This window comes from Mesocricetus auratus, unplaced genomic scaffold (assembly GCF_017639785.1).
Source record: "Mesocricetus auratus isolate SY011 unplaced genomic scaffold, BCM_Maur_2.0 Super-Scaffold_4256, whole genome shotgun sequence".
NCBI lineage: Eukaryota > Metazoa > Chordata > Mammalia > Rodentia > Cricetidae > Mesocricetus > Mesocricetus auratus.
Genome location: NW_024429182.1, coordinates 130,558,813 through 130,702,114, shown reverse-complemented (window position 1 = coordinate 130,702,114; position 143,302 = coordinate 130,558,813). Strand labels below are relative to the sequence as shown.

General features: G+C 44.6%; 4 protein-coding genes across 7 annotated transcripts in view; all 4 read left to right on the top strand.

Moving 5' to 3' along the window:
* Positions 1-18,302, top strand: part of Pcsk6 (proprotein convertase subtilisin/kexin type 6) — a 190,139-nt gene extending 171,837 nt beyond the window's left edge. For both annotated transcript variants that reach the window (XM_021235532.2, XM_021235531.2), the window contains 6 exons: positions 946-1,142; positions 3,211-3,298; positions 6,902-7,005; positions 11,599-11,728; positions 15,580-15,692; positions 16,900-18,302. In XM_021235532.2, the coding sequence (XP_021091191.1) occupies positions 946-1,142; positions 3,211-3,298; positions 6,902-7,005; positions 11,599-11,728; positions 15,580-15,692; positions 16,900-16,997 (730 nt within the window). In that variant the 3' untranslated portion in view covers positions 16,998-18,302. The remainder of the gene's footprint in view (positions 1-945; positions 1,143-3,210; positions 3,299-6,901; positions 7,006-11,598; positions 11,729-15,579; positions 15,693-16,899) is intronic.
* Positions 18,303-30,762: 12,460 nt separating this feature from the next.
* On the top strand, positions 30,763-44,170 carry Snrpa1 (small nuclear ribonucleoprotein polypeptide A'). Of its 3 annotated transcripts, none has more exons than XM_005084421.4 (9): positions 30,780-31,120; positions 32,780-32,927; positions 34,494-34,572; positions 39,130-39,176; positions 39,361-39,463; positions 40,037-40,116; positions 40,508-40,583; positions 41,164-41,257; positions 43,905-44,170. In XM_005084421.4, the coding sequence occupies exons 1-9, from the start codon at positions 31,039-31,041 to the stop codon at positions 43,961-43,963; spliced, it is 768 nt and encodes a 255-aa protein (XP_005084478.3). In that variant the 5' UTR covers positions 30,780-31,038; the 3' UTR covers positions 43,964-44,170. The 3 variants fall into 3 exon arrangements, with proteins under 3 accessions (XP_021091178.1, XP_005084478.3, XP_040586631.1); XM_040730697.1 differs by lacking the exon at positions 30,780-31,120 and adding an exon at positions 31,211-31,389; XM_021235519.2 differs by lacking the exon at positions 40,037-40,116 and having other exon boundaries at positions 30,763-31,120; positions 40,443-40,583.
* Positions 44,171-50,236: 6,066 nt separating this feature from the next.
* On the top strand, positions 50,237-59,668 carry Selenos (selenoprotein S). Its single transcript, XM_005084423.4, has 6 exons — positions 50,237-50,393; positions 50,943-51,077; positions 52,874-52,980; positions 56,274-56,363; positions 56,518-56,596; positions 59,033-59,668. The coding sequence occupies exons 1-6, from the start codon at positions 50,318-50,320 to the stop codon at positions 59,110-59,112; spliced, it is 567 nt and encodes a 188-aa protein (XP_005084480.1). The 5' UTR covers positions 50,237-50,317; the 3' UTR covers positions 59,113-59,668.
* A 15,986-nt stretch (positions 59,669-75,654) lies between these two features.
* Chsy1 (chondroitin sulfate synthase 1) lies at positions 75,655-134,497 on the top strand. The gene is made up of 3 exons (XM_013123891.3): positions 75,655-75,986; positions 89,016-89,511; positions 131,556-134,497. Exons 1-3 carry the CDS (start codon positions 75,670-75,672, stop codon positions 133,143-133,145), a joined length of 2,403 nt encoding a protein of 800 aa, XP_012979345.2. The 5' UTR covers positions 75,655-75,669; the 3' UTR covers positions 133,146-134,497.
* The last annotated feature ends 8,805 nt before the right edge of the window (positions 134,498-143,302 follow it).

Genomic DNA, 143,302 nt, shown 5'->3' with positions numbered 1-143,302 from the left:
AGCAGGCTTGAAGCTGCCCTTTCTCATTAGTCAATGCACCATGTGTTGCACGCGCCTTGCTTAGAAAGCCAAGGTGACAGCAGGACAGCGCTGGACGCCCTAAAGGTCTGGACGGCAGATGTACCTCAACACTGCTGACACCCGTCCATGAGAGCCAGGCAGGCCAGTCACAGGCGTGCTGTGCACTGTGGTGGTGAGATACAGATCTTGCTGTATCTGGGGTCCCTACCCTAGGCCCAGGACACCCCTGGCTCTGGCCAAGGGCAGTCATCTGCAGCTTCATTCACTGACCATCAAACTTGTTCTATGCGGGCATCCGTGTAGGATTTGACCCAGTCAGAAATTCCAAGTCAAGAAGGGCAGTGGTGGTGCATGCATTTAATACTAGCACTTGAGAGGCAGAGGCATGAGGGTCTCCGAGTTCAAAGCCAGCTTGGTTGACAGACTGAATTCCAGGACAGGCCATAGCTACACAGAGAAACCCTGTTCCCCAAGAAGAAAAGAACCCCCCCAAAAAAGCAAATGAACAAATGAAATTCTAAGTTAACACCGAAGTCTATAGAAAACCAAATGATCTTCAGAATGGGAAAGGATTTCTGCTCTGTTTTGTCTTGTTTAAATAAGGTTATTGTATGTATCCCAGACTGACTTTAAACTCAGAATCCTCCTGCCTCAGCCAAGTGTTGGGATTATACTTGTGGGCCACCAGACCCAGTGTCTGGAACTGGATTCCTAATCTTCGGACCTGCCTGTTTGTACCTCAGGGCACCCCTCAACCCCCGCTGTAGTCAGCAGACATAGGGGAACTTACTTATGGCTTAACTTCCCCCCACCCAATCCCGGGATCCTATGTCCTCAGCTAGCAATGCAGCCTCAGCCCATGTAAGAACCATACGGGGTGGGCACAGGAAACAGACAAACCCTCGTCTGCACTTGGCCCCACAGGAAGTGTGTGAGTGAGTGCCCCTTGGGCTACTTTGGGGACACAGCAGCCAGACGCTGCCGTCGATGCCATAAGGGATGTGAGACCTGCACAGGCAGGAGCCCAACACAGTGCCTGTCTTGTCGCCGCGGATTCTATCACCACCAGGAGACGAACACCTGTGTGACCCTCTGTCCTGCCGGACTTTATGCTGATGAAAGTAAGTGGACTGTCCACAGACAGACAGACAGACAGACAGACAGACACACACACACACACACACACACACACACACACACACACTTGCACACCACTGGGCTGTGCTCTCCTATTCTGGGAGGATGTCCTGGGCCATTGGATTCCTGTACACTATTGGTCTTACCTGGGACTTTTCACCAGGCTGGGGGCTGGGAGTGTGTCGCGACCGCCTCGACCAGCAAGGAAGACGCAACACCCAGCCTCTTCTTTAAGCAGTTTATTCAAGAACCTTGGACAATCTTCTTCTCCCGGGGAGCGGGGAGCACCGGGGAGCGCCAACCCACAGCTTAAAAGCCCTTGGGCGGCCAACCCCAGTATGCCACGTGGAACATGCAGATAGGTCCACGTACGTGGAAGCAAGCCTGATAGCCAGCCTTAACCAAATGCGGGTGGTCCAGCCTTAACCAAATACAGGTGTTGTTTGTCACAGAGAGCACCTGCTGTCAGGCTAGCAGAAGGCGGAAGCCAGCGCCATCTTAAGGGTGCGGCACTTCGCAGCTCTCTCTATACAGGAGTGTGAATCCACAGCACAGGCAGCTGCAGCCTGCTGCCACTCATCCGAGCACTGTTGAGATGAGCCCTGCACACTGGAATTCAGGGTGCAGGAAAAGTAGCTGGCCCACAGGTCCACAGCTTAGCCTCACATGAGACACCGGAAGAGGATGCCCTGCCACCCATCTTGTCATTTCTCATCCAGGAAAGGCAGCGCTGTGTGCATCAATATAGGTTACGTAATTGGGAGGTTGAAGCTCCCAGGAAGTGCTATGAGTACAATTTGGGATTTAGATGCAGGCCCCTGCTGACAGGGTTCCAGGAGGTCTGGGTAGTGTCTGTGTGGCTCTTCACAGTACTGGCCATACCCCTAAGAGGAGAGCACTATTTTCCTTATCTTGGAGTTGAAAGGGAGTAAGAAGCCCCTAACTAGTAGTGACAGAGGTGGGACTCAAACTCAGCCAGGAAGCCAGGTATCCGGTTGGTCCACCTGCCCCAGGTAGATGTGGGGGATGGATGGGCAGGAACTCCAGTGTGTGTTTTAGCAACTGGCCTTACATTCTGCAAGAGGTGGAAGAGGAGGCTTGTGTTAGACAGACAGGTGATGGCTCTCAGGTAAAGAGTTCAGAGGTTCTGCAGGCAGCACCCCTGACCCCTTGTCTCCCTGTTCACACCCCTGCACTGACCCAGCCTGTCACCTGTCCCACCATGCCTGTTAGAAGGAGCCAGGAAGTCTAAAGACATTCCTTCAGAGGGGAAACAGCAGGGCCCCGTCCCAGCAGGTCCCAGCTTTGCGGACACGTGCCTGGGCTGCCAACCAGGCTCATTTTCAACCACACATGTAGCTTCCTCAATTCCCAGGTCCGTTCAGCCAGCCTTCACCACTGTCCTTGCTGAGCACCGGATGAGTGCTTGTGATGCCACCCCTGGAGTCCAGGGAGGCCACACAGAGGTATAGCAGGGCCCTCAGCTCACGGGCCCGGCATGGAGTAGTGACGCCAGCTGGGGTTTGATGAGGAACCAACACAAATGAACTACATAAGGAAGCAGGGACGTGCAAGGGGGACTTGGAATGGCCCAGAAGCTCCTGAGAGGAGGGATGGAGCCCTGCCTCACTCTAGAGGTACCAAGTCCTCAGTGAAGACTCCCATGAGAGACTCACTGGGAGAGGGGCCAGTGGCCTCCAGGGTACCCCAAAGGGCTATAAAGACTTGCACCTGATTCAAGTGTAGTCAGCTAGCCAGGAATTGACTCCAGTCCCTGTGGCCGTAAGCAGAATGAGAGTGTCTCCTCTAAGGAGGGACCACCTTTGAAGCCCGCTGGTCCTTTGAGGATTTGATTGACATACTCCAGACAAGGGATGTGGAAGAACTGGGGTCTAAGGCCCAGGTCCGTGGCTAATTTCCTGGCCTGCTCTGGGGAGGGCTTAGGGAGAGCTGTTATGCTAAGACCACCTAGCATGCCGGAGCTCACTCTCTGCTCTGAACCCCACCCACCCCCATGCCATCCTCTGCCTCCCATCTTCTGCCTCTCTCCAGGTCAGAGACACTGCCTCAAGTGCCACCCGAGCTGTCAGAAGTGTGTGGATGAGCCTGAGAAGTGCACTGTGTGTAAGGAAGGATTCAGGTGAGGCTGCCCTGAACTGGGGGGCCGGGGAGGGAGCCACAGCATCCATGCCTTGCTTGGTTTCTCGAGAGTTTGCATCCATTCCTGAAAGCCACGATGTCAAAGGCCTGGAGCCCACAGAGTCCTGGCTGTCAAGTCAAGGGACTGTTGAGGAAGCGAAGTTGGAGTATGGTTAAAATTGCTACGTTTTAGGCCAGGTTTGGAGAGCTGGTGAGAGTGGCTGTTGAACACATCAGACACAATAGAGTTTGTTGTTGGGCGGCCAGGGGGACTTCCTAGGAATCTCAGGTCACTTTCCTTTGCACTAGTAAACCGCTCCACTCCAGTTCCTGGCCCGGGCCACAGGTGCGGGGCTGACCCACCCTCCTTCCTGGCCATCCTAGGTCTTCTCTCCTCATAGCCAGCCACCTCAGTGTTTCCCATCTTCAGCCAGAGAATGAAGTTGGCTCCCCAAGGATGTCCCAGGGATTCTTGATCCTCCCAGTGCCACAGAATTCTGCCCTATAAAAGTTCAGCATTAAAAGACAAAACAACAAACAAGTCTCTTTGCCAGGCTAAAGAATCTTCAAATAATTTTAAACCTTTTGTTTGACTCATTCAGTACATTTAGTGACATCAGATAGACGCCTATTACCAGTTACTGTCCAAAAGTGTAGAAAGTTAGTATTCAAAGTAAGCTGTGGCCAGGACACGCCCATATAGAGGGACTAGCACCGTTGTCTCTGTGGAAAGGAAGAGAGGGAAAGTCAGCGTCATCTGTGCCTGTGAGAGACATGGGAACCTTGGGGGTTTGTGTCCAAATGACAGTGAGGAAGGTAAAGGCTGAGCCCCTGTGTTTCCAGCAGATGTCCAGGTAGGGGAGACTGTGGTCCAGACCGGGAGCAGCAGGTGCCTCATGAGGCACTACAAGGCCACACTGCACTTACCCAGCTCAGCCTCTCTTCCCACTGCTGATGAGACTAGAACTCACAACAACGGACATGACCTTAGGGGGCATCTGCTCTTACTGCAATCGTCCCCATTAACTTTTACAGCGGCTCATGGAGTCTTAGTGGTTCTCATAGTTTTCATGCAGGGGAGGTCAATGACTTTCCCAGAAGGCTCCACGTGGCTGCTTCGGTGACACTGCCCTCATCCCGCCCTTTCTTTCAGATCAGAGTTTTGGGTGACAGGCAGGGAAACAAGACCTTCCAAAAGTCACACACAGTATCTACCATTCTTTAAACCCACCGGCTAGACAGGGCAGGATTAAAAGCGAAAGGAAGAACAAAGCTGAGAGAAAGGAGACAATTTACCAGAGGCCGTGACCAGGGGGCTAGGGAGGGCAGCCTTAATATCCTGGGCCCCTCTAGCACTGGTGTCTACAGCTTTGAACTCGCAGGCTGCTAGCTCAAGTGTAAAGGATGGAAGCCTCCATGGATCCAACTCCCTGGAGCCTAGTTCCCTTGGGGAAGAGTGAAGTCAGGGACGGGTGCAGGGGAGGGTGTGCCTCTCGGCAGAAATAGGTGTGGCGAGCAGGTGTGATGGCTGCAGTACTAGTAAGCTTTCATGGAGGAGCACAAACACAGCAAGGGGAGCATCACCAGCCGTAATCCACACAGAGCTTCCTTTATTGTCCCATGTCCTCTGCAGCTGTGACTTCAGATCACTGTTGTCACCTCACAGCTGTGAGAGAACAGCCATGCTGCTGTCTCCTGGCCATCCATCTCTTTAGGGGGATAAATGCTGGAGGGGTTCACAGGAAAGTGTCGGATATTACAAACATGATTTAGCTCTCCTGCTTGGTGGCCCTGGCACCGCAGTGGAAAAAGTCCCAGGGGATCATCTGCCATCTGTGGAGCATCACCCCACGGAAGGAGGTGCAAATCACCAGCGGAGGGGAGGGGGGGTCTACATATGCAGCACAGCACACTTACCTTCTGATCATCAAAACATGATGGGTGGACACCCACTGGATATCCCATAAGCCTAACTGAATAATCCCACAAGTTGAGGACTCAGTTCCCAACGCTGGTCCTACTTGAGGCTATCTCCAGACCTCAGGTTGTAAGCCATCCTTGCTTCCAGCTGACTGTCGGGGTTCCCTCAGCCTGTCCTTGGGTTTGATGGCTTTGCTGAGCCTGCTCCTGGAAGAGGGCGGCGCTTTCCTTACGTTAGCCGTTTAGTATACAGGTGTTATAAAGGAAGTGGGCTGAAGTATTATACATAGCAATGCTGGCAGGGTCAAGAGCATAGGCTCTTACATTCCTGTGGAGTTGGGTGCGATACCCTCCCAGTAGATGGATGCATGTGTTCTTTGTAGCCGAAATGGGGCCTCAAACTCGTGGCTGTCCCCCCTGCCTCAGCCTCCTGAGTTGTGTATATGTTCTTGTTCACCAACCTGGAAACTGAATCATCTCCTTTGGTGTTGTCATGGAGACTCCATTATGGAGACCTGAGTTGATGTTAACATTATTGGCCAGTGGTGACTGGTTCTACCTTCGGTCTCTTTTTGCCTCCTCTGAGGTTGGGGTGGTGGGGCTGGAGAGTCCTGTTCTTTGATTGGCAGTCTGTTCACCTGGCAACCAGTCCCCCACCATGAAGTTGCTGAAGAGCCCCAGTTACCAGTCATCTCATTAGCACACAAAGTGACGCTTGCCACTATTGATTCTAGAGAGTTTGGGAGCTATGTGCCAGGATGACACCTAAATATATATTTCTAATTGTAAATCACATCACAGCAGGACTTTCTGAATCTGACAGATGCACCCCAGAGCCCTTGCTCAATCTGTTTATTGGCAAACCCATTTAAAACGTGTGCATCAGACACAGTACAATCCCAGGAACCAAAGAAATCATAGTAGGTGACATTTATTTACACTGCTGTGTGCCAGACATGGAACAGTTATATGCATTTGCTCAGTGAGTCTTCCAAGCAGGGTTATGCTGTAGGAACCAATTACCAGGAGGAAGTGGAGTCTGCTGGCTTGCCTGGGGTTGCACAGCTGGGAAGTGGCGGAGCCAGGTCCTGCATGGGTGGTATAGCTCAGTTTGTGTCTTGACGCCTTGCCTGCTGGGCTGCCTGACTAAGGGAAAGATGCACAGCCACTGATGGAGTGAGAAAGCAAGGCAGGAGCCGCACACAGCAGGGCTGTCAGCTGCCAGGAGAGCCCCTTGTTTCAAGTCCCTGTTAAACAGGTGAGTTTTAAGCAAGGAAGAATCCAGAACAGGTCTAGGACTGAAGGTCAGCCTAGTGGCCATTACCCTCCTCACATACAAACGTAGACCCTTTGGTTGCCACAGTGGCAGCCGCTGGATGCTTCAGTTCTCCAGAGAGAGGGGTGTTTCTAATTCAGGTGTCAGGAAAAGCTATGGAGGGAAGCCATCGTGGCGTAGGAGAAGGCTGGAAGCTTTGGCCCCCTCACTAGGCTGGAGGCCCCAGGACCTCCAGCTGGCTTCAAAGCAGCTTTGCCAGCTTCCATTAGCTGGGAACCTCCAGTGACACAAAGCACAGTGTTTGATAACTTTCATTTCCTCCTGTGAAAAGCATTTGAGGACAGATCATAATTTAATTAGAATTTTGGAACACACACAGAAATGGGCCTTGTTTTTTTTTTTCACCAGCCTGGCACGGGGCAGCTGCATTCCAGATTGTGAACCGGGCACCTACTTTGATTCTGAGCTGATCAAATGTGGGGAGTGCCATCACACCTGCAGAACCTGTGTGGGTAAGCTGCCAAGTCTTTTGTCTCATTGGACATTTGTATGCATGGTCACCAAGGTGAGCAGGCCAGCTATCTTGAAAATTCAGGAAGTTCTGTGACTCTGTGGGTTTCTGCGTTTATTACAGAATAAAACTCAAAGGCAAGGGACTTAGAGTGTAGCTCGGGGTAGAGCACTTGCCTCCCATGCAGGATGTATGGGGCAAATAGACTATAAAAACACAAAGGTCTTCCCAGCCTCCCAGGGCTGGAGAGGGAGAATGAGGAGTTACTGTTTAATAAGTACAGAAGTGCAAGTTAGGGGAAATTAAAAATGTTCCACAGATGGAGGGTCCTGATGGCTGCCCACTGATGTGAATTCAGTAATACCACCCAATTCTACACTTTAAGATGTTTGAGATGATAAAGTTTGTTATGTACCTGAAGCCAACAGTTTTCTAAATTAAAAAACGAACAATCAAAAGTGCAAAGACCCACTCTTAGCAAGCTGCCTGGGTTACCCAGCCTTAAAAACAGCCATGCCATGAATGCTTTTAGGCGAGAAATAAAGGATGTTTAGCAGCTTGGAAGCTGGCTGGCCTTAAAACTCTACACTTGCTGCAGAATTAAACTAAAATGCAGCACCATAAAGATTGAGAGGCCCCAGAGAGGGGTGGGGACAGTTCCGGGCAGGGTGCGATAAAACAGAACTTCAGTCCTCTGTACCCATCTCCACTTATTTTGAACGTTTTATTCAAAGAGGAAAAGACTGCTATAAACAATTTTACATGCATTATAGTTCCCCACCGAGATTATAGCACAGATGTCTCCCGGCACATATTTTATGCAGAATATAGCAGAGATTTCATTCATTTTATTGGGTTTCGTTTTGCAGTCATCCGCATGCATCGTGAGTTATGTGCACAGATACGTTCCAGGTGAAGCTTTCTCCCCGACTCCCTTCCTGCCCCCAGCACTTTGCTGCCTTCTAAGAAACTCGCATTAGATGGAGTGTTTGCTACAGTGACAATATAAGAATTAGGTTTCAGCTAAATCTCATTTGCCACAAAACCATTTATTAGAAATGCCAGGAGGCAGGCACTGTCATCCTCCATATGGTCCCGTGGGAGCCTCGCGAAGCTATCAATTATGCTATCCAAGTGGACATGCCAGAGATCCAGTGTCCACAAGCTATGACCGGGGCTGACCCTAGGCCTCCTGTGGGAGACATGCCCTCCTCCACCCCATCCTCAGACAACCCCAGAAGGATCCAGGCTTAACCTTAAGAAGAATCTTGTCCATGGGCGACTGGCAGCTGTTCCCACCTGGTTGTCCTGCTGCCTTCTTACTTCCTCTTTTCAGCCTGGGCTTAATCCAGGCTGCTTGAGATGAGTCTCCAGTGCTACCTATTTAAATGTCAGGGTCACTTGAATCCAAAGCATTCAAGCTTGTGGTCTGTAACTCTTTTGATTTCAATAATTCAGTTATCTTTTTCGGGATCCCCAGCCTGTCTAGCAGCCAGTGGCTGCATTGAGTCACTTGTAGGTTTTCTTACCTCAGTCCTGTGTCTCCTCCATCACTTGAAGAATTCAGGTCAACAGCAGGCAGTTCTGCTGGAAGAGAGGAATTCTCCATGTCTCCCCATGCCCTCTGCCTAGGCTCTTTTTAGCCTTCCGGGAACACATGTAACCCCGGGGGAAGTGACTGGGGCCAGAGCCTTCTCTTCCCCACTCAGAGTCATTTCCGTATGGTGTGATCTCCTTAGAAGCACCTGTGCCTGGTGACAGCATGGTGGCCTAGCCTACAGTGTTCCAAGTGCACTGAGCTTTGTGGGAATGAGACGCTTGGCCATCGCAATTGCTGGTACACAGAGCATCCTGGCATTGAGGCTGTGATCTTGGCTCAGGGTTGATGAGTCGGCCCATGGCAGAGGGAAGTGCCTGCTTTCATGTACCCTCCCAGGACAAGTGGCAGCCAGTGGACATGCCTGCATGCTCGCCAGGATGAGAAGCAGTGCCCTAGGCCCTTGGGACGGTTTACCCTGGCCTGTGCCTAGGAAGGTAGAGCAAGAAACGGCGAGTGAGAAAATACCACGACAGGTCCAGAGAGGTTTCAAGGGAAAGGAATACTTTCTACCTTAGCACTTCTCACAACGTGTTCTTCTTGCCTTCTGAGCAGGGCCCTGTGTTTCTATGTGTACCAGACCTAGCATAATAGGTTAGCATAGCCAGTTGAGCTGTCATCGTTAACACTGTGGGGCTCCTAAAATGCCTGGAGCCTATAAAGACTGCATGGAATCCCTGAGAGCTTTTGAGTATAACATCATAATTAGTAGTTGTGAAAGTTTCATAAAAAAATGTGCTCATTAGCATTTTTATTATAATGGGCTACATATAGCAAAATTTACCATCTTAGCCATTTATAATTATTTTTACTATTTGTATTTTTAAGACAGAGTCTCACTGTGTAAGAGCCCTGGCTGTCCTGGAACTCCCTCTGTACCCTAGTCTGGCCTTGAGCTCACAGAGATCGGCCTGCCTCTGCCTCCTGAGTGCTGGGATTAAAGATGTGTGTCATCACCGACTGGCTAGTTGCCCTATTCTTGCTATAGAATTGTTTCCATTACTTTTTTCACTAGCAAATACTGTAGCCAAATGCTTTACAAAAGCAACTTGGGGGAGGTTTATTTTGGCTCTCGGTTTGAGGATGTCATCTGTGGGAGTGGAGAAGGCATGGTAGCATGAAACGCTCTAACAGTGGAAGCAGGAGTGTGTCAGCTGGCCGCGCTGCATGCGTGGCTAGGAGAGAGAGATGAACTCTGCTCCTCAGCTGCCTGTCTCCTTCACCCGCCCCCTTTTCATTCAGTCCAGCACCCCAGCCCACAGGATGGTGCCACCCACACTGAGGGAAGTTAAGCTTCTCTGGAAACACCCTCAGACAAGCCAGAGGTGTTACCTAGGCCATTCTAAATGCAATTGAGTTGACAGTCAAAACATCACAAGCACATTAGAACAGCTTCTCCTCTGCTATTGTTTTGACATCTATTATTCCCATGCTCACTGGGCCTGCCATCCCAGCCTGGCCATTTTCAGATGTACAGTTCAGTTAAGCACATTCACATTGTTGTGACAAATACCAGCATTCTTCTTCTGGGTACTGAACCTGCGACCAGCATTTCCCCTAATTTCTTATTTTCTGGTGGTGGGTATTAAGGCCCGCAGCTGAGTGGTATTGGATACCAGCAATCAGAAGGTAAAGGAGGCTGGCAGATCACTGTGAGTTCAAGGCCAGCCTGGTCTACAGAGTGAGTTACAGGACAGCTAGGGCTACACAGAAAAACTTGGTCTCAAAAAAAAAAGAAAGAAAGAAACAACAGCAACAACAACAACAAAAAAAAAAACAATAAAACTCAGGTCCTCATTCATGCTAGGCAATGATGTAATACACCTTCACCCCATAATCAACTTTTAAAAACTGAAAACGGGGACTCAGTATTTTGTCCCTAAGTTTTTAATCCTCCTGCCTCCACATCCTGAGTGCTGGGGTTGTAAGTGTGTACCGCCACATCCCCCTCATAATCACTGCTAGGTTTAAGCCATTGAGCATGATCTAGGGGTACTGCCTAGTGGTAGTGTGCACACCTTCTATGTGTGAGCCCCAATACCACCACCAAGAAAGCAGTGGGACCTAGGTTGGAGGAAAGGCGGCAGGGCTAGCAGTGGAGCGGACGAGAGGTGAGGCAGTAGGACAGTGTCAGGCGCAGACAGTCCCTGAGGCCCACAATAGAGTGACCCTCCAAGTGTACCAGTCTGCCACCTTGACCTGCAGATGCTCTCTAGGGACAAACATGGGGAAGGGGTAGGGTGGAGATTGGCCCAAGCATGAGACTAAGCTTTAATCAAAAGCAAGATAACCCTGAGGGAATTCCAGTTTTGGGGTGGCTGGGGGTTGGTCACACAACCAAACCATAGGGGAAAAGAAGAGACTCCTGTGGATGCTCTTGTACGTTACAGAAGCCCAAAGGTAGGAGGAGTCCTGGGGCACACTGGCCACTCAGTCTAGCCTAATTAGTGAGCTCCAGGCCAAAAAGAGATCTCATCTCAAAAGAGGTAGGCAGTATTCCTGGGGAGAACATCTAAGATTGTCTTCCAAACCACACTCATGCACAAACACACACACACACACACACACACACACACACACACACACACACAAGTATGTCATTCTCATGATGAGAAGTAGGAACCATGTGGAAATAGCTTGGGTACCATGCCCATTTTAACCCAGTGAACCTCAGACACCATCACTTCAGTGTGATACAATTAAAATACGGCACCTATTGAGTAGCTACTACACTGATTCTAGCCTAAAGCTGATGGGAAAGGAGATGCATAGAACCAAAGTCAGTCATGATGGCCCAGGTAGAGCTCCCCACTGAGCTTAATTTAGGCCTCCGATGTGAAAAGGGGGTGGTCTACCTCCAGTCACATAGACAACTCTCACTGAGCTCCTAGAAGGTGTCAGCTGTGTGGGTGGCCTAGGGACATCTGAAGATCCCCACAGATATTCTAGAACACCAGACATGTCCTTGACATCTGCTTCTTTCCCCTCACCTGTCAGGGCCCAGCAGAGAAGAATGTATTCACTGTGCAAAAAGCTTCCACTTCCAAGACTGGAAATGTGTGCCAGCGTGTGGTGAGGGCTTCTACCCAGAAGAGATGCCTGGCTTACCCCACAAAGTGTGCCGAAGGTATGGTCTTCCGGGCTGTGGCCCAGGTTAGCGGGGAGTAGTGGTCATCTGGGTCCTGCAGTAAGTGTGGCATCACTATCCCTGGAGCCTAGGGAATCAACATGCTTCGCCACCTGCTGCTGTAGGTGCTGAGGGCAAACAGGAAACCATTTACTGAGGAAGGGATGCCTACAGTTAGTGATTGTCAAAGTCTCAAGCCAGCTGGCAGCCTTCAAACCCCTCTTAATGCCTAATTATTTGTAAAGCACTTACCATATGCAGGCACTGGGTAGCAGTGGGTTAGGACAGGAAACAGAATTAACAAGGGGCTGCCACATGGCCCTCACCAGTGGCAGATGGTACAGGGCAGTCCTGCTCAAGCCATGGTACAGCATGCTTTCACACTGTAGGTGACCAACGCAACTACATGTATGGGAGTTAACACTTTCTCTAACGTAGATATTTTAGATAAGTTAAACAAGCCTGGTCATGTCCTCATGGCAAAGCCAGCCCTGGCTTAGACAGTACATATGTTTTTACCTTTTTGCTCTCTTTCCATTACCCCATGAGTGCACACACTTGGTGAGGTAAGACTCAGCACTTCCCCCATATTAAGGCTGGGCAAGGAATAGGTTACTAAAAGCCAGCCAAAGCACTGGGAACAACCTCTGCTCCCATTGCTAGGAGTCCCAACTTGTAGTCATATTAGGAATGTTTTCAAGGCCAAACAGAGAAATATGTTAGACAGGTGGTCTTCAAACACTTCAGAGATGTACAGAATGTGATGTTTAGGATGTTCTAATAACGTAAGGTTTTTTTTATGAGATATGTCTGCTCCTGGCAACACTATGTGAGTGCTCCCTGCTACTGTGGTACTTCAAGGAGCAAATGTGTGCTTTAGTCTGTGCTTGTGTGTTTGGCTGGCTGGGAAGTGTGCCAGGTCAGGACATCATAAACAGGCCAGGAGCTGGACAGGCAGAGTATGGTGTGAGAGCAGCAGGTGGCCATTTGAAGGTGACAGTGCTGATGCAATGGAGGGGTGGCCTTGGAGGGAAGAGGAGGTAGGGGACTTCTGTCTGCAAAAGACTCAAAGCAAACCCACTCGGGGACACTTATGTCAGGACACAGGTGAGAGCCCATGCCAGCTCCCACTCCCAGTTGCAAAATCCACGGTGGGGGTCTGCTTCCTGCGCTATTTTGAGAATGTCGGTGGGTTGTCACCTATAAACAGTACACTGATGAGTTCAAGTCCTTGCACTGAAAAAGAGGGGTCGGTGGGGGGGTCTTATGTGTGTACAAGGGTCAGCACCCTGCTGGGTTGGCTTAAACAGGGAACTTAAACTCCTCCTGCTGCCATGCTGAGTCCTGTGGGCAGGGCCATGGGCACAGCTGTGTGCAGTAAACCTTTCATTTCACAAGCCAGCTGGTTTACTGATAATTAAACCAGGGACAGCAGCACAGGGACAGCATGGAACTTAATGATGATAATCACTTCCATTTGTCAAGTGCCCCAGACTCCTGGGGATGCTGACTGTGACATCCAGAAGTCATGTCATTCCAGCCTCCAGGAGACAGGAGGGAGGCCAGCCACAAATGCCCCTTGGACAGAAGTTCCTGGGTTCTAGTTTTTATCTGAGGGATGCTAACAGCCCCAGAGGGGAGTTCAGCCTCAGCTTGGAGCTGATCTACCTGATTCTGGAGGCACACCCCCAGGAGCCTTGCACAGACCCCAAGTGATAAAGTACCCGACTTCACACGATTCCACCTTATGGAGACTGTGGTCCTGAGGACCCTTTATAATACACATGGTTCTGGATGCCTCTCCCAACTCAGGCAGCCACAGCTGCCAGTGAGCCACAGGCGGCCTCCAGGCCCCAAAATACTCCCTGATACCATGCTTCCCCTGCAGAAGAGCCAGGGAAGCCCCAAGGAACACATAACCATCTAAGGGCTAGATGTTGAAGCCAGAATGGCATAGGCCTGCTTGGTTGCTAACTTGAATACAACGAAGACAGGAGGACGCTGAAGCCTGAAACTGAAAGCAGTTCGTGCCAGTGACTCAGAACTGCCAGCCAGACTCAAGACTCAGTAAGGGGATCTCAGCAAGGACCTCTGGGAAGAGAACGAGAGCAGCCCTGGGTGTTTTGCTCCAGGGGTAGACTTACCACTCATTCCCCCAGCCCTCGACAGTCTCCGACTCCTCAGTGGGTACAGCTGTCCTCAGGCTGTGCCTCCTGCCTAATTTGTACCCAGACTGAAGCCTGATGAGGGCTCTTGAAGCAGGTGTCCCATTCTTTCTTGAGAAGGGACACCTCCTGCTGTAGCACAGAGAGAGGTCTCTCCAGAATTTGGCATGGTAAAGTTGCCATGGTGTTTTAGAGGTGAATTCAGTACTACAGAAGAACTGTTAGGTATCCTGGAAGCCCACCTGCCCTAGAAACCACTTGCCAGACAGTATTGTGCTGGTACAGTTAGAAGCAGGAGACGGGAAGCATTTGGGGAGTGGGGTATGGGAGATATCACCTCTTTCTCACCTGGACCCCTGAGCCTCCCAGACAACCGACATCCTTTGAAATGTCTGACCTGGCATGAGTGCCTGTGAGAGAGGCCAGGAAGATCTCCAGGGGACCTGTGTCATCAGGACCCAGTGGGTACTCCTGGGAGACAATGTGGCTAAACCAGACACCAGGGACTTCCCAAAACTGCACCAAAAGTAGGGTGCTCCTATGGTCTTGGAGCAACATCTGGCAGTGGTTCCTTGTGGGGCTTACACACTGATCTGAAACCAGCGCTCTGAGCTCTAGCAACCTACCATCCTCCTTTGCATTCGGGATAAACACCCACCTCATCCAGGCTGAGGAGATGCTGTACAATGGCTTCTTGTAACTCAGATTAAACCTCATCGGAGCATTTCATCACTGAAGGCCTCACATAGGTGGCAACAGTCATCTGTCTTAAACATGGGGCCTCTAGGGCAGGCCAGGCATGGCAAGGCCTCTTCCCCTCCCCCAGGCCTGTCCCACACTTTATTGACAGTAGCGAGGGAAGCAGGAAGCAGACAGGAGACATATTGAGTCCTGGTCACCTGGAGCTAGAAATAGCAACAGAGACAGCTTGGGTAAGCACACAGCCTGGGTGGGAATCATGCAGAGTCAAGCTAAGTTGTTTCTGTCAAGGCCATACAGTGTATAATTCAGGCATGCAGGGGCCTGCCTGTCAGAGCTACTTAGCTTTACCACCGAGGCACAGAGCACCCACAGATCAGGTATAAATGAAGCCATGTTCCCATGAGACTGCTGAGTGGCTTCAGGTGCAATCCACTTTTGTGACATGAGGTCATATCTCTCTGTATTAGCAGGACCGTGGGGCCAGGCTGGGCCAGGCCTGTCTGTGGAAGCAGGAACAGGAATATGACTGCCCCCTCCCCAGGTTAGGCAGATGTGTCAGTCAAGCATGCTCAGCCTGGTAGAGAGCTGCTCTAGGGCCAGTTCCAGAAACAGGATTGGCCCTAGGTAGAGTGTGTCCTACAGTTGTCACAGCTGGACAGCTGGAAGCTCTGAGAGACACATGTGGGGAGTCACTAGTGTCCGTATTAGGATATCCAGGTGTGCCACAGAGAGTCTCTGGGAACAAGGCCTAGCCTCCCCTCCTGGAAATGCTCCCACCAACTGACTATGACAGCCTTTGCCTTCCAATGGCAACAGAGAGGTTGAACAAGAACGATGCGCCAACACTCAATGTGTGTCAATGCATTACTCCATTGAAGCCAAAGCTGAGGGTTTGGGGGTATATGCTGGCACGTTCTGGTTTGGGAACCCCATGTAGTAGGGCCTTTTCCCCAAACCTCAGGAGAAGCTGATGTCTCCCCACAGATGTGACGAAAACTGCTTGAGCTGCGAGGGCTCCAGTAGGAACTGCAGCAGATGTAAGGCCGGCTTCACGCAGCTAGGGACCTCCTGCATCACCAACCACACCTGCAGCAACGGTGAGTGCCAGCAGGGCGACCCTCAGAGCTGCCCGTGGAGCGGTAAAAAGAGAAGAGAAAGCACAGGCGTGGCGGCCCAGAGCGGGGTGCTTGTCTCTGACTTGTTTGACCATCTAGTTGGCTACATAACTTAAAAGCAATTCAGTCTGTACACCGTTCCCATTCTCCTGACCTAGGCTACAGGCAGCTTGCATACAGCAACATTCCTCTAGCAGACATCAACACCAGGAGGCCTGAAAGGCCTCATCCTCAGGACCACAAGGGCAGAGTTGAGCCCCATGCTCAGTAAGAGGAACCCAGCTGTGCTTTGGCTTGTGGATAGATGGTGAGGGTAAGAGGACAAATTATCAAACTAGGAACTCAGAAGAAATTGACAGTGGGGATGCCAGGCAGAGCGGGGACAGCAGAGGCCTCATGCAGGAGCAGCTTGCTGTGTCTGGGAAGAGGAACTCATACTGAGCAAGCAGCAGGGAGGAGCTGCAGGGAGCCAGCTCTGGATAACATATCCTGATACGCAGGAGAAGGGATCCGCCCACTCCATGGGTTCAAGGGTGGACAGGCAATCCCTAGTTATAATGCCAACGTGGCCCTTCACAGGCAGAGTGCCCATACAGCACCCTGCAGGTGTCCTGACTTCTAGGGCACCTACTTGTGCCTTGTTTACTTTTCAAATTTCCTGTTTAGGAAGTCGCTGCTCAGGCTATGTGCCCAGCCCCAGAAAGTAAGGCTGCCATAGGACAGTCTGGTCCCTAGTGACAATGCAGAGTTGGAGTGCCAGCCTCCATTGCTCTCCCCACCTTGCCACCCCTGAGTCCTGCCTGCCTGGCTTCTCCTGGGAAATGTCCCCGAGACTATATTCCTGAAGCCTGCTTTCCCTCCTGCTCTAGCCCTGCACCTCTGTCTGCAGCCCCCGCCCCATTCTTCCTAAGCAGCCACCAGCAGCGCCCTGAAAGAGGCTCACATGGGCACCAAGGACCCTCCTATATACACCCCATCTCACTCCCACCCCTCGTCACTTAAACTTAGCAGAAGTTCCATACCCCAGTACCACCTGGGCCTTACCAGACGTTTGCACTGAGATGGCTCATGAGAGACTGTGTGCCCTGCTTGGTGCACCGTCAGTGTCTGCCCCGCAAATGGAGAACAGCTGAATCTTAACAGGCCCCAAAGTCTGATCTGATCCCTCCTCTTCCTTTCCTGGTGCCAGCTGATGAGACCTTCTGCGAGATGGTGAAGTCCAATCGTCTCTGCGAACGAAAGCTCTTCATCCAGTTCTGCTGCCGCACCTGCCTCCTGGCCGGGTAGGGGTGCCAGCTGCCTGCAGAGGGCAGGGTCCTCCTGTCTGCCCATTTGCCCATCCACCTTCCTCCAGACGGTCAGCCATAGCCTGTTCCTGGGGTGGTCCTGCGTCTGATGGCTGGGTCTCCCCCAGAGCTGGGTCCTACTGCAGCATTCTCAGCACCTGAACCAGATGGAGGTGACCCTTAAGGACATGTGGCTAAAACTGCAACACCCCCTCAAACTCTGCTTGCTGGCTGCAGTCTAAAACTGAACTCAAATGGGAACGAATTATGAGACCCACAGCTGCAGCTTCGGAGTAGCTTCTGGGACCCTAGTTTACTGAAATTCCAAGACCAAAGTAGAAAAAGAGAGATGCTTGGCACCGCATCAAGTCCTCTCCCACGCATCCGTGTACCGTGGCAAATCTCGCCGAGCTGGCTGGCAGGACCCTCTGCTGTCCTCACCTATGATAAAGGGCCTAGCCTCCCACCCATGTGTCACTGGCCACCAAACAGCCTGAGGGACAGTTTTGTCAGACTGTAAATAAAAAGGTTTCAGGGCAAAAGATGTATGACCACTGGAGATAGAATCTATGTCTATGAAGTCATCTCCTTCCAGAACTGCAGCCACCACCTCGAAGGTCCAGCACCAAACCTAAACAGATCGCCATTCTCCTGAGCCGAGCTATCCTCGCGACTCTTCTTCCTGTGTCCCTGGGGCTCCTGGACCTGAGCCACCAGCCATCTACAGATGCAGAGCCTGTGGAGGAGGCCCAAGGAAGGCATTTAGGGCTAGCCAAAAGACACCTGCTAGCCAAGCATTTCCTCCTTAAACATGCAAAGCCAGCCCCTGAGTCACTAATCGCCAGCCCTCCGCATTACACAACTGCTTTTCAAGTGCATTTGGCCTCTGCTCTCAGGACTCTGCTCTTGGGTGGATGCTGCTGTGTGTGGTCCAGTAGAGTACGAGCCTACATGATACAGCTGGATTGATTTCTGCCAAGCCTATGTAGGCATTTTATAAGCTATGTGTTCTAATTTTTACCGATGTTAATTATTTTGACAAATATTTCATATATTTTCATTGAAATGCGCAGATCTGCTTGATCAGTTCCCTTTACTATGGGAATAACATTTGCCTTAAAATTTTCCAACCTTGTCTCTCTCCATATTGTCCTGCTCCCCCCTCTGACTACAATGTATTTTGCCACCTGTGAGTGGCAAGGACCCAGTTGTTGTCTGTTGAATCCACAACTTCAAATAAGAAATCAGTGAAGCAAATCAAATGTTAACCCTGAGTTAATAAAAAGAGTTAACATCCCATTGCAAAGGAGCCTGGATTTCTTTCCAAGATAAAACCTTGAGCCTTGGTCCTGGCCAGTGGATGAAATGGAGATTACTTTGTGGTCTCTTGATCTGTTGATGTCTGTATTCATTACTTTCCTCATCACTTTAATGAAATATTTGACAAGAAGCAATTTACAGGTCTGGAGAGGTGGCTCAGCGGTTTAGAGCACTTGTTGTTCTTGCGGAAGACCCAAGTTCAATTCCCAGCATCCCCCCATAGAAACTCACAGCTGTATGTAGCAGCAGCTCCAAGAAATCCAACGTCTTCTGAAGATGTGTGGTGCATGCGCACATTGAGGCAAACACACTCATAGAATAAGATAAATGTTGAAACAGCAATGCAAGGAGGAAGATTTGCTTCGGTTCCCAGTCCCAAAGAATAGCCCATCACTCCAGGGAAGCCATGTGGCGGAATCTAGAGGGCTTCTTGTATCCACAGTCAGGAAGATGAATGCTTGCATTATCTCATTTTAGCCTCTATACACAGTCTGGGACTCCAACCCACGAGGTGATATTTGGAGCATTCAGGATGGATTTTCCACCTCAATTTATATAATCATTTACGGATATATCCAGAGACTAATTTAGTTTAGATAATCCCAAATAAACACAACCAGAGGCTTGTCTCTTAGGTGATCTGAGACTCCATCAAGTTGACTGTGTTAACCACTACACCCAAAAAGGGCTTTAGCAAATATTGACATAATGGAATAAAGAATGAAACCCAGAATTACAACTCAAGGGCATCATTTGTCAAAGAGAACCCAGCCTGAGTACCTGAGTTTGATACCTGGAACCCTCATGCTGGAAAACTCAACTCTTATAGGTTATCCACTGAACTCCACATGCTCACTGTGGTACATGAACACTCATACACACACACACACACACACACACAATAAATACACAGTTGTAAAACATAAAATAAGAGACCCTCTTTGCACCACCAAAACCAAGTAGGGTGAAGGGACTAGAGCTTCCCCAGCTAGCAAGTCACTGGACAGACCCTTAGGCCCTTCATCCAAATCTACCAAGTATCATTTAACTGGGTGACAGCTTGCCTCCTCTACAGCTACTGAAATTCCTGCAGTCATGGGATACATGGCTCTTGGAATCTTCACCTTGGCCTGTGAGGCCTAAAACTTGTATGTAGACTCCTTTAGATGTGGAGACAGAAAGGGCACCAGCTAGGATGGACTGAGGAAGAAACAAAAGCAGTCAGGGATGCTTTCGAGATCCAAGTTGGTTCAGAACTCTGGGGATGAGTGCACCAAGGCCTGGCAACCCCTATGAGAGCACTGTCACCTGGATCTCTTTTTACTAAAGTCATGCCCTTATCCCCCTATGTCCTGCTTGTCACGTGGTAGGACAAATGAAAAGACCACCACCATCTCCCAAGTGCAGCTGGTGTTAGCCCAGCCCCGAACTAACTTTCTGGCTGGTTTTTTTTTTTTTTTTTGGCTCTGCTTGCCTGGGACAGGACTCTACTGAGCCTGTCTTGCACAACAATGGCCACAGGGACAGCTTGCACAACAGCATGCTCAGGGGGCTCTGTGACAAAGGAAAGAGTGTGATGGATAGCTCTCAAAAAAGGGGACAGACTACCCAATGTGGTCCACCACAAACATAGGTGAAGGAGTGAGTGGGTGTGTCTGGAATGTTATATGTAGAGTAGACAAATATCCTTAAGGACAACAATTCCTCCCTGAAGTCGTTACCAGTTGTCAGGTTTTAGACTGGGTGTTTCCAGGTTCTTGACCTCTTCAGAGAGTTGAAATAAGGACTCACAATGATTTGCAAAAGTACCAAAACTTTACTCAAAGCAAAGCAATAGAATAGGTCAGATAATCTGCCAATGCTGACAAAAGGCTACATGAGTTGAGAAGGAACTTAAGGCCCCCGTTAATGCTTGAGTCTTCTTTTTATGCAGTCCAAGAGGAGTTTGGTTGCTAAGTCTAGTGGGAGTAGTCCTGTTTTGATTGACAGGATTACAAAGATTCACTGCATATGGTCCTTCCTATAATGCATCTGATTTTAATCATGCACATACACAATTATACATAGGAATAAAGTGGCAATGGGGAATTCTTCCTGAAAGTTCACTGAGAGGACTCAGTATGCCTTATTGTACATACCCAAAATCAGTTCAAGTCTTATCTGCCTCCTACCTTCTGTACTTGGACACAAACTGGAATATGTTTAAATAGGATTTGTATAACTTTGGTAATTATTTGAGAGAGGAGGGACTTATTTCACTGTTCAGAGAGGGGTGTGTATGCAGCCCAATGTAGGTGTGGGTCATAGGTGGCTAGGTGCATTGTTTAGAAAAGAATATATCATACATAGCACATGCAAGTAAGGCCCTAGGCTAGCAAGTACATCGTTAGACGGTAGGTCTGGGTGTAGCATAATCCAAGTGGAGCTCTAGAATGCTAATATGAATCCATTACATATACCTGCATCACAACTACCTCTGAATGAAAACCAGCAAGTTATGGAGTATACTATCAGCCTCTAGACCAGTGGTTCTCAACCCTCCTAATACTGGGACCCTTTCAATACAGTTCCTCATGTTGTGACCCCCAACCATAACATTTTTTTTGTTGCTACCCATGACTGTTGCTACTGTTATGAATCGATGTAAATCTCTGTGTTTCCTATGGTCTTAGGCAATCCCTGTGAAAGGGTCGTTTGGCACCCCCAAAGGTGTCCTGACCACAGGTTGAGAACCACTGCTCTAGAACTCAAATATCAAAAAGTACCAGCTCTCTGTTCACTAGATTCCAGATGTATAGCTGAGTAATGGTGACAGATATTATAATCTCACTACTGAAGTGTGGCAGGACAGTCTCACATTTGAAGCCATTCTGGGACTATATGACAAAACCTTACATCAAAAAGAAGGAAAAGCCAGGTGGTAGTGGTGCACACCTTTAATCCCAGCACTTAGGAGGCAGAAGCGTGTGAATCTATGTGAGTTAGAGGCCAGCCTACAAAGCAACACAGAGAAACCCTGTGCTGAAAAATCAAGAGGGGGGAAAAGAAAGGAGAGAGAGAAAGAAGAAAGGAAGGAAGGGAAAAAAGAAATCCAGACTATGCTATGTCTTAAGTAGAAGAGTGGTTATCTAGCACGCAGTGCATGAGGCTCTGGGTTTAATCCCCAATACAGACAGACAGACAGACAGACAGACAGACAGACAGACAGAGTGCACCTGTGTAGCTTGTATGTCCCAGAGAACACCAAGTACAAGCAGCCAACCAGACAGCCTTACAAGCACCTACACATACATATCACAGTGCCTGGATTGACTCATCCAGGGGCAAGGAAGTTGAGAAGCTATTGACAAAGCCCTAACGACAAAGTTCTAATGGCACCTTTTAAACATAGACTTACTGGGGCTAGGTCTAGCTCAGTGGAAGAACATCTGCTTAGCATTATGAAGCCATGGCTCCTTTTATCCCTGGCACCACTGTCACTACACACAGCAAAGAGCTGACCACATCCAGTGCCTGTTCACAAATGCCCATACTCAAGGCAAAGATGATCAAACACTATTAAGCAGAGCATGTTTATGGATTTTATTTTAAAAACAGGATAATGGGTTGTCTTAATTATTGTTTTATTGTTATGATGGCAAATTATGGAAGAAAGTATTTCATTGGATGACTGCTTACAATTTCAGAGGGTTAGTTCATGATCTTCATGGTGGCAGGAGCCTGGCAGTAGGCAGGCAGGCAGCAGTAGCTGGGAACATGCATCCTGATCTGTAAGCAAGAGGCTCTGTGTGTGAGAGAGAGAGAGAGACTGGGTCTAGCATGGGCTTTTAAAACCTCAAAGTCCACCTCAGTGACACACCTCTTCCAACAAAGCCACACCTCCTAACCCTCCCCAAACAGTTCTAACTGGTGACCAAGCATTCAAATATACAAGCCTGTGAGGCTGTTCTCATTCAAACCACCACATAGACTCTCCACACATCTCTTGGCATTCCTATGGAGCCTGTTATTATAGGAATCCCTATTCCTCTGAGAACCCAGCGACAGAAGCTGAGAATGTCTTATTTACCTGAAACAAAAGTTCTCTTTGGGGTCAGAGTTTAGTTTTTCAGAGGATCTTCAGCAACGTCTGCAAACATTTTTGACAACTACAGGGATCCATTCCCATCTATCAGGTAGAAACCAAAAATGCTACTAAGCTCCCTATAGTGTACACAAAGCTTGACAACCAAGAAGTATGAACTTAAAATGTCAGGGTGAGAAAGCTTAGCAATAGGAAATGTAATTAAAAAGAAAATGTTTGAAAAGTGATAAGGATATCAGAAACTGCCTGTAGTTTGACTTCACTTATTTGTTTGCTAAAGTAGAATACCCCACTCCTGGTAACAATTTATGTTTCAGTTAGGGTGATGAATGCTGTGATGAAACACGGTAACCAAAAGCAACTTGGGGAGCTTACACTTCCACATCACTGTTCATCCTCCAAGGGTGTCGGGACAGGACCTCAAATGGAATCAATCTGCAGGCAGCATCTGTTTCAGAGACCATGGAGAATTGCTGTTTATGGGCTTGCCCCTTGTGGTTTGCTCAACACTTTTGTTTTAAGACAGGGTTTCAGCCGGGCGTTGGTGGCGCACGCCTTTAATCCCAGCACTCGGGAGGCAGAGGCAGGCGGATCTCTGTGAGTTCGAGGCCAGGCTGGACTGATAGCCTCCAAAACAATACAGAGAAACCCTGTCTCATAAAAAAAACAAAAAAAAACAAAAACAAAAAACAAAACAAAAGGACAGGGTTTCTCTGTGTAACAGTCCTGGTTGTGCTGGAACTCACTCTGTAGCCCAGACTGGTCTCGAGCTCACAGAGACCTGTCTGCCTCTGTCTTTCAAGTGCTAGGATTAAAGGCGTAAGCCACCATGCCTGGCTTAGCCTGCCTTTTTTTTTTTTTTAATAGAATACAAGACCACCACCAGCCCAGAGGTGTCCCCGCCCACAATGGTCTGGGCCCTCCTACATCAATCATTAATTTAAAAAATTCCCAACAAGCTTGTCTACAGCTTGATCTTATGGAAGAATTTCCTCAGTTGAAGTCCCCTCCTCTCATAACATAAAAACTAGCTGGCACAATTGACCCCTTATCAACGTGACACACAAACATATTGCTAGCTTATCAAGCATAACCTTATCCCCAATGTATCTTTAATATTACATTATAAAACATGCTGCAAACTTTAAAAGTACCAGTCTTTACAAATTCAACACTTTAAAAGTTCAGTCTCTCTAAAAGCCTTTTAAAAGATCAACTCTCTCAACTGTGGGTTTCTGTAAATCAAAAATAAATCAAATACTTTCTTATTCCAAAAGGAAAGAATGAGGGCACAGTCACAATCAAAGCAAAGCCAAGTTCTAATCGTGTAAATAACTCAGTGTCCAATGTCCTGATCTTCTGGGCTCCTCCAAAGGGCTTGCCACAGTTCCCTTTTTAAATTAGAGAAATACTCTTACATCTTTTTTAAAATAACATTTTTAGAATTTCATACAGTATTTTTTATATCATAGTATTTCCTGTATCTTACCTCCTCTCAGAGCCTCACCATATCTACTTCAAGGTCTTTCTTGGTTGTAAAAAATAAATAAATAAATAAAAATCATCTCCTTAGTCCAAGGACTCCACCTGGTGGTTCCTCCTGGAAATAAGCAAAGTCTGAACTGTTGCATTGGATTTTTGTTTTTGTTTTTTAATTTTTAAACAATCTAAAAATAATTATAGAAAAGTCACATGACACAAAAAATGTTTTCCTAGGGGCTAGAGAGATGGCTCAGTGGTTAAGAGCACTGGCTGTTCTTCCAGAGGACCCAGGTTCAATTCCCATCACCCACATGGCAGCATACAACTTCCTATAACTCCTGTTCCAAGGGGTCCAACACCCTCACACAAACATACATACAAGCAAAATACCAATACATATAAAAATAAATAAATAAATAAATAAATAAAAATTTTCCTGAACAATGTAAGACTACCTTTCTGAAATCAGGTCCATGATTCCCTCAAACACTTTAGAAGGCATTTCTTATCAAGAAGAACATCTCAGTACTCCAAAGGCCAGTCTGGATGAAAACAGTCTCAAAAACAGGTGACAGTTCTGGAGAAATGGTATCCAAGACTACCCTCTGGCCTCATGCATGCAGACTCTTGCACACATGTACATACACACATATTCATGCACATTGCACATGATGTTTTAACTACTAATAGTCTCAATTATCAGACATATTGTCTTTACTTTGATGATATTTGTAAAATACCAAAAAGTAGTAATAACCGTGTGTGGTGGCACATGCCTTTAATCCCAGAACTGGAGAGGCAGAGGCAGGCAGATTTCTATGAGTTCCAGGATAGCCTGGTGTACAAAGATACTTCCAGAACATTCAGGGCTATTACATAGAGACACCCTATCTAGAAAAACCAAGAAACAAACAAAACACCAAAAGAATAGTTACAAAGCTAATAAGGGAATTCCACAAGGTTTCTGGATGCAATGTATATATAAAAAAACCAACTGTATTTTAATATAGCAAAAAGTAGCAATTAGAACACAGGCACTGGCAAGATTATCTAGTGGATAAAGCGCTTGCCACTAAGCCTGATGACCGGAGTTAGATCCCAAGAATTCTCTTGGGGGAAGAAGAGAGCTGACTCTCAAAAGTTGTCCTCTGACTGTCATATATGTGCCACAGTGTGCGCACACACAAAATAAACTAGTTAATTAATTTTCATTACTTATTTCATAAAGTATATTTTGATCATGTTTCCCCATCTCTCCCTACTTCCTTACCCACCAAACTTCATGTTCTCTCTCTCTCTCAAAAGGAAAAAATACAAACAAAACAACAATAAGAGTAAAATGTCAAAACAAAGCAAAAAAAGCATGCATGTACACCCCCACCCCACCCCCCCCCACACCATTGACCTCTGTCTTAGTTATTATACTATTTCTATGAGGAGACCAAGGCAACTTTTTTATTTATTTATTTATTGTATGTGGTATTTATTTATTGTGTATGGTACACTATCTCCATGTACACCTGCATGCCAGAAGAGGGCATCAGATCCCATCATGGGTTGTGAGCCATCATGTGGTTGCTGGGGATTAACTCAGGGCCTCTAAGATGAGCAGTCAATGCTCTTAACCCCTGAGCCATCTCTCCAGCCCCCAGGGCAACTTTTAGAAGATAGCTTTTCACTGGGAGTTTGTTTACTGTTTCAGAAAGCTAGTCCATTATCATCTTGGAGGGGGAGTGTGGTGGCAGGCAGGCTGGCATGCACTGGAGGGGTACCTGAGAGCTCACTTCTGATCTGCAAGTTGCAGGTAGAGAGGGACAGTAAGACTAGGCCTGGTGTGGACTTTTGAAACCACAAAGCCCAACTAGTGACACACTTCCTCCAACAAGCCCAACACTTTGGGGGATATTTGATCACACTGTGAACCCTGAGTTTATATTTGCATTGATTAAATAAAATTACGCTTGGGTCAGGAGGCTGTGTTAGTAATCACAGAACATCAGAGGGCACCTGATAGAGAGACACAGGAAGTAGTAGGGTGGGGATCGGAGTGACTAAGCTTTTTCTGGTTTGGCCAAGTGGAAGCAAGGGTCCTTGAGAGACACCAGCAAGGAGGGAAGGTTAGCTAATTGCAACCCAGCATCTCTGAGCTAGCAAGTTTGAATCTTGAGTCTCACTTATAAATAGAATGATAGAGGTTTAATTAAAGCTACCTTTAGTGGCAGCGACAGAGCCAGTGCCTGCAGCAACAGGATTCCCACTAAAGCAGGCCAGTAACTGCAAAGCTGCAATTGCTGGCGGAAATAGCAGATTAAGATACAGCCACTGTGCTGGAGTTAAAACCACATACTACTAATCCTTCCCAAACAGAATCCCTAACTGGGGACCAAACATAGAAACATATGAGCTTATAGGGGTCCATTCTCATTCAAACCACCACAGGTTCATTTTGTGTTGGTCAGTTACTCCTGAACATGGGGCCTGCCCTGGAGTGTGGTTTGATATACCCAGTGATGGTCCACTGGCGAAAACAGATTTTCCCTTTGCCAAAAGGTATAAATTGCAAATAGTGTGTGTGTGTGTGTGTGTGTGTGTGTGTGTGTGTGAGAGAGAGAGAGAGAGAGAGAGAGAGAGAGAGAGAGAGAGAGAGAGAGAGAGAGAGAGAGAGAGAGAGAGAGAAAGATTCATTCTATAAGTTCTGCAACTCTAGAGAACCCTGACTAATGCAGGGTTTGATGGAGACATCCCATTTAGGACTGAGTGTTCCAAAGTCTCTCACTCGCTACGGGTTGTCCTGTTGTGGGTCTCTGTGTTAATTCCCATCTACTGCAAGAAGAAGCTTCTCTGATGAGGACTGAGAGATGCACTGATCTATGAGGATAACGGGCATCAGTTTACTGCTATGTTCCTTTAGCAGAAAAATAGGTTTTCCCTTATGCCCATGACCTATCTAGTCTCAGATTCTTGGTCACTTCAGCTGTGTCAGGTAGGGGTTCCATCTCATGGAATGGGCCTTAAATCCAATCAGAAATGGTGGGTTACTCCTGTAAGATTTGTATTATAACATGACGCCACTTTGACCAAGGTAAGCTACATGTAACCCTGAGCACTGGAGGTTTTACTTGGTGGCATAAGATGTCTAGCTAGGGCATTGTTCCTGCCATTGTGTGGTGACTCCATTTAGATCCCACTCGTATATGTGTATATTTTAGGAAGCTTCTGTAGTAGCAGGTTTCCATATGGTTTTTCAAGCCTTTAGTGTTAGCTGTTCCTCCCATATTCCCTCTTTACCCTGCTCTCCCCTTCCCCTCCCCCACTTAATCCCCATCCTAGTTTCCTCTTTGTCTCTCCATAACTCTATATTCTATTTCCCCTTCCTTGAAAGATCCTCTCCTCTTCCTGACCCTTTACCTAATGGTAATTCAGATTATAGCACACATATCCAAAGCTTAAATAAATAAATAAACAAACTTTGAAAATTAGAACATGGATTCATCAATAAAAGATACTTTTACACATGATCATCCTAGACTAAACTTTATAAAGGGTCTCTATCAGAAATTTCAAACACTCCTGAAGCTCAAAAAAATTTAATAAATGTAAAGTTACACCATGTTCAGAAACTAGCATACTCAACATTGTAAGAATATGTTTCCTATTTACCTACAGGTTCAATCAATATAGTACACACTAAGGAATTTGTTGTTTGGGGCTGTTTTTGTTTTGTTTTGTTTTGTTTTTTCAAGACAGGGTTTCTCTGTGTGGCCCTGGTTATCCTGGAACTCACTCTGTAGGCCAGGCTGGCCTTGGACTCACAGAGATCCACCTACCTCTGCCTCCTGAGTGCTAGGATTAAAGGTGTGTGGCAGTGGTGGCCACCGCTGCCCAGCACAAAGATTCTTTTCAGATATAAGATGTAGCTAAGTTTTACATCTAAAAGTTATAAAAAAAGTTATAAAAGACAAGCATAACTGAAGTAATGATAAAAGGTGAAGCTTGAATGTTCTTTTTAAAGCATGTACTATTAAAACACTATGTTATTATGCAAGTAAGCCCATGGAACAGAACAGCTAGTCCAAAAGCAGACTGTCACAAGTTTGGAAACTTGGTTTCGACAAGAGTGGCTTTGGAGAGCAGTGTGGAAAGGATGGTGTTGAGTCAACTTAGTTTTCAGATGGGGAAAATATATCTTGGTCAATTCCTTCCTATATTGATTCCAGACTGATTCCTGGCAGACTGCATTAGTGAGGTGTGTCTGGGAGGAGGGTAGTTCCCGATAAGTTTAATTGAAAAAGACCCACTATGAATAAACGTAATGCTATCCCATGAACTGGGTTCACAGCCAAATAAAAAAAGAAAAAGTGAATTGGTTACAACATCATCTCTCTCCACTGCCTGACTGCAGATGCAAAGTGAGCAGCTGCCTCAAATGACTACAGCCATGACTTCCACATCACGACCACAATGATAGTGGATGTATACCTAATCGTAAGCCAAAACAAACCTTTCTGCCATTAAGTTGCTCTGAGGCATACTACCTCAATGTCCCTTGGTGCATGACACATGCCATCAAAACAAAAGACAGAGCTATGGAAAGGGGTCAGCAATGAAGAGTGCTTGCTGCACCAACATGAGAACCTGAGTTCAAGTCCCCAAGACCCACATAAAAAGCCAGGTGTGGAAGTGTGGGCCTATAGCCCCAGTGCTGGGGGATACAGTGGCACACAAGGATCACGGAGGGGCTTGCTTATCACCAGCCTACCTCTAGGTTCAGTGGGAGACCTTATCTCAAGGGAATAAGACAGAGAGTACTAGAGCAGGACACTCCCTCCTCTACCCCCCAGATGCCCACAAGTTGGTGCACCCACAAACACAAGTGCGTTTGCTACACACACACACACACACACACACACACACACACACAAATAAAAAAGCAATGATCATAGCTGGGTGGTGGTGGCACTTGCCTTTAATCCCAGCACTCAAAGGCAGAGGCAGATGGATCTTGGAGTTCTAGTCAAGCCTGGTATACAAAGCGCATTCCAGGACAGTCAGGGCTACATAGAGAAACCCTGCCTTGAAAAACAACAACAACAACAAAAAGGGTGCAATGATCTTCTGGGTATGGTGGTGAAATGACCCATGTGAGATGGTTATTGACAATCACAAAAACTGAGCCAAGCAGGAGTATCTAAGTCCCATTATTAGCCCGCAACCAAGAGTGACCTCAGAGTCTCTTGGTGCTGAAACTCAGGAGTACAGCATTTTAAAAGACAAAAAGGCACAATCACATCAATGTTTGAGGGGGATCAGCACAACATTTGTCATTGTGCAGAGCTTGGTAGTATTCTCCAGACACCATATGACAATTACTTCTGATTTGCACTTCGTCTTAGTTACCCGAATTCTATATGTTAGCCTGCACAAACATCAATTATTCTGGATAACACATCTGGACCATGACCAGGGACATGCACAGTCCCAAAAGCATTGCCAAGATCTGTGGCCCTTGGAGAGGGAGGGGAAGCTGTGGAATGTCTAGGCACAAAACAGAGTCGGGACACGATGGCATTATCTTAGCCATTTCAGTAGTGCTACCTGTAACCACAGCACTTGGGACTGAGCTGGAAGGATTGCAGTGACCTACAGGCCAGACTGAACTACATGTGAAACCCTGTCTTAGAATAACCAAAGTCAGGGCTGGGGATGTGGCTCAGTTAGTAGAGTACCTGCCTCAGCATGCACAGAAACTCAGAGTCCATTCCCACCACTACATGAACTCAAGCCAATAATCCCAGCACTTGAAGGTGGAGGCAGGAGGGTGAGATGTTCAAAGCCATCCCATGACTTAGCTATTAAGAGTGCATAGAGTTCTTTCAGAGGACCTGAGTTCATTTCCAGCAACCACCTGTAACTCCAGTCTCAGAGAATGAAGCATCTCTGAACTCTGTGGGTATGTGCACAAAACCACAAAGATATACAGGTAATTAAAAAAAAAGATTTAAAGAGCGCTTTTCTGCTCTTGCAGAGGACTGGAGTTCAGTCTATAATACTCATGTCCACAGGATTGCTACAGCTAGCTCCAGGGAACCTCAGGCCAGCAGCCTCCCCTGGCATCCACACACTAACTAATAAGCTAAGATCAAAAATAAGCGCACCAATTCGTGGAATTGGGTTCCTAGTCGTCTGTGGGGACAGAGACCAAGGCTCTGCAGGTGTGCATGTTCACTCTGTTGGCATTCATCAAATGTCAGGTTTCTGATGCGAGTACTTCCATGCTCTTCATATGAATTTTGTTGCTGTTTGTTTTTTCAAGCCGAGTTTTCTCTGTGTAGCCCTGGTTGTCCTGGAACTCGCTCTGTAGATCAGAATGGCCTGGTCTGCATCTCACAGACCTGGCCTCCCAAGTGCTGGGATTAAAGACGTTCCCCACCACGCCCACCCTATAATAAATATGAATAACATTTAAGATTTATTTCATTTTTATTTATGTGATTGAGGGTGTCCGAGGAGGTTAGAAATGGGCGACGAATCCCTTGAGGCTGTAGTTACAAGTAGTTTTGTGAGGTGCACAACTGGGTACTGGAATGAGAACTCCTTTTGCAAAAGTCCTTTGCAAAAGCAGCAAGGGTCCCTAAACCGGTTAGCCCCTCGATATCAATACTTAAATGTCTAGAGGCCTCAAGTCCACCCTGGGGCTTTAAGGTGACCATACTAGCTCGGATGTAGCCTATCTTAAGGTAGTCCAACCGACTGGCCCAGCCTTGTCTCTGCTGAACCCCAGATTTGGCTCAGGAACCTAGATCCCAGGAGCCTTGGCGGAGTCTCCGCCCCCTGTTGGATGCAGAAGGGGACGATCCCAAACACCCCTGCCTGGAGGTTCACTGAAGTGAGAGTGCCTCTCTCGTGTTCTTATCTTTTGGACACAAACGTCTGGAATCTAGTCTCTCCACGCTCCAGGAACGCTCCCTCCGAGAACCTAGAAGAGAAGACAACGATCGCAACGCCCGGCGGTGCCTTCGATTGCTTTAGCCTGGTGGTCGAGGTGAGCGCGGCTCGGATTGGTTTTGTCTGGCTGCGGGCGCGGTGCACTCTGGGACGCGGCACTGGCGGGAGGCGCAGGCCGGTGGCCGAGGCGAGGGGACTCGGCAGCGGCAGGATGGTGAAGCTGACGGCGGAGCTGATCGAGCAGGCGGCGCAGTACACCAATGCCGTGCGGGACCGCGAGCTGGACCTTCGCGGTGAGTCTGGGGGAGCGCGGGCTGTGTCCCGGCTCGGCGCGCGGCCGGGAGGAGCGGGCCCCGCCGCGTGCGCGGAGGCCGGAGCCTGGCCCGCGGGCCTCCCGCCCGGGTCTGGGGTACCCCCGATCGACAGTCCCTCTGGAGCCGTCTGTTACCCGCTCCTGCTAACAGACACGGCTTCTCGATTCCTTCCCGGGTCCGTGTCCGTTAGGCTTTGCCCGGCATGCTCAGCAGCCTGAACTGTTGGCGGGCCCGGAAAGTAAAAAATGGTATATACCGGACGGCGAGCGGCTGGTTTTTAGCAAATGCGTTAATGTGACTTGCGAGGGTGGATTAGATATTTGTCGAAGTTATCTTAATTATACAGTAAATCCCTTTTGGGTTTGCTCATTTGTTTTTGAGACAGCGTCTCCTGCACTCAGAGCTGGCTTCAAACCGCTGTGTACCTAAAGAGTTATCTCGAACTTCCGACCCTCTTGCCTCCACTTCCTGGCGCTGGGTTTAAATGTGTGCCCCATGTTTATATGGGGCTGCGGATCAACCCAGGATTTTGTTCATGATAGACAAGCACTCGCCCCACAGAACCAGATCCCCAGCCCCTGATAATTCACTTTTGTGAAGGTGTTTTCTGTCTTGATCTGTGTGACCAAGGTTTGTAATCATCACTTCCGTGTGAGGAGTGGTGAACACTAACCTGCTGAAAACAGCTTGGTTTAAAAACAAAGCAAGCCGGGCGTTGGTGGCGCACGCCTTTAATCCCAGCACAACAATAACAAAATATAGCATTGCAAGTACAATTATCAACTTTTCAGGAGATGGCTTTGAAAGGGGTCAAGATTATGTAACTGTGACTTGAGGCAAGCACAGTCTGGGGGAACTATACTCTACCATTTGCTAAAATCCCTTGCTGACCTGTAGAAAATCCTAGTGCTGCTGTTGTAGACGTTAGCTTTAAGTCCGTTTCAGGGACATCTGGACCCTTTTACTGTCTTGGCACATTTTTGGTCTCACTGAAGGCCATGCCGTCTTGAGAATGCTTATCTTATTGCACTCCTTCACAGCTGAGTTGTGCACTAAGTTTCTCCTCTTCCTTTGGCACCTAGCTCGATGTTTATGCCCATTAGACAGCCAAGGGGATGCTCGCAGTGTGATTTGTGGTTGTATAACACCATTTTCAGCTCTGCATTGGAGCTGGTGGAGAGGAGAGTGTGTCAGGATACCATGAGGATCTACCAATGAGTTATGTGAATGGTTGAGAAAGCTGGTCACCAGTGTCCCAGCAAGATGTGGGCATCAGCAGTAAACAGTGTTGATTTGACATTGAGCCTAATACTCTAAGGACTTTGAACAGTGTGAATACCTTGTAGATGTTCTCATAAGCTGTAGGCACCAATATTAGTAAGTATGCTCCTGTGTTCTTGTTCTTGCCTTCACCCTCCTCTTCAAGTTTAGTGCACGGCCACGCGCTTCGAGACAGTAAGGACCCTGTAACGCATTTGCCATTTATCTTCAGTATGTTTTGTGCAGCATGTGACATGGCCCCCGGGGCCAGTTTAATACTTCTTGAATGAAGTATTAATTACAATTAGATACTCCTGCTGTTTTCAGGACCTTTCATTTATATTAATATTTGTTGTATGTATTTTTCCCCCTCTACAGGATATAAAATTCCTGTCATTGAAAATCTAGGTGCTACCTTAGACCAGTTTGATGCTATTGATTTTTCTGACAATGAGATCAGGAAACTGGATGGTTTTCCTTTATTGAGAAGACTGAAAACATTATTAGTGAACAACAACAGAATTTGGTGAGTGTCTGCTAGAGAGAATACTTTCTACCTTGAAAGGGATGTTACAATGTTCCCTGAAGATACTGTTTGTTTGTTTGTCTTTAGTTTTTATTTTATGTATATTAGTGCTTGCAAGTGTGTCTGTACTATCTATATACCTGTGTGGTTCCTTCAGAGGCCAGAAGAGGGTGTGAGTTCTCCTGGAGCTGTAATTACAGACAGTTGTGAGCTGTCCTGTGGGCACTAAGAATAGAGTCTGGATCCTCTGGAAAAGCAGCCAGCACTCCAGCCTCTCCATGCCTCTTCTTAGAGGGAGAAATGAATCGAGCGCTTTTCCTAAGAGATTGGGAGACTAACGTGTGAGTTGGTCTGACCTTACTTGCCACTCTTCAGAGATCTTTAGTATTCATAGTGATACTAAACTTTGAAGTTAAATTTAAAACGTGTTGCTATGTATACATTTCAGATTCTAGAGCAATTACCAACAGCATCATAATAAAAAGATTTATAAAAGCCAGGTATAGTGGTGCCTACCTTTAATCCTAACACTTGGGAAGGCTGAGGCAGGCCAGCCTTGTCTCCATAGCAAGTTCCAGCTGATACTATATAGTGAGACCCTGTCTCAATAACATCCTTTTTGTTTATTTGGTTTTTTTTTTGTTTTTGTTTTTGTTTTTTGTTTTTTGTTTTTCTTGAGACAGGGTTTTCTCTGTGTAACTTTGGAGCCTGTCTTGGAACTCAATCGGTAGACCAGACTGGCCTCAAACTCACAGAGATCCTTCTCCCTCTGCTTGCCAAGGGCTGGAATTGAATGTATACACTACCACCTGGCTGTTTATCAGCTTTATATAAAAATTTTATTAATATGGTTATTAAAGAAGGTTTCTCATGCCTGGTACTGGTGTTTCTGTTAGGATCTTGTTGGAATTATTGTCAGGGGACTGGCATTACTGTAGGCAAAGCTTATTAAGGAAAGATTCCAAAGGCTGGTGACATGGCTCAATGGTTAAGAGTACTGGCAGCTCCTTTTCCAGTTCAGATGACCTGGGTTCTTCTCCCTCCCAGACCAGCCTGGCAGCTCACAATTCCAGTTCCAGGGAATTCGAGGCCCTTTTCTGCAGTCACCAAGCATATAATTGGTATACAGACAAAATGCAGGCAAAATACCCATACACATCAAAGTTCTGAGTGGTGTGTTTAGGTAGGAGCCATTTTCATGATTAATATTTTCTTCGGGTGAATGTGTTACACTAGCTCTGTGAATGCAGAATCATTGGTTTTTGAGTTTTCTGAACAAAAAGTTGTAATTTTTTTTTTCTACCCTGGAATTCCACCTTTCTTTGGGTTGCACTAGACCACTTGGCCGTGGAAAAAAGGCCAGGAGGCATGCATGGGTTTCTGAGGTCATCCATCCCTGTCGCTGAGCCTGAGCCTCACACGGGGCTTCCTCTGCTGCTGTCCGTCCTTGAGATGGGATGTGGGAGAGGGTTATTCTAACATTGAGGTGTTAGATACTTGTAAGGATGGAGATAAACGTTGGTTTGTTTATTGCTGTCACTGAGAGTCTTTCTGTTTTTATTGTAGCCGTATAGGAGAGGGGCTTGATCAGGCTCTTCCTTGTCTGACAGAACTCATCCTCACCAACAACAGTCTAGTGGAACTGGTAAGTTGAATGGACGAAACTGTATTTAAGGAGAAAGGTTAAGTGTACTTCCTGCTTCAAAATGTCATCTCCTAGTTTCTCTTTGGGTTTTTTCATAACTGTTTTACTATTCCAAGCCTTTTGGGTGTTTTTTTGTTTTTTAATTATGGTTTTTGTTGTGTTGGTTTGGTTTGTTTTTGTGTTGGGAATTGGCAAGGCATTTGGATAATGTATGTTGAAGATCTCTTTGCCCCCTTTTGGCTTCTGACTCTGGGTGTCTGGGTAGGAACGTTCCCATGCAGTCTTGTTTATCGGTCACTATCATTAATGTTTCTGATGTTTTGTCGAAACTTGCCTTTCCCTCCCATATACAAAAAGACTCCCATGTTGTGAAGGATTGTAGTGTGGTACCCTAACCTTAGTTCTTAAGTGAGATAGGCAGAACTATAAAATATATGCCAGATTTCAGGCTTAGTATTAAAAATGAAGGTGTAAACTTTCTTAGTGGCTTTTTATATATATAGTGCATTGATATTTTAGATAAGAGTTTAAATTTGGTTTTACCTGTTTTCTATGTAAATATAGCTGCTAGCAAGTTTTAAAATGCCTGTCTGAGTCTCATGAGATAGTCAGTCAATAGATCTCTTACCACATAAGCATGAAGACTGGATTCTAACTCCAGAATCCATGTTTTAAAACTGGGCATAGAGGTTCTAGTTTGCAGTTACAGCAGTGAAGAGGAGGCAGAGTTAAATCCTTGGGACTCTCTGGCCAACCAACCTAACTTCTCACACACACACACACACACACACACACACACCACTGAAAGCGGTATGTTACAATTTCATGTCATGATAATAGATTTAATCACCTATCTGGAGTTTTGTCAATTTTAGATATCTTAATACATATAAGTTTTAAATATCGCCAATATTATCCTGGCAGTTGAACCTTTTGATTGGGGTGAGGATTCTCTGTTAATACTGTTTGGCCTTGAGGTTTATATAATGTAATATATAAGTCCAAACAAGCTTTTTTTGTTTAAATGCTTCCATGACAAATCTTTTTTTTATCCAGAAATTCACTTTTATTGCCTCTCAAAAACTTCATATGATAGGATATTTAAAAGTGTTTAGATTTATGTATATGATTGTTTGGCCTGCATGTGTATATGTATACCATGTATGAGCCTTGTGCCCACACAGCTCAGAAGAGCATCAGATCCCCTAAAACTGGAGCTACAGATGACTGTAAGCCACAAGAGTGCTGGGAATCAAACCTGGCTTCTGTGTGAGAGCAAGAAATATTCTTAAATATTAAGCCAGCTCTCCAGCTCTGATGATAGAATTTCATTTAAGTCCACTATTAGCCTGTCTTTCAAATACGTCGCCTATATCCTACTTACATGTAATAGTGTTATTGGTATATCACAGTTTGTCTGGAGGGGCGCTTCCTCTGTGACATCTGTTGGGTTACTTTTTATTGGGTACATGTGTGTGCTGTCTGTTTCTGTCATTCCATTTTTCCTTCAAATGGTTTACAAATTATTTGCTGTGTCTATTTCTATTCATAGCCAGCAATTTCAACAGTTTAAAGTCAACCAATACCTTTGCCCTTCTCAACAACTATCTTTTACTACAGTATTTTCATTCTTTGAGAATTTAATACATGTATACAATGAATTTCGGTCATACTCACTTTCAGTTCCTTCCATACCTGCCTCCCACCTTCTCACAACTTAATTTCCTCCTCTTTTTGGTGAGACAGGATCTTTCAATGGTCCTGGAATTCACAGAGCTCCTGCCTCTGCCTCTCAGAGAGTGCTGGGACTAAAGGCATATGCCACCATGCCCCCCCCCCACCCCTTTAAAACCACCATGTCCTATTTGTGCTAGCCATATACTCTGGGTTATGAGGCTGGGCCATCTACAGAAGAATGGTTGACCTACCAGAAGCCACGCCCTTCAAGAATACTGACTCTCCCTCCCCCAGTTGCCCCAACTGAAAAGTTCCTTGTGAGCCCCCCCGCTGGTTCTCTCTCCCCACCAGCCAGCCCTCTTCATTGCAAGAATATTGACTGGCTTGGTCCTGTGCAGATGACCACAGCTGCTGTGAGTTCATGCGCATGGTGGTCCCGCCATGTTCAGAAGACACTGTATTGCCTGGTCTTCCCTTTGGGCTCTTGCAGTCTTTCCCCTTGCCCTGCCGCAACAGACTGAGCCTTGCAGAGAAGAGGAGTGATAGAGATATCCTATTGTAGCTCAGTCCTCCAGAAACATGCATTCTCTACACTTTGGCCAGTCGTGAGCTTCTTCTGATGAGGTCCAGGAGCTGCACTACTCATCTGTGGGGATAGAGATACATATTAAGAGAGCACTTTGAGGCTATATCCACTTAGCAAGATAATAATAGTAGGGTGAGCTCTAGACCCTGTGAGCCGCCCAACTATGGGTTCTTAGCCGGAGTTATTGTCCCAGGCATGCAATTCCTCCTGTGGAGGTGGGTCTAAGATCAAACCAGAAAATAGTTGTTTATATCATGACATTTGTGCCACCACTGTGCCCGTGGGTCACTGCCACATGGTCGTTACTGAGCTGGGCATGAAAATTGATGACATCTTTCCTCAGCAGCCTGCATAGAACTTCTGCTACTTTGAACACTAGCCAGCTAGTAGGAAGCTTCCTGGGGCAGTACCAACTTGATTTCTCATGTCCTGTGATGAAAGTGTGTGGTGCTTTCACCAATAGGGTCTTACCATCACATTTGTGGTAGGCAGTCTAGATCAGCTATTAGCCTATGTTGTATTTTGAGACAGTCTCTTAACCTTAACATGTCACCTAGGCTGACTTGCAACTCCGTATGTAGCCTAGGCTGGCCTTGAATTCATTACAGTCTTCTTGCCTTAGCCTCGAAATTGCAGGGATTACAGACATGAGCCACTACACCCAGCTTTAAGGCCAGTGCTCTACCAGCATACAGCTGGGTTGTAGAAGGTTCCAGCAGGGGCTCTTTCTGGAGTCAGTGCCTTGGGTGATACATTGTGGAATTGTAGGACCTTTTGGATGCTAGTTAAGCCCCCTATTGCTGAACTACAGGCCCGGCTATTCTTTTTCTTAAACAGATCTGTTGTGTTGTGATTTTGGTCTTTTACTCTTTTCTCTTTTTGAGGGGCCCAGCACCCAAATAAATACACAGAGGCTTATTAGTTATGAGTGCCCAGTCTTAGTTTGGCTTGTTTCTATCCCAGGTTTTTCCCTCAATGTAGCACTTGTACTGGAAGGGACACAGTTTGCCCAGCCAGGACTGTATAGCAAGACTTTGTGCCAAATGGGAAAAAAGATAACCAGTGTGAGGATCCACATTGCTGTAGCCTCATCACACGCTGTCTGGATCTTCCTCTACTTATTATTGGAACATGCAGATCCTTGGGCAACTGCTCTCCAGCTGAACATCTGTTAGTTCTCTGGTTTACCATATGTGTGTGTGTGTGTGTGTGTGTGTGTGTGTGTGTGTGTGTGTGTGTGTGTGTGTACACACACACACACACACACACACACACATATATATATATATATATATATATATATATATACACCTTCTTGCCTTCCCTCTACTTCTTTCTGCACAAATGCTGTTCAAGTCAAGTAGCTAGCGTCCCTACTTATTCCCATTATATGTTTCCTAGGAAATTACTTGTCTAGTTTGCTTGTTAGCTTTGGATAATGGGTTTTTAGTGTTGTTATGTTTGTTCCATCATGGTTTTCTGGACAATTTGGGAAGACTTGAGAATATGTAGCCCTGGTTAGCCAGAACTCACTGTATAGAATAGGTGACCTCAGACTCACTGAGATTTGTCTATCTCTGTGTCCTGAGTGCTAGAATAAAGACATGTGCCACCATGACTGGCATCCATAATTTTTTGAACTATGCTAGTCACCTTGTCTTTGAAAATATTTGAAGAGATGGGGGTAGGGTGGGCTAAGATAACAGGGCCCTCTCTCAAAGATAATATGCTCCCCAGGGCCACTGGGATATACTAACAAGAAAGGACATTTTGCACCAAGTTTGGCAGCATATACCCATAATTCCAGCACTTGGGAGGATCAGGATTAAAGATCATCTTAGGCTGCATAGCAAGTTCAGGGCCAACCCAAGCTATAGGAGATTCTGTGTCAAACAACAAAAAACCCACATTAGACCAAGATCTTGGCTTGAGGTTCCTATGTAAATAGCTTGATCCAAGTAAGTCAGTGATGTTGGCTTTGGTTTCCTTTTGAATCATTGCTTAGTAGCCATTTTGAGATTGCTATGGGAAATCAATTTTTTTATTGTCTTCTATTGAAACAGGTGTTGTTACTGCCAAGACTTAAAGAAACTGGAATACATTCAGCAGTTTGTTAGATTGAAGATATTTAGGCAGTTGTGTTGTGTTAGTATTGAACTAGGTGCCAGGGCAATTAAAAAAAAAAAAAGGTAAAAGATAGTGTGGATACTGTTTCAAAGATACTTGCCATTTCAGAATATCAGAATAGTAGTGTGTATATCAGCTTTGTTCTTACTTTGACCCTTATTTTATAGGGTGATCTGGACCCTTTGGCGTCTCTCAAATCACTGACGTATCTAAGGTATGGAAATCGCTTGTTGTGATAGCTCGACTAAAAAGTCTTGAAATAACACCATCAGGCTGCTACTAAACAGTAAAGTAGGAAGAATGGTGTGCTTTCTCTTGGTTTATAGTCTTTACACTTTTCAAATGACCCTCTCAAATGGAATGCTGTGAGTAAGATTGGCACTGTCCCTTTTCTATAGCATCCTAAGAAATCCTGTAACAAATAAGAAGCATTACCGACTTTATGTGATCTACAAAGTTCCACAAGTCAGAGTGCTGGACTTTCAGAAAGTGAAACTCAAAGTGAGTATTGATACATGCTGGAGTCATTACAGAGCGGTCCTTTCCCTTACGCTTTCATGACTGATCTTTTAAAGTTGCTTAATTAGTATTTTACCATTACTTTAAAATTTAATGTGTGGGAAAGAAAGCATTAAGTCGTGGTTGTTTATTGTTCTCATGGGGGGTTTTTGTTGTTTTCATCTCAGCAGTTTATGGTAGGGCGATGTTGACCATTTCAAAGTTGGTGAAATGTTAGAATTACACAGTGCATTGACTGCTTAGATGTGTTCCCATCAAAAGCATATATAACCCAGCTTTGAGCAGCTCTGCCTGTTAGAATGGCTGTTCCTTTGTTGGAAGTGCTTATTCTCTATTGTTCCTTGGGAGTCCCTCTTAGAAACTAGGAGGGGGTACTTTTTGAGAACTTTGCCCAAGAAGATTGGACCACTGTGTCTCCTAATTTAAAGTTGGCTTTTGGTGTTTTTACCAACCCAGAATACTTGAGGAGAATTCTCTTCCATGTTTTCTAAGGAATGCATCTAAATGCATGTGGTATTCCTATTTTGATTAACTCTGTGTGTGGTGTCGCTGTAGGAGCGTCAGGAAGCAGAGAAAATGTTCAAGGGCAAACGGGGTGCACAGCTTGCAAAGGATATTGCCAGGAGAAGCAAAACGTAAGATACGGATATCCAACTTAACTCCACTTCACCTTCAGAAACACTATCTGCCTGGCAGTTTGCCTCCGACAAAATTAAACCCAAAACTGGTTAGTGTGGTATTACATTTGAATGATGGTGTCTGGCCATCCATGGTCTGTACATCACGGGAAGTTTCTACCAGGTTAGCAGAGCATATATTTCGGTTTACCATCTTAATGTGCTGTTAAACATCCTGCTTTCTCTATCAGAAGATGGATTGGGTGGTGTTTCTGAAGGAGAGAGTTCTTGTATCAGTTTGTTAACAAAGATAAGATACTACACTGGTTGAATTACTTTCAAAGCTCTTGAAAGTAAGAGAAGCAGCCTGCACTAGTCAGAGTGTAACGTTTATATTCTCCCTCCCAAGTTTTAATCCAGGTGCTGGTTTGCCAACTGACAAAAAGAAAGGTGGGCCATCTGCAGGGGATGTAGAAGCAATCAAGGTACGAATGTGTGTGTTTGGGTTATCAGACTGGAGAGAGCAGAGATGGGATCAGGACAGTGGTGTATCCTAGTGCTAAACATAGTAGATCCCATTATCCCATAGTTGTCAGGACTCTGTTAATTCCAGTCCAAGAAAAGCTACCTTAAAGATACTGTTTGGCCAGACTTTGATTTGAATTAATTGTATAAATGTATAATTGTATCAAAGGCCTCTGTGTGTATCTCCTTCTCCCAGGATACATTTACTTCTTGGAGCAATTAGTTACTTTGGTGTGCATTCTTAGTTTCTCTGCTTCCCAAGATTTGCTGGCTGACAAATCCTGTTGAAGTATCTGTAGAAAATCCTAGTCTCCAGTAACAGAATTCCAAACATACTTAACTTGAATGTTAGGGCCTGTGGAATGGTTGCTTCTTCTCCTTTATAAAAGCCGAATCCCTTCCTAAGTGATGGCGTGCTTTCTAGGTGAAGCTCTTCCCCACACAGCCATGTGGTTGACTTTCTAGGGGGAAGTTGCTAGGAATTTCTGTAGTGTCTTTTGGGGTTTGTACTCATCCATCTCCCTTTGCTGTGTTTCCCAGAATGCCATAGCAAATGCATCGACGCTGGCTGAGGTTGAGAGGCTGAAGGGCTTGCTGCAGTCCGGCCAGATACCTGGCAGAGAGCGCAGAGCAGGTCAGAAAGCTGCTCTGTATGCACTTCCAACACATCACACTTGGAATGATGACAGAGGAACACCTGGTTGGCATGACCACACAGGCCTGCAATCCCCATATTTGGGAGGTTGAGGCAAGAGGCTCAGGAGTTGAAGGTCATGCTTGGCAAGGAAACAAGCTTGAGACCAGCTTGGGCTACAGGAAACCTTTTCTCAAAGAGGGAGGGAGGGAGGGAGGGAGGGAGGGAGGGAGGGAGGGAGGGAGGGAGGGAGGGAGGGAGGGAGGGAGGGAGGGAGGGAGAGAGAGAGAGAGAGAGAGAGAGAGAGAGAGAGAGAGAGAGAGAGAGAGGAAAAATAGGAAGGAAAGAAGTGGGGGGGCATTGGGATATTTATGAGGTCTTTACAAATTGTAGCAAAACATTCTATAACATAGAAAGAACAAAATTCTATAGATGATTGTGAACTTCTAAGTCACATGGTACATAATGGGCATCTTAGTGAACTGATGCATTCCATATACAATAGTATATGGAGTATACTATAAAGTAACAGCTTAAAAATTGCTTTGCCTGGTATTTTTACTATATGTTGTCTATGTTCACATGGGTGTAGATGCACAGGTACTTACCTTTGTTTAACACTTGTCTGTATTATTGAGAACAGTGACATGTAGTCTAGGTTTATAATTGTCTTCACCAGATAGGTAGTTTAATAACTTTTACCATGTAGTTTGTGTAAGTGTACTCTGTCATGTTCATCTTCACAAAAAAATGAAATCTCCAGTGATAGAATTCCTGGAACATAGATCCCATAATTAGTGGTAATTTAGTGGTTAGTGGAACTGACTACACTGAGCCTGAGCAGTACTGTCCTGGGGCAGGTTTCTTCATCTTAGGCTAGTATTTGCATCTTTAAATTTAAGATAACTACTATCATCCAAAGGTTTGGGGGAGGATTGTGATAATTACACTTAGCACAGGGCAAGTTTTGGGTAGGTGTTAACTAGTGTAATGTTTGAATGCTATGTTTGTCAGACAGCATGTTGAGCACTAGAGATACAGTATTCAAATAAAGTAAACACATAGTACAGATTTTGGTATAAATTATCCCTGGAGATCACTACCATGACAGTTTTTCAAGGATCATTGTCTTTGAGCTGTTTTGTTTGTTAGTTTTGTGACCCATTGAGTTTAGCCGAGGTTGCTTGCATGAGCGTGGGGCAGGGCAACTTACCATGACTACACTACTGAAGAAAATGACTTCCTACCTCAGCAGCTGTTCATTGCCAGTAGCTCCTCAGGGAGAGGCTTTGAGGTATTTTTAAGATCAGTGGTGGTGGTGGTGTGTGGTTCCTGGGCCCCTGGGGACATGCAAGGTAAATTATATCTGTAATAACTTCCAAGATGTTTGCTCTTCCGTTTGCCCTGTTGGGCAAAAGCAGTAGTGGGTAAATAACCCTGCTGGCTTTGTGTACCAGCAAGGAGGCCCAGTGATGGTCCTTGTGTTCTTCCTTGCATCTACTCTAGTAAAATTCATATCAAACCCACTCTCTGTCCTTGATGAAGAAATAGAAATGGTTTTCTTTAGAACTAAGTCCTTGAGTAATCCCCAGCACCTGACAGTGTTTATTACCAATGATAAGATTGCAGATTTTAAGCAAAAATTAAAGTTTGGAAAACTTGGGCTGGGGATATAAGTCTGATAGAGCTCTGTCTAACACAAATGAGACCCTGGGTTCAAGCTTCACCATTACTAGAAAGAAAATGTAGTTCCACTGGCAAAATGTTGACATCTTCCTAGTACTTACAAACATTTCTGGGGAAATCAGTGGGAATATTAATGAGTTTCGCTTTCATGATAACATGTCATGAAATGACTCAACATTTGAAAGATCAACAACAAACAGGGTAAATGAATTTTTCCAAATATTCAGGTATCTGTATGGGTACAAGATCCATTCAAGCTACAAGGTAGAGGTATGAACAGGAAGAGTTTGTTAAGAAAACTTCAAGTTCAACTTTATGAGCAGTCTGTAAAAAGCTGCCACTTCAGCCAAACATGCCGTGGTAGCTTCTGACTATAGAAGCGATAGATAGACTTGAACTTCAGTCGTTTCTCTAAACATTTGAATGAGGCCAATGTTTGTTTTTCTTTTTCTTTTTGGAGATAGGATCTCTCTAATAGCCCTGGCTATCCTGGAATTCACTATCCCAGGCTCGACTCAAACTGGGAAATCCGCCTGCCTCCACCTCTTAGGTGGTAGGATTAAAGGCGTATACTACCACACCTGGCATTTTTGTTTTGTTTTTTCTCTTTTTCAGAATATATTGGCCAAAAAAATTGTTTTCTTTGTTTGATTTTTGAGGCAGGGATTCTCTGTGTAGCCCTGGCTGTCTTGGAACTCACTCTGTAGATCAGGCTGGCCTCAACTCTACCTCCTGAGTTCTGGGATTAAAGGTGTGCTACTACCGTCCAGCAACCAAAAATCTTTTAAAAATAAAAATAAAAAAGCAGAGAGAGAGAAACCCAACTACCAAGATTGTGGAACACAGTTAAAAACCATTTGTATGTTCATTCACTTTTTTTTTTTTATTAATGTGTGTATGTCTGATGAGTGGACAGATAATACAAAATTGACATGACTTCTGGTTTTGTGGGTTTTTTCAGGGCCAAGTGATGATGGAGAAGAAGAGATGGAAGAAGACACAGTCACAAATGGGTCCTGAGCTCTGGCAGGTGTCTGATGGACTGTCTAGGGACAAGTCTTGGTTTCTGAGTATGGAATAACAGCCTTGCTTGTATCAGCAACATGGAATCTGTCAGCATTGCTGAATGTTCAGAACTATTGCTGATAGTTTTTTAATAAGAACCTTAGAATCTAAATTCCACTTTTATACAAATAGTAAAATAAAGGCCACTTTCTTGCTGCCAAATTATCTGTTGTTGTGTGTTTGCGGTGAGGTGTAGGGACATGTTTAAGTTGGAAGTTGGGGAGTGTCTTAGTTAGGGTTTCTGTTACTGCAATGAAACACCATGACAAAGAGCAAGTTGGGGAGAAAAGGGTTTATTTGTCTTACACTTGCTGAAGGAAGTCAGGACGGGAACTCAAACAGGGCAGGAACCTGGAGGCAGAAACTGATGCGGAGGCAGCAGAGGCAATGGTGCTGCTTACTGGCTTCCCAGGAGGACCAGCAGCCCAGGGATGGCACTACCCACCTTGGACTGGGCCCTCCCCCATTGATCACTAAATGAGACAATGACTTACAGGTGGGACTCATGGAGGCATTTCCTCAACTAAGGCTCTATCCTATCTGATGACTCTAGCTTGTGTCAAGTTGACACACAAAACTAGCCAGTACAGGGAGGATGGTGTTTCTGAATAAACATTACTTCCGACTATGAAGTGTTTCAGATTCTTTGTAAAGGTAGGCAGGCTTAGTACTAGACAAATAGGTATCCTTTGACTTTTTAATTAAACACACACGAGTAACAAATTTAAAATGATTTGAAAAATTCTAAGTAGGAATTGGAGCTACAACATAAGCAGAATAGTCTTCCAGCCTGTGGGACAGAGGCACAGGGTTCATGGCTTCTCTGTGGGGCATACTTCTCTTAGCATCTAGCTATCTTAGCTATATTCCTTATCCCCGCCGGTGGTGGCCCATGCCTTTGATCCCAGCACTCGGATCTCTTGAGTTCGGTCCATCCTGATCTACAAGAGCTAGTTCTAGGACAGCCTTCAAAGCCGCAGAGAAACCCTGTCTTGAAAAACCAAAAAAGAACAAAAAACAAAACACTATATTCCTTATCGAGAAAAGATTTTCTTTTTAATTGTTAAATATTCGTGTCTTGGTTTCCCTATTCTGCCTTGTCCCCTTGAGAACAGTGTCTCTCTGAGCCTGGAGCTATGCTGTCAGCCAGCCAGTTCCAGCAGTCCTGTCTCCACCCTACAAGACAGGTTGTGCATTTGGACAGACCACCTCCCCCCCCCGGTGGTGGGGATTTGAACCCAAGTACTCAAGCTTGCATAGCAAGCATTCTTGCCCACTAAACTATCCTCCTGGCTACAGCTTTCCAAGCTCCTTTGGTAATTCTGAATGTGACAAGCATATTAAATAGTCTCTAGATGCTTTTCATTGATGACTGATAACTAACTGATCTTGTAAGGCATATACCAGACACCTGGGATACAATGGAACTGCGCTCCCAGCCATCTTGCTGGGGAGAATGACGGGAACAGTGGCTTCTCTTAAGCCCCAGGCTTAAATTTAGTTCTTCCCATGTTGGATTGGAGTCTGGTTTGCAGTAACCTCAGTGAGGTGCCTGTACTGCTCCCATAGCCTTTCTGTTCATGTTCCAGCCCCTGTTGCTGATAAGAATTCACCCTGTCCAGGCTGGCCTCGAACTCACAGAGATCTGCCTATCTCTGCCCCGGAGCACTGGGAATAAAGGCATGTGCCACCACCACCCAGCAGCCTGGGGTAACTTGTATTGCACATTTTTTTATTAAAAGTAACTTATTTGGAACCCAGGCCTGGGCTGCACTACAGCATTTGAGAATGATAGAGGCTGCTAGGCATGCACTGAGTTAGTCTAGACTAAACAGAACTGTGTCAGTACTAGATAATTTAGTATTTGATGTCGGTGGGAAAAAAACCAGCACACCATTACATCATGTGCCATTGTCCCTATCAAGGACTTCGCAAAGCTGGCTTGAGGTAAGTGAGGTTTCCTCTTCCATCTGTGTGTCTCAGGACCCAAATCATTTTGATCAGGTTCACCTCAATACATGTTGTTTTCCCTAGAACCTAATATTTTCAATGCATAGTTTCATAGAGCATGAGTTTTATTCAGGCTACTATTGTCCATGTTCCAGCAGAGATTTGTAGTAACTGATAGTCATGCATCACCTGCGAGAATGGGTCCATGGAAAAGATACTAATTTGAGATGATGTCTCATGTCATGTAGCCCAGGCTGGCTTTCAACTAGCCACAGAGCTGAAACTGGCCTAGAATTGCTAACCCTTCTACCACCACTCCCCAACAACTAAGATTACACCTGATCTTGAGTGTTATTGCTCTAGTATTTCTATATAATTGGTGAATGCCCTAGTTTTGAGACTCGACCTGATTGAATTAATGGATATGATTATAAGACCTGAAACTTGATCGCTGGATTCACATGATAGAACAGATAGAACTGATCTCCATTCATGCGTGCACGTGTATGCGTGCGTCCGTACGTGTGTGCGTGTGTGGTGATTTTAAGGACTTGATACTCTCAAAGAGGCCCAGGGGGTTTGATTCTCAGCACCAACACTGCAGTTCACAACCTTCTGGAACAGATCCAGGGAATCTAACACCCTCTTCTGGCCTCCATGAGCACTGCAGATGTATGGTACACGCATATGCAGGCAAGACACTTTTTATTTAAGAGTGTCCACAGAAGGAGGCTGGGCCTAATTCATGTTTGAACAGAACGGCCATTTCATTGCCTTCTCTGAACTCTTGAGCTCCCACACCCCGGTCCTATGTAGTTGCTTCTTACCTTGTAAAACAGAAAGTTTTGGCAGTTTGCCAACACTACTGCCACATCATCTACAGGTTTCCATATTTGACTCTGCTCTTTATTAATTGCATGTAACATTTCCATACATGTATATAGTGTATTTTAATCATACACACACCTGTTACCTTCTTTTGTCCTTAGGATTATTTCCCTCTTCCTAATTAGCCACTCCCTTTTTGTGTGCAGAACTTAGTGAGTTAGAGTTTTTTATGGGAACATGAGCACCTTACCAATGGCTACACCGCTGAAGGGAATGTTTCTTACTCCTCCATTAACTAATAAAATACTAGGGAGTCAGGTAGGCCCCAATTAGCACCTCTCCCTTTCAGTGGTAGGATGTTAAGAACCAGTCTTGTGCAGATCTTGTGACATCTGTGATTAACTAGAGTAGCTGGCTTTCTGTGCCTAATTCTCCTCAGACAACTGGCTAAACTACTCAGAACTGATAACATTTCTGCTTACTTGCCATTAACCAAAGCAATCCATCCAGCTAAACACAATGGATGGGGAAATTCACCTAACCCTGAAGGACTTAGCTATAAGAAGTACCCATAGGGGCCTGGAGAGATGGCTCAGAGAATAAGAGCACTGACTGCTCTTCCAGAGGCCTTGAGTTCAATTCCCGGCAACCACATGGTGGCTCACAACCACCTTGAATGAGGGCATATGCAGGCAGAACACTGTATAATTAATAAAATAGAAGGAGGAGGAGGAGAAGAAGAAGAAGTACCCATAGAAGGATGGAGTGAGAAGTTTAAAGACAGGCATTTAGTCTACATAACCAATAGTGGGAGTTGTGGATACTATTCACCTTTGTCCTATTTTTGCAAGTAACACCTGAGCTGTACAAGTGCTGGGTTAAATGGGGTTCTAGATAGCTACCACTTGATGAAGGGGACAAAAACAACACACCTGAGATGTAGGGGCAGTTTTGTAGAAGCTTAAATGGCACTGATTCAAAATGCTTTACATGTTAGTTGAATATCATACTGTGCACACCTAACTGTGCACACCTATGGTTCCCAATAGTAAACAAAGCTACCTTTTATATATGATTTTGGTTGTTTGGTTGTTTGGCTTTGTTGTTTTTGAGAAGGGCTAACTATATAGCCCTGGCTAGACTAGAACTCACAGAGAGAGATCCACCTGCCTCTGTTTCCCATGGTTTTGATTTTTGAGGCAGTCTTACATTTCCCAGTGTGGCCTTCCTATGACACCAAAGATGACCTTGCTCCTGATCCTCTTACCTCTGCCTCACAAATGCTGGGATTAGAAGCATTTACCACCATGCTCAGTTTGGGCAGTGCAGGGCTTTAAACCCAAGACTTTGTACATGCTAGCCAAGGAAACACTTGATCAAACTGAGAAACAATCCTAGTCCTACTTTGTATATTTTTAGTGCATTTTCTTTATGAATAGCTTCTAGTTTCTATTTTACATTACAAAATCCCAAGTGGAAAATATTTCATTATGGCATTTTCATATATGTGTTTTGTTTTGTTTGTTTTGGTTTGGTTTGGTTTGGTTTGGTTTGGTTTTTCGAGACAGGGTTTCTCTGTGGCTTTGGAGGCTGTCCTGGAACTCGCTTGGTAGTCCAGGCTGGTCTCGAATTTACAGAGATCCGCCTGCCTCTGCCTCCCGAGTGCTGGGATTAAAGGTGTGCGCCACCAACGCCCGGCCACTTTTTTTCTTTTTTGAGACAGGGTTTCTTTGTATAGCCCTGGCTTGTCCTGGAACTCCCTCCATAGGCCAGGTTGGCCTCAAACACAGAGATCTACCTGTCTCTGCCTTCTGAGTGCTGGGATTAATGGCATGCATCACCAATGCCTGGCATTTTGTTGGTTTTTAATTTTTCCACCTCTCTTTTTAATGAAACTAAATGTTAGTACTTATCATCATGACTACAGATATTAATGGACTGGGTAAACAGGCCAATGAAGCAGCCTCCTCACTCTTAACAGGATGTTTCACTTGCATTTGTATGACAAAGCCTAAGCAAGTGAGAAATCACCTTAAGAGTGATGGTTCAAACTGGGGGTGTAGCTCAGAAATAGATTGTAGGGGGCCAATACCCAAAGTTTTTATATAGGGTGGTCATTTTTACCACTAAGAGGAAAACACTGAGAATATAAAACTAATTAGCAAATTGATGGCTAGCTTTATATCTTAACTGATAATATTCGGCCATCAATTTTCTGATTTGTAAAGTCCATTTTCAAGGTGGCTGATAATGTGAAGCAATTTTAGGGTTTTCTCTCTGCCCCATGAACACTAGTCCTTCAATAGGAATCACTGCATTAGTTTACTGTTACTGTAGCAAGATATTTGACAAATTTTATGAAGCAATGACATTTTGGAGAGTCAAAATCCACAACATATGATATAAATTCTTCCAGGGCCCTTTGGCTGTGACATGTCATGGTAGAGTACATCGAAATCTGGTTTCCTTTTTCCTGAAGAACTCTACGTTGACCTCATATAATTTCCCAAAGTTCCCGATTTTAAACACCTCAGATAAAGTTGTTGCTATTTTTTTTTTTTAGACAGGGTTTCTCTGTGTAGCTCTGGCTGTCCTGGAACTAGCTCTCAAACTCACAGAGATCTGCCTCTGCCTCTGCCTCCTGAGTGCTGGGATTAAAGGTGTGCGCCACCACATCCGATCAATTGATGCCTTCTTAATCTCATTAACCTATGACTTTGGAAATTTGATTCCATCGTTTCCATTTCAAATTTCAGCAATCTCCTTTATTGCTTCCCTAGTATGTTGCTGGGAAGCATTACAAAAACCGGTAATGTGACACATAGTAAGAGTCTAAACATGTTGGAATCATTACTACATTAATTCCTTCCCTTGGTTGGGATTCTGGTTCCTTAGAAGTAATTTTGGGGGCTGGAGAGAGGTTAAGAGCACTGACTGCTCTTCCAGAGGTTCTGAGTTCAATTCCCAGCAACCACATGGTGGCTTACAACCATCTACAATTCAATCTGGTGCCCTCTCCTGGCAGAACACTGTATATGTAATAAATAAATAAATCTTAAAAAAAAAAAAAAAGAAGTAACTTTGGGTCACTGGAGTATTAGATCGCTTTCCTCACGTTTGTGGAGAGGACCTATGCTGCAACCCTCACTGGCCCCATGACAGGGACTGGAATGCAAATCTCATCCCAAGGAGGCTCCAATTGGTCCTTGGTGTCCAATCAGCATCAAGCATAAGGTCGGTAGGAAATCAGCACAAGATCGGTTATCCGCACTAAGCTGTGAGCATCAAGCTCAAGCTTCCAGAGATTCCAAACCCGCCAGCTCCCCCCTAAAAGTCAAACGTGCTTCCGCCTGGGCGTCCTCTAGCCCCGCCCTGAAGTCACACCCCCCTCTGTGATTGGTCGAGCGTCGAGACAGCTTGAGCCATGATAGGCCAGGACCGCGGCGGCCGGGAGCGCCACGTGTACATAGGGCCGAACCGGAAGCTGCCAGCTGAGAAGAGCGGCGGGCTAGTCGTTGGCAGCTGCCAGCCATGGAGCACGCCGAGGAACCTCTGTTCGCGCGCCCGGCTCTGGAGACCGAGGGCCTGAGATTCCTGCACGTCACAGGTGAGGGGCGGAGGGGCGTGCGGCGGGCGCCGCCATGCTCGGTGGGTCGGCCTCCAGGAGGCTGGGCGTTATCGCCGCGGGCAGGCCGGGACAGCGGCCTGGGCCCGAGCACTGCTTCCTCGAAGTCGCCCTGGCTGGGCGGGCGCTCGCGGACTTGGTTCGCTAGAGTCTTTAACACCTTCCCTTTGCAGTGATGGAGTCCTCCGGCCGGCGTGTCGCTCCGCACAACCCTAACCCACAGCTGTCTCCTTTACAAAGTGTAGCTCCCGGAGTCTGGATGGCCCTTGCTTTCCTGAATCTATGATAGACAGGTCCCCCTAGTCCTTCCGATCCCAGCTACTGTGCCCGGCACCTTCCAGGCTACTCCCGAGCGCCCTGATGGTTGAGAAGTTTGTGTGCCCAGCGATTCCGGGAATCCTTACATCCCTCACCCAGATAGCAACTGCTTAGGAGTCCATTTCCTCAGCTATGTGCAGGTTATGGAGGCAGGAGCCATGATTCATGCGTGTTGAGTATTATTAACAGTGGCATTGGGTTTCTTTTTTGCAGTGGGCTCCCTGCTGGCCAGCTATGGCTGGTACATCCTCTTCAGCTGCATCCTTCTCTACATCGTCATCCAGAAACTTACAGTCCGACTGAGGGCACTGAGGCAGAGGCAGCTGGACCAAGCTGAGGCTGTTCTGGGTTAGTGTCAGGCGATAGAAATGAAGGCACCTGTGGCTTACTTATGTGGGTGTCAGCAGTTTATGCCTTTGAGTTTGGGTTTTGAAAGATTTATCGAGATCCAAAAGTTTCCCAATAGTGTGTAGCACACAACAATGCATATCTTGTTTAGTGACTCTTAACTTTAGAGAAGATTAAAATGAAAACCTAACTATTGGTGCTCTAGCTACATCCATTAAGGAACCTCTGGAATTAACACCTTTAATCCCAGCACTTGGGAGGCAGAGGCAGGCAGAGCTCTGTGAGTTCGAGACCAGCCTGGTCTACAAGAGGACAGGCTCCAAAGCCACAGAGAAATCCTGTCTCAAAACAAAACAAAAAAAAACTCAAAGGAAAGCCATTCTAGCTAGAAACTACTTCTGTGGGTGTGTCTAAAAGAAATGTTAAGTGTTTTATGTTGCTGTATGACTGAAATACAGATCACCATTCATCTGAATTACTATAGTACTGAGATTAGGGTAGAAAGCTCTGATTTACAGCTAGGTAAAAATGTAAACTAGGGTTGGGTATATGTGGTGATATACAATTTATGATTTATTAAAGCTTCCCTGAGGATTCAGAAAGCAAAGTCAGCCACAAGCTGTAGAGGTCAGGCAATGGTGATACACACATTTAATCCCAGCAGCCAGAAGGAGGTGGTGGTACACACTTTTAATCCCAGGACTCAGGATTAAGAGGTAGATGGATCTCTGTGAGTCCAAGGCCACCCAAGATTGATCCAGTCCTAAAGAGAAACAGGTCACACAAAGATGATCTCATCATCTGGGATCACACGCCTTTAATCCCAGCACTAGGGAGGTATATAAGACAGGAGCAAGGTCTCAGTATCAGGCATTCATTCTGCAGCCACATTGAGGATAGGAAGACATTGAAGTCTCAGGATTCTCCAGCCTCGATGGGGAGAGGTTAGAGTCTGAGGTTTTGTGGAGCCAGGCTCACCTTTCAGTCTGAGGTAGAGTGAGAGCTAGGGCCCGGCTGCTTTGCTTTTCTGAGCTTCAGCTTGAAGTTTGAACCCAATATCAGTCTCTGGGTCCTTTTACTTTTGTGTTACAGATATAGAGCACACACCTTTAGTCCAGCACTCAGGAGGCAGAGATAGGCAGATCTCTATGAATTTGAGGTTAGCCCAGTCTACAAAGAGAGTTCTAGGTCAGCCAGGGCTGCATAGTGAGACCCTATCCCAGTAAGCTGGGGCTGGAGCTGTGACTCAGCTGGTAGAGTGCTTGACTAGCATACATAAGGCCTGGTCTTTAGTCTCCAGTACCAAATAAAAGTAGGTATGGTGGCAAACTTTTGTTCTCCCACACTGGGAGGTAGAGGCAGGAGGGTCAGGAATTTTAAGGTCATTCTGTGCTACATAGTGAGTTTGAGGCCAGTTGAGGTTACATGACACCCCATCTCAACCAAAAGTAAGTTAAACTGGGACATTCATATTTGTAATGCTAGTTGGAAGGACTTTTCTTTGTTGGAACAGGATCTTACACCTCTTTTCATAGATTTGGGCTAATCAAGTGATAGATAAGATGCAAAAGCCTTCAGCTTTGCTTTGTGGACTGCTGGTCAACCTAGAGATCAGGGGCAAGTGAGATGTCCACATTGCATAGTAGAGGCTTGCTCAGGTGGCCATCAGCGCATTTATTGTTCTACTATGAGTATGCAAGGATATGTTTTGTGATGGTTTTCTGACTTTGAACCTCTCTATATTTACATACTAGTTCATAAGAAGTCATACCTAATTTTTTCTTCTGCTGTTTTAGAACCTGATGTTGTTGTTAAGCGACAAGAAGCCTTAGCAGCTGCTCGTTTGAGAATGCAGGAAGATCTAAATGCCCAAGTTGAAAAACATAAGGAAAAACTAAGACAGGTATGAACTGGGTTGACTTAACAATGAATGTGTTCGGTTTTTCTTTTCTGTTTTTTCAGGGCCTCGAGCATGCTAGGCAAGGTCTCTGTCACCAATCTACACATCTACCTTTGCTTTTTTTCAGGGTACTGCCTTTACCTAGAGGAAGTTAATTGTTCAAGAATGAGTGATAACAGTCCATAAAATATATTTACTGTTATTTGCAAGCTTATAGAGCAGGGTTGTGTCTCATTAAATTCAAGATGCATTTCAGAGTCTACCATGTGAATGTTGGTGATATAAAGCAAAATATGCTAATTAGGAATAGATGTGTGAATACATAACTACAGTGGACACATGAGGACGGTGTTTGTGGGTGAGTGAATGCATGTCTTTTGGGTGAATATCAAGAATTAATTTCCTTTAGTTTTCTGTGGATCAGCATGCTTGCTTTGTACAATTTTGAACTGCCAAGGGAGAAATACTCTTGAAGAAAGGTATATCTCTTCTTTCTGTCTTGCCTTCAAGTGTTTCCTTATAGCAGTATTACTCAACAAAACTGTGTGCATGGTTCACATGCCACTGGAACCAGGGTAGATACCAGCCTGCCTACCTCCCAAGTGCTGGGATTGCAAGTTCCACATTTAGCTTTGCTTGAAGCTGTGTATTGCATGTGACCTGGTTTAGGCACACTGCAGTGGTTTTCAGGAGAGCAAGAAAATGCAGTATAAGGCTTAGATGACGATTGTGTTGATGGAGGTGTGGCCCAGAAGATGGGAATTTTGAGGATTTTTTTTTTTTAATCATGGGTTTTCATGGGAGGGGAAGGAGGAATAAAGGATTGCTTTGAGCAACCAGATAGGTTGCTCTGGTCCTCATGGGAGTAAGACTGCTGTATTAGTTACTTCTGTTGCTATGATGGGATGACAAAAGCAGCTGGGGAGAAAGGGTTTATTTTGGTGTACAGTCCCTGGGGGAGGATGCAGTCTGTCATGGCAGCAGGAGCATGAGGCCAGCCTGGCAGTCAGAAAGCAGACTGATGACGTTCCATGCTTACACAAGCAGCAGAGAGAACAGGAAAAGGAGCCAGACTATAAAACCTCAAAATCCACCTTCAAGAACATAACTTCCTCCAGCAAGGCTGCCCCTCCTACAGATTCCACAGCAATCACAAACATTGCCACCAGCTGGAGAGCAAGTTCATTCAGATCATATTTGCATACCAGCACTGAGCTGATCTGTCATGCCAGAAGTTTTCAGAGCTGTCTCATCAGGCTGTCTCATCACAAATAGAGCCCTCTGCCAGCTTGGAAGTACCAGAGAATTTGATCTCAAAGAATTTTGAGTCTTCGTCGTACCACTGGGGCTTCCAGGGATGTGTGCCTTTCTGCCACAGTCGGCAGCTTTTCTTATTTTTGCCTGGTCATCCCTTTGGGTCTGGTCTTCCCAGCTTGGCTGGGACCTAGAAGGAAAGGACATAGTAAGACATAAACATACACCCACCCCACCTCTGAGGCATTTGTTCCAATAGCAGTCTTCAGTGTTTATGTAAGTTAGTTGCCCATCTTCTCCTTAGTCACCAGTGACTTTAAAGTTAATAATTAAAAACCTATGGCATAGAAGTTTGTTCTATGGAAATTAAGTTTCCACTGTCCCTGCTTCTTACTTACTTCCTAAGTATACCATGTAATGTTAAACTTTTTTAGGCATTTTTACAGATATATTTTATCCAATATTTTATGAGCATATTGTATGGTTCTCTTTGAATAGAAATGGAAATAGTATGTGCATGTTTTTCGATTGTCCATCACATCTGCCTAGCTTATGGTTAGCTTAGATATCTTATAGGTAACCCTTGAATATATCTGCTACTTATTCATTTTGGATTTTAAAATTATTATCTGTGCGTGAGTGCAGGCATGTCCATGCTATGGTGTGCAGTTGGAGATCAGAGGACAACATACGGTAGTTATTCTCTCCTTCCGCTCTGAGTTCTGGCGGTCAAATAGGTCATCAAGCTTGTTTGCTTGTTCAGCAAGCATTTTGCCTGCTGAGCCACCTTGCTAAATGCCCCCACCACCACCCCTCTTTGGTTTTGGTTTTGTTATGATGGGTCAGACATTCTTTTGTTGTTTTTTCTGAGGCATGCCCTGGTTAGCTTAGTAGTCTACCTCTGTCTCCTTAGAGCTGGGGATTGTGGGATTACAGGTATGCACCACCATACCCAGCTCAGTTAGATGTTCTTGATGTAACTAGACATGTAAAGCAACCTTTATGTTAAGAGGTAGTTGGTTCTTTCTGAACTTCCTGTACTTACAAGCACTGGAAGCTTGAAGGGACAGGTTTGGTAAGAGATGTGCATACCATGGAGGAATTTGCAGAATATGTGCTTATAATGCATGTTATCACGTGTCCTTATGACATCACAATTTAATTAGGATCAGATGGACTACATTGGATTTGAATTCCTTTAGAAATGAGAGATTGCATGCCTCTGACATGCATACCCACTGCAATGCTCGGCTGCTTGAAAAAAATGGCTACTGTCATGGAACAGGAAGCAGAAGCAAATGCCACATGTGTTGGGTCCATACCTACCACAGGTTTCTCAGGGACTCATTGCAAAGTGTGATTTTTCTGAGGTGATTAATTTCCCTTATGTTTCCATAGTGCTTAACTTTGTAATGCACTTGGCAATCTGTTGCCCTATGATCCAGTGCCCAAGGCAAAAGGACTAAGTGGCACAGCCAGGTCATAAAACAGGCCACATACACCATTCCAGGTCATTTCTTCTGCATTGCCAGAATGGACTGATAAGGGTGGATTGGAATAATGGAATCACTGTTTCTTTTTCCATACTTTTTTTAAAACTTTGTTTTTATTTTATGGATATTGGTGTTTTGCCTGCATGTATGTGTGGGGATGCCAGATCCCCGGTAACTGGAGTTACAGACAGTTGTGGGCTATCATGTGGGTGCTGGAGATTGAACCCGTATCCTGTGGAAGAGGAGTCAGTGCTCTTAACTGCTGAGTCATGTTTCCAGTCCCTTCCATACTTTTTAATAAAGATTTTATGAGATAGGATCTCACTGTGTAGGCCAGGCTGGCTTCAAAAGCCTTTTCTCATCTTCCTGAGTGCCAGGGTTACAGGTTTGCACAGCCACTTTTTTTTTTCTTCAAGGAATAAATGAAAGTAAAGACGTGTTTTGAGAGATGTTTGAATTAAAAGTTCTCAATGAGCATTTTCTCTGAGAGCAGTCGGAGCTTATGAGTGTTTCCTATCTGTGCTTCCTTGTGTGTGTGATTCTTCTTAGCTTGAAGAAGAGAAAAGGAGACAGAAGATTGAGATGTGGGACAGCATGCAAGAAGGCAGAAGTTACAGGAGAAACACAGGAAGGCCTCAGGTAACTGGAGCTAATGGCAATTAGCCGTGGAGAATTCTGGGGCTTGGACTGGTTTTGTGGTTTTGTAAATTGAACCCAGAGCATGGCATATTGAGCTGTACCCCTAGCCCTGAGTAGAATGTATTGAGTCTTAAACTTGTATATCTTCAAACAGGAAGAAGATAGTCCTGGGCCTTCTGCTTCATCTGTCACCCCCAAAAGAAAATCTGACAAAAAGCCTTTGCGGGGAGGTGGTAAGAGCCTGGCCATGTGACACATTTAGAAATGTTAACACTTACAAGATCTGTCTTTTTAGCTGTACTTTCTGTGTGTGTGTGTGGTGTCTCTGCCCTTCAGTATGTCAGTGCACGCGTCCATGCTTGTACACAGAGGCCAGAGGGCATTAGATGTCTTGTTCTATAATTTCCACCTTATTCCCTGAGACAAGGTCTCTCCCTTGTCCTGGAGCTCTTGTGGCAGCTGGGAAGCCTCAGCAGTCCTGTCTGAACCTAAACACTGAACTTAAAAGTGTGAGTATCACTATGCCTGACTTCATGTACGAGTGCTAGGGGTTTGCACTCAGGTCCTTTTTCCCACTAAGCATGGAATGTATACTTGTAATCCTTGTTCTTGGGCAGCTGAAGCACAATTGTCCCGAGGATGCCAGCCTAGGCTGCCTAGTGAGGAAAAAGTCTCTTTGTTTCTGTGTCCCCAAGTTTAGGACTGTAGAGATACAGGAGGCAAATTCGGAGTGCTCTGTGGCTGTTCACTGAGCAATTAGAATGGTTGTACTTGGATTCAACATTCTTTCCTGTTCCGGAGATAGCCCTGTGACAGGAAAGGAGAGCCAGGATGAGAGCAGTCTGTCTGACAGAGCAGTGTCCAAAGACTCTCCATGTCTGACTAACAGTGCTGCCCTATTTCCTACAAGTAAACCTCCTCATGATATAGACAGATTTTCACTCAGCCTTTTTTCTGTGTTAACATGACTAGACACTCTAGGTGACACCATTAGCAGCATGTCGTCATTTTGTCCCTGAGGGATTTCACACATCTTGGGAAGATGGGACACATGAACAGAGAAGTTAGCAATCTTTTGTGATTCAGGCTGAGTCTGAATGGAACATTGTGTATTATGTATTTCACCTGCTCCCCTCCAGAGCTAATTACTCTCATCCTGGCTCACCCGACACTTCAGTTTGTACATGGCCTGTTGTGCTGTCCAGTAGTCCTGAGCTAGGGCCAGCCTAAACAGCCTGGCTTTGCAAATGAGGAAACTGACTCAGGGTGAGATTTCATGGTGAGCAAGGGGCAGTGCCAACCCACATAAGGCTAACTTGAGCCTGAAGCTTTTGGCAAAGACCCGGTTATCCATATTGGCTGTGAGGATATGATGCGGGAGGGAGACATGGAAAAAGGATGTAGGTGACCCAGTTCTGACTACTGGAAGTGGAAAGTTCCATTCTGGTGGTTTGGTTTGGTTTGGTTTTTGTTCATTTTTGAGCCGGTCTTAGGCCTACGCTGGCCTCCAGCTGAGTATGTTGCTAAGGGTGACCTTGACCTGTTGATCCTCTTGCTGCCTCTTCCCAAAGACTGAGATCACAGGCCTGGACCATCACACCCTTTTAAAATGTTCTGCTTTGCTTTTGTTTTGTTTTTGAGACAAGGTCTCAAACTCTAGCCTAGGCTGTTTTAGAGACCACAGTGTAGCCAAGGCTGGCCTTATGCAAGGTCTTCAACTCCTGAGTTGAACTACAAATATAAGCCCCCACATCTGGCCATTTAATTGTTTTTAAAAGTCCATTTTCTGCAGCTTCAATAGCCTTTTTTTGAAATGTGTACTTTCTTTTAAGCACTATGATTAGTGTAGGGTAAAAGGTTCAAGCCTATTTACATGTTTGAAAACCTACCAAAACCTTCCAGTCCCTGAGCATAAAATCCACCAATCCTTGGGCTCAAGCCAAGCTCAGGACTTGAAATCTCACCAGTCCCTACCCTGGAAAATTCCTCCCCCAAGAAACCCTGTATACGCTTGCCTCATGCTCCGTTCTCTGCTGCTTCTCATCTGAGCAGAGGCAGCCACATTCTGTGTCTCTCCCAATAAATCTCTTGTGTGAGGTTTGTTGTGTGGTGTGACTTTCTGGTGTTCTTGGCTCCTGACTGCCAGAGATGCCTTTCCCCTCAGAGATGCAACATTTCTACACAGGAAACCTTTCATCTCAGAGTTATAGCACTTCCACTGGGGAAGCCTTCCCCTGAAGGTTGTAACACCTCCATTGGGGAAGCCTTCCCCTCAGAGCTGTAACATGTGTATTGGGGATTTCCCCTTAGGGCTACAACACTTGTGTTGGGGGAAATTTTCCTCTCAGATCAGAGCTGTAACACTTCCCTTGGGGAAGCCTTTTTCCTCAGCTATACCACTTGGAATTGGAGGCTTCATATAATTAAATCAGGCTATCCTGGGTAATTTCTGGCTATTTTGCATGCCTCTCAAGTACTGGGATTAAAGGCTGCACCACAACTGTCTCCACCTATTTTTTTTATATAATGGCTAAAGTCCCTTGGAAATGGCCATGAAGATGGAATCTATATCTTTGCAGTGATTTACATAATTTGTAGGTATAGTTTTAATATAGAATGTTTCCTGATCTCCAGCCATCAAAATGGTTCTGTTTCCTTTTCACTTCCAGGTTATAACCCTCTGACTGGTGAAGGGGGTGGAACCTGCTCCTGGAGACCTGGACGCAGGGGCCCATCATCTGGTGGATGAAGCTAAGAGCCTTGTTAGTGTCACTTGACATTAGCAAGGTGAACCCTAACCCTCAACTCAATTGCCTTACGCACGCTTTCACAGTGACTAGCCGAGGAGAGGTGGGGCTTATTCCGTTCTTAACTACCTGTATTTTAAGGGCTTTGGTCAGTAGGAGATACAGACATTGCCATTAGGTCCACACTCTACTTAGAGATGAGACAGCCATTAATTTCATGGCTACTTGCTAGTTGGTAGGTTGAAGGCCTCTTGCTGTTCAGCAGACTTTGTAAAGGAGGCCTTGAGATGATCTTTTGGGGTAGAAGTCCTTGCTGACAGGACAGTCTCTGTGTCAGGATGCGTTGAATGATGTCTTCCTTATAAATGGTGAGCCCACCAGTGAGGATTACTGATGTAAACAGTTGATGGGGTTTGCTTCTGTATATTTATTTTTATGTACAGAACTTTGTAAAAAAAAGTTAAATACTTGAAAAGTAACATTTTTGGCATCTTTATTAAACTCAAGGAAATTTGTTTGTGAGCTTGACTTTGTCAGGCATTAAACAGCTTTTTGTCATTCAGTCTCCAGTTATTTTACTTATTTGTCATGGCTAGTGGCAGATAGTCTCACTGACTTTAAGTTGACAGACTCTTTGGGGTTTAGTTGCTATATTAGTAGGATGAAGAAATAGCACAGCACACTATGGTGGTGTGTGCCTATATCACCACACTGGGGCCGGAGGATAACTGCAAATTTGAGGCCAGCCTTAACTACATGGTGAGTTCCAGGCTCATCAGAGCTATGTAGCGAGACTGCCTAAGGAAGCCCAAGTACACTGCAATAAATTGCTCAAAGGAAAACAGGTAGGCATGCATGGTGGTTCTTGTCTGTAAATACTTCAGACACCGGAGGATTGCCAGACTGGCCTAGGTAGCAAACCCTATCTCAAACCTAACAACAAATCCTGTCTTGAGCTGCCAGTGTTCCTTTATGCATATGGCTCATTTGTCCTTGAGAGGACCTGCTGGGGATTTTCTGCAAGACTGCTGGCTACATATGTGTGTATGTGTCCCAGTGTGATTTTTTTTGTTTTGTTTTGTTTTTGTTTTTCAAGACAGGTTCTCCATACGTAGACCTGGCTGTCCTGGAACTCACTTTGTAGACCAGTCTCTGCCTCCTGAGTGTTGAGCCTTGGACCACCATGCCCAGCTACACTCTTTGACTTTTATATATTATTTAACAAATTGTTTTAAACAGCAAAACCATTCTTAACTCGGGCCAGCTTTGGCTTACATGGTGGATGTTGAACACTCTTGCCATAGAATCAGTCATGGAAAGTAAAACAGAATTAACCCAGAATAGCATACTTGATTAGAAAGTTAGAAGTCTATAGAGGCAAAATAGTATGTGGATTGTCTCTCTTGACATATAAAAGAGAAAACAGTCTTTGTGTAGGACTCTACTGGGGAGCTTGGCCTGGCAGTACTCATGTAATTCGGAGGATTTCTGTTTCAAGGACAGGCTGGGCAATGTGGAGGCTCAATGTCTGGAGGGGAGATCTGGGATGGACACAGCACTGGCATTAGAAACAAGTAGCTCATTAAAGCTTGGAGTCTAGAAAGATTGAGTTGTGTTAAGTGGCTCTCAACTAAGTGGCAGTGTTGATTTGTAGTAGAAATTAAATAGGAAAAAAGGTACTTGAAGGGTGTGCTTTTGTGTACTATTAGGTTTTCCTGGCAGGTTTTGATGGTGATGTCTATGGAGTAATGGTGTTACTGGTATATAAATAATGGGTTTTAGGTATTGAGATGCCACCTGTATAATAGTTTGGAAAAGCATTTACCATGTGGTATCTTCAGATCCACAGGTTAACACTGTGCCTATGAAGCATGTAGTTTGGTTTTCAGGCACTGAATATTAGAGGAGTTAAATAATTTTCTCAGTGCTAATCAATGCAGTCTGTTTCATCCTTGTGTCCCTGTCATCCAAAGCCTGAGCTAATCAAGGTGTGGGCAGCTTAGTGCAGCTAAAGAAACAACTGCTCTGTGGAAATTACGTATGACAAATTGAGGGCAGTAAGCACTCAGACGGGTAGCCTGGCATCATTCAAGGTCTGCTTGCTTGAGACAGAAGGAACTGAGGGCAGGAGTGTAGGGGTCAAAACCCAAGCCTCACGTGGAAGAATGGTCTGAGCCAGTCATAAAACCTGTTTGAAGCTGGGTGGTGGTGGTACATACCTTTAATCCCAGCACATAAGTGTTGTGGAATATTAGTTGAAGATGTGTTACATTTGTTTATGCTGTAGAATATTTGTTTTGTAATGATGCATTACTTTTTTTTTTCTTTTCCTAAGATAGAACCCTGTAGCTATGGAGGCAGTCTTGGAGTTAGCTCAGTAAACCAGGCTGGCCTTGAACTCACAGATATCTGCCTGCCTCTGCCTCTTCCTCCCGAGTAATGGAACTAAAGGCGTGCGCTACCACCACCTGCTTTGTGTTGCATTCTTTTATCTCTGTGAAGCTGTGTTGCTTTGCCTGCCTAAAACACCTGATTGGTCTAATAAAGAGTTGAATGGCCAATAGGTAAGCAGGAGAGTGAAAAAGGTGGGGCTGGCAGGCAGAGAGAATAAATAGGAGAAATCTGGGAAGAGAGATGGAGGAGCAAGAAAAGGAGAGAGGAGGACATCAGGGCAGCTACCCAGCCGCATGGCAGCTACAGAGTAAGATATAAAGAAAGGTATAAAAAAGAGAAAAATAAAAACTCAGAGGCAGAAGGTAGATGGGATAATTTAAGAAAAGCTGTCTAGAGACATGACAAGCTAAGCTGGCATTCCTAAGAAAGAATTAAGTTTCTGTGTATTTATTTGGGAGCTGGATGGTAGGCTCCCAAAGAGTAAGAGGAAAAAAACCCAACAACTACCACCCTCAGGAGCAGAGGGAGGCAGATCTCTGAGTTTGAGGCCAGCCTGGTCTACAAAGCAGGCCAGAGCTACACAGAGAAACCCTGTCTCGGGTTTGGAACCCAGGCTGTGTGTTGTGCCTTCCCCTCAGGCAGAAAGGCAGTTGCTAGGGTTCTGTCACCACAGTCCACCGTTGTCCTGCTGCTTTACTCACCTTCCTGACTTCTAACCACTGGGTGTTCAGAGCTTACTGTGGATATTATTTCTTCTCCTTCTTCCTTTTTCTTTTTGTATGCCCACATACTGATTCCTACAAGTTGTACTCTGATGTCAACATGTGTGCTTTCCCCTGTCACCAACACATACACATAAATATAAAGAATAACTAATAATTTGGAGGGATCACAACATTCCCAGATGAAGAGAAGACTCCAGTGGTGAGCAGTTGTGGGCATGCTGCTTATCGCTCAATGACTGCATCCTCCTTGGGACACACATGGTGCTGTGAGAATGGGCCTTTGTGGTACTGGGAAAACTCACTAGCCATTAACTGCCTTTTTTACCACCCTGAGACCACAGCAACTCCGCAGACATGGATACAACCCTCCTTATCTTGAAACATGTGATTCAAACCTCAAAGGTCATTTCATACCCACCTTGGCATTGTCAAAGCATCCTGAAGACCCTGGAAACAGAGGGCATGAAATAAAGTGCAAAAGCAAGGAGCTCACCAGAGTGGCCTGATTCAGAAGGTGTGCCCGTTGTCATTCCCTGAATCATAAGCCACTGTGACTAAAATAAACTCTTATCTCCAAGCATCTATGAAGCTCGGCTGATCCAAGTTTGATTGCTCTCAGTCATGGATCTGTAGGCCAGCTCCTGAAGGTACAGACTGTGGGCTACCCTAACCCAGCAGATGGGATCATCACTCCTGGGCCCTCCCCGCAAAACAGTGAATCTGAACTCTTATTTCCATAAGCCTATTCATTCTTTAGTCTCCTGACAGTTGTAGAGATCCCACTCCCATAATCATGCCCACTGCTTGCCTATGCACATAGACCATATATGGGTCTTGCCCCACGCTCCTCGAATAGCTACGGCTACTCAGAGCAATCCTGTGTTGGGGAAGTCTTATGCTAATAAAGCACTGTCTGGCCAATAGGAATCTAGATAGGTGGGGCTAGGAATCCAGGAGGATTCTGGGAAGGAGACACACAAGAGAGTTCGAGATGTAGCCGCATGGGGTAGGAAGCCGGGAACTATTCTCCGGTAAGAAACATACTTAGATTAACAATTATGGGGTAATTACTTAATGCAGAGCTAGCCAGTAAGGGACAAACAAGGCCAACAGCTTCATAATGAATATAGCCTCCTGTGTGTTTATTTGGGACTCATGCGGTTCTAGAACCAGGCTGGCGCGGCAGAGCCCAGGCGACTGGCGGGGGGATAAACCAAAGCGGCTAGCAAAGGAAAAAGCTTCTCTTAACAATCCTGTACTTCTCCAAAGGATGTTGGGAAATCCCATGATGAACTGTGGATTGAGGCCCGAGTGAGCCTCACTGGGTGAGGGATATTGCTCCTGGTGCATGCACCGACAAGTGCCCACGGAAGTGGGTGGGGGAGAGCTGAGACCAAGAGTCAGGAATTCTTTGCAGCTCCCTGTGTAATCAGGCTTAGGATGGCGGACCAGCAGGACTTTCTGGTTTTGCCTTCATGTTCTACACTGGGCCGTAGACATCTTTAGCTCTTCTTTTTTTTTTTTTTTTTTTTTTTTTTGTCTGTGTACATGCAAAGGCCATAGAAAGCAGCAAGTTGACAAGTTGACCCCACAGTCTCTGCAACCCCTTTGGTTTCCACATACCTGAAGCCCTCTGATTCCTGTTGCCCAGCTTAGCTATGCCTACATTCACAGACCATTTCCAGGGACCCTCTGACTGCTTCTGAGGATACTGCTATTTCTCTAATCCCATTTTGTGTTTTCCAGGTCCATATCATTAGCAGTCAGGAGGCTGCTATTTAAAAACCACAGTAAGAGTGGCTTGGAGGGAAAGGTGAATCCATGCAGTGGTCAAGAGCTTGTAATGTCATCCCAAAGAACTGGAGTTCAGTTCCCGGTGCCCAAGTCAGGCAGCTCGTATCTGTAGCTTTCCTAGCGTGTGCAAGGCCCTGGGGTCCATCCCAGCACCACACTGGAGGGAAGGAGGGGAAAACTGTCTGCATGTCCACCAGTTAGGTGCTTGCTGCTCATGCCAAAGAACTGAGTTCCTTTCGTAGCCTTATGTCCAGTGGCTTCTTACCCACTGTAATTCCAATTCCCTGGGATCCAACACCCTCCTTTTGATGTCCTCAGGCATTTGCACACATGGAAGATACACATACACAAAAATAAAAACTTTTTTTTTAAGCAAGGGTTTATTTGTGTAGACCAGGCTGTCCTGGAACTTGCTCTGAAGACCAGGCTAGGCTCAAACTCGGATCAACTCTGTCTTCTCAGAGTTGAGATTAAAGGTGTGTGCCACCACACCTGGTTAAAACAGATCTTGTTTTTTTTTTTTTTTTTTTTGGTTTTTCGAGACAGGGTTTCTCTATGGCTTTGGAGGCTGTCCTGGAACTAGCTCTTATAGCCCAGGCTGGCCTCGAACTCACAGAGATCCACCTGCCTCTGCCTCCCAAGTGCTGGGATTAAAGGTGTGTGCCACCAATGCCTGGCAACAGATCTTGTTTCTTTAAAAAAAAAAAATTATACCTTCTATACCCAATACCATCTAGCTATTCTACTCGTAAGTATTCACTAAGGGACAAGGATGCTCAAGCCTCTGGAAAAGCATGCACATAACACAAACGTTCACAGCAACTGTGTGTATCACAGCCTAAGCAATACAGACATCCAAAAACAGATGAATGGACAGACATGTTCATTCATAGGGTGAAATGCCACTTAGCAATACAATGGAATGATTGAATAAAACACATGCCACAGCATGATGGATTTCAAAATTCGCTGTTGGAAAGAAGCTAGGCAAAAGAAATATACACGATTCCCGTTTATACAAAACCCCAGTGCAGGCCCACTAAACCATGGTGATAGCACACATGAGGGTGAGAGAGGTGAGCAGAAGTGGGGTAGGATTGTAAAGGGAACAAGAATTGAGCCTGGTAGAGCATTGAGAAGCCTAAGGCAGGAAGATAATGATCTCTAAGCCAGTCTGAACTACATAAGATGTTTAAGTCATCAAAAGCAAAACACTAGCTGTTGACACCCATGATCCCACCACTCTGAAAATTGAACCCGAGACAGGTTTGCCAGACATTCAAGGCCTGGCTGGGCTATAGTGTGAGACTCTACCCACCCACCAAAAAGGGGGTTGTGGAAGGAAACATTTGGGGTAATGAATAAAGTTCACTGTTTCAACTGATTGTGGCTTTACTGTCATAGGCACCATGGTGGTTTAAATGAGAACATCCCCCATAGGCGCAGATGTTTGAACAACTAGTCCCCAGTTGATAGTGCTGTTTTGGTAGGCATAGGAGATGTGGTTGTATTGGAGGAAGTACTGTGGGGGGGGTGGACGCTGAAATTTCAAATCTCATGCATTCATAGTACACGTTCAGCTTTGTTCTTGCCGCTGAATTGTGAGTTCTCAGCTTGCTGCTCCAGCTCTCATGTCTACCTGCTGCCCCATCCCCCCCAGCCAAGGTGAACCCTTATCCTTCTGGAACAGTAAGTCCAAATAAACTCTTCCTTCTACTAGTTGCTTCTCATCATGATTCGTTACAGCAATCAATAACTAATACAGTCACATACAGACAGATGTTGAAACCTAAAATGTATAGCTTTAATTTTTTGTGATACTGGAGATCAAACCTAGGGCCTCAGGCATGCAGGGCATGCACTCTGCCCCTGAAGCCACACCTCTTAAATTAGACACTTTAGCTGGGTAGTAGTAGTGGCACACGCCTTTAATCCCAGCACTCAGGAGGCAGAGACCGGCAGATCTCTTGAGTTCAAGGCCAGCCTGGTCTACAGATAGTTCCAGGACAGTCAGGGTTACACTGGGAGACCCTGTCTCGAAAAACCAAACAACAAATTATATGTTTTAAACATATACAAGTTACTGTATATCAATTATACCATGTGTGATTTGAATGAGGATGGTCTCACAGGCTCACATGATTGAATGTTTGAGCTCCAGTTGGCGGAACTGTTTGGGAAGGATTAGGGTGTGACCTTGTTGAAGGAGGTGTGTCACTGGGGGTGGGCTTTAAGATTTCAAAAGCTCACACCACTGCCAGTAAGCTCTCTCTGTCTCATACTTATGGTCAGATGTAAGCTCTCAGCTACTGCTCCAGTGCTGTTCCTACCTGCTACCATGCCCACCCCGCCATCCATGATAGTCATGGATTCACAGCCTCTGAAACTGTAAGCCCCCAAATAAACTTTCTTCAGTAAAAGCAGCTAAGACACACTGCACTGAAATTGTCTTAAAATTCTCTCTAATAAAATAATTGATGATGTTTCTGTCCCTTGATTGGACCCAGAAGATGACATGAATGGTTCTGTTGTTGTCAGCTAGTGTTGGATCTGGGGCCACTTTGCTCCCTTGGCACCATTAAAGTTGACATAGGAGCACAGCAGAGGTGGACAGGCAGGAATGAATTCTAGGCAAATGTATGGGAAGCTCCTGCATCCAAGCCTGAGCTATGGAAGCTTCTCACTCTGCTCAAGTAGTGAATTAATTTGGTTTGTTTGTTTGCTTGGGTTTTCAAGACAGGGTTTCTCTGTATAACAGTCTGGCTGTCCTGGAACTCACTCTGTAGACCATGCTGGCTTTGAACTCAGAGATCCACCTACCTCTGCCTCCTGAGTGCTAGGATTAAAGGCATGTGCCACCATAGGTGGTGAATTTATTATGACCAGATATTTTAAAATTAAATACATATTGCAATGGTATAAATATTTGTTTCTAATATTAAAAGGTGACAAAAGGGTTTATTTACAATTTTAATTACGTGTGTGTGTGTGTGTGTGTGTGTGTGTGTGTGTGTGTGTGTGTAAGTCAGAGGACAATTTGAAAAAGTCAGTTCTTTTCTTCCACCATGCAGACCTAGAGTGTGAACCCAGACTACTTGGTTGCAAGCACTTTTACTCACTAAGTCATCTCACCGGCTCAAAGTTATTTTTCAAAAAAACTTTCCCATTGACTGAGAAATATCCCAAGGGCATGGAGGAGATGGATCAGTGTGTAACGTACTTGCTGCACAAGCATGGGGACATGAGTTCTGATCGCTGGTGCTCATGTAAAAGCCAGCTTGTGGCACATGCTTGCAGCTCCAGTGCTGGACCAAAACCAGGAGGATCCCACAGGGTTGCTAGGCAGCCAGTCTATCTGAAACAGGAGTTTACAAACTATAAGGTGATTGAGGAGGATACACTAACTTCTGACTTCTACACACATATGCAGGGGCAAGCATGCTCACACATACATGCATACCACACAGAGAGAGAGAGAGAGAGAGAGAGAGAGAGAGAGAGAGAGAGAGAGAGAGAGAGAGAGAGAGAGAGAGAGAGAGATTCAGAAGAATGAGGAGAAAACAAATTACACTAGTGTAGTAGAATTCTTAGGTCTATAGGTGTGCAGCACTGCACTGGACTCGTTTCAATATTTCAACATTAGTGGAATGTGTTGAGCTGTGGCAGCTGAGATTCAGGGCCAATTACATATCAAGGCCACACCTAACTGATAATAATAAAGATATGCTATCTTTTTTTGAGATTTTTTTTTTCCTTCCAGATCATTTGGTTTCATTGCCTTTCGATCTTTGGAATATCATGTTAGGAGCCCATAGTAGAAGAAACTACCCACCTCATGGAAGCCAGGAAACAGAAACAGAAAAAACTCAGGCCCCAACATCCCTCCAAGGGCATGCCTCCAAGATTGTATCCACTCAGTAGGCCCTGTTTCTTAAATGCTCTACCACCTCGAAATAGTACTAGTAATTCATGAGCAAGCCTTGAACACATGGACCTTTGCAAGGCATTCCAGATCCAAACTACAGCACCCTTGTGGGGACAAAGATGCCTTGGCATTGCTGCTGAGGTTATTGATGAAGTATACCTCTCTGACCTTTCCTCCAGTTGCACACCAACTGGCTCCATGGCTACCCAACGTTCAGAAGATGTGGGCTTTCAAGGCTTGGGGAAGGCAGGCTCACAACCTTTTGAATATGGATATATATATATATATATATACATATATATATATCAGCCATGTAATGTCAGAGACTTGAGGTTCTGTAGCAAGAGACTCCTGATACCCTCTCCCATGTGCACTGTACCTTGTGCTCCCAGGAACACAGACTTCTCAATAGTGCCTATACCCATATGTGATACTTACGTTGGTTGATATTTTGTATTCATTGGTGGGGAATAAAAGGTTCATTAAAAAGAGGCCAGTTAAGGCTCCATACCAATATGGACATCAGGATCATCTGGAATAAACTTGAAGAAGCCAACTCCACCTCTCCAACACTCTCAATTCAGGATGCAGAGAATACGTTATGTCTCATAGCTTTCTAAAGTTAAACATCTCTCAGTTTACAGTGTCATCACAAGTCCAGAACCATGACATCAGCTTTGAAAATATTGGATTAGGCAATGATTAGACTAAAATGAACCATAAAACCTGTCACCATTATTCTGTCTCTCCCTTTCTTTTTTCATTCTTTCCTCTTCCTCTCCTTCCCTCCCTCTGTCTCCCTTTCCCCATCCCTCCCTGTCTCCCTCTCTCCCCTCTCTCATATCTCTATGTAGTCTGACTGTCCTAGAGCTCAATATGTAGACCAGATTGGCCTTGAACTCAAAAATCCTCCTGCTTCTTCCTCCTGAATGCTGGGATTTACCACAATGCCCAGCTCATTGCTGATCTCTGTGAGACTGAAGATTAAAGAAACCCTGGCTGTACCAGACGGCTCAGTGAGTTAAGGTTCTTACCTTGAAAGCTGGGCAACCTGAGTTTGATCCCCAGAAACCACATGGTGGAGCCAGGACCAACTCCTTCCTTCCTGTTTGTGTTCTCTGACCTCCATAGACACACATCTAAGAAATTGAAGAAGCCCTGTCATGACAAGAATAACAGAAGAGGGCGCTGTTGCCCCAAGTTCCAGCAATGTCAGTGCCCTAACTTGTTTTTAATGAACACTGTACTAAGAACGTGTTGGAAGACTTCTACCTGTTTAATAAGGTGAAGGAAGGTGCTAAGTGTGGAACAAGTGGACAGAGATTCTAAGGAGGTCGAGCAGACCTCACCCAAATGCTGACAGGCAAGGGACTCTGATTTCAAAGTGTTTCTGCTGTTATTTTTGAAGTTTTTCACGTACATAATGAGACAAATTCGATACGAGATCACATGTTTTATATATGTTTCATGTGCTTAGTCTGAAAGCAATTCTAGGCAATATTTTAAATAATGTTGTGTATGAAAATTTCATGTTATGGAATTTTTCACTTGTGGCCTCGTGCCAGTAGTTAAAATGTTGCAGATTTTGGAACATTTGGGCTTGAGATTTTTCAGATGAGGATGCTCACCTCGTGTAGGCACCTTAAAGATCTAAGAAGATCGTCAGTGGTATTTCCCTGCTGGGTTATTAAAGAGATACGAAGCAAAAATGCAAGTTATTCGTTGCAGTTTCTATTTTAGTTAATTGTTGAGAGACAAGAAAGAAAACATGCAAATGAGTGTTTGGGTGATTCTTGCTTACAGCTTGAGCTCCTTGGCCTGTGACTGGGGAAGGCACTCAACAACTTCATCTCTCCAGGGGTTTTGGGTACATTCTGTGTATTCTATGCTTTTCCCACTTACAACAATCCCAACTTACAATGGGATATCAGAAAATAACCCCATCACAAACAGAGCAGCAACTCTATTTCATTCATAGTCCTATAAATGGACACTTGGGCTGCCCAGTTAACCCTCACACACAATGGAGCAAAGAACAATCTGTCCAAGAGGCCCTTTATACTGGTTTGGATGAAGGCAAATTCTTAGAAGTGAAATTGCCAGGTCAAAAGTTAATGCAGAGGCCAAGGAGTGGTTTGCTAGATAAACTTCTTGCCATGCATATGTGAGGGCATTAGGATCCCTAGAAACCACATAGAAACAGGGCAGACATGGCAGCTGTCTGCAATCCCAGAAAAGACAAAGAAGGTCCAGCTGGCTAGCTGGACAAGTTGGATTTGAGAACTCTGCTTTTATTGAGAGATTCTGCCTCAGTAAATAGAGTGGAGTATAATTGAAGAAAATGCCCAACATTGGGGCTGGAGAGATGGCTCAGCCCTAAAGAGCAATGGCTGTTTTCCCAGAGGACTAGGGTTCAATTCCCAGCACCTATATGGCAGTCCACATCTGTCTGTAACTCCAGTTCCAGGGGATCTGACTCTCTCACACAGACTCACATGAAAAAAACACCAATACACATAAAGTAAAAAAAATAATAAAGCATTAAAAAAAAGAAAGAAGATAATGCCCAGCTTCAACCTTAGGCCTCCATACTAATGCCCACACATGCACCCCCACATAGGCATACACACACTCACTCCACAAGCAAAAACGAAACACTACCACCCCCCAAATACACACACACACAAAAACAACTGGGAGGCAGAGGCAGGTGGATCTCTGTGAGTTTGAGGCCAGCCTGCTCTACAAAATGAGTTCCAGGACAGCCAGAGATACACAGAGAAACTCTGACTCAAAAAAAGAAAAAAAAAAATGCAGTTGCCAGTTGTGATCATGTGGTGTTGACAAACTTGGCCTCCAATTGAGCTATATGATTTGTTTTTCCCTAGCAAAATGTGTCTTACTCTATTATTGTGGCTTCTCAGAGAGGCCTTCATTTCTTGGATAACAGCAGTCAGCACTCATCAGGTGAGTGATAAGATGACCTAGTATTGTTGTGATGGTAGATTAACAGGGTGTATGTCACATGAATCCATCCAAAGGTACACTGTAAATGTTTTCTTATCTTCAGAATTATACTTTAGATGTTCATAGATTCAGATAAGATTCAGAATGTAGCTTAAGCCTTCTCTTGCAGCTTGTTAAGCCTCCACTAGATCAGAGAGAGCTTAAGTTACATTTCTGGGAGTGGGTCCGTGAGCCACCCAGACCTCACCAGAACTGTGATAAGCGTTCAGGTGGCCATGCTCTGAGCCAGCTCATCGGGCACCGATGTGATTCGCCGGAGTTGAGATGCAGAGGGGAGGTGTCCTGTGGATGGAGATGTTGTGTGAACTGGCCTCACTTTAAAGATCAATGGCATTTCTCGACAACCAGTGTTTAGTCACACCTCTTTGCTACTGAAGGATTAAGCTTTCGACTAGAGCAAACCTTGTCATGAAGTCATCTTCTAAAAAGCATTTAGGCTATTTCCCAACAGTGTCTGTGTACCACCATCTACTAGTTCTTGTCTCTCCCTACCAGCTCCTAGGGCTGTGTTGTTTCTTTTAGCACGCTGTCCTCTCTCTCTGAGATACATGTGAGCACATGCACACCGGCTTGTGTGAAAACCGTGTCTCACAAAAGCGGATACAGAACTCATAAACAGGCCAAGTACATGGGCACTTGTGATGGCTAATTTTGGTGGTCAACTTGACTACATCTAGAACCAACAAAAACCAAGAAGCTGGGCACTCCTGTACCATGTGGGATTTTTCTTGATTGGATGGTTTGAGTCCGGAAGACACATCCCAAATTTGGGCCACAGCCCAGATAAAAGAAAAAAGCTTTTGCTGTTTGCCTGCCTGCTCTCACTCTTGATATCAAGTTCATCTACCCTGCTGTTACAGCATTCCTCTCCTGGTATTAGAACCTACTTCTTTGAGACTCCTACACTAACCAAAGACCAGCTAAGACATGCAGCCTCCTGGAAGGAACAACTACCAGATTCTTGAACCTTTCATTGGAAGCCAGTCATTGTTGGACTAGCTGGACCACAGCCTGTAAACCACTCTAATAAATCTTTGAACAGATACAAAATTCTATTCAATTTTGTTCTACAGAACCCTGACTAATACAGCACTAAGGACATGCTAGGCAACAAATGTTGGATCTGGAAGCTGTAATATAATACACAATTAATTGTCATCCCTGTCTCCAACTGGAAATGCCCCAAATAGAGGAAAATATTGAGAAAAAAGTGGAGGACTATTGGGAATTGAACCCAAAGGCTTTGTGCGTGATAGGCAAACACTCTACCATTCAGCTACACCCACAACCCTTTCTTCCTTTCCTTATGTAAGTTTAAAACAGGATCTCACAGGATTGAGCTGACAATCCTCCTGCCTCTGCCTCTCAAGGGAGTGCTAGGATTGCAACTGTGTGCTGTCATTCCTGGATAGAAAAATCAATATGTTAATGAGGATCTTGCTTGTCAGTTTAATGGTAGCATTGGTAAAGAAGCCAGGCTTCACTGGATTCGCTGAGGTTCAATGGCCGTGTTAGTGGAATGGTCCTGACAGTTGTTCTTCCACACAGCAAACAGAACCTGCTGACAGGACAAAAGAGGCATTTCTAAAGTTTTTTTTGGAAAAGATGACTACTTTTTTCCAGAGACTCCTGTTAGATGCTTGAGGCCTTGCTGTGTCTTTAAAGAAACCCATACAGGGAACTTTGTCAGTTGTTCAAGGCATGCTGCCAAAAAACAATTGAGGTATTTACCAAAGGTTTCCAAGAAATTGCAGCAAATCATACGAAATGTTATATGTGTTTTAAACAGGCAATCAATGTATTAGCAGCAGAAAAAATGTAGTGTGTGAGAGAACAAAGCTGCAGTTAATGAGAAAATATTATGTAGGCAGAGATCAGTTTTAATGACACCATAAAGAATTGCACTCAGGCAAACAGAAAAGTCAGTGAGCTGTCACTTCTGAATCAATTTTGAACCGTTAGTCTAGAACCCTTCATGTGCTCCAGCCAACGGAAAGACCAATAGAAACAAGGGACTGTCGTATTCTGAGACTCTGAGCGTGGCCAAGCAGAGACTCAGTGAAGAACTCACATCTTATCCAGGCTAAATGTGTCCAGCAGAGCCCCTGCTCCGGTGGGATGCGTGCTAACAACAGTCTACGAGAAGGGGTCAGCGAGGTGGCTTAGCAGGTAAAGGTGCTTGCCACCAAGCCTGATGGCTTAAAGTTCCATTGTCAGGCCCCACGTGGTGGAGAGAGAGAACCGGCTCCTGAAAGTTGTCCTCTGACCTCCACATGTGTACGGTACCATGAGCATAAACGCACAGAGACTCATGCTAACTAAATGTAATAATCTTAGGTCTACAAGGAGCAACTTCAGCACATAGCTTCTCTATTCATCAGGAGGAGAGGTGGATGAGGGTGTTGACTTGGGAACTGGGGGACTTCTAGGAAGCAGGGAACTGGGAACAAGATGTTCAGCATTCTCAGCGTATTCCCATCGCACAGTTCTGTCTTTTCATGTGGACTTGCTTAGGAAATATAGGCGTGTCTAAAGCAGGCTAGAAGATACTGAAGGCATTGACTATGTCACAGAGTTGAACATCTGTGTCTTGCCAGATTTGTACTTTATGTAAATCAGTGTGAATTATGGGGCGGCTGCTGAATTTGGGGACTCTGGTGACTTCTTGGCGTTTGTGGTTTACGGTCTTACTGGAACCTTTCTCTATGGTTTCCCAGACTGCAATTCATGGCTGTGTGTTCTGTATTTTCCCCCAAAGACCACTGCTGGAATCCTGTCTTCACTGCATAATGAATATTTTATTCTTAGATGTAGACCATCTCCTACAGAGGGAGTCTGGGGAGGCAGGTAATGAGCTATTTCTGAAATAAATCACAAGTGTCGAAGAAAGTGGCACCATCCAAAGGACAGACAGCAGTAACCACCGTCCAGTGGCAGGAGGAATCTGTACCCTGTACAGCTTTGCCGTTTCAATTGGAATATTTCAGCCTTTTGATCTATTAATCATGAAAAAGAGATCCAAGAAGAGCCCCCCACCCCAGGAATGCTTGTTTTCTGTCTTCGATTTGTTTGATTAAATGAGAACTCAGGCTATAGGGCCGTCCGTATTCAGGGCGTAGAATCCTGGCCCAGCACATCAGAGATTTCAGGGTTTGACTCTCTGAAACAAGGGTGGTGGTATGCTGGCCTGGAATTCAGGCCACTCTAGCTGCATAATCAAGACGATAAGGAGTTGGAGATGATATTCAGCTTCAGTTTAGCTGACTGTCTCAAAAGACCATTCAGGCCCAGGTGACTACTTGGCTGTTATAATCCTAACACACTGGTGACTAACAAATAAAATTGGTATTTACAAACTTTTGTCATTCGGGTACCCTAGCTGCAGTTTTTGTTTGCTCGTTTTTATTTAGATTTAACAAAATGTCTAAAAGTTAAGACTGCGCACGTATAGGGGAAACTGGTACCCGATTTAAAAATCCATTCAGCGAGCCTAGCTTACTTGGCGACCTCCAAGACTGAGAAATGCAATTTCAAAAAACAAGGTGGGTGCTTCCCGACGAACCAAACACACGCGAGCGCACGCACACCACACACATACATAATCGGTAATGTTTTCCAAATCGACTCTTTAAAAACACTGAGGGATTCAGGTGAGAGGTACTGTCCAGCTCCCTGCCCACCGGGACTCAATACGTGTGTTGATCTAACGTTAATTCACCCACGACTCTTCCTTAGCCTTTAAGCCAGCAGAGGCAGGCAAGTCTCCCAGTTCGAGGCCGGCCCAGAGCCCCTTAGCGAATTCACGCTTCGCTGCCAGAACCGCGTGCCCCAAGCGTTCCCAGGTGAACTGTGGCTGCCTTCGCTCCGGCTCCGCTCGCAGCACCGCGAGTACAAAGCTGCAGTGTGGACACCGCGGCAATGGCCACGGAGCCGGGAGCTCGGCCTGGGGAGGGAAGGGCTTGGCGACGAGGGGCGTCTGGGGAGCCAGTCACTCTGTCCACGTGCGGAGCCCGGGCGCGGGTGGCGGGGGCGTGGCCGCGGGTAACGGGCATCCGTGGCTGGCGTCCCGCCCGCACCGCTCTCGCTGATGCTAACCCACGCCCCTGCAGCCGGCCGCAGACTGCGGGGCGGACGCTTTTTTTTTTTTTGGTTAAACTTTGGCCACGTGAACTGCCCCCCATTCACTTTTGCACCAATCACGATGCGCGGACGGATCCCGAGAGGGGCCACGGCACGCCGCCGGCGGGCCGCTTCTTAACGCGCGGTGCGTGACGTGAGGGGCTCCTTTGCAATGGCGCGCTAAGCCGGAGGATGTGCAGCTGCAGTGGCGGCGGCGTAGGACACCGAGAGGGAGGGCGCAGCGCGAGCCGAGCCGAGCCAGCCGGGGGACGCGAGCCGGGGGAGCCGCTGTCGCCTCGCGCCGGAGTCGCCGGCTGTGCGCGCGGGGCATGGTCCCCTCTTAAAGGCGCAGGCCGCGGTAGTGCGGGCGGGCGCAAGGAACAAAGCGCCGGCGCGGGGCCTGCGGGCGGCTCGGGAGCCGCGATGGGCGCGGCGGGCCCGCGGCGGCCGCGGCGCTGCCCGGGCCGGGCCTGGTGGCGTTAGGGCGGGCTGGCCTCCGCGGGCGGGGGCGGTGGACTGAGGGCGCGCGGAGCCTGCGGCGGGGACAGCGGCCCGGCGGGCGGAGGGGCGCGGGCATGGCCGCGCGCGGCCGGCGCGCCTGGCTCAGCATGCTGCTCGGGCTCGTGCTGGGCTTCGTGCTGGCCTCGCGGCTCGTCCTGCCCCGCGCGTCGGAGCTGAAGCGTGTGGGCCCGCGGCGGCGCCCCAGTCCCGAGGGATGCCGGCCAGGGCAGTCGGCGTCGCAGCCCGGCGGTGCGCGAGGCGATGCGCGCGGGGCGCAGCTCTGGCCGCACAGCTCGGCCGCGGAGGGCGTCCCGCGTGACAGGAACTTTCTCTTCGTGGGAGTCATGACGGCTCAGAAATACCTGCAGACCCGCGCCGTGGCCGCCTACAGGTGAGCACCCTTTTCGTGGACACCATCTCCTGCATCCAGCATCCTGGTGGATGGAAGCCTCAGGTGACTCCAGGCATAGGCAGGGTTTAGAGGAAAGCAGACGTTCAAGGGCAAGGCTTTGGGATTAGATGGAGTAGCCTGGCTTCTCAGGGTGTGCCTCTCACCCTGATCTCCTGCAAGACGCTTAAGCTTTCTAGGTCCAGGACTTCTTTGTTAAAAGGGGGAGTCTATCCCATAAAGTGGTGGGGAAATTCAGAGCGTTGTACCTGAGATAGTGGAGGCGGAGGTTATAATTTGAGTCCCTAAAATAGGCACTTTGTCCTTGCAAAGGGAGAGCCCGCCTAAATTAACCTGGCTAGGACTCTTCCATGCCACACTTTTAAGATTTCACAGATTGACTCCTTTTTTAGTGAGAGTGCCCACTCGGGTTAGTTAAGGAGGGAGAAAGAATCCTGAGGAAAAACAGCTTATGTGATAGATTCAGTCAATGCAAGACTGCATTCTGGTGTTTCCTGGCTCAGTTACAGAGTTATATGCATGTTTCGAAGGAACTGGGCCCTAGTGAGCTAAATGAGTCATAGAAGTGGCTGCGATCATGTTCAGGATTAACAAAGGGATTAGCCAAAGTAGCCTTTTGAAAGGAGATGGTTTGGGAATGGAGGGCATGGTTAGAAATGCATTGCAGCGAATCTGAAATAGCAGAGGGGTGTAGACTCAAGCGAAGGGATTTGGTGGAAACTGTGTGTGTGTGTGTGTGTGTGAAGTACAGAAACCTTTACTGTATGGATGAAGTCTGGAATTTATCCAGGCACAGGACCAGTGACAGGAGTGGTCTCAGAGCACGAATGTTCTGGGGCTCTGAACATTTTGAGCAAGGCTGCACTAGTTGCTGTTTGTTTTAAATTTATAACCAGTATTTTTATAACTTTAGCTTTGAAGTCCTGTTTCTGGTCTAAGTTTTCAGGCAGCAGCAGGTGGTGTAAGGGAACAAGCATAGCCGGATCTCTCCGTTCTTTAAGCCAAGTGAGGGATGGAGGGAAAAGGTGAAAGGCCCTGGAGAGTGACCAGAGGCTGCCTTTGAATGGCTTGACCACCCTTCCTGCTGCTCAAGTCAAGAGGTTGCTTTCTGCCAAGGAAAGTTCCGAGTGGTCAGGAACGCTTACAGTGCAGGTGGCTGGCTGTATGTGTGGACTAACAGAGTAATTTAAGAACCATTAGGTCAAAATTCTCTCCCAGATGTTCTATGATTAAATCTCTTCATCAGAAACTGAGGGCAGATACGGTGACACAAGTCTTTAATTTCAGCGTTTGGGGGGTAGAGCAGGTGGATCTCTGAGTTTCAGGACAGCCTGGTCCTCACAAATTGGTCCTGGCCAGATGTGACTAACAGTGAGACCCGTACATTTCATGCTTATGAAGTCAGCATACACAAATCGATCGTGACCATCGTGCCAGTGGTACCCAGGATGTAGTGTGCACTAGTTGTGCTGTTTTGTGATTGGCCATGATCGCCCGAAGCCCATCATGAAGTGCAGTGTATGTAGTCTTTTGGCCTCTTTAATGTTAAGACTTTCTCATTGTCCGTTTTCTTTTAGGCAGTGGGGAAGTAGAAAATGCTCTTTCTGTTTGGTTTCTTCCTCTAACAAAGAAGGAATCGTTTCCAGGGAACACTCCAGTCATTTCTTCCCTGTTCTGACTTTCTGTCTGTGATCTGAAGGAAGCACAGGAAGGTCTTCCTTTGCTGGTCAGGCTCCCTGCCTGTCAGCCCTGTAGTTAGGCCAGCCTTAGGGAACTTTCAGGGAAGGCCTAAATGGGGAGAGAGGTTAGTAGGTTATAAGTTACTACTACAGTTTTACTGTTCTTTGCAGCCTGGGTCAGAAGTCCACATTGAGCTCTTAAGTTGGAACGTCCATGTACAGTAGTGTGAAAATAGCTTGATTCTTGAGTTTAGAGCACAAGGTGGATTTCATTTGTTTTTTTGTGTAGACCAGACTAGCTTAAACTGATCTTCCATCCTTAGCCTTAGTGCTAGGAATTTCCGGCATATGCCACCACACCTGGCTTATTCTTCATCATTTGAAAACTCCCATCATTCAAGAGGTGGAGGCAGGCAGATTAGAAGTTCAAGGCTAGCCTGGCTACATGAGACTTTGTCTTTTAAAACCAAACAAAAGCAGCGAGGCAGAGGCAGGTGGATCTCTGTGAGTTTGAGACCAGCCTGGTCTACAAGAGTGAGTTCCAGGACAGTTTCCAAAGCCTCAGAGAAACCCTGTCTCGAAAAACCAAAACCAACCAACCAAACAAACAAAAAGATTAGATTGTTGCCTTCATCTCTCCCCTCATCCTCTGGTTTAACAAAACTTGACTTACAGATGAAGCAGATGCTAACACTTTGAGTAAGAGGGCATTGTGATACAAGATACTGAGAATGTCAGAATTTAGTCAGAATTTATATTTTGGGACTAGTAACTAGCAACTTTTTCCTTTTGAGAACTGAGATCCAGGAGGGAACTAAGAAGATCTTGAAAACTCCAGGAAGGTATGCTTGCCTGGCCTATAGTTACTTCATTATAATGCTTTGACGGTAGAACAGCCCCATTTGTATATACTCTTACTTTGTAGACCTGCTGTATACTTAGAGTGAGGCTAGGCCCCACTGAGAGACAGCTGAGCAATGATAGCTAATATCAGACACAGAACAGTTTTGAAAGTAGGCAGAATGAAACTCAAAAGTGTAGCAGATAGACCAGCTGGCGCCAACTTGGGACCAGCTGGAGCCAACTTGGGTTGATCCCATGTTGAATGATCTTACTCATTACAACATTTAGGTGCACTTAGGTACAGTTCAGCCCCTTGTAAAGCAGGTGACCTGTGTGGCCCTTATGTATCCAGAACCTGAGTCACAAGGGCACAGCCAGACAGATCTTTGTTCTGCTAGTTCTATTAGAAGGGGCTCTAAAACGGGTTTGGGCTGGTGATGAGAAAATAGAACGGGCCGGGCAGGGTGGTGTCCTGTCTGTAGTAGGTGGTTGTGGAGGCTTCAGAGAAAGGGGCATTTATACCACTTGGGTTGGATAGTGAAAGACTGGTTGTGTTACTATTACTGATAAACATTATTGCCAGAGGGAAAGCCAGATGCTGAGAGGTAGAAGCCAGAAGGCCATAAAAGAAGGAACTGGGTCTGACTGTTCAGACTCATGGAATCGTATTCCAAGTGAATGGAAAAACCACTTGAGGCTGTGAGCAGAAAGGGAGATGGGTAACTGAGATTCTACAAATAAACATAGAATATAATTCACATAGACTCCCCTGCAAAGTTATTTGTTATGTATTTTTACTTTAAAATATGATTCACATGTAGTAATTTGTTTGCTAGTTATCAACAGGTTGATAGGGTGTCTGAATTTACTAACTGTGGTTCCTATTTTCTTTAATTTTTGATTTTTTTCTTAGGCATTTTTTTAACATATAGAAGCTACAGGGTCAAATAATCCAACCTGTCTTCCTTTATTGTCATTGTCTTTAATGTATATGGGTGTTTTGACTGCATGCATGTGTGTGTGCCATGTATGTGCTTGGTTCCCAAGGGGGCCAGAAGAGAGCCTCAGATCCCCTGAGACTGGAGTTGTAGATGGTTGTGAGCTACCATGTGGGTGCTGGGAACCAAACATGGGTCCTCTGGAAGAGCAGCCAGTGCTCTTACCCACTGAGCTCTCTCTCTAGCCCCATTTTGGTGGTTTTTTTTTTTGTTTGTTTGTTTGTTTGTTTTTTGCTTTTTTTGAGACTCATTTTGTAGTTTGGGCTAGCCTTGAATTGTTAGTGATCCTTCTGCCCTACAACCGCCTGAGAGTTGGTATTACAACCAAAAGTCACTATTGCCTGCTCCTGATTTTAGATTTTCTTCCTTAAATTCAAAAAGTCACCTTCAGCCCCTTTGATTTTTCAAATGAGACTGGGTCTGTCTCACCACCTTGTCCAGGTTGGCCTTGAGCTTGCCTTAGCTTCTAGTTTGCAAGGATTACAACCTTTATCACAGGCTAGTCCCCTGAGGATCTTTTTGGTTTTTCAAAACAGGGTTTTTCTGTGTAGCTTTGTAACCTGTCCTGGAACTTCTCTGTAGACCAGGCTGGTCTCAAACTCAGAGATCCGCCTGCCTCTGCCTCCTAAGTGCTGGGATTAATCCCATCTGTTGTTAATGCTCAACACACTAAGCTTCTACTTTAGCCTGATCAACAAAGTGCTTGGAAGATACAAGGACCTGAGTTCTAGCCTGGGACCCAGATACAAAAAAGGAGGACTGAATAGGATTTCTGGGGCTTACTGGGCAGCAACTTAGACTAATGGCTAAGTCCTAGGCCACTGAGAGACTGTTTTAGAAGCAGACAGTATTTTTGAACACAATGCCCGTTTCCCAGTTGCATACATTTCTCTCTCTCTCTCTCTCTCTCTCTCTCTCTCTCTCTCTCTCTCTCTCTCTCTCTCTCTCTCTCTCTCTCTCTCTCCACACACACACACACACACACAGTGGAAAAGAAAAAGAAAAGCACAGAGCTAACCTAACATATCACAGTTATTTGGATCTTACTGACCCTGACCTAAAGATGGAAACAGGTGTTTCTTGGCTCTTTTTTTTACTGTCCTCTGAAGATGTGATTGGTTGTCTATGAGTGATTAGCATTTATGTGCAGACAAGTATGGGAAGAAAAGGTAAGACACAGTAGCTTTAGATATAGGACTTTTACTTCTAACAACTTTATCAGTTAATGACCCATCCTAATGCTTTCAATCTAGGCAGACTGTTCTCTTGCCAGCCTTAATGAGCTTCTTTCCTTAATATATCTTAGTGATTTCCTTATTCCTTTTAAGTAAACTTTGTTTACCTGGAAACAGTTCAGTTGCTCTCTTCAATGCAGTTTGGTTTGGCAAATATTAATATGGAAAGTGTTTATCTGTAAAATCCAAATAATCAACTTTAAAGTGTACTTTGCAGCACAATTAATTTCAAATTATGAATTACATGTAGAAAAAGACTGCTGAAAGATGTGGTCCTGAAATGAGTTTAGTTTTATCTATCATGATTTGAGGGTTTTGTATTGTTAATAAAATACTCTTAAGAATTGCTATGATTGTCAGCAGAAAATTATGCATATGTTCTTGTTCCCCTGGCAGTCTCATTTTTTGCTGTCCATTAATTAAGTTGTTAGTTCTTGAAAGATTACTAATACTGGGCTTCAACCCCTACAGAGCCTTGTCTAGATGAAGAAATGAAGACAATGTTGATTGACAAGGGTTCACAAGGTACCTGTAGGAAAGTGTGCAGAAGGGCTCACACTTTGTGACAAAGGAAGGGTCAAGGTCATTCTCACCCATACGCCAACCCTTTCTTCCCTTCTGAGCCAGAGACAATAACAGCTTTTCTAAGTCAAGTAGCAGCAGGAAATCTAATGGTGGGTAATGAGAAAGGATAGTTCTTGGAGCTGGGCTCTGAGTTCTGGGCAGGAAAGTGCTGGCGAGGACACCCAGGGCCAGGCTGAAATAAGGCACCTATGTGCTGTATATGTATAATGCTGTAGTTAAGGGGAAGGCTTTTATTGTAGATATGAAGGAGCCAGAGGTATCTGAAAGTGTCCAGAGCAGACTGAGAAAGCAGACCAAACATGGCCAGCAAGAACTGGCCAGGGCTGTGTGCAAGAGAGGGGAGAATAGCAGGGGATGGAGAATAGCAGGGGATGGAGAATAGCAGGGGATGGAGGAGAATAGGGAAACCATAGTGATGGAGGCAGTAGCAGAGGACTGGGGGCAGCCTGTGGAACAGCAGGGTTATAAGGAGAGGGAGGAGCTGGGGACAGGAAGTCCTGAGCTGCAAAAGCTGAGGAGAGGGGCGGAGGTGAGAAGGGCTGGACTTTGAAATGTGTAACAGGGACTTGTGATACTGAAGGAGCCTGGAGGCCAGCATGAGCTTTGATATGCTGGTAGTCACCAGGGTAAGGGAAATGACTCCTTTTGGTAGAGGCAAACTCCTGGGGAATGCTGGCCTTTATCTAGACACCAGAAATCCTCCTACAGTCCAGTCACAGCCCATTTCTGAGTATTTGGACTACCTTTTGGAGTTTGGGGAATTGGATGGAGTCTTTTGGACCTGACATGTACCAGACTCAGGAACTTGTGTAGAACCAACAGTGATATTTCAGCATGAGAGCAGCTTCACAGGATCTGTGTTTGGAAGTTCAGCTGATGGTCTTGCCATTTGGGGGCTTTGTTGAGTTTGTTTCTGATGGTAATCACCACAGGTGAGTGTGCAGGATCTGAGACAGTAAACAAGTCCATACAAGAGGGTTTGAAATACTCTTTTTGCCTCAGAGTTAAGCCCAGTCACAGCCTGAAGGAGTTTTGTGTTGCCAAGCCAGGAGACAAAGGACAGGTGGAAGTGGGAGGCACGTGCACGGCTGCCTCCTTATCTAAGAGGACCCTTCCTTGGTGTGGTCGGTGCTCCTTCTCCACCGTGAAAGACCTGGCGATAACCAGGGAACCGGTGTGAGTCAGGAGATGGGCTGTGGAGTGGCCCCTGTGTTCTGCTTGGCACACACTCATTAGCTGTCTGTCCTTACTGGCCCTGAGTTTCCTGTGGATAATGATACTTGAGAGTCCTCCACCTGTTAAGAGTGAGTGGCTGTAAAGCAGTCTGTGACTGCTGAGTCCAGGTGGCACCTCACAGCACCAGGACACTGATTTACAAGAGTAAGCCCAGGATGGCTTTATTATTTGCATAACTTCTCTGATCAGATTTTTTCCTAAGATTTGAAAACTTACAAAAACACTTATTTGCGCTAATGAGAACTGCAGCTCAGGAAAATACATGAACTTTTAAGTATGTAGCAGCAGTACAGAAGTTGTTCAGGGGCTGTGGTGCTTGTCTGGAGCCTTTGGAGGCCTACAGTGCACCTTCTGTCCTTTGTAGCTTGCTGTTTAATTCACAGCTTCAAAGATGGTGTGTGTGGTCTCTTGGTGAGTGTTCTCATTGTTGCTTGTGATCCTGGGCTCAGGGCTGGCTCCTCTTAGTGTCTAATAGTTGGAAATGCCTCTGGACTACTATCCAGACCATTTTTGAGGTAGGAAGTTGTAATCCACTCTGGCAGCAACTCAACTGAGAAAAGCCCCTACCCCTTTAGGACGTGATATTGCTATGTAATACAGCCAAACTGTTATCTTCCTGCCTCAGCCTCCTAAGTGCTTGGATCACTTTGTCCAGCAAAAAATGTTTTTTTATACTTGCTCTCCCAATAAGTCTGTGTTTAAGGATTAGCAGTAAAGACTATAATTTAGCCTTTAAGAATAATTTCCCCACAATTCTCTATTATATTTTTCACTTATTTCCATAACAGTTTGAGATTACTCATGTCTTAAGGACAGTGAGTCGGTTGACTTAAAAAGAGGAAACCATATGCCCGGAAACCATGTACTTACAGAGATGCTAAGGACATTAAAAGTCGAGTTCCTAGTACTGAGGGAAAAACAGCTCTCGTCAGTTATTGGGTGTCCTGCCCTGGGAGGCAGCTGAATCTTCATAGGTCCCTGTGCTGCTCTGACTGAAAGTGGAGAACAGCATCTTCCTCTTGTACACTCTCTGAGAGGACCAATTTAGACTGTTGCCCTGTCAGATTGTGCTTCCCACAGAGATGGGCCTGGAGGAGCACTTAGTGTTAGGTATAGTTTCACTCTTAGCCCTGAGCAATAGGGCAGTTTGGTGACTTCTCCTTTCTGCCTCTTAGACACTTGTCGGTGAAAATGGGCCACGGTTAGCACACATGGGTAATGCTGTGGTCTCAGGTCTGAGCACAGTTTGCTCCAGTCTGAGGGGCACCTCCTGGAAGTGTCCTTGCTGTCCCAGTTTGCCCTGGCACAGAACAGGGCAGAGCCCCCTTCTCCCCAAGGTTTTGTACTTCTTGCTTTGCTTTGCGTTACCTCCTCTTCTCGTGCCCATGCTCTCCTGCTCACTTTTCTTCTCATGCATGCATTCTGTACCAGAAAGGATGACGTGCATTTATTCCTGGTGGGCATCAACTCTGAGACACTCTGTCTTCCTCTTTGGACTCCACCCACTCAGCAACAAGACTGAGGAACAGTGTCTGAAGTGATTTTAGCCTTTCAAACTCAGCACTCTGGAACCACTAGGCAAAATGTAGAAGAGTGGTTTTGTGGCGTGGAAAGTCTCCTCACTCTTTAGCTATAAAAATTAGCATAACTATTAAACTTTAGAAACTGTAAAAGGAGGAACTCAGTCTTATGCCACTTTTGTTTGATTTGCCTGTTGGATAAGGTCATTACAAAATAAACTGTTATGTTTTTCTTTTTTTCTTGTTAGCACAGAGTGTCCCCTGGGAAATTTTTTCTTGGTTCTAAATATACACATCTATTGTAGAAGGAATAGAAAATAAAATGTTTTCAAAAATTTTTATCAATTTAAACATTTTACAGGTTTTGAGATTATGACTACATCATTTTCCCTTCTCATGTACCCACTTTCTCTTTCAAATTCATAGTCTCTTTTTTCTTTAAATTGTTGTTAACATACGTGTGTGTGTGTGTGTGTGTGTGTTCCTAAATAGATAACTACAACCTGCCCAGTGTGCATAGTTACTTGACCGTTTGGTGTTGGGTAACTAGTTGGTTTGCTCTTCCTAGGGAAGACAATCCCGCTCTGAACATTTCTCAGTTGCCTGTAGTTTTTTGTGTAGGGTTGAACAACCCCCTCCTCTCTCCCCCCAGTCCATGTTAGCATGGCTATTGTTGTCCTTGTTTAGGTCATGTTTAAGCGGCAATGTTGGTAAGACTTAATTTTATTTTATGTGTGTGGGTGTTTTGCCTGAATGTATATGTACCACATGTGTGCCTAGTTCCAAGGAAGCCAAATCTCTCTAGTCCAAATTAAATATTTTGTAATTCTCTATTTAGAAACAATCACAGTGAGTACTTTGGGATTGAGTTGTACATTTTTTTGTGTATTTAGTAAGCTACGATATACATGTATACTCTTCCCTGCCTTCTTAATTTGTGGGTATAGGGGGATAGAGTCCAGGCCCCAGCACTTGTAGTCATACACTCTCTATCACTTGCTACATTCTGAGCCCTTGTGGCCTCTTTGTAAACTAAGGCATATGTTATGGATGCTTACCCAGGACAATGTCTATATTGTAGATGTAGTTTTTCTTACAATGATAATTGACTAGAAGTGGAGACGGATACAAAGCCCTAACTCAACAAAGGCATTCCCTGGCCAAGCTGCCAGCTGTCCAGCTGCATTTCTTAGTTGCGGTTTAATTTGGTACAGGGGAGAGCATTTAGAAACTTGGGGAAATAGAAGATTTCCTTGGCACTCTCGCATTTCAGCTGTCTTATCTGAGCTGTAGAAAGAGTTAGGTATCAGTCCATTGAAATTGAGCTTTGCAAATGTTCTGCCATTTCCATTGCGAGCTCCAGGCAGCACATGTGTTGATGGCTAAGTAGACATTTGCTTGTGAGAGTCACGGAACTTGACCTGCTTTAATCACAGGAGCGCAGGCTTACTTGTTCAGCAGCAATGCCTTCAATTTGGAATTATAAATGTGTCCCTTTCCTCCTTCCTCAGGATAGTGAATGGAGTTATGTTCCAGAATGGAGTTATGTTCCACTTTGTGGAACCCTAATTGAAAAGATCATAATTTCTTAAGATTGGAGGGTTTGCAAAGAATTCATGAGAAGATTTCCCTCAAACCACCCTTCAATTAGAATAGAAAAGACAACATGAGGCTTGCCCTGGGTTACCTAAAAAGGACTGGATAATAATTGGGTGGGGCTGCAGAGGAGCTTTTAAGGAGGGCTTGAGGTTGGATTGTCTGCTTTTAAAATTAATTGCTTTCTCTTCTTGGACAAATTACACCATTTCAAGTCACATTTGGGACATTGATTGCATTGTGAAGGATATGTTACCAGCATATTCTGCATGCATTCTGTCTCTGGGGCACTGGTAAATTGTGCCAAGCAGAAATGGATTTTGATCTTTAGTCTAATAGGAAAGAGCCTAGTATTTTAAGTAAAAACACTTAAAATTTATATTCTGATTAGAATTCTACCCTAAAACAATGTCTGAAATTGAGAATTCTGATACAGTAAGTACATGGCTTAAGGGTTTAGAGTTTTGGCCAGAAATCTGAGATGCACTTTGTATACTGCCATCACTACAGTGTAGTCTTAAATCTGACTGTTCCATGTTTAGCCCACATTGCTTTGTCTCTCTTAATTCTTTCCTTACCTTATTTTATTTGCAAGCTTCTTTCTTCTCTTATAAGTCACACTGAGGCAGTGCTGAAAGTGGAGTCAGGACTCATCCCAGCAGCGCACTGAAGCCCAAGCACTGTAGACCGCCAGTTTCTTTACTAGGCGGCTTCTTTGAAGACAGGAATCACCTTAGCTGCTGCTTCTCCCCAGTTAATACCCTCTTGCTCCTTCCGGTGTTTCATGGCTTCTGGGGTTGGTTGGTATAGTATTACTTTGAACTAGGTCTGTTTTAGTGATCACATTTTAGTGTAGAAGCACATGGTGCACTAATACTGATAGGCGTAAGATGACACATGATGTTTAGTTCTGAGTTACATTTCATAAGTACCACAGTTGTAGTGTGTTTTAACACGTGGAGCCTCTGACTTTTCCCTCTGAATAATTGTTTTCTTGTTTGTGCTTTGAGTAAATTGATTTTCCTCATGTACGAATTGTAGGACGTATGGTTGGGCTGATGGACAGTTAGAAGCTCATCTGGAAGTGACTTTTGTCCTTTGGCAAACACAACGCACAGCATCTGTAAGTCACTTGCTGTATAGGAGGGGCAGTTTTCATCCATGTGTTCATTGATCTCTGTTAGGTGCCAAGCATTGCGATTATTTATATTTTCAAAGAATTATTGTGACTAAAAGAAAACAAGGAAGGCCAGACATTAGTGTGTAAGAAGAGCAGTTATCAGGGCTCCTTGATACACTGGCTTCCTGTGGTTAGAGGAGGGCTGGGAAGTGATTTCCCCTACAGACCGGATCAGGTCACAAGAGTGAGTACCTGTAGACTGTCATTTATTCTGTATGTTGTAGGCGCGTGCCAAAGGATTTGTCCCTTTATGGGATATTAACTTCATCTGGCTTGTATTTATTTTCACCTTTTTTTTTTTTTTTTTTGCTTTATTTTGCCTTTTGAAATGGGATCTCATCATGTTGCCCAGACTGATCTCAAACTCATGATCTGAAATGGTCCTGTCCTACCCCTGACTCCTGAGTAGGGATTATAGCCATGTGCTACCATGAATAATTATGTTTTTTAAAGTTTTTTTGTTTTTGGTTTTTGTTTTTTTGAGACAGGGTTTCTCTGTGGCTTTGGAGGCTGTCCTGGAACTAGCTCTTGTAGACCAGGCTGGTCTTGAACTCACAGAGATCTGCCTGCCTCTGCCTCCCGAGTGCTGGGATTAAGGCATGCACCACCACTGCCCGGCTAAAGATTTATTTATTTATTTATTTTATTCTGTGTATATATTTGAGTCTCTATGTGTGTGTTTGTGTGTATTTGTGTCATGTGTACTGGTACTCTTGGAGGCTAGAAGAGAATCCCTTTGAACTGGAGTTGCAAACAGTTGTAAGCTGCTCTGTGTGGGTACTGAGATTAAAGGTGTGTACCACCATGTTGGGCCTTGATTTTCTTAATATTAAATTTACTACAAATTGAGCATCTCTAATGTGGAAATTCAAAATGCCTTAAACTCTGAGACTTTGAGTGCAGTGCTCAAAGTTTCAGGGCACTTGGATATTTGGATTAGGGGGTACTTGACTGGTGAAATCTATACACGTATTTTACAGTGGGAAAAACTCCAGATAAAGGCTATCCAGCCTGTATTTTATTTGTTCTCTGTCATGTTTTTCTTGGAAGTAGTCCATTTAAATGAAAGATTACAGCTAAATTACTGAAGTTCTCAGCAGTAGTAGCCTGAAGCAAGGGAAAGGATATTATGATGACCTTAAATTAGTTCTTCCTAACAGGGCACATTGTTTCTATTTCATTGATTACCAATCTTCCTCTGTCTGGTCCGAAGCAGCTCCTTTTAAACACCTCTGGCTCCTTCAATTCAAATCCACACCTGGGGATTTCAGAGTGCACCTTCCTTTTCTCCTGCAGTGTTCCCTTTGGTGCCTTCCAGGGCTTTCATGACATAGAGGACCACTTCCTGGTAGACCCCCACCTCTAGTTCTGTTGAGCTTTCCTCCTAGTTCCCACATAGCAAACTTGTGCTCTGCACTCTGGGGAAGCCTTAGCATCCTGGCATTTCCCTGTCTCAGGGAAGCATTCTCAGTTCTGGCTCTTCTCTGTCTGCCTGCTGCTTTCTTCAGAACATGTGTATGCTGATAGCCTACACACGTGTGACCATCCTGACAGTGTCTGTCTTGGTGACTGCTCCATGACCCCTAAATGTGCTTTAATTCACCATTGCATCTTTCTTGATTGGCACTTGAGCTTTGCAGCAATATTTGTTGACTAGAAAATTTGATTTTTTTTGTCATTTATTTTTTACATTTTGTTTACTTCGTAGGAGTATGTGGGCCTGTGCATGCCACATATAGACGTCAAAGGACAACTTGTAGGAATTGGTTTTGTCTTTCCAAGTTCAGGTTGGTGTTGGGATTTGGCAGCTTGAGTCTTTGTGGCTTAACCATCCTTATAGAGTTGAGGAGTTTGACAGCAGAAGTTGATGAAATTCAAAAGTTGACCTGACAACCTGGTTCTTGCTGTGGCAATTTGGTTTTAGCTATAACTAGAATTTAATGATCCTTTAAGACCTCACCCTTCCTTTAGTTGGGGTTCTTCTGAAAATGAATCTGGGGTTTGTAATACTCAATGGAGCTTCTATTAGAAGAAGCAGGTAGACCAGATATTTGAAGCAGTCACCCAGTGATTCAGATAAGCAGATAAATTCATTTCTGAAAACAACTGTCCTCTAATCACTACTTATTTTAATTCCAGAACATGGTCCAAGACAATTCCTGGGAAAGTTGAGTTCTTCTCTAGTGAAGGTTCAGATACATCTATACCCATCCCGATAGTGCCGCTTCGAGGTGTAGATGACTCATATCCACCCCAGAAGAAGTCTTTCATGATGCTCAAGTACATGTATGACCACTACTTGGACAAGTATGAATGGTTTATGAGAGCAGATGATGATGTTTACATCAAAGGAGATCGTCTGGAGAGTTTTCTGAGGAGTTTGAATAGCAGCGAGCCCCTCTTCCTCGGGCAGACAGGACTGGGCACCACAGAAGAAATGGGGAAACTGGCCCTTGAGCCTGGAGAGAACTTCTGCATGGGAGGGCCAGGTGTGATTCTGAGCCGGGAGGTGCTTCGGAGAATGGCACCACATATTGGCAAGTGTCTTCGGGAAATGTACACCACCCATGAGGATGTCGAGGTGGGAAGATGTGTCCGGAGGTTCGCAGGCGTGCAGTGTGTCTGGTCATATGAGGTAAGAGCAGAATTCTTTACGTGGGAAAGCCATCAGTTTTGCCTTTTGAGTTCTGAATCAATCAGGAAACTAGCAATATTAGTCTCTTTAGGGTTAAAGCTGGTATAAATTGTTAGTACATGCTTTAGCCTTAGTTTTTATTTTTTTAAATTCTTACTACCCTGATTTCCCCTGGCCTTTAGAGCATGCCTTCTGTACTTCCTGATGTCTTTTTAAATAAGTAATGGTACTCATAGTTTGAAGAAACCTAGGGTTTACTGATGGAACTAGTGACATTTTTCCATGGCATGCAGAACATCTGATTTCTGTAAGAGCATAGGATGCTTCCTTCTTTTCTGTTTCCCAGAGGCCTCTACTTTCATGTGGTCAAGATAACATACACACTTATAAAATGGTTAGTGATGAGAAATGGTCGGGGGCTTTTGGCTTGGCATTTGGGAGCAGGGGCTGCAGCACATGCATCTGGCATGTGCTTAGCATCCCTGAGGGCATTGCCAATACAAAACGAAATAAATGTTACAAGCCTTGACCTTTGTCTGTAAGCTTATGATACAGTCATTCCATTCACATTAGGTGGTAGACTATTCTGAGTTATTTTAACACACGAAACCTTTATGGGAATTTGCTTGCAGGTATTTTTTTTTTTTTTTGGATTTTGAAAAAATATACTTTAATATCATTAATTCTCATTCATTTTTCTGTTATTGAAGATCAAATACCAAGTCTGGTAGATGCCAAACAAGCACTCTAATATTGAGCTATATGGAGTTTTAAAACAGTATGGCCCACATAGACTCATGTATTTGAATGCCCATAGGGAGTGGCTCTGTTAGGAGGTCTGGCTTTGTTGGAATAGGTGTCGACTTGCTTGAGAAAGTATGTCACTGTGGAGGCAGGCTTTGAGATCTTATATGCTCAAGCTACACCCAGTGTGGACTTGCAGGTATTTTTAATAAGGGGACATAAGTTAATTTTCTGTTTTATTGCACATGTGTGCCTTTTGCCCATAGTTTCAAGATCTAATAACAACAGTGTGGTAGTTTGAATGTAATTGGCTCCCATAAACTGTAGGGAATGGCACTATTGAGAGGTGTGGCTTTGTTAGAATAGGTCAACTATTGGTGGTTGTGAAGAGCAGAGGGAACTGCTGGACTTTGCCCAAGCAAGAACATGTCCTCCTGTGTGAGCTCTCAGCTCTTTCCAAAGCACTTGAGGGAAGGAGCATGCTTTTGCTTGTGCCTGCCTCCCCAAACCCCCAACTTGTTATTAAATGTCCTCCAATCATTTTGTTAACTTGTGCCTATATTTTTAGGGAATTAGACATTTTAAAATGTACAGGAATGGTCTTAATGTAATTTTTAATTATACAGTAAGAAAGGGGGTATTTTAAATACTAAATATGGTGTGAAGAAGCCCTTTAATCTCTTATGTTCCATTGCCTGGTGGTTGTGCACCAGGCCTGGGAGCTCTCTTTTGTCATGAACGTTTGCAATGAGGAAAGCTGTGTATTGTTTATTTCTGTGAAGTGACACCATGCAAGGCAGCTTACAACAGAAAGCATTTAACTGGGGGCTTGCTTACAGTGTCAGAGGGTGAGCAAGATGGTAGCACAGGCAGGCATGGCTCTGGAGCAGTAGCTGAGAGTTTTCTTTACCTCCTGATCCACAGGCAACAGGCAGATGAAGAGAAAAACTGGGCCTTTTGTGGGCTTTTGAAACTTCATTGCTGACCCCCAGTGATATAGCTCCTCCAACATAACCATACTACCTAATCCTTCCCAAACAGTTCCACTGACAACTAAGCATTCAAATGTAGGAGCCTTTGGGGGCCATTCTCAATTAAACCATCACAAAAGCCATTTAAGTATTTCATGCTGTGTTAAGTAGATTACAACTGGCAATGTTTCTGCATATTCTCCATCCTTAATTAAATAGTTATGCCATAACATACTTTATGGCTAAAATATATGATGCTTTGTATATTTTAGAATGCTTTGTCTTGCTGACATTATAGAGGGCAAGCTTGCTTTTTGTTGTTTTGAGACAGGATCTCCTTGGTAGCCCAGGTTGATTGGTGAGCCTGCTCTGTAGCTAAGACACCTTGGAATGCTGCCTTCTGCCCCCACAGTGCAGGGATTACTGGTATAAGCCACTATGTCTGTGTGGGTGGATGGAGGACAGGGTCTCACTCTGGAGTGCAGCCTGGCCTAGAATTCACTGATCTCAGGTTTTGGCCACCACTCTTACACAGCCCGGGCCATTTTTGAGAATTAGAAAATAATTGTGTCTTGATATAGTCATTAATACCTTACAGATACTACTAGATGAAGTCAGTATCTTGAGTTAGAGCAAGAACTTTGATTTAATGCCAGTGCCAAACTGTTGGAGTAAAGTGGGGTCTAGAGATCCAGGACTTAAAAGGCCAAGGGCTGAGTTGCCATTCATTTTGAGGTAATCTGACATGAAAGCTGCAAATAGCATGGCAAGGAATACCTGTGACCATCAATATCACAGACACTGGGACTTTGCACCTTGTAAATAGCCTTACTGGCTCAGAGAATCTGATTGGTAAGTCCCTACCTCTCCTGGTGTTCCCTCTTGGCCTGGGGAGGAGCTGCCTTATAACACCAGCGGGGGGGGGGGCACATGGACGACTCTCCCCAGGAATGTGGGCTAGCAGGCAGCAGGCAGGAATGTCCCTGCTGCTTTGCAGTTCTTTAAATGCATTGTGATGACATTGATGTTCCTAGATTATATTGGCTGTCTCTCCCCTGGGTTTGTGCCAGAGGCTCCTCCCTTCAGCTGTGCTGACAGTTCTATTTTCTGTAAGTTGCCTGCCTGCTCACAGTTTGGCCCATGTTTCTCATGGAATGCTTTCTGTTTTAGTATTTTGTTCAAGTGCTTTGTTCTCAACACAGTATCTTCTAGACTATGTGTTCTGTCCTTTTGCCTTCACTGAATTGTAGAATTTTAAAAATTGGCTAGTTGTGAGTCTAAATCTAATTTAACATAACCTTTCTTAGATGGCTTGTGCTTTTTAATGTTTTTATTTGTTTATTTTTTTTAGTAATGTGTGGGTGTTTGCCTTCATGTATGTCTATGCACCATTCATGTACATTGCTCACAGAGGCCAGGAGAGGGTTTGATTCCCCCAGAACTGGAGCTGATATGTGGTTGCTGGCAGCTGAACCTGGGTCATCCTCTGGAAGAGCAAGCAGCCAGTGCTCTTAATCATTAAGCCATCTCTTCAGCCCATCTTTTTAGTGTATTAAAAAATTGTTTCTCCTTTGAGTCATACAAATTTTATCCTGTGCTTTTCTGTGTTTAAAATTTTACCCTCTTACTCTTGTGGGAGGGCCTAGGCCCTGCCATGGATGAAATGACAGACTATGGAGATCCACCATGGAGGGCCTCACCCTCCCTGGGGATTGAAGTGGAGAATGAATGGGGGACTTGGGGGCCTGGTAGGGAGGGGAGGAGGGAAGGGAGAGGGAGCTGGGACTAACATGTGAAACAAACTTGTTTCTAACTTAAATAAAAAAAATAATAAATAAAACCCAAGTAACCAGAAAAAGAAAAAAAATTACCCTTTTACATATAGTTCTTCATTCTCATTTTAAGAAATACATTATCTGGAACATTTATCATTGGATCATCCTGCCTGGTACCTGAACCCTCCCCCCATCACTAAGAGATTCCATGTTCAACATTCAGGCAAGATTAATCCTTCCTTAAACTTCCTGAAAGATAATTACATTAAGCTTTGAGCCTTGGAAGGTACTTATTTTTCTCTATTATAAGCTTAGCCAAAGGAGTAATTTTTTTTAATTGCCTTGAAGTAGAAATAATTCCTCCAGTAATAGCTCTGTAATTAAAATGACTCACGAGGAACAGTTGTCAAAGCCAAAACTCAGGTTTATTTCTAAGCTTTTTTTTTATTGTTATTATTGCTGGTATTTATTAACTGCCTTTTAAACACTTGATTTTTTTTAAATGATTTTAGTTTTACAGATAAGTTAAAGCAAAGTAAGAATTGGTCTAGAAGCTTAAATACTGGTTAAGTCTGGTACCCTTCACATGGGGTGGACACTGTTACCTCAAGTTACTAACAGTTTCTGAGATGGAATGTTGAAGAGTTGGGAAAAGTGATTTGTTTTATTTAGACATATGTATAAGCTATTACTATATCATTGTTTTAAAAGAGGGAACAAGAAGAAAGGTTTTTTGGTTCTGTAAATTTATTGGCTCGGTTTCTTAGCCTCTGATGGATTGGAATAGCAAATTTTAGGGCCTGAGGACATTGTTATGCAAGCATCAAGGGCTGAGTTAGTACCCAATACTTACCTAATTCCAGAGCTGGGGTTACAGACAGGAGAGTTCCTGAGAGTTCCTGGCCAAGTAATCGAATTGGATCAGCCAGGTTCAGTGAAGGACCCTGTCTCAAAACACAGACATGTATACACACGCACACACAGAGGCTACTGTAAGAAAACCATACCAGCAAGCAGTGAGTAGGAGTAGCTTAAAAGAAAGAGGAAAATTGGAGAAAGGAAGACCAGCCATTGCTCTATGGACTGTTAATTCTATCCCACTATGGTTAAAGAATGTATTTTGTGTAGGTTTGTATTTAAAATGTATCGAGACTTTATGATTCAACATATAGTTGGTCTCTATTGGAAAATGTTTCATATGTACTTGAGTAATATGTCTTCTACTGTTGGTGAATTATTATTCTATAGATCTGTTAGGGTTAATTTAAATGTTTGTAGGATCAGGAGAGATGATTCAGTCTGTAAACAGCTGTCTGCGCAAGTATAAGAACCCAGTACGGGATCCCCAGCAATTAAAGAAGACACCAAACATGTGCACATATAACCAACGTGCTTATGTACACATGAGCACACACAAAATATTGATCAAATCTTCTGGATTTTTGTTGTTGTTATTGTTTGTTGCTATATAATCCTATCCATTATTGGAAATGAAACACACATACACAAAATGTTGACCAAATTTTCTGGGTTTTGGTTGATTTTATTTTCTTTGTCTAGTATGCTATCCATTATGAACCTAGACCATTGAAGTCTACTATTGCTGAAGTAGTTGTTTCTTTCATTCCTTGTCAGTGTTTTCTTTATTTCGGAGCTCATTTTTTAGATGCATGTTTTTTATAATTAACATTTTTCTGGCAGATGGATGCTTTCACCGTGGTAAAGTCCCATCTTTGCCTGTGTTACAGTTTTTGCCCTCCTCTGTTCTGCTTTCTGAGCATCCCTTGTGTGTGATGTGTCTCTTTACCATGCGGCTCTTTGGGGAATTTCTGGCTCTCCAGTGTGTGGTGTCTGTGTTCATTCTTGAGTTTGTTGAGATCCTTGTTTGAGTGGCCTGTTTTTCCTCAGTTTTGGTAATTTCTCAGCCATGTTTTCCTGATTGTTCCTTCTGTCAGTCCCCAGCTCCCTTCTGTGTCTTTTCCTTCTGTAACTCCCATGCGATTGTACTTAGGCTCTGTTCATTTTTGTTCATGCTGTTCTCCTTTCCTCACACAGGATAATCTGACCTGTCTTCAGGTTCACTGATGATGTCTCTTCTGCCTGTTCAAATCTGTTAGTTTTCGTTTCAGGTATTGTACTTTTCTACTCCAGAATTTCTTTGGCTCTTTAAAAAAGCTTTAGTTTCTTACCTCTAATAGCATCTCCTCACAAACACTCATGTGTTCATTCTTATTTATTTGCATGTTGGTAGCAATTAGATATTTATTCTTAAGTGTGGTAACTGTAGAAATCAGAGTCTGCCCCTCACTCAGAATGCCAGTGCTGTTTGGTGACTTTTCAGAGCAGTCCTGTAACAGTTTCAGTCTGTTCAGTCCTCAGTTGGAGATACTTAGATGCCTAGAACCAATAAGTCTTGTACTCTGTTGAGGAGATTGCACGTGTATGCATGAGTTCATGCTTGCTCCAAACCTGTCAGACAGCTTGAAAACTGCAAACAGCCTTATGACCATCCAGAAATGAGAACTAACCTGAGGACGTGCATAACCCCTGCTTGCATGGTTATGGTCTTCTAGTATATTCTTCCAGTATATTCATGGGAACTTTTCAGAGTCTCTTTTGGAACTCTTTATTATTATGAAAGAGCACATGCCAAGGCATGTGAATGAAAGCCACAGGATGATTTTATGAATCCATCTTTATGTGGGTTATGGGGATCCATCTCAGATTGTCAGGTTTGTGTTGTCAGGTACTAAGCCTCATTACCCACTGAGCCATCTTGCCTGCTCTCCCCTTTCTTTTTTGAGACAGGGTCTCTTACTATGTAGCTCTGTCTGTCCTGGAGTCACTATGCCAGGCTGTGCTTAAACTCCTCTAACCTGTTTCCTGGTGCTGCGATTAAAGGCATGCACTCCCTTGCCTCATTTTTTTGTTTGTTTGGTTTTTTAAGGTTATTTTATTTATGTGTGTGAATGCTATTGCATGGGTCCTGAGATTTGAACTTAGATCCTTATGATTGAGCAGCAAGCACTGCTAACTGCTAACCTATCTTTCCAGTCCTACCCACTCTCCCTCCCTCCCTCCTTCCCTCCCTTCCTCCCTCCCTCCCTCCCTCCCTCCCTCCCTCCCTCCCTTCCTTCCTTCCTCCCTTCCTTTTTGTTGTTACTGTTTTTTTTGTTTTCAGGACAGGGTTCCTGTGTAGCCTTAGCTGTTCTGGAACTTGCTCTATAGATCAGGCTGGCCTTGAATTCTGCCTGCCTCTGCCTTCCAAGTGTTGGCATTAAAGGTATATGCTGCAATGCCCACCAACTGCCCCCATTTTGTAAAAGTTTTCTCATTAGTCTTCTGTTGCCTTGACTATTAACTATCATGTGAGCAGTGTAATAGTCATATGGAACAAATACTATCCCTTTGCCCTTATCTTAAGCCAAAGATGCTATTTGCAATCAGAAAGCTCACAGTCTAGTTAAATAAAAGGAGCTTTGTAAAGTGGGTCTTTCAGGAAACTTACCAGACAAATAATTACAGTTCTTTGGAAATGGTGTTTTTAAATTATGTGTATGCATGTGTGTCTGTATGTGGGTATGTGCATACAAGTGCCCATGAAAGCCAGCAGAGAGGGTATTGGATACCTCAAGAGCAGAGGTTACAGGCAATTGTGAGCCACCCAGTGTGGGGGCAGGGTCCTCTATAAGAGCAGCAGATGCTCTTAACCACTGAGACGGCTTTCTAGTTCTGGAGTAGGGTTTTGAAGGAAATTCATGACACACTCTGACCCCTCCAGGGACTTCCAGACTGCTTATTTTCACTGTGATCATAGTCAAGGCTAGCATAGATCTGGAAAATGAATTAGATACAGAGTAAGTTCTAAGGCCATAGAGCTCACTGTTTGCACAGGCTTGCTGCTTCTCTTGTGTAAATGCTCCCTGGATTACCCACATAGAATTCATAGTCCTGAAAAGGCTACTTTTGGGCATTCTCACCAGTGCTCTATACTTTAACAGAGGACAGAAGTTTTTGATTGCTTATTCTTCTCTTTTCATTTACTTTTATTGGATGCTAGGCTCACAGCTTAAAGTGTCTTTTCACATAGACACATTATTCTTTTTTGGTTTTTCGAGACAGTGTTTTTCAGTGTAGCTTTGGAGCCTGTCCTGGAACTTGCTCTGTAGACCAGGCTAGCCTTGAATTCAACAGAGATTCACTTGCCTCTGTTTCCCAAGTGTTGGGATTAAAGGTGTGTGCTACCACTGCCTGGCCTAGATACATTATTCTTAATGTCTCTTTGTACTTTAAGAAGTCAAACAACAGTGCCTAAAAATTTGGAAAACTTCTGAGCATCATGTTCATTTAAAAAATAAAATTTGAACCACTTCTGTTCTGGGGATACTTGTGCACAAAACATAGACCCTTATAGTGATTTGAATGAGAATGGCTTCCATAGCCTCATATGTTTGAACACTGTCCCCAGTTGGTGGAACTGTTTGGAAAGGATTGGGAAATGTAGCCTTATTGGAGGAGGTGTGTCACTTGGGGAGGGCTTTAGGATTTCAAAGGACTCTCTTGCCATTCTCTCTTGCCTCCAGCTTGAGGATCAAGATATAAGTGCCCTGCTTTCTGCTGCCATGCCTTTTCTGTGCCATCATGGACTCTAGCCCTGGGAAACCATAGCCCCATGTGAGATGCTTTCTTTTAGAAGCTGCCTTGGTCCTGTGTTTTATCACAGCAATAGAAATGTAAGGAAGACAACCCTACTCTCACACTCTAGAAGGGATAGGCTGGAGCACAAAGCAATGAACAGCAGTGTGTGTGTGGTCTTAAAGACAGCAAAATGACTAGCATGAGATGTACTGGATGGAGAGGCCAGACTAGCGCAGCAATTGAGATATGGCAGGACCTGGGAGAACATTGGTCACAAGTAGCCCTGGGCTTGAATCACAGTACTTCTCAGTTAGCTGCGTGGTCTTGTGAAACAAGTTACCTAACTTCCCCAAGCCTGGATTTCCTTCAGAATGGCACAGGGTAGAAAGTGCACCTGAAGGAGAGTAGTCAAGGATCATGGTGATGTGTTATCGTAACTGGAGCAGGATAAGAGTTAGTCCTGTGAGATGAGAGGACAGGTCCTGGCATCCTTGGGTAGTAGAAAACTGTCATTCAGAACTCATTCCTGGAGATTTCAATCTATACAGATTTTGACATGTATAAACAGGGTTTTGACTGGTTTGTAAAGAACATTGAATTGGAATCCCTCTTCTTGGATTTGGACTTACAACTGTTAAATCTTCAGTAGCACCTCTGAAATGGTGTATAGGTGGATTAGTTATGCTTGAGAAAGGAAGACTAGCACATGTCTTCATACTCTTGAGTCTGGTAGGCATGTGTTAAAAATGTTCTAAGCTTTATTTCTTAATCACTTTTATTATTAGAAGGTATCATTTTGCCTATTAAACTTTTTTGTGCAATTGACAAGAAGGCTCTTTAGTACATTAACAGGAGGTAGAATAGAGGCATTCTTTTTTTTTTTAACCTTAAACTATAGCCCAGTTGAACTTTCTGTATAGTTGAAAAGTTGAGATCACAGGTGTTATTACTCTCATTCCTCCAGCAGAATGTATACCCTGCCTGCCTTTTAACATGTATGTATTCAAAGTCATTTTGAGATAATAGGAATAAAGTAATTCCTGAATTCCAAGAATTTCTTATCAACATGAAAATGAAAGTGCTTCAGTGTCTACTTGACAAATGGGCAGTAACCAGAACAGAACACTGTGGTCTACACAGGAAAGCAAGGAGATCTGTGCAGCAGTGGAGAGGAGCTCTGTGAATTAGGAGTGCACTATAAGGGACTATGGCAGACTGGGTCTCTTTCTCTAAAGACAATTGGACACCTGGAATGTTCCAATTTTAGTATATGTATTGATAAAGCAAGTACATCTTTAGATTGCTTCAAACAAAGTAACTGTGATACCTTCCCTACTTTTAAGAGGCCAAATGGCAACAGCAAGTTTAAGTTTCTAGTTCTGATATTTAATAACCCTGATTGGTAAATTAATCTGGTGCATTTAGCATAGGAAGTGAGGGACAAAGGTGAGAATGAATTTGACAGTGCAGTATTGGTGGTAAAGGTAGTGTTGCCTGGATTAGGGGAATTGGGTAAAATTGCTTAAGGGTTAGAAGAGTGTTGTAAGTTGATGTGTCACAATATTGTGCAACAGATTTTGTTTAATGAGGATGTTGCATATGTGTGTGTATTTCAAGTACTGGGATTGTCTGTAGATCTTACACCAGGTTGGAATTTATCAAAGGTGGACTTTACAGGAGATTCGCTTCAGTCACTTAGGAGGAATAGTCTCCACTGCCGAACCCAGCCCTGGCATCTTGATAGGTGGAATTTCCCTGTCTACTGTAGTACTTCTCTGATGATTCTTATACCCACTAGACATTCAAAAGTGTCAATTCATTTATACTCACAGGACTTTTATTTTAAGGAGTTAATGGTGTTTGGGAACTGTAGAATTAACATTTCATTGGCATTCCCATTTAACCCTTGTTCTTTTGTAGCAGAAAGAGTTGGACTCCAGTTTTCCAGGAAGCCTATAATTGGGTTGGGGGAAGCCAGATGGGGCACCAGATGTTTCCCTTGGGCTGTGCTTTATAAGGTCAACACTGTGTTCTTTTCTTTTCTCTGAGCCATGATAGCTATTGTATGACCAAATAAAAAATAGGTGAGAATGAAGGCTATTAGTAATCCCTGAGTGACAGCATGAGTCAGTCAGCGTAGATGACAACACAAAGTTTTGACAAGATTTCTTTTCTTTGTTGATACTTGTTCCCACCATGTAGCCTAGGCTGGCCTTAAATTCCCAGTTCTCCTACCTCTATTTTCTGAGGTCTGGTATTACAGGCATGTACCACCACAAACTTAAAACTAAATATTTATTTACATGGTATAGTTGTCAATCCCCGCTGAAAACTCAGCTTTTTAGACTAGCTACTAAGTAATTTAAAGTTTATTTATGTTACTAGTTACATGTTTAAGTAGTTACAAAGTGTGACTTAATGTGAGTCCAGCATCCACAACAAAGTCACAGTGGGATGCCATGTCCATGTTAGATTCTCTCCAATGTGATGGAGTTGAGGACAGCTCACTTCCTCAATGTTAAATCTGTAACCCCAGACTAATCAAGACTAAAGTAGACACTCAAAATATAGAACTTCCTCCAAGACACCTGATCAGGGTTTCGTCCAGTGTCAGAGTCATGAAAAGCAAAGAAAAATGGAGAAACAGGGTGGACACTATGGGAGACTTGAAGACTACATTCATTGTGGGGCCCTGGAGTGGAAGATAAAAGGGAATGGACGGGAAAGCTGGTGGATTGAGAACAGTCTATGACTTAGTGACGAGTGATGTATGATTGTTAATTTCCTCATTTTGATGTGTTTGCTATAGATAAGTAGGATGTGAAACAGGATGAAAGGTGTACCTCTCTGTTTACAACTCTGTAATTGGAAATGGTTTCACTACACTTTTGTTATGAGAGACAGAGACAGACAGAGACAACCATGGGGTATGGGTAGAGGTCAGAGGCTAATCCATGGAGTTGGATCTCCCCTTATATCATGTGTGTCCCAGGCACCAAGCGCAGGCCATGAGACTCAGTGGCAAGTACCTTAACCTCCTGAGCCATTTCACCAGCCCCTCTAAAATTATTTCAAAATTTAAAAAGTTAGAGCAGGAGTGATGGAGGATGTTTCCATCACTTAGAAGATAGAGGAAGAGTAGAAGTTTAAGGTCAACCTCAGCTACTTAGTAAGCTTGAGGACAGCCTAGGTTGCTATATGAGTCTGACTCCAAAAGTGGGGTGGGGACAGTTGGAACGAAGAACCTACATCTAATTGAAGATGAAGGGATTTTGTTGTGGTTGCCGTATCCTGTAAAAACTGCCGTGCTCTGGGAAACTGGGCACAGCAGTACCAGACTGGATCCTCTAAGTGGATATTCTACAGGGTGTGATTTGTAGCCTACTGACTTCTAGGAAATTGAAGACAGAAGAGGTCTTTGTTCTAGAAGGCTGCAGACTTGTAGCTCTCATAAAGAGCTTATCATTGAGCAAGCTTATAATGTGCCATGTCACGACTGTAAAAAATGTGTAATGGGACCATTAAAGCCAACCCTTTTCCTGGGTAGCAAAATCCTTTCAGCATTCACATAGCTATTGAATTCTGATCCCCTGCTGACATCATAGGGAGGGTGGGGGTGGGGGAGAGGGCTGGGGTGTTAGCCTTGCAGGACTCTGCCACTATGGAGATAAAGAAATCTGTGCAGATTTACTTCTTTGATGTCTGGCATTTATTTCCTGAGAAAAACAAGTAAACCCAGAAAGATACTGCATTACTTTTAAAGATTTTAGATTAGGGGATTGAGGACTTACCTTAGTGGTAGAGTCTTATTATGCTCTGTCCCTAGATCCCTTCCCCTAACAACAACAAAAGCTTAGTTTTACTTGTAACAATGTAATTTGAAGGCTTAGTGTCCTTGGCATATATTTATAGATGGATACTGTAATGATTTGGGATTCTGTTTGTCCTATTAGAGTATGATGACATGACTATAGATATGAACATAACCAGGTAATACAAATAAATATGCTTAGCCCCCCCCCCAAATAAAACAACCAGTTTTTCTGTGTAGCTTTGGAATTTTCTCTGTGTCCTGGAATTTTCGCTCTGTAGACCAGGCTGTCCTCGAACTCACAGAGATCTGCCTGCCTCTGCCTCCTAAGTACTGGAATTAAAGGTGTGCACCAGTATACCCAGCTGTTATGTAGTCTTAAGCAAAAGAAGCATGTTACCCAGACAAGGAACCTTCATTAGTGCAAGAACAGAGAGACTCCCTCACCCCATTGCAGCACTGTGGGGCCAAGGGCTGCTCTTGCTGAAGTCACCATCTCTGATAACAGGACCCCTGCCTTGTGAGTATGATATATGAAGTACCTGGCTCACAGTGAGCATTTGACAGTGACCATCCTTACTGCCTGGTTTATCTAATGCAGACCAGCAGGCTGTGCATCTGTTTTCAAGGTCCTCCCATGTTCTCTGTCAAAAACCAGAGCCACTGTGTTCCCAGAGTTAAGCATGTATCAGAGTCATTTAGGGGCTTTTGGTTTTGATTTTTTGTTTGTTTGTTTTTTGAGACAGGGACTTACTAAACAGTTCACAATACTCCTGCATCACACTGTGCACCCCCCTTCTTCCTGTCTTCTCTCCCTGGCCTTAGGATAGAACCTAGGGTCCTGTACATGGTAGACAAGTACTGTCATTGAGATATATCCCCAGCACCAAAGCAAGGGTTACTTGGGGCTCTGCCTTTGTGAGTCTTATTTATTAGCACATCTGGGGACAGCATAGGAAGGAGTATTTCTTTAAAAAAAAAAGTGTGTGCATTTGTGCATGCATGTGTGTGCTGCATGTGCATGTGTACCCATGAAAGCCAGAAGGTGTTGGATTCCCTGGAGCTGGAGGTAGTTATGAGCTGCCCAACATGGGTGCTAGTAAGTAAACTCAGGTCCTCTGGCAGAGCAGCAAGCCCTCTTAATCGCTGAGCATCTCTCCAGCTCCCGCCCCCCCTTAGAAGATAGGTTCTTATGCCAGCATATAATGAGGGTTTAGAAAATTGTTCAGCTGGTGTTTTTTGATGTTGGGTTTGGTCACCCCCACTTCTTTTTATGGTGGCCCATGTGCCTTAGGCATCTGGAATATTAATAGCGTGTATAACATTAATGGATATGTAAAAAATTTAAAGACAAGTCTAAGCAGCTTAGAGATGATAGCATTCTACAGTTTATACTTAGATGATTATTAGCAAACTGAAGACGGTTTGAAAGAGTACATGAATTGTTCATCCATCAGTTACTCATAGGGTCATTATTAAATGCCTCCTGTGTGATTGTGGCACTTTGGTCAGAATGCTGGGGTAAATTTATACATCTTTGCCGTTATGAAGTTCATCTGAGTCAAATAATTTCTGTGACTCACATGATCACAGAAATACAAAGCTTTTGAAAGTTACTTTTTTCACTTAGGAATATGCATTTATTTAAAACAATCAGTAGTCAGTAATTGTACATGTTCTCTACCACATGACATGTGAGATTGAACAACAGGTAGGGTCTCTGCTTGAGTCTGTTGTCCCCTCCTCCAAACATGTGTCATTGCTTGAGGGGATTGCTTAGCTCCTTAGGGTTGTGCTCTAGGAAGGCAAAAGGGCAGAAACTGAGAGTTTGTGAGCCCAGCACCACTTCTCTTGGGATGGGGTAGAGGGAGGAAGAGGGGGACTTAACAGACCAGGTGGGTGGCAGGCAAGTTCCTGGGGAGAGCTCAACGGTAGAGAAAGTCAGCTAGCTGGAAGGCAGTTGAGTACCAGAGCCTTGAGTATAGATAGCACCTGCCCACTTGCTTTAATTTGACCATTTCCCTCAGCAAGTACTGTTTTTCTGCCTCACTTCCAGCCATTCCTTTCATAATGAAAGTGTTAGTGATATAGGGAATATATCCTTGCAGAAAATGGATATTTTTAGAGTAATTTTTGTCATAAAATAGAAAGTACAAGTATAAAGACATTCTTGTAATTTCAGGCAGGGTAAGACAGATAGGTAAGACAGAACCTGACCTCCAAGGAGTTTGTTCCAGAGGAGAGGGATGTGCACAGCAGCGTGTCTCAGAAGCACAAATGGAGCTAAGAACAGATGGTTATAGGAAAGCAGAATAGGATGGATGGGACAAATCGATGTGCATAGTGACTGTAATTCAGAACCTTGTGGAAAGGGTATGAGGCAATGACGGAGGCCATGTGTGCATGCAATGATAACCATATATAATGTGACCATGTTTGAGTTCACATGCAAGGAAAGGAAAAGATTTCAAGATTGAAAAGGAGCTAGGATTATAGTTCAATTAGAGGGCCCGGCTAGCATGGCTGAAGTCTTAGTCTCTATCCCAGCAACATATAAACCAGATACAGTAGTGCATTCCTATAATCGCAGCATTCTGCACATGGAGGCAGGAGTGGTGGGAATTTAAGTCCATCCTTGCCAACATAGTGAGTTTGAGGCCACCCTGTGCTATGTGAAAACGGGCCAGCAAGATGCCGGGGAGGGTGAAAGCACTTGCTGCCAGATTCCATGGTCTGAGTTTAATTTTGGGAAATTAATGGTGGAAGGATAGAACCGATTCCTACAAGTTTTTCTCTGACTTACAGGGACATACTGTCATATTTTCACACACACGCACTTGCTGCAAGGTACTACAAAATGTAATTAAAATATTAAAAATCAAATGGCATTAAATTGGAAGTAATAAGAATGCTGTAAGTCCATAATTGAAAATTAATTTTGAGTATGTGAATTTAAAATTTATAAAATCATGTAATTTTGGAAAGGATGATTTAAGATTAAAGGAGAGGGAGATAGAGTGCCATGGCAGCTGAGTGAAAGGATTACTTAATAACTGTCAAATTCTGTGTGCTTAACCCTTCTGTTCCTCCCTGTTTTGTTTGTTTCTTTGTTTGTTTGAAACACAGTGTCTCTGTATAGCCCTGGCTGTCCTGGAACTTATTTTGTAGACCATTTCAAACTTAAGTGGGCTCTTCTTGACTTTGTAAGCTCATATTGGTAGTATACTAGATAGAAAACTATAAAATTTTAAGGTCTGTGACTTAAAGTCTTAGCTGGTATTCTGGGGTGTTAAAACACTTCTTTCAGTTGCCAGTGTAAACCACATTACAGAGGATGTACTCAATTGACAAATTAGTCCTTGTTTTCTTTAAGATGGCAGACGAAACATGTGAAGGCTTTAAGTGAGATTAACATGTATCTTAATCATTATCTCCCAGGAAAAGGACATACAGGTGCATTGTGATAGAAAGTAGTAAAATAAGTACCACTGTATTTTGTTTTGCACAGGTCCTGGTTTGCAGGTGGTCAGTGTGTATCAGGTGGGGCTGGCAGATAGATGAGATGGGCTGTGCCCAGTGATGTGAGGTTGGTGCACCTTTAACAGATGTGTGCTGAGGCTGAGGTTGGCAGACGGGAGGCAGGAGGGTGATGACCCTGATGACTGTGCCTAGCACATTTCAATGCTGGCTTTTTAAATGCCTGCATGGCAGGTTAATGGATCCTGGTCACATGGGCTGACAAACACAAAAAAATGGATAACCATTTCTAGACTCCCTATGTTGGATCAAAAGTCTGTTTTCACTGGGGAAAAAAATGGGACAGTGGCTAGATTGCTCTTGGGTATATAATAAGGCTCTGTCAAACAACAAAGGGAGTCTTAATTGTATTCCATTTGTTTGTTTTTAAATAATAATTGATACTTGGATCTAGAGACTACATCTTTGATACTTTTTAAAATTGGTGTTTCTCTTGGGACTGGTTCTTTCTCCTACCTTTCAAGGTCACATTTAATTCTGTTTAATTCTGTTTTCGTCTTTGCTATAGTAGTAGTTAGTAGAGAATATATGTCGCACCTGCTGTGCGGCCTGCATCCAAGAATGTAGGGAGGTGGTCGGGATAGATGACACAGAGACCGGTCGGTTGCTTTAAGAAAACTTTATGCTTCCCAAGTCAGCTTAGGAGGAGACCCCAGTCCGCTTAGGAGAGCTCTCAGGAGAAGTCCCTGGAGAAGTCTCAGGAGAAGTCTCTGGAGAAGTCTCAGGAGAAGTCTCTCCAAGAAAAAAGAGCTTCCCTTTTTAAGGACTTTTGCCATCCATTTACATACCATTCTTTCCACTTCTCACCCTCCTGGCTGGTGGTTTAATCTCCGGCCCCAGAATCGGGGAGACACCACAGGGGGCAGGGACAGGAAGAGGCATCTAGCCATAGGGGGTGTGACAGTCATGGTATTTCAGTGAGCAAGCCCTTATCTGAGCCCTATGAAGCTTTAAAGCACTGAATTGTTTCCAGTAAACATTACACAGATGCCTGCTCCCAGGCCGAAGGGGAAGTGGGTTTCTGCTCAAGGTCTGGTGTCCCCACAAATATATCATGCAGTTTTGTCTTAGTAAATGACTATAAGTTAATATCATTTCCCAGTAATACATGGATTTTAGAACTCCATTTTACTCCTGCTATTTGGTCTACTGCCACCTGTCTGTATATCCTGTAAGGTGTGGTTTATAACGTTCTGAGTATACATTTCAGTTTACATTCAAAGTTACCCTTCTTTTATTCTTTATAGTTCCTTCATCTCTGTTCTCTCATCTGGAATCATTCTTACTTTCAGAAGAATTTAATTCCTTCAGGTTTTCGTTAACGCCTGCCTTCTGTTTTAAGTTGTTTTTGTTTGTTGTATGCTTCTGCAACACTTTATTATACCAGTAACACTTTTATTTATCTGCTGATTATTTGTCTGCCATCCATACATCTATCTATCCATCTTATTTTTTGATACATTTCAAAGTAAATTACAATGGCATACTATCCTCTGATTTCAGGATGCCTATAATTACCTAGATTTTGCTGCTGTTTTGTGTGTGAACATGGTCACACTGTGTGGGTGCATGTTGTATGTGCACATTTGTCAAAGGCCAGGGGTTGATGTTGGGTGTCTTCTTCTGTTACTCCATATTATCTTTTGAGAAAGGGTCTGCCCTTGAACCTAGAGTGCAGCAGTTCAGCTAAAGTAGCTGTCTTTGAGCTTCAGGGATCCTTGTGTCAGCCCTTTCTCGGGGCTAGGATATGAAGCATATTGCCAGGGTTTCTGTGAGCAGGGTCCACACTCGGGCGACGGCTGGGGCAGCAGTGCTTGCTGCACTCACTACTGCCTGAGCCGTCTCTCCAGTTCACATTAGCTGTTCTCCCCATTGGTGGGTAGTCTGTTCAATTATTTACATGTAACAGATGAACAGATCTGACACATAGTCAGTCCCCTCTTGACAAGTATGTATACCTGTGCTCCCTGATCTGTTGTTAGCATCACCCCAATAACCCCTGTTGAGAGGGTTTTTGTGTGAAACTTGTTTTACTGTTGCAGAATGGTTTTGAGACTCATCCCTGTGGTTATGTGTTTTGTAGTTTGTCTTTCTGACTGTTGAATGGGGTTTAATTTTACTGTTATGAGTGAACAAACTTGTATATGAATTTTGTATGGACATTGCTTTTATTTTTTGAATAAATATCAGAAGTAGAGTTACTGGTTTAGAGGGTGGGTATATTTTATAAGAAATGGCTATGTTTTTCTCTAAGGGTAGTTGTGCCATATTAACTCTCAACCACACTATATGAAGAATTCAGGTCACTTTGCCTCATGTTCTCAATAGCATTTCTGTTTCCAGTTGCCCCATACTTAATGTTTTTGTGGGGTGCATGCATATGTGTATGCGCTTGCTCCATAGCATGTGTGTGGAAACTAAAGGGCTTGTAGGAGTCAGTTACCTCCATGTGCCATATGGGCCCGGGGATCAAACCCAGGTGTGCCAGGCTTGACTATGGGTGTCTTTCTTTGCTGAGCCATCTTGCCAGCTCTGGTTTCGTTTTTTTGAGATAGAGCAGTCCAGGCTAGTCTCACCTCTCATCTTTCTGCCTTTATCTCCCAAGTTCTGGGACTACAGACATGTACCATCACATCCAGTGTAGTATATTTCATGATTTGGGTTTTCTGGTGATATTTTTTAGTTGTCCACTGGAGTTGTCCATTATCATCCTTTTTTTTTAAACATTAGTTACATCTTTAAAGAGTTGTATCTGATAAATGTTGATCTCATGTCTACACCTCATCTCACTTTTCCATTGCTTGGTCTTTGTGGAAGTTAAGTACTTGTTGGACTGCCTGGATTGGGACAAACCTAGGACTAGTAAAGTCCACAAGGAGAGTGTGTGAACATAGGGTAGTAACTGGAGGAAAGGCCTGCTCAATGTGTGCGGTGCCATCCTGTAGACTGGAGGCCTGAAAAGTAGCTCTGCCCATTCCTTTTCTCTGCTTCCTGCATGGTCATGCACTCTCCTCTTCCCTGAGGCTCCCAATGCCATGCCCTGCCTCTGGAGCCACAAAGTAAGTAATTCCTCCTGCAAGTCGTTTCTGTCTAATTTGCCCACAGTTTGACATCGATATGTCTAATAACTCTTGACAAATAGCAGATGTGTAAAATTGGAAAGTTTTGGATATGGGTATTTTCCCCAAGTAAGGTTGTAATTATGCTTCCAAGAGACACTTATTGTGTGACACGTTACACACTTCAGATGGAGATATAGCTGGTTCAAAACTGCTTCATTGTTCTAAGATTACTGTTTCTGGGTTATTTCTGCTCTGAAAATATAGCTTTCCAATCTCTTCAGTTGTCTGTATGCATTTCCTCAAATTTAATAAGCATATACTCTACCATGTAGTTACACCCTCACCCTTTAACACTGGGTTTTATGTTTTGTTTTTATTACAACGTGGGCTATAATTTCTGTTGAGACACAGAATTTAGTTCTAAATCTGAAGAAAATGGGACTTGAGATTGAATGTAGTCATATTCCTATCCACCTAGGCACTGCGGCTTTTTTAGATTGTCACTGTTCTTACATTAGGGTGGATTTTGTATTCATAGACAGATACGGTCTTAAGAGGCTGATATTCAAGGTGTAATGGGACTCTTAGTTTCCTTTTCTGTTGCAGCCTTGCTTTATATGTAAAACCATGAGTGTGATAATGCCTCCCTAACTTCCTTGTCCAAGTAGTAGGGAAAAAGTCCTCACCAACAGAAGGTGTTGGCTGAGCTCAGACTAATTTAAGTAACGTGCAATGAGTCCTCAAATCAAGGTTAAAGCCCATGTTAACTTTTGAGCTTCCACCTCTCTGTTGGTTTTTGACATTGATGCTATTCCCCCCCCCCACACACATGCACACACGCCCACATACATATATGTACATTAACTAAGGAGTGCTACTGTGTGTGTTCTGCAGTTGGTATGAGCTGTTGAAGCAGTCTCAGATAGGGCTGTGTGACCTGTCCTGGAAACTCAGCACAGGAAGTGCAGATTCTTTCACCACTCTTTACCCTCCTCGCTTAACTTGACAGGAAATGTCTTATTGCTATGTAACTGCTCACTTGTATTGGTTGTTTTTGTTCAGTTTTTTTTCCCTATGTTACATCAAATTTCTATAAGTCAGCCTCATAACCATCAATATTTAACCTTTTTTCTTTCCTTCCTTTTTACTATGTTTTTAAATCTGTGTGTAAGTCTTCATTTTATGAAATGGAGTTTTAAATACCTTGAGTGTTAGGTCTCTTGTTCCATGTTCACTCTGAAGCAGGTCATCAGATTGATTTTTTCATGACTGACACTCTTAGAGATCACAGGCTAGTATACTAATCAGTTTGGATTGATTTCCTGTGAGTTGGTTCTCATTGTGCACTTGAGATAGAAGAGCTACACTGCCTTGTGTTCTCAGTATGTGGTTTTGATTTGCTCCATTGGGGGTGCTGGTCAGGTTCTCCATTGTAGAGTTACCCTTCTGTGATAAAATTAGTGTAAAAGCAACAAGCATCTTTGTGGGGAGCTCCTCAGAGTCTCTAAATACTCTGCTCACTTGGCACCACACCAGCTGGCCTTAACACTCACCAGTGCCTCCTGGCTGAATAAATAACCATTCCTTCTGCTGCTTCTAGTTGAAAGTAAAGGGTGTTCCCATCCTGTTTCTCCTCCTGTGTTTGTACCTGTAGACTCTTGCATTTCCGTCTCGTTCAATGGGTTACACTTTCTTCCTTTGTTCTGCCTTCCTGTTGAAATCTTGCCAGGTTTGTAGTGCTTCCTCACTGGCTTCTGTCTTTCAGATAGGCCTTTGTCCTTCTTGATTACTTTCTTGCTTTCTGCTGTTCCAAACCTATATTTTTCATACCCTAATCCTACAACTGAGACCCTCATTCTGGACAGTGGAAAACAGAGAAACTAAGGCACCTTCCCTGCTTTAAGGTGTTGCTGTTCACAGCCATGGTTAGTGGACTAAACCAAAGAACAGAAGAGGTCTTGCACATTTGAGTGGATTCATGTCTGTCTGTTAGTTCATGCTGATACCCAAAACTCATTTCTTATTCATTTCTTTCCATATAGGTAATTCCTTTCTTGGACAGGTAAGGATCCATCATTCTTGGGTAGAGTTATTTACTGCACCTTGTATGAGAACAGTACCCTGTGGCCTCCACATTCCCACCATGCTTCCAGGGCCCTCCTCACACCTGTGCTGATGATGGCTGTGTTAGGTCACCCCACTGCCAGTCCCAGTTCCTGTAGAAGCTTTTTCACTGGCATCTGACGTCCCCTCTTGGGCTCTTGAGCCTACCTTGCACCCTGCCCTGTTTTGTGCTTCAGGACTAAGGCTCAGATAGGTCTTGAAAGAAGTCTGAACCCATCTTGGAATCAGCTGTCTGCCTGCTGCTGGAGATTGGGGCAAACCAGGGCCCTGACACACGCCAAGCATGCACTCTGCCACTGGCGCCTGAAAGCAGGTTTTTAATTTTAGCAACAACCCTAGAAAATGCCCAAGTCTTTAATGTGCTAATATAGGCTTCATGTTAAGAGTATGAAATTAGCAGGGCGTTGGTGGCGCACGCCTTTAATCCCAGCATTCAGAAGGCAGAGGCACGCGGATCTCTGTGAGGTCGATGCTAGCCTGGTTTACAGAGTGAGGGCCAGGATAGGCTCCAAAGCTACACAGAGAAACCCTGCCTCAAAAAACAAAACAAACAACAAAAAAGAAAACAAAGAGTGTGAAATATGTAATTGCTAAATTTCAAAAAACAAAGCAAAACAATGAGGTTATTTCTTTCTTGATAGTATGTTTGTATTTATGTTGGGTGTTTGTGCCAGACATTTGCCTGTAAACATTTTTTAAAAAAGATTTCATTATGGCACTTAATTAAAAGATTTATTTTTAAAATTATATATGTTGGGGGATGGAGGGTTTTGCACATCAGTGAAATTGCCCACAGATGCTAAAAGAGGATGTTGAACCTTCTGGATCTGGAGTTATTGGCAATTGTGAACTGTGGATGCTGGCAACTGAACTCGGGTCTTCTACAAGAACAGTAATATCTGCTAAGCCATCTCTCCAACCCCACGACACCTAATGTGTGGTAAACTTCCATATATAGAGAATGCAATAAAGGTCTCTTGAATTTTAAGAAAATGCTCTGCCAACACGGAAATGAAATACTATATAAATGGGAGTATTGTTGGCAGCCAGTATTATGAGCTGTTCTCTGACAACTCCAACCAGTGAGTGATTAACAGTAAAGAAGCATTCAGAGATAACCAGTCCTGCCCTCTAGGGGGTTCATGGTGCAATTGTCTCCCTTTTAAGCCAAATGTTATGTTCACACATTGGCTATAGAGGAAAAGCTTTGTCGTTCCATGTTAGGTAGTGAGTAGTTTCTTTTTTCTTTTTGATGGTAGCTCTTGTGTTAATATTAAAAGTATTTGTTGGGGATAAAAATCTTTGTGAGACATACACAGATTTGTTTCAGATGTCTTCTTAGGAGTTTTCCATGCTCTTTTCTGTTTGGGATGGTTTGGTTTCTCCTAAGTAAAATTTTAATTTGGAACCAGGTTTCTCCATGGCATGCGTAGATGGACATACTTGAACTGTAAATTCTACCTTAAGTTTGAGAGAGGAGAGAACATGTTTCTAATGAGCATCACACACTTACATGTATTTATAGGCATAAATATGGGAAGGAAAAAAATTTCTGCCCTTACTGGAACACTGCTTTGGGCTATGCCCCCAAACCATGAATATTTACTCACTTCTCTCTGCCATAAGTAGTAGTTCTGTGTGGGATGAAACCCAGAAAATGGCATGCTTTCTCACAGCTGATAGTCTGTTTTCTTTTGTAGCCATTTCATTCATGTGGTCCAACACTGCTGCTTATGTTTGCATTCTGGCAAATGGTTTACTGTGTGCTTCTTTCCAAAACATTCTCACAGGAAGCAGGCTCAATAGTGGCATATCCCTGAGCAGGAGTGGTCCTTAGCATCCTTGTTGCTGAATCAAGGGATGAGGACTCTTGGCTGTGGCGGTCAGGAATGTCTCCAATATCCTCCACCTGGTTTCATTGGCTCAGGTCCTTCTTTGAGTAGATCATACGATTCTTGAGAAACACATCCCAGGGAATTAGTCCTACTGATTTGAAAACTGTTGAATTTTTCCTTGTCTGTCTAGTTTGACACCTTGGAACAGGAACCATCCCTGCTTGTATAGCTCTCAACTTGGAGCCTGTCCCGGGGGAGACATGGGAGTGAGCATGGGTTTGAAATGAAACCTTATTTGTCAATACAGATATAATGTGATATACATCAAAATTGTTGATGTTGTTATTTTAAAGAAGGAACATATTGCTTCCTTAGATAAAATAGAAAATAATACTAGGAACACAGGAGATGGAACAATTTATTAAATCATTTCCAAAACTATGTTCTTTTTTTTTTTAATTCAGAGCCAAATAAGTACGTGCTTTTGTATTAAATGTTGAATGCTGATGTGAGGTGTACACAGAAATCCTGGGCTTGTTCTAGTTTATCTCGGTATCCTCCAGGTTTGAGTACTGACCAAATGGAAGCTGTAAAATCGTGGTAGAGCTGTGTTTTCTCTGCTCCATCTGGAAGCTCTACATAATCTTCGCAGATTGGTAATAAGTATGTTTGTATTGAAGGATAAATAAATAAATAAAGACCAGGCTCTCCTTTACACTGCTGATGGGCATACTGGCTTTACTTGCATATACTCACTTTTTCCTCTGAATCACCAGTGCATGTGGCGGTAATTTGGTGACTAGAAGGCATGGTAAATTATTGGTTATAATAAATTGATGTCATACCCACAGAAGGGCAAGCAAGAATGAACTAGGGACAGAAATAGTAATGGTTTTTGTCCAGGAAACCTCAAAGTACATACTGAGATATCACCAAGTTGATTCCATTTTAAAAAGAGGAGAAGGAAAAGAGATCCAAAAGACAAAATTTAAAACTTTAAGTGTAGAACAACAGATTACAGAACAAAAACTTGTTGCTTTATGTTTCTGAAGATCTCTATGAATACTTTAAGAACCTTTAAGAAGTCTAGTCATGATTTGCTGGCTGGTGGAGGGAGGAATGGCAGTATTTATAACTTCTCCAGGAGAGGGAGGGAGGGAGGGAGGGAGGGAGGGAGGGAGGGGGAGGGAGGGAGCGAGGTCTTCACACTAGTGTGTGCTATAGTGGTCAGCTTTGTTCCCAGTCTCTCCCCTCAGAACAGTGTTGCTTTGCTCTGAGTCTCACACCTAGTACCTTCCATGTTCTGCTGCTTCCTCCTCAGGCTGTGCTGGCTAATGTGAGCGTGTCACTGGCATCCCAAGGTTGCTAAAGCTCATGGCAAGCTGTTCCCTCCCATGATTAGATTCAAAGCTGCTGGAGCATGTTCAGAGGTGAGGGTTGACCTGCTCAGCTAAGGATACAGCTGGCTTGCTCTGACTTGACATTGCTCCAACTCCTACTTGTTCCCCAGTTAGGAGGACATAGAAGCAAGCTCCCTTCTTGTCTTGGGCACAATTCAGGAAAGGTGGCTAGTGACATAGTATTCATTTTCTTCCTTTGTGTTGAGTTCACCTGGTCTATTTATGATTACACAGGCTCGGGTTAAAAAGGGCCTGGGGATTGCTCCTATCAGTCCTGGCTCCTGAAGCTTCCAGGGGCTGCCTGTGCCTCTTCCTGCGGGTTCTGCCAGCCTGCTGTCTGCTCTACATCTAAGACTCCCGCTTTTGTTAAGACTCAGCTCTCCTGCCTGTTCCCTCCACCTCCCAGTGGCCAGCTGGAAAAGGAGCCTCTTTTGTCTTGTCTATGAGCTGGACGACATCAGCCACTGAAGGACACTGAAGAGTGTGCTGGGGGCTGCCCACCAACCTCCCACCATTATCTTGGGGAGCAGAGTGCAGGGTTTTGCTATGATGCCCAGACTGGCCATGAACTCCTAGGCAAGCCTCATCTTCCTGCCTGAGCCCCTGTAGATAGAATGACCTCTGACTACAAATGAGAATCACCATGCAGTTTATGCACCCTTCCTTATTCTACTCTCAAGCTTTGCCTTAGTCCACAGGGCTTGAGATGATTCTTCCTGCAATTGTGCCTTCATGTCCACAGGGCTGGGGAGCAAGAGAGGCACAGATGACTCATTGCCTCTTCTTTATCAGACAGGGTCACATAAGGCTATTATAATGCGAGTATATATTTTCAGTATTTTCCCTATACTTCATCACCCTCCTTCTCTCATTATTTTCTTTATTGAATTGAGTTTTAGCCAGGGACTTGCATGGTTTGGATGGATTAAATTTTTCTTAGCAGGTTAGCAATAATGGCTAGGCTTCTGTGTCAAGAGAATTCTCCACCAACTTCAGAGGAGGCCAAGGCTGAGGCAGGGAGGACAGAAGAAATGCATCAGACATTTGAGTGAGGAGGTCAACACCAAGAGCCTTGATTGCGGGCTGAAGAAGGTCTTTGTGGGAAGGACCCAGTTGCATCCCAAGTGGGCAGACCCTCCCTGGCAAGGCACAGGACAGCCAGGTGTCCTCATCAGATTCCGTTGTACCCCAGAACAGACTTCCAACAATTTAAGTCTTGTTCATACTGTACTTTGCCCCAAACTGTAGCCTCTGAAGATATTTTTATTTAGCCTAATCTGGGACCATGTTGGTTGGGAAACTTGGACAGAAACACACAGACTTCAAGAAGCAGAACTGTGCCGGGCGGTGGTGGTGTACGCCTTTAATCCCAGCACTCGGGAGGCAGAGGCAGGTGGATCTCTGTGAGTTCGAGGCTGGGCTGGACCGACAGCCTCCAAAACAATACAGAGAAACCCTGTCTCGTAAAACCAAAAAGAAAAAAAAAGAAGTTAAATCGTCAGGGTCCTACCCATTCTCATAACACATAATAAATCTCACAGTTTCTCTGAGGCTAGGGAAGTCACACTGACCAGCCAGTGAGTAACACCTGGCTGTGCACATAGCTCTAAGTAGTCAGGGTTCCCAGAAAGAAAGTGACATTGAAATTCAGGACTTAAACAATAAAGTTAGTTGGCTGAACCTTGGGGTTAGGAGTACATGCAGAAAGTCTGTGCTGAGAAAGTTATGCATACTAAAGTTGCTTCATGCCTGACTGAAACAGCAATAAACACCTGGGAAATTGTCCTTTTGTATTTGTCTCCAGGGGCAACCAATTTGCTTTGAATTTGTTTTGAAGTCTAAAATTAGCTGTCTTTATGATTGGCAATACTATTACTTTTCTGTCAGTCTGAGTAATGAACAATATCCTAGTATTATTTCTATTTATCAGAATTATACCGATTAAGCAGAAATCATCTTCCTGATTATCCACGGCTATATGTGTCCTCAGTAGATGGAATATTTTCACAAGATAAAGTCAAAAGTGTGCTGATATTTTGTTTATGCTATAACAAATAAAGCTTGCCTGAAGATGAGAGTGCAGAGCTAGCCACACTAGTTAGCCATAGAGGCTGGGCAAGGGTGCACACATCTTTAATCTCAGCATTTGGGAGACAGAGGTAAATGGATCTGGCCACCCTGACCTACATGAAATTGATCCAATCTAAAAGAGAAACAGCTCACACCCCTCTAATCCTATCCTAATGCTAGGGAGGTAGAGACAGGAGTGATATGGCTGGGCGGAGAGAGGAGACAAGAGCAGGGCAGTCTGAGGATTGATCGGGACAGGGTTGCCCTTTGGTCTGAGCATTGGTAGAGGTAAGAACTCTAGTGGCTGGTCACTCTGCTTCTCTGATTCTTAGCTGGTAGCTGACTCCAAGTTTTTATTATTAAGACCAATTAGAATTTGTGCTTCACATAAGCAGTGGGGAAAATACCTATAGTGGCACATGAGAAAAACTACAGATATAAACAACTAGACATCTACAGCCAGGGATTCCATGGTCCTTGCCAAGTGGGGCTCCCCATCAGGGAGTATTCATCTGGTGAGTTGGCCTGTTGAATACTAGTTGTCACCTGCTGTATATTCTCAGTGGCCTCTGGTAAAGCTAATGCTACTAGCAGCTCTCAGCAGGGAAAAATACCATATTCAGGACCCTTGTGTCCTTCAGAAAAGTCTGCATATCCCGAAAGCTCTTAAATAAAGGGTCAGTAGACTTTTTCCTCCAAAGGGCCAGATAGTAAAACTGTCAGTGTCTGTGGCCCATAGGCTCTCAGCTCTAGCTGCTGAGGTCAGCAGCTGGAACAGGAACTCAGCGAGACCAGCTGTGGGCATGATGGTTTTGAAATTGAGCCTGCAGTTACTGGCAGTTCCCTTACTGAGGCTCTCAGTTTCTTAGAGCTCCTCTACCACCCCAAAATGGGAACAATGTGACTAATAGGATACCTAGGGCTGACATGAGGTTACAGAAATGTCATGTAATGTGTTTTTTTGGTGAGATATAATTCTGAAGTGTTATTTAAGAAATAGTTAATATGACATGACTTAGGAAGAGGCTAAACTAATACAGCAGGACACCAAAGAAATGAAGTAGAAATAGAAAAATTTCTATATCCACTACTGACTGACTCCTCCAGGCATTCCAGATTGGCAAGGACTTTTTCCCAGGATTTGGGGGGTGGGGCCTGTGTTCTCTGCTTTCACCTTTCTGCTGTCTCCTATGACATTGTTCTTGGTGGAGATGGATGACATGGTTGCTATGCTTAGGCTGTGGTCCAGGAGAGAAACAGGACCTGGAGGAGCAGAGGTGGGAGACGTGTCATACTCCACTGGGGAAGACTTGGGCATGTGGTCACAGTCTATAAATATCCTGAACAGCCTGTGTGATTTTCTTTTTTTTGGTGGGTGGGTTAGAGTTTTATTCCCTAGGTTTCTAGTGCAGATCATTTGGATGTCACAATTTTATGACAGTGTACCAAGGTCAGGTACAGTGCAGTTTAATTGACTTTCAGGTTTAAAATATCCTAATTTTGGAACAGACTTCTAGCACTTCCATCAAGCAAGAAGCCTTGGTTGTTAGAAGCCAGTCAGCAATATATTCTATTTGTAGTTTTGGTTTTGTGCCATATGATTTTAACATAAATTTATAATTTGGTGTTATAAATGGCATAATTTGGGGTTATCCTTATGTATTTGACCTAAATTGTTCTGTTCTGGAGAGTCATTCTAACCCTAATAACAGATCTAACAGCTTGGAAATACTATCACTCCAAATGGGAGTTTTCTTCACAGGCCATCTCCCTTTAAGTTTCTGTTATGCCACCCCAGCTTTCCCATATAACATGGGAATGCATTTGTGGTGAAGCCAGTATCTGGGAGGGCTGCAAGTGCCATATTATCAACCACACCACCCCGATCTTAAAAGGCAGAAGACATATAAATTGGCCAGCAGTCACATATGTCAATAATTTGAGGGGAAATCTCAAACTAGATCTTGCCACCTTCTTTGGGAAGAAATAAAGCAAAATTGACTCAGGAGTCAATACATAGGCGCATACTTAGGTAAATGAAAGACGGAAATAATTAAAACTAAATATGCTCTGTTCCTTCTCATCCCTGTGGTTCACTGTGAACCTGTGGCTCACTGTTGAGTTGCTAGGATCATACACACTCAGTGTGTGTGACAAAGACACTTGAAAAGAAGCCAAGTCATTTATATTTGGGTCATGGCTTCCTGCTTGTGCTAGTTAACTGATTAGTGTAGGATACTGTTACTCGTTCTGGTGTAGTAATCATGGTTGGTTCTGGCATTTCTGAAGTTAACATTTGCCTTTTGCTTTTCCTTTGACAAGCATGAGTTGACTGTCACTTACCCCTGTGAGCACTTATCCTCATGTGCACATAGACACATAATTTTTAAAACATCTTTAAAAATGTTAATTTTTCCAGTCCATGAGTATGGGAGATCTTCTCATCTTCTAGTGTCTTCTTCAATTTCTTTCTTTGGTGTTTTAAAAATTTCATTAGAGGTTTAAATTCCTTGATTTGGTTATTCTAAGGTCTAGATTTTTCCAGTTTGATGGATATAAGTTTTTAAAGATGTATCTTATTAATGATTTTTCCGAGTTCCTTCAATATCTTCTGTTAAGCCACCTTTTCATCTCTAATTAGGTTAATGTGGGTCTTCCCCTTCCTAGTGTAGCTACCAGTTCATCTTGGCTACCTGTATATCTTTTCAAAGACCAACTCTGTTTTGTTGATTTTTTAAATTGTTTTTTCCTTTCTATTTCATTAATTTCTGCTCTGATTTAGGTTTGGCCTGTCCTTCTTTCTTCCAAGGCCTTATTCTATCTCCCCACTTTACACAGTATTGTCTGAGACCTGGCCACCAGAATGGACATGAGGAATGGGTGTGAGAAGACTCAGATAGAACATTTTCCTTTTTCAAGTGTAAGTCATTCTCTCAAGGTTCATGAGTAGCCCATGTTTAAAACAGTATATGTTTATTTTGTGTCTGCATCTACTTTTTATTTTACTCATTTATTCATTTTTTATGTTTTTATTGTTTTTTTTTCTTAAAAAATTAAGGGCTCTATAGCTCAGGCTGGCCTGGAATTCATTGTATAGCACAAGTTGGCTTCAAATTCATGATATTCATGTGCCTGTAAGCATCCTAAGTTCTGGGATTACAGATCGAACCACCACTTTCAGCTCTACTCTTTGTATTTTCACGTAACTGATACTGAATAATGAAGTCACGATGTCATGGAAGTGGATTTGAGTCTGCCGGGTTCTTTGTTGCTGTTACCTGCTTTCCCCACCATTTTTTGTGAATGAAATTGTTCTACTCTTTAACTGATGCAGATTGCTCCTTTGCGATTAATCTTCTGTGAATTTCTCACTGTTCTTATATCTTATAATCCTAGTGCATGTTTTTATATAGCCAGTACTGCCTGAGGGATTGGCCATTGTTTCAGGAAATTAAGGTGGTGAGAATAAGATGTCATAACTGAACACTGCAGTAGTTTACATAGTATAATTAAGTTTTTTCTGCTTTAATATTGATACATACTTTCATTAGAGATTATAAAGATGAATTTTTTACTTTATGTGTATTAGTTTGCCTTCATGTGCATGCCATACCACACATTTGGAGGTCAGAAGACAGTTTGCAGGAGTTGGTTCTCCTGCATCATGTGAGTTTAGACTCACAGTAAGCACCTATACCCACTAAACCATCTCACCGGCTCTGAAATGATTTGAAAAGGTTTTAAAATAGTATTATAAATGATGTAACTATTTCCACACCTGCATGCTAAGAATCAGATGCTTTACAGCCATAGACTTAGAAACACTACTGGACTGTATATATGGCTCAGCCCTTAAGTTCAGTACCCTCTTCTGGTCTCCTTAGATACCAGACATACATGCGGTGTACAAACATATGCAGGTACTCACACGTACATGCGTGCGCGTGCCTTTTCACTATTGGAGTCTGTGGGACCAGTTTTATGATGAGATACATTATGAGTGGTCTCTGTTCAGAACTCTGGGGTGGAAGTATATGAGAGTCTGTGCTTCCGCCCTTGCTTTCAGAAGTGTATTGGAATAGGATTTTGGCTTTTTAAGGTGCATGTTCACCCTCCCACACTGCACAGCTCTCAGCTGTCCTTCCCCACGAAGTTGAGACTTGTGATCTAGTTGAATGTAGAAAAAGAGGCATGGTTAGAGAGCGGAATGAGCTGGAGCTTGGAGATGGCCAGGATGTCAGTGCTTTCATTCCAGTGAGGGGCGGGGCACTCTGCTTGGGGTAGCTTCATCTCACAGTCCACAGTACCAACATGTAAGCAGGAGTTTAAGGCCAAAATGAGTAACTCGGTGGTCATTTTGGCCATGTAATTCAGAGATTAAAGTTAATATGGAATGGAGAACTCCAACTGGATAATGGAATATGGAGTTAAAATACTTAAAAATGTCTCCAAGAATACTGTACCGTTTCTCAGGTGAAGTACCCACTTAAAATGTGTGAGTGTGGTGAGCATATGAATACCACGAATTTGAAGCCAACTTGGACTACACACCGAATTCCAGAGCAGCTTGAGCTACAGAGCCCTTTTTTGTTTTTTGTTTTTTTGGGTTTTTTTGCTACTGGTTTCACATTTCTTTGTAGTTCTACAAAGCTCTAGTCACTATCTGAAATGTTACTATTATATGAGCCCTTGGAGAGCAGGCCATTACGTCCTCTGGGTGAACTCAGACATGGAGACCTGGTTAAATATGTTCTTCTGATTTCAAGGGCCAACCCTGATGACCAAGCTAGGCAGTAGCTGTAGGTGTGTTCAAGGTGCTGAACCCAGATACATCACACCCATCATGTAAAACATGGGCAGTCAGGTACATACCTCATAGGTGGTCATTAATACATGGTAGCAAGTGCTGGGTGTGGTCCCAAGAAGTCTTACTTGTTAAGGTGCCTTTACAGAGTGATGTCAGGGGTTTGGGAGTGGTAATGACCTTTTTAATAAATCTCTGGATGGTAACAGGGCCGACAGTCTGTTCCAAAAGGTTGTGTGCTGTAAAACCAAGGTTCAAGTTTCTTCCAGTTAATACACTCACTCCTCAAGACCACAGACACGTGCCCATCACACTTGGCCATCTCACTGTTTTGATTTGTATTTTCCTGTTGACATTGGTGTCTTTTCACATACGACGACTTTAGAGTTGGTTTTCTTGTCAATCTTTAGGATCCCTGTGAGTTTGGGACATAGACAAGTAACTTACCTGGTAAGTCTTACTTGGATATGTTCTCTGTTCTGACTTGTCTTACTATGTAGCTCTGGCTAGGCTGACTCACAGAGATCCACCAGGCTCTGACATTGTCTTTTTAGGATAGAAGTTTCCAACTTTAAAAAATGTAGTATCGGTTCCTTCTCTTTCAAGGGTTGTATCCTATCCAGTTGGTCATTGCTGAGTCATCTAGATTTTCTCATGTTATTTTGTAGTTTTGTATTTTTCTTTTAGGTCTGTGATCTGTTTTGAGTTACTTTTTGTTGTTTGTGCATGTGACTATCCAATTCCAGCATCATTTGTTGAATTTCTTTTTTCTCTGGTGTGGTGCCTTTGGTTGTCTGCACTTTTGTTTTTTAATACACACACACACACACACACACTTGAAATTAAAACGTGATTATGCCATTTCTCCATTTTCTTCCTTCTAGCCCTTCCCATATACTTCCTTTTATTTTTTTATTTTTTTGTTTTGTTTTTGGTTTTTACGAGACAGGGTTTCTCTGTATTGTTTTGGAGGCTATCGGTCCAGCCCTGCCTCGAACTCACAGAGATCCGCCTGCCTCTGCCTCCCGAGTGCTGGGATTAAAGGCGTGCGCCACCACCGCCCGGCCATATACTTCCTTTTATATACCTAAATATATAAATACAACCTAGACTGTATCATGTTACTTGTACATATGTGATTTCAAGGCTGACCATTTGGTATTGGATAACCCATTTGGAGGCTTTTCTCTGGGGAAGACTATTTCACCCACTCTCCACATTGTCAGTTGTTTGTAGTTCTTTGTGTAGGGTTGAGGCCTCGTGAGATTTCCCCCCTCCACATCAGCACACCTGTCTGCTGGTGCTGCTCTTTCTTGTTCAGGTCTTCTTTAGGCAGCCATGTTGATGAGGTTTTATGGGTATAACTTCTGACTTGTTTTGGTTTTTCAAGACTAGGTTTCTCTGTATGACAGCCCTGACTGTCCAGGAACTTACTCTGTAGACCAGGCTACTCTTGAACTCACAGAGGTCTGCCTGCCTCTTCCTCCTGAGTGCTGGGATTAAAGGAGTGTATCATCACCACCTGCCCACCTCCCCTTCTCCCTCCCTCCTTCCCCTCCCTCTCTCTCTGTCTGTCTTGTTTATTTATAACTTCTGACATTTCTATGAGATGAAATATCACAGCAAACTTCCTGTTTCTTTGACTCTTAGAATACGTCCACGCCTCCTGCTATAAACTGAGCCTTAGGTACAAGAGTTATGTTATAGATGTATTAGTTGGGTTTGATACACCATGGTCATTTGTTCTCTATGTTTTGATTGGTTTTGTTTTTCTGTAGTAGTCTGTTACAAAGAGGGTTTTCCTTGATGAGGGGTAAGGACTACACTTATCTGTGGGTATATAGACAAATATTTAGAATGATGTTAGGGATTGTGCTGGTTTAGTAAAATGGTAGTTAATAGGTTTTCTTCCAAGATACATGAATTCAATAGCCTTAGGTACTTGGCTAGGTTTCCAGTACCAAGCGTGTTTTCCTTCTTGTCAAGTGGGCCTGGAGTCCTTGGTTACCACCAAGGTTTCTGTGCCTCTGTTGTACCTTAGGGCTGTTGAGACATGCTGTTCATTGTTTTAGTTCATAGGCTCCTAACTAGATATGACAATGGGTTTCTTCCCTCCCTTGGAAGCTCCTGTGGTCCCTTCTGGTACCTCCAGATCCAAAGTACATGATATCGTAATCTATGGTTCTTAGTGGGAGCATTGTCAGCCCAGATGGAATTTCATTTAAGCACACTGTGTGTGTGTGTGTGTGTGTGTGTGTGTGTGTGTGTGTGTGTGTGTGTGTGTGTACGCGCGCGCTTGGGCACAAACTTACATGTATTACATGCAATTTTAAGTAGATAGATAGGATTCCTTAGGATTATTTCAGACATCCTTACTATTATTTTGTCCTCTTCCTTCCTTCCCCATCAGTTTTCCTTATTTCCCCCTTCAGATTACTTGTACCCTGCTTTTCTGTTGCCTTACCATTCTCACCCCACCCTATGGTCCCATTTTACTTTCTGGTTTTTGTAGCTACTACAGGTTGTATATTCACGTATGGAGATGTAGACCTAGGAACGGCAAATGAGAGAGAACATGCAGTGTTGGTCTTTCTGGGTTGGACATATAGTAGATTCATTTTTAGGTTTTTGAGCAATGGTTCTCAGTCTTCCTAATGCTGTGACCCTGTAATGTAGTTCCTCGTGTTGTGGTAACCTCAACCATAAAGTTATTTTTGTTACTGCTTCATAGCTCTAATGTTGCACTGTTAATGAATTGTGATGTAAATACTTTTGAAGATAGAGGTTTTTCAAAGGGGTGGCAACCCACAGGTTGAGAACCACTGTTTTTGAGGGTTCTCCAAACTCATTTCCAGAGTGGCTAAACCAGTTTGCACTCCCCCACAGCAAATGAGAGTTCCCTTTCCCCACACCCCTCCAGCATTTATTGGAGATTGTTTGCTGACCTTAGCCATTCTGACTGGGGTAAGATAAAAATCTTAAAGTTTTGATTTGATTGTGTGTCTTTTGAAAGTCATTTTTATAGCTTCTCTGGGAATTTGACATCATGGAATTGAAAGTTTTTATTTTTTTCAAAGATTTCTTTTTAGTTATGTTTGTATTTGTGTGTTTGTATGAGTGTGTTCACACATGAGTGCAGGTGCCTGAGTAGGCCAGAAGGGGAGGGCTGGAGTTAAAGGAGATTGTAAGCCACACCACGCAGGGTGCAATACCCATTCCTAACTGCTGAGCTACCTCTCCAGCCCCAGAATTTAAAGTTGTAATTGACCCTTCACTCACCGAACACCCACCCCTTCCTTTCCTCATTCCCTTCTTCCTGTCAACCTTTTCTTTTGATCTCTTGTAAAAGCAAAGAACTCTTAGAATTGTAGAGACGATACAGAGGTTAAGAAAATGTCATAGTTAGTAGGGTTTATATTGCTGTGACCAAAAACCATGACCAAAAGCAACTTGGGAAAGAAAGGCTTTATTTTAGCTTAGTTTGTAGTTCATCACCCAACCAAGTCAAATCAGGAACTCAAGGCAGGGGCCATGAAGGACTCATGCTCTCTGGCTGGCTTCCCGTAACTTTCAAATATACCCCAGGATCATCTGAGCAAAGGTAGCACCACCCACAAAGGGCTGAGCCCTCCAGCATCAATCACTAGTTAAGAAAATGCTTCACATGCCACAGGCCAGTGTAGTGCGGATAGTCTTCTCAAATGATTCTAGCTTGTATCAAGTTGGAAAAACAATAATAAAAAAATACAGGACAGAACACTTAACTTCTTTTGCAGAAGACCCATGTTTGGTTTTCAGTACCCATATGAGGACTCATAACCTTTTCCAACATCTAGGGAACCCTTCCATACACAAGAGGCACACACAACATAAAATATTTTTTCTTAAAAAAGGAGCTTCTGGTTTTCAATTGTAACTGAATAAGAACCATCCTTTCCTCTTTGACTAGTGCATTGGTGATGACAAGTGAAAACATTAGTCTCCTGTGGGTCATGCTCAAGACTCAGCTACCCAGAATTATAATTCACACACATGCATGCACGCATGCACGCGCACACACACATACACACACTCGCACATGCGTCCTGCAGGCACTTGTGAGCAGGGTAGAAACACTCATCAAATAATAGAAATATTTACTGATGGTTCTGATTTTAATGTGTGAAATTGTAAAGGAAGATTTTGAGGCAAAAAGCTGGACTTTAGCAGCCCTGAAAGCTATCTGGTCATTCCAGTATGCCAATTAAAGAGATAAGCAGAAGAGACCATGTTAGTGAAAAGGAACAGATAAAGGAGTCATGGGTCCCCAAGTTCATTTTGGGGCAGTGACATTTCTCAGGGTTTAAGTAGAAGAAGAAAAGATTGCTTGAGGGGGCAAGATGCTTTATAAAAGGTGATAGCTTCTGCTACATGTGTGAGTCTGCCCTGTGGGTCTGTTGTTGCAGAAATCCAGGCAGCTAGAAAGGAAAGGTTGAGGAGATGATTGACAGGCACAGGACCAGGCACAGATGGTCCCACACACTTTTAGTTCCCCCGCAGGTGCCAAGTGGAGAGAATGCTTTGGCAAAGCTAGCTCCTAAGGGCTTGTTTCTGAACAAAGCAGGGTGCATATCTCTAGTGTGTGCTAGTGGATTCCAGGCTTGGGAATAGGACTGGGATATGTCCTGCTCCCTGCCACTTAGTTCTCATAGCCCTCACGCAGTAAGCCTTAAGATATAAGTGCTGTGTATATATTTTACCTTTTTAAAAATTGATCAGCTTTGTATTGGAATATAATACTACTTGATGAAGTCCATAAACTAAAAGAGTACAAAATATTTATGTAGAATAAGATTTTACAATAAAAAAGAATAAAAACAGCTAGGCAGTGGTGATGTATACCTTTAATCTCAGCACTCAGTAAGCAGAGGCAGGCGAGTCTCTGAGTCCAAGGCCAGCCTGGTCTAACAAAGCTAGTACCAGGATAACTGGGACTATGCAGAGAAACCCTGTCTTGAAAAGCAAACAAGTAATCATAATAAAATAATAATCTAACAACAAAAACAAAAATCCTGGAGAAAAATGACCTTGTAGGCCATACTATTTGACCTGTAGATTTCTTTTGTCTTTTTATCTTATCCATCCCTCTCTTCACAAAAGAACTAGAGTTCTACCTTCTTTTAGATTTGATTCTCCTGTCCATTTGTGTGTCCACACCCCCCCCCAGGTCTTCCCACCCCATTTATCCCAGTATGCTTGTGTCCAGTTTTTGCTTTGTTTTGAGAACCCCTTTGTGCTAGAACTTGAGTTATTTAATCATATAGAAATGTTTGCTGAGTTGCTATATGACCCATATTGACTAGAGTTCGGACACAGTGCCTTGGGGAAGCTGTGAGGATTGGATCCTGGCACTGTGGTGAGTTCTGTTAAGGCCCTTCCTAGGTGCCCTTTTCAGCAAACCAGGGCTTACTTTATCCCTTTTCTTTGCTGGGCCTTTTGGATTCTCACTCTACCCAGTGCCTTTCACAAGAGTGTGGAGTAAACATTTGATGCCACATCTGAATAGGACTTTTCATTAGAAGATAGTTCCGTGTATAATTCATTCCACACAGCATGGCCATAATTGCTTCTTTAGTTAAAAATAATGATGGTGTAGGGGAGAAAAGGACAGATACACATTTCCTCTTACATGGAACCTGGATTAAAGTCCTCCATGTGACATGAAAGCAGAAGGGATATACTGTGCTCTGGGGAAGGAAGAGGACCAGCAGGACTGCATGAGAACAAGAGAGGGTACTGGAGGGTGGGCGCGAACAAAGCACCACAGTATACTTGTATACAAACGGCAGGTGAAACCAGCATTGTCTGCACTAACCAAAATAAAAGCTAATCAAAGAAATGGTGTTCACGAGCTCAGGTGACTGACACCTGAAGATCGGGGGTTTGTAAGAAACAGATGAGGAGGGGGCTCGTGCTGTTTTCTGGCTGTCTTAGGACTGTGGGGCCACTGATGCTGCAACCATAAACAGCACACTTGGGACCAGGGGACTGTGTATTGTAGAAATTACTCACAAGAGAAAAACAAGCAATCCAGATGAGCCAAGCCCTTCACCACCAAACCAAAAGCCGAAAAGAGAGGTTCTGCTGCTCAGCCTTTTATTCCTTCCTCCATACACGCCCCTAGCCATGACTTTATGAAGTCTGTAAGATGCAAAGTATGTATTCCTTGAACTTAATTGAATGAAAATGTCAACACCAACACAAAACTAATTAGGGGAGAACTAATAGGGATGTGTAGGATAACTATATGTCCCAAGAGCCTGAAACAGTTCAGTGTGTGCTGGTGGTCTGACCTAGATGCCTCCTTTCAAAAGTTCTGCTTTGGCACTTGGGAGAGTGGCCCCTGCACCTTGCCTGGGCAACACAGTAGAGCTTGACTCTGATGATGTAGGTGTGGGAGAGCCAACCCCGAGGGCATGAAAGCCAGAAAACTGGCCCCGCCCTTGCTCATGCTGCAAGAGGTGAGGTAGTCGGGCAGTGCTGGAGAGCTCACCCTGGTGGTGAGGACAGGGGAGAGCTGGCAGGCTGACCAACCCTGCAACTACTCAGCCCGTTCTACCAGGGCTGTGAGTTAGCCCCACCCCAACATCCACCCCATCTGTGATCTGCAAGAACATGTGATGGGGCTGATCCTGCAGACCCAAAGCTACAGGATCTCCAGGACACAAGGCAACAACAGGATAATCAAGAGGAGTCCCAGTGAGGTCCCAGAATCGATGGTGTGGCAGAAACCAGAGACCTCAAATAAGATCAATGACTCTGCAATGGACACTTGCAAGCAAAGATGGACAAAAGGGTGTACTGTGTGACTCACCATGGCACACTACAGCTTCCAAGACATTTTTTCTTTTTCTTTTTTCTTCTTAAACTTTATTTTACCTCGGGGCAAGGGGCTTGCAAGGGCAGAGGGCAGAGACAAAAGGACAGGGAAATGAATGGATCAAGATACATGATGTGAAAGACACAAAGAATAAGAAGAAAGTTTAAAGTTCTGCTTTGAAGTGTGAATTGAAATGCCCATGACTGAATAAGAATATTAATTTAAATATGTAAACTGTGGGAGTGATGGGGCTGGAGAGATGGCTCCCAGGTTAAGAGCACTGACTGTTCTTCCAGGGTCATGAGTTCAATTTCCAGCACTACATAGTGTCTCACAACCATATAAGACAAGATCTGGTGCCTTCTTCTGGCCTGCAGGAAAACATGCAGGTAGAACACTATATCTAACAAATAAATAAAATCTTTTTAAAAATGTGGGAGTGACCACTTTTAAAACTTTTATGTGCACATTTGTGTGAGGATATTGGATCCCCTGGAATTGGAGTTACAAATAGTTGTGAACTGCCATGTGGGTACTGAGACTTGAACCTGGGTCTTGTGAAGAGTAGCCAGTGTTCTTAACCACTGAGCTATCTCTCCTATTTAAATTATTTTATAAGGAGTTGTGTTAGCTTAATATTGTTTTTAAACCAGTTTTCAGAACAAAAGGATAAGAAACTTTGGGTCATGGAGCACTAATCCGACATTACCCATCAGGAGCAGTGATAGCCTCCTGGTGTACTACTGTATTTAATGAGCGCGGTAATGTAAACACTAACAGGAAGTGCAAGGGCCTAGCGGGTGTGTTGTCATTTGTTGCAGACGACAGAGGATATTTGCTAATGAGAACTCTAGAAGGCATTTGTATGAAAGATTAGTTGTGGGTAGGTGATGACTGCCCAGCTGTACAGTAAGTTCCTGGGAATAACGTGACCTTGGAATTAGCTCCTCTGGTTTGCAGCAGAATGACGCCAACCCAGGATCTTGAATTATCTTAAGTGCCTTTTAATTTTAGGTTATAGCATTCCTCTTTTCTTCAGTTTGGTTTTTCGAGACAGGGTTTCTCTGTGTCTCTGGCTGTCCTGGAACTTGCTCTGTAGAGTATGCTGGCCTCAAACTCAAAGAGATCCTCCTGCCTCTGCCTCCCAGATGCTGGGGTTAAAGGCATACACTACCACTACCTGGCCTTAGAGTATTCCTCTTAGCATTTCAAATGATAAATTATTGAGGTACTGCATGATAACAAAGTGCTCTTAACCTCTACATTTGGAGTGTGCATGTGCGTGCGTTGGTACATATGTGAAGGCCCAAGGTAGACATAGGGTGTCTCTTCTCAGTCTGTCTCCATCTTCTGTCTTGAGGTAGGGTCTCACTGAACTTGGAGCTCACTTTTTGGGCTAGTCTTGCTAGCCAGCCTGCTTTGGGGTTCCCTAGCTCTGCCTCTTGAATACTGACTACTGGTGCCCTCACACCTACACCCACAAAGCTTTCCATGTCTGGGCATCCACACTCCAGCCTTTGTATTTATGGAGTAAGTACCTTACTGCAGAGCCCTCTCCCTATACCTTGTTCATTTTGAAGGTAACTTATCTCTAAACAGTTTTTTTTTCCTTGTAAGTTTGAAAAACATTTTTTATTCTCTCATTCTCACCACTAAGAATTAGAAGTGTTTGCCATTCCTGATGAGGCCTTGCACAGTGTTGAGGCGGGTGCTCGGTAGGCTGATTTACTAAATGTGTCGGCCACGCCCATCCGGTCTTGACTTTTTGTTGTTGTTTACTTTCTCCTCAGTCCCCACTTATTTTTTTGTAGTAAACTTATTTTTTTAAGATAAATATTACACAGCCAAATCTTTTCAGTTTAGTTAGAAGGTCCCTACAATAACTTTATTCAACTTTAAAAATTTCAGTCTGTTTTAATGCCCCCAAAGCCTGTTAGTGAATAGTGTAGTAGGTAAATCCTACCTAGACCCCAGTTACTGAGAAAGTAATGCCAAAAGATAGCCTCTAAAACATTTTTGAAGTGTATTTCTCGAGGCATCTGGGAATGTGTTATCCTTGCAAGTCTGTAGATATGATTAGTAGTACAGAGAAAACCAGACACACACGGGAGTGCATTGCAAAGAGGGTATCCTTGGTACCCACCTTCCACATGTAGGATGTTGCCCAGAAAGAATAAAATAAAGTCATGTTAGGAATTCTGAGTACTAAAATACAGTCTGGAAGGACATGTGTTTGTCTTTAAAATACTAATGGTCTTAGATTTGAAAACATACCTTGGCTGTTTATCATATTTAATGTATCAGAGTAGCCTTCATAGCAATTCAACATTGAAATCATTTAACAGCTTCTCAATATCTTGCTTTGCTTAAAGGCTAATACTTCTTCACTGGTCTGTCAGGTATAACTAAGCATCTTATAACTTGTCAGGGCCTAGGATGGCCTCTGGAGATGAAGGCAATAAACATCAGAGCTTTAGAGTACCTAAGACATCCTTGCATAATCATGCTGGAGTGTACCCCTTGTTTCTTGGATCAATTGTTACTGTCTTCCCTCACACTTGAGATGTATATCCTACAAAATCTGAAGGATGCAAGATAAATATGAGCCCTCATATCTTAATATCTTTCCTTTCTCCTTTCATGATGGATAGTTTAGCTGGGAAGGTAAATGGACACTGAGGTTGATTTTTACTCTCCCTGCTTTTGAAGACATTGTTCTAGTAGCAGTACCCGCATCCAGTGTCATTCCAGTTTCTGATCTCTGATTATTTGAACGTGACCTTTCCACTTTGGAATTAGAGTTTTTCAAACTGTGTGTGTGTGTAATGGACCAGTATGCTACAGTACTCTGTGGATGTCAGAAGGCAATGTTGTGGAGTTAGTTCTCTTTACTTTTACATGGTATCCAGAGGTCAAACTCAGGTTATCAGGCTTATCTGGCAAGGACTTTATCAACTGACCTGCTTCACCAGATACCTCTTTAGATTTTAATTGTTGTGTCCTTGGCCCTCGGGACTTGTATTCTTTATGTACCTTTGGCTGCTGTGTTGTTTAGTTACCATTCAGCCTGGCAACTGAAGTTTGGATGCTTATTCTTGGGAATAGGACCCTCTTTCAAAATTTTTTACATTTCCTCAATTTGATATTTCCCAAGTTTGGAAGTAGTAAGTAGATGAAATAGCAATAACCTATGTATTTAAGCAAATGTACATATGGTCTCTGGTTTTCTAACTGTGGCATACAGTGGTCCCCTGGAGCTTTCCAACTGATGTTGACCATGGTAGACTTTGTCCCCAGGTAGAGTCAGCGTGTCGTCCAGTGGCTGCTATGAAGTCGGAGCCTTGACTTCTTAGAGTTGGGAGCAAGATTAGAGACTCTTTGTTACCTTTGGGGCTTATAGGGCTATGAAACATGTTTAAAGAGTTTAGTACCTGTAAGGAAAGTTCTGAATTCTGGAATCCCTGTCGCCATGGTGCTGACCTGCATTGGAAATGGGTGGTGAAGGAGCCACTCCAAGCTGAGGACCTCATCTCATCGCTGCAGCAGGAGTGTCTGATGGACTTTTACCAGTTACTCCTCTGGCCCAACCATGGGCTGGGGAGGAGTGGAATCAGCACCTTGTCTGATGCCTCTGACTTCCTCTCAGCAAGCCTGAAGTCTCCATAGCAGACACTTACTATCATTTATAGTAGAGAGCCCAAGAGATGTGCAGAATCCCATAGGAGATGCCCACTGTGTGCTGTGATCCAGGTTTGCTGAGCAGCAGTGAGCAAAAGCCCACCACATGCCATGGCCCCGCGTCCCGTGGCAGGCACTGGTTCCCCTGAGCATCCATGAGAGTCACAGTTGCTCTTTGTCCTCCTAAATTAGATGGACTCCAAAATGCTTTCTTAATTTCTTTTTAACTTTTTTGGAAACAGGGTCTGCATTGCATTCTTGATTGTCCTAGAACTCACTATGTAGACAGGCTGACCTTGAACTCAAAGAGATATGTCTGCCCCTGTCTCTCTGGTGATGGGATTACAGGTGTGCACTACCACTGCCCAGCCATCCCTTCCTTTTGAAAAAGGAAGTTTTTGGTGGTGGTGTTGAAAGCAAAACTGAAGTGCCCCATCTGCATAGTTTTGCTCTGCAGGTCCGTAGCTGTAGCCCTTGTAATTTTGGTCAGGGTCCTTAGCCCTTGGGGCTGTTCACTGCCCAACATCTCGTTGAAATGCTTCTTTGAGCCGTTCACATCTGTTAATTTCTGACCTCATGAAGTTGCTCTGGGGCCTTCTGTGTACTGTTGCCCATCCAGAAAAGCTTCTGGTTTACAGATTTTGTCTTAGAATTAGTGGTCGTTGGAGGAGATGTGAGGATGGGATGACACTTACGTGTGCAATTCTAAACCAGGAGTCTTTTCTTCTCTTAACAGATGCAACAGCTTTTTTATGAGAATTATGAACAGAACAAGAAGGGGTACATTAGAGATCTCCATAGCAGTAAAATCCACCGGGCAATCACCTTACACCCCAACAAAAACCCACCCTACCAATACAGGCTGCACAGTTACATGCTCAGCCGCAAGATCGCCGAGCTGCGCCACCGCACAATCCAGCTCCACCGGGAAATTGTCCTGATGAGCAAGTACAGCAGCACAGAGATCCATAAGGAAGACCTCCAGCTGGGCATCCCTCCCTCCTTTATGCGCTTTCAAGCCCACCAGCGAGAGGAGATCCTGGAATGGGAGTTTCTAACTGGAAAATACTTATATTCAGCCACTGATGGCCAGCCTCCCCGGAGAGGGATGGACTCAGCGCAGAGGGAGGCCTTGGATGACATCGTCATGCAGGTGATGGAGATGATCAACGCCAATGCCAAGACCCGGGGGCGCATCATTGACTTCAAGGAGATCCAGTATGGCTACCGTCGTGTGAATCCCATGTACGGGGCAGAGTACATCCTGGATCTGCTGCTCCTGTACAAGAAGCACAAAGGGAAGAAGATGACCGTCCCTGTAAGGAGGCATGCATACCTGCAGCAGACCTTCAGCAAGATCCAGTTTGTGGAGCACGAGGAGCTGGATGCGCAGGAGCTGGCCGACAGAATCAACCAGGACTCTGGGTCTCTGTCTTTCCTGTCCAATTCCCTGAAGAAGCTCGTTCCCTTCCAGCTTCCTGGCTCCAAAACTGAGCACAAAGAGCCCAAAGAAAAGAAGATAAACATCCTGATCCCTCTGTCGGGACGCTTTGACATGTTTGTAAGGTTCATGGGCAACTTTGAGAAGACATGTCTCATTCCAAATCAGAACGTCAAGCTGGTTGTTCTGTTGTTCAATTCGGACTCCAACCCAGACAAGGCCAAACAGGTTGAACTGATGAGGGATTATCGAGTCAAGTACCCTAAAGCTGACATGCAGGTTTTGCCTGTGTCTGGAGGGTTTTCAAGAGCGCTGGCCCTAGAAGTAGGATCTTCCCAGTTTAATAATGAGTCTTTACTCTTCTTCTGCGATGTTGACCTGGTATTTACTGTGGAATTCTTACAACGGTGTCGAGCAAACACAGTGCTGGGTCAGCAGATCTATTTCCCAATCATCTTTAGCCAGTACGATCCAAAGATTGTTTATAGTGGGAAGGTTCCCAGTGACAACCATTTTGCCTTTACTCAAAAAACCGGCTTCTGGAGAAACTATGGGTTCGGCATTACTTGTATTTATAAGGGAGATCTTGTCAGAGTGGGCGGCTTTGATGTCTCCATCCAAGGCTGGGGGCTGGAGGATGTGGACCTCTTTAACAAGGTTGTCCAGGCCGGCTTGAAGACATTCAGGAGCCAGGAGGTTGGAGTCGTCCACATCCACCACCCTGTCTTCTGTGACCCCAACCTGGATCCCAAACAGTATAAAATGTGCTTGGGGTCGAAAGCGTCGACGTATGGGTCCACACAGCAGTTGGCTGAAATGTGGCTAGAAAAGAATGACCCCGGTTACAGCAAAAGTGGTAGTAATGGCTCTGCCAGGACAGCCTGATTCCAGCCACTGGAACGGATGTTTTTAATTGCCTAATTTATTTTTCAAAAACTTTTTTGTATGATCAGTTTTTTGAAGTCCATACAAGGATATATTTTCCAAGTGGTTTTCTTACACAGGACTCCTTTGAGATTGAGCTTTTTGAACAAAAATGTGATCAATGTTTGCCTTTGAACACATCTTGCTGAACATTATGTAGCACCTGCTTAATCCTGACTTGAAACCTATCTGATGAACAAAACTTTTGTAATAATTTTTTGGCTTTTGATTTTTTACATTCCTTTTACAGACACCTCCCCCCTTTAAACCTACGGCAGAAAAACGTGAACACTCCTAAAAAGTATTATTGTGACAAAAAAACACTGTAACGCTGGTAAATGTTCTGGTGTGACTGTTAACTTTGCACAAATTCTACCTTTTTCCTTTTTTTTAACAAGTTTTTTTTAAAGCCCTCTTTAGTTCCAGTCAGAAATTAAGGAGACATGATAATACTGTATTGTTATTATCTCCAGGACAGCTTTCCAAATTGATTATTTCCCCCAAACTGTGCTCCACCCACGGTGGCCACACAGGGACAGAGGAAAGGCACAGCTGTGGCTGACCCCACAGTTCCTTGGCCTAAGCAGCCCTGGCACTGAGGTTCAAGAAGGACCTGGCATTTTCTCTGCCCCTGCTCCTTCTCCTTAGAGGGCACAGTATTATTTAGGTTGACAACGAATGACTGTTAGTAGTGTAATGGGTGCAAGCTAAACAGACGAACCCTAGTGAATGGGAGGTTGAAATCTGGGCTCTGTTCTCTTCACCCTAGTGAATGGGAGGTTGAAATCTGGGCTCTGTTCTTTTCATCCTGTGTTGTAGGTGGAGATAGTCGCTTCATTTTTTAATCACTTTTTTGTTCTATCTTGTTTATCTTAAATACCTTTAATTTATTTAATACCCATTGTTTAGATCTCTTTCATTTTGAGTACTTGTCAGTTACTAGTATTTATGTGTTCCATGAGTGTGGTTAGAATGTTTTATTTGCGAAAAACGATCTCCAAAGATTTCCTTTTGAAAACACTTTTTCCTCATCTTTAATTTTTACATTCCCATCTTACTAAATATTAAGTGTTCTTTGATAATTTTGGTGCTCATGTGTTTTGGGGACAAAAGTGAAATGAATCTGTTATTACACCAGAACGTTTGTTTTCAACTCACAGATCAAATGTGCCTTAATAATTTGTTTTCATTTAGATTTCAAACAGTTGATAGATTTGCCATTTTTAATATACATCATTGGAGATCTGCTTATTTGTAAATAGCCTATTGCACATTTGAACAAATAAACCAGTGGACAGTATTTTTCTATTGTACTTTGCAGACCCATTTTGTCTCATTATTTCTGTGTTAGTTGAAGAGCTGAATTACATTTGGAAAGTAAAACACTGAGACACAGACTCACAGCCTTTGCAGTTATTTGAGTCAGCATTTCTGTGGACTGCAGGTGGGGAGTGGCATGGAACCAACTCTCACTTAGGGGAAACTCATCCTTTCCCCCATCAGCTTGTTGACCCAGTGTGAAAAACAGAGGTCTTCAAACCAGGCGTAGACCCTTGTCTGGCTCCTGGCTACAAATACACCCTCATCAGCCTAAGGGTTGGACAGTGTCCCATGTGGAACCATCAACAATGATTTCTTGGGGTTCTAGGTTCAATCTAGCCGGAGGGGAAAAAATGCACACAGTTGCTATAGAATCCAGAAATCAAAAAGTGCCCTCTGGTGCTGTTAGCAAGGTTCTGTGGAGGAGAATTGCTCCCTGGGAGAGGTATCTGCAGTGTGATAACATTGTGTTCACAGAATCACTGTCCTGCCTAGTTGCCACACAGTCCATGCAAGTTGTTGGGCTTTCTGTTTTCTTGTTTTAGTTTTCCCCATGGAGAAAACCAGAGCAATCTTATTCGCCAGTGAGGACAGCACCGTTCACAGCCTGATGACATGTCATGTCTGTGTCCTTGTGTTCTGTCACCAAGATGTAGGGGTGTGGGGCAGGAACGTGCAGAGCTGAATGCCCTGTAAGCAGTGGCACATGGTCAAGCTTGCTCCTTCCTCCTCTATCGCTACTACCAACTGCCACACTTCTTGGTGACACTGGCCTCCCCAGCTCCCTGACTGTCTCCAGGAATGCTGTTGGCCCCTTTCCCAGCTCCCTGTGATGTCTGGGGTCCCCCAAGTTCAACTCTCTTCCTGTGATTCCCTGGTGACTCAAGTGTCCTCCTTCCAGAGGGATTCCCTTGCCCTGGACACTGCCTGGTGACCATTATCCTCCTATGGCCTCACCAGCTCCGACTCAGCATTGTGGGTGGCGGGCCCTGACACTCTGGAACACCCCAGTGTCCACACTGACGCCACTTTAGCCCCCTCCCACCTGTGTGGATGTGATTAGTTGGACTTACTCCTTCCTTCATGTGGTCATTTCTCCCTCATTAGACCTCGTGGAAGCTGCACCTGGGCCTCTTGATCCCAGTGGTTCCCAGTGTTGGGAACTGTGCCTCCTACTCTTCCAGATGGAATTCTCACCAAGTCCTGTGGTCATTGGATGGGCCAGGACATGCCACCCTCACCCTGGACGCAGGGAAGCTTTCGGTTTATGCCTCCCTGTCTGACTTGCCAATCCTTTGTTCTTCGTGGGCTGCTTTATATTGCGACAGGGTCTCACTGTATGACTGGCTTGAAACTCACTCTGTAGACCAAGCTGGTCTCAGAAATCCACCTGCCTCCCCCCTTCCCCCGCCCCCACCCCCACCCCTTTCCATGCTGCGATTAAAGACATTCGCCATCCAAAAACCAAACAAACAAACAAAAAAGCAGGCGTTGGTGGTGCACTCCTTTAATCCCAGCACTTGAGAGGCAGAGGCAGGCAGATTCCTGTGAGTTTGAGGCCAGCCTCAACAGAGCGAATTCCAGGACAGCCTCCAAAACAATAAAGAGAAACCCTGTCTTGAACAACAACAACAAAAAAGATGTGTGCCATCAAACCCGGCTGCATTGCCTTGTTTTTAATAAAATATATTAAGAAACTAATGTGTCGCCGGGCGGTGGTGGTGCACACCTTTAATCCCAGCACTCAGGAGGCAGAGGCAGGCGGATCTCTGTGAGTTCGAGGCCAGGCTGGACCGACAGCCTCCAAAACAATACAGAGAAACCCTGTCTCGTAAAAACCAAAAAAAAAAAAAAAAAAGGAAAGAAACTAATGTGTCCCAAACACACTAGACAAACCCTGATGATTTTTAAATGAAGAATGTGAATGCGGTTGGGGGACAGGGAAGAGATCACTGTTCACAAGGGCATGCTTATGGAAGGAACTTCTCTCCCCGTCCAGCCATCCAGCCCAAGACTCTTCACATAGTGGACTGCCCGGTTTGTGTGGACCCAGGTGAAGAAGTGTGCTCGTGTATATATGATCAGAAAGTAGTGTGCCCTGTAATTCATAGATCCTGGCCTGAATATCCGTTGCCTCTTCTGGTACTTGAGGGCAGAGCAGTGTTTCCTGGCCCTCTGCTATCTGGAGGCATTTGGAGGTCAGGCCTGGCAGGTTTCAATGCTGATACTGGACTTGGAGGAATCCTGAGAGCGGTGGAGCAGCATGGACACAGACAGCCACGACAGATGTTGGTGACTGGTATGTCACTCTCATGAGGAAGGAGCGTTTTGCTGGACCTGGTGCTCTGGGCCAGGGTGAGCTGAAGCTGGATCTTGAGCCATAACACCCGAGATGCTCATGTTTCAAAAGGAAGGGGAGGGTCACAGTACTAGTTCTGAAATACCCGCTCTGGGCTGGAGATGCAGGCCGACTCTGGGAGAGACTCTGGAAGCAGGTAGGGGAAGTAGAAACCTTCGTGAACCTGCCAATCACGCTCCAGCCCTCTGGGCAAGTCTGTCTGTACTTCCTTCCTGCCAACCCCAGGTCTCAACACAGCCCAGCAATAGGTAGGTATGCAGTTTCTTCTCCCCAGGCTGCCGGCTTGTGAACTTTGCTAAAACACCCTCACTTGCTGTTTCTCGCTGTCAGGCTTTGCCGCTTCTTGTCCCTGGAAGGACTACCTGGGGATCTGGTATCCTCTGCAGGCAGCTTTACCCATCACTCAGAGTCCAAGACACTCCTCATCTGAGAAGGGGATGTTTACATTAGAAGGACCTCTCAGATGTGCCACCCTGTTGCCAGTGTCTTTGTCTTTAAGGACACTCAAAAGTGAGACTCCTGGTGGCCAAGGAGTTCCACTGGAGTCCCCAGTGCCTAAGGGCTGCACTGGCTTTGTCTGCCCTGATCCCAGGTGCCAGCCCTCCCCACCCTGTGCAGCACCAGCGCTGGGGATTAGGCTGGATTTCTACTGGTACAAAGACCTGTAATCTAGGTTGCAAAGGAGCTTATGTGCCACGCGACCAGGAGCCAGCTGGGGTTGTGTCGGCTAAGGTGGCTGCACAGGGCTGCCATCCACCTACGCGAGTCCCATGGCACTTTTCAAGCCCTTTAAAGCAGCCATTTTCTGTTCCGGGTCGAAATTAGATGTCCACTGTGCGTTTGCTTTGTCTTCCTTGTAAATGCAGTGGACATGTAAAAGTAGGAGCCTTGTGGAGTGAACCACAGCAAGCTGTGCTTCAGGATTTCCACTAGAAAATGCAGCATTATTCTCCTGTGCTCCGCAGCTCGCTCGCTTGCTTGGCTGTTGCAGGGATCTTTTGCAGGGATGTAGGTTCTTAAATCTTCAAAAGCTACAGGTCCTACGCTGCAGTTAAGGTCTTCATGTTTCACTAGTTTAGACAAAAATCAAGTATTGCCCTTTAACAAACATTCTAGCCATACTCCCTTTGAGATAGAATAGCCATGCTGGATTGCTTTTAATGAGAAGATTTTAAAAATTGATCAAGTGATTTAATGGGGCAGATAAGAAGCCCTGGGGTCTCGAAGGCCTTGTCTGTGGTGAGCTGCTCTGCATGAAGCAGTCTGGCACAGCTGAGTCCATGGGGCTCCTGGCTGCCACCTTCTGTGACTGCTCCCGGCCCTCACCCTTGTGGTGCCTCAGTTGCTCTAAGTACCTTCTCCTTGGGGCAAAGAAAACCCTTCTAATTTGACTTCAAAGTGCACTCAATCATTCTGAGTGATGTGAGGCATTTTGGGCAAAGTTAGATTCTGGTCCTGTAACTTAAAGGGGGTCCTTGTTTCCATGCCCCAAAATATTCTCCACACCCCCAGGCTGATGCTGGAACTAAGTACGTTCCTGAAGGTACACTTTGAAAGAGTCTCAGTATTGTAAGGGAAGTATTCCAAACCTCCACTGGATATAGGAAATTTACATTTACTAAACACCACTGGGCTTTTGTCCTGTCCATTGCTACAGTGCGTGGCATTAGGTATTGCAAGTTGGAAGTGGTTGAAAGCTACAGGAAGAATGTAAATTCTGTGTAGATCCTGCACTGTTTTCCATAAACAGATTGAATATCACAGATTTTGGCATCTACATCTACAGGGGCCCTGGAACCTGGGTAACTAAGGGTTGGCTATTTATGACAACATGAAGTCAACTGGGCATTGTCATTTGGTCAGCAGTGACCTTTTGTACCTACTAGGGTTTATCAAGAGGTCTGTTAGAAATATGAACCCTTTTTGAAAATGAGGCCAAAGTGATGGCTCAGTGGTTAGTTCACACTGCTTGCAGAGGGCCTGATTCCCTTCCCAGCATCCACATAGGGTGACTCACACCTGCCTCTAATTCCAACCCCAGGAGATCTGGCACACCCTTCTGGGCTCTGCAGGCACCTGCATTTATGTGCACACAACCCTCTCACAGACAGCACATCTAAAAATAAATTTTCAAAAAACATTTTCAAATTAAAACCAAATGAGGTACCAGGATATAGCTCAGTAGCTGAGCTCTTACCTACCATGTATAAGACCCTGGATTTGATCCCCAGTGCCACACAAGCACAAAATATATATAATAATCCTGGACAACAAAATCACATCTGGGGATTACTGTGGGAAGATTGCTCCATCCTGGAAAAATGGCAACTCCAAAACTCAAGCCCGTGGCCACAAAATGTCATGGTGAACGAGGAAAGGGCAGGCATAGGCTGCCCTGGGGACAGACAGCCAGGCAGAGAAGCTGAAGCTGCCAACTCAAGATAAGGGTAACTCTTTCCAGACTTGATAGGTGACAGGAATGCAGAATAACGTGGAACAGTGTGACCAGGAGCCCACGTGTCCCTTAGGAATGATATTTCTGGTAGAAAAATGCTTATTTGCAACTACATGAGAATGAACTTCGATTGACAACTATGGAGCTATTTAACCTGTGCTCAAGGCTAGTTTTGAAGACTGTTTTTTAAAAAAGACATTATAAAAGTGCTAGTTAAAATTGTTTTATTGTTGCCAGGCACTGCTGGCTCACACCTCTAATCCCAGCACTCGGGAGGCAGAAGCAGGCAGATCTCTGTGAGTTTGAGGTCAACCTGGTCTACAGAGTGAAATCTAGGACAGCCAGGGATACACAGAGAAACCCTGTCTCTAAAAACAGGCAACAACAAATTTTGTTGGCTCAGCGCATCGCTAAATTGGAAGACAGTATTGGTTAGTACCAGTGATGAAGACTCCACTAAAGAGTGATTTTATCAGAAGCCTGGACAAAAGGAAGACATGATTCACAAAAGAAAGATGGGAGGCTTGTCCCACCCATCATCAGTGCACTGGGGGTTTCTTTGGGAACGCTGGGCTCCAGGGAAGGGACCATAATCACATATACCCTAGTGGATTTCCAAGGGCCAGAGTCTGATGTGGCTCCCATCCCTGAGAAATGAGTTTGCGTCATGACTTGTGGGTCTTTAAAATTAGATTCAGAGATGGACTTTTCTCCCTGAGAGCCTGTGCCCTCAAGCTCCTGATTGCCAGCCATTTCTCTGCAATGGGTTGTCAGGGCAGTCACCGTCTGGGCCACATCCTCAGGCGGATGTGACTGGTAGATTTCATCAGTGTGGAGGGATTGGAGAGCGCAGTCCAGCCCCAGCTGGTTTCCTGTGGGTCTGCCAGAAGTGCTGGGTAGTCTTAGGTACTGTGCCTGCCCAGAGTTTCCTCTCTGCCAGCAGCCCTGGAGCAAGGACGATGCTTGGCTTCTGCTTCCCTTCTGTTAGTTCAGAGGCTCCAGGTGTGCAGACCACCTCTCTGCCCAGCCCTCAGGTGATGGCCGGCCGACATGGTTCTTCTCTTCAAGTCACTGCTGCCAGAAGTAATTGCTTAACTGCGCCAGTGCCCTCTCCCCACTTCCCAGTAGGAGTACCCCTTAGCAAGCCTCCTTCCTTAGCAAGCCTCCTTCCTGACTGCCTCTCCGTTTCAAATGAGAAGGAAAATATCCATGAGCCCCAAGATTCAGAATCACACAGAGTTTTGTAGGTTTGGTATAAAGACGCCACAGCTTGTCCTAAAATAAACCATCTGAAAGAATGTGAGGTTGCCAACTTGCAAGATGAATGCTGTGCAAGCTGAATCCGCTTATAGATGGTGACATCAGAAGCCCAATCTCTACTTGGGACAAACAATGGCTGTTCTTTGGCTCTGAAGGAGCAGGTATCCGTTACCTCAAATCTAGGAACTATGCCAGTCTGTGACTCCTGGGCAAGCCAGAGAACCAATGCAAGCATGCTACCATGCTCCCTGCATCTCAGCCAGCATCTGTCACGGGAGGATGGTACTTTACCGTGCTGCGGAATGGGGGCTTGGCTAAGCTGTGCATGCTGAAATATCAGGGCCCAGGGCTAAAGTCAGACAGACATGGGACAGCAGGTCTTCACAATGTGGGAAGTATCAGTGTAGCTCATAGACAGACCGATGGTTGTATAAGCACATGATGGTGTGCAGGGAAGGGTATCAGCTAAGACAACGGACTGCTGAGCGGTTTGCTTTGGAGCCACAGGCTCAGAACCAAGCAGAACTGAGTTTGGGTCAGCAGTGGCCTGGGGCCAGCTCAGACTGGAGAAGGAGCCCCAACTCCCAACAGCAGTCAGAAATTGTCCAAGTGGAGTATTTGCACTTCAGGAAATGGCCAGTGTTTAAAGTAGGCTTTTTTTTTTCTAAGTTGGGTTTGCCACACAGCACTGGTTTGAGTCATCTCCATAGACCCCCAGGTCCTACCTGCAGCTGGGTGATCTTGGGCAGATTTCCTGTGCCAAAGTTTGGTTTCCTGCTCTCTAAAGTGGGCGTGGCTACCCATCACCTCCCCAGACTAAGAACAGAGCTGGCTGGCTTTGGCTGTCCAGTAGTTTTATGTCAGTCATAATGCCACTGCCCTCCTGTCAGCAGAAACTCCCTCCAAACCCACACATGGTGGGACACGCCCTGCTCACTCCCTTCCTGCATCCCAGCCCATTCCTTAAATCCCAGCACTCAGGAGGCAGAGACGGGGAGTTTGAGGACAGCCAGGTCTTTAAAGCTACAGAGAAACCCCATCTTGAAAAAAATCATTAAAAATTTTTTTAAGAAAACCCAATCGAAACACTCCTCCTCATGTACTGTGATTCGAGCTCAGATTGCTTGATTTGGCCTCCCTGCACTTTATCCAGTGAGCCTCAACTGCCTTTCCAAGTTTACCTGTCCACAGAAACCCCTGCCTCATCTCCGCAACTAAGAGGAAATCGGGGCACCCTTCTCTGCACCTGAGCTCTAGTTACGTGACATCCAGAAGACCCTCCATCCTACAGGGCACACCTGCAGACTTGCCCAGTACCAGCCTCCGATCAGGATCCTTTCCTGCTTGTCACAGCAGGTTCTAGGTTGTAGCTGCAGATGCCAAATCTCCATCTCCCTGTCACCTAGCAACCACCGTGGACCGGCCAGGACCAGGACACACTCATTTTGGAGCCCCACGAGGGACCTGGGGTGTCACTGTGCAAAGCCGAGTTAGTCACCCTTTGTGTTGGCTGGGGTGTTTGTCATAGGAAAATGAGAGCTAAAATGAGACAGTCCTCCAAAGGCGGCTGTGGCTTTTATCTTTCCCAAGAAAAGAGTGACACCTACCTCCCCACTGCGCTCCCGGAGTGACTGGTCATGGGGCGGCGACTCAGTGCCCGGCAGTCTAGAGATGTTACTTCATTTGTGACTCTCTCCATCCTGGTGAGGTCGTGCTCCTGACCTTGGCTGCAGATGAGCAACTGGACCTCGAGAGTGTGGGTGACATGCCTGAGGTCACAGAGCTGATAAATAGTAGGCTAATTCAGACAGTTCGGCCTCATTTCTGGTAACCGGTGTGTGGTGGAGGTGGGAAAATGTCCTGCCTGGTTGCCAGGAATGTAAGATCCTCAACCTAGAGAACTCGCCTGCTACCAGGACATGGTGACCCCTGGGTGCAGTGAACTGTTGACGAGTCAAGTTGGCTGGTGCAAACATGCAATCCCAGCACTTGGGAGACTGACACCGGATAGTTGTGAGTCTGAAGGCAGACCAGGCCACATAGTGGATTCTAGGCCGGCCTGGGCTACATAGTACAGTTCTGTCTCAAAAAAAAAAAGTTGTATTTTGTAAAGATTTCATATCTTGGTGTTTGTTTTTCTATTGCCACAACAAAACAGTTGTGACCAAATCCTTTACAAAAGATGGACGTTTATTGGCTCACAGTGCTGGCGAACAGGAAGTCCAAAAGAGCATTTGACCTCTGGTGGGGGTCACTGATACGGGGGAGGGCAGCTCAGGGTGGGGGTCACTGATACGGGGGAGGTCAGCTCATGGTGAAGGTCACTGATACGGGGGAGGGCAGCTCATGGTGAGGGTCACTGATACGGGGAGGGCAGCTCAGGGTGGGGGTCACTGATACGGGGAGGGCAGCTCAGGGTGAGAGGTCAGCTCATGGTGGGGGTCACTGATACGGGGGAGGGCAGCTCATGGTGGGGGTCACTGATACGGGGGAGGGCAGCTCATGGTGGGGGTCACTGATACGGGGAGGGCAGCTCAGGGTGAGAGGGCAGCTCAGGGTGGGGGTCACTGATACGGGGGAGGGCAGCTCATGGTGGGGGTCACTGATACGGGGGAGGGCAGCTCAGGGTGAAGGTCACTGATACGGGGGAGGGCAGCTCAGGGTGAGACGGAGTGAGACTGGGTCTCTTCTTACTGCTGTAGAAATCAGCTCACACCATCTGGG

Coding starts and splice junctions, on each gene's coding strand:
- Snrpa1 (XM_005084421.4), top strand. CDS start 31,039: ATGGTGAAGCTGACGGCGGAGCTGATCGAGCAGGCGGCGCAGTACACC. Junction 39,464..40,036: donor TTCAGAAAGTGAAACTCAAA/GTGAGTATTGAT, acceptor GTGTCGCTGTAG/GAGCGTCAGGAAGCAGAGAA. Junction 40,584..41,163: donor GGGATGTAGAAGCAATCAAG/GTACGAATGTGT, acceptor TGTGTTTCCCAG/AATGCCATAGCAAATGCATC.
- Chsy1 (XM_013123891.3), top strand. CDS start 75,670: ATGGCCGCGCGCGGCCGGCGCGCCTGGCTCAGCATGCTGCTCGGGCTC. Junction 75,987..89,015: donor CGCGCCGTGGCCGCCTACAG/GTGAGCACCCTT, acceptor TTTTAATTCCAG/AACATGGTCCAAGACAATTC. Junction 89,512..131,555: donor AGTGTGTCTGGTCATATGAG/GTAAGAGCAGAA, acceptor TTCTCTTAACAG/ATGCAACAGCTTTTTTATGA.
- Selenos (XM_005084423.4), top strand. CDS start 50,318: ATGGAGCACGCCGAGGAACCTCTGTTCGCGCGCCCGGCTCTGGAGACC. Junction 52,981..56,273: donor ATAAGGAAAAACTAAGACAG/GTATGAACTGGG, acceptor GATTCTTCTTAG/CTTGAAGAAGAGAAAAGGAG. Junction 56,364..56,517: donor GAAACACAGGAAGGCCTCAG/GTAACTGGAGCT, acceptor ATCTTCAAACAG/GAAGAAGATAGTCCTGGGCC.